Source organism: Solanum dulcamara, chromosome 8 (genome assembly GCF_947179165.1).
Source record: "Solanum dulcamara chromosome 8, daSolDulc1.2, whole genome shotgun sequence".
NCBI classification, from domain to species: Eukaryota; Viridiplantae; Streptophyta; class Magnoliopsida; order Solanales; family Solanaceae; genus Solanum; species Solanum dulcamara.
Window position 1 is genome coordinate 212,950 of NC_077244.1, and position 109,421 is coordinate 322,370.

Below are 109,421 nucleotides of genomic sequence, written 5' to 3' on the forward strand. Positions count from 1 at the left end.
TGACCTAGGTAACGACTCCAGTAGCCCCGGTGGTGCTTTAGAGGCGTTTAGGAGCATTTTATTGGCGACGCAATAGGTATTAAGCGATTTTGCCAGTTTTTCTTGTGTGTTAGCCCACAGATTTTTTAGGTGCCGGAGGTCTAGGTTAAATTTTCTTGGATTCTTCTATAGTAGCGTCCGTAATGACTTGGGGAACGACTCGAGTAGCCCCAGCGGCTCTTTAGAGGGGTTTAGGAGTATTTTATTGGTGACGCAATAGGAATTAGGCAATTTTACCACTTTTTCGTGTGTGTTAGCCCACAGATATTTTAGGTGTCGGGGGTCCGGGTCGAATTTTCTTGGATTCTTTCATAGTAGCATCCGTAATGACGTGAGGAATGAATCCAGTAGCCCCGGCGGTGCTTTAGAGGGTTTAGGAGCATTTTATTAGAGACGCAATAGGAATTACGCGATTTTGCTAGTTTTTCGTGAGTGTTTTCCCACGGTTTTTTTATGTGCCATGGGGTCCATGTCAAAATTTCTTGGATTCTTCCATAGTAGCGTCCGTAACGACCTAGGGAACGACTTCGGTATCCCCGGCGGTTCTATAGAGGGGTTTAATAGCATTTTATTGGCGATGCAATTAGAATTAGGCAATTTTTTCCAGTTATTCGTGTGTGTTAGCCCACATAATATTTAGGTGCCGGGGGTCTGGGTTGAATTTTCTTGATTTCTTCAATAATAGCGTTCGTAACGACCTGGGGACGACTCCAGTAGCCCCGGTGGTACTTCAAAGGGGTTTAGGAGCATTTTATTGGCGACGCAATAGGAATTACGAGATTTTGCCAGTTTTTCGTGTGTGTTAGCCCACCGAATTTTTAGGTGCCGGGGGTCCGGGACAAATTTTCTTAGATTCTTCCATACTAGTGTCCGTAAAGACCTGGGGAACGACTGCAGTAGCCCTGGCAGCACTTTAAAGGGGTTTAGGAGCATTTTATTAGCGACGCAATAGGAATTAGGCAATTTTGCCAGTTTTTCGTGTGTGTTAGCCCACAGATATTTTAGGTGCCGGAGGTGCGGGTCGAATTTTCTTAGATTCTTCCATTGTAGCGATTGTAACGACCTGGGGAATGACTCCAGTAGCCCCGGCTGCGCTTTAGAGGGGTGTAGGAGTATTTTATTGGTGACGCAATAGGAATTAGGAGATTTTGCAAGTTTTTTGTGTCTGTTAGCCCACGGATTTTTTACGTTCCGGGGGTCCGTGTCGAAATTTCTTGGATTCTTCCATTGTAGCATCCGTAACGATCTGGGGAACGACTCCAGTAACCCCGGTGGCGCTTTTAATGGGTTTAGGATTATTTTATTTGAGACGTAATAGTAATTAGGCAATTTTGCCAGTTTTTTGTGTGTGTTAGCCCACAGAATTTTTAGGTGCCGGGGGTACGGGTTGAATTTTCTTGATTTCTTCAATAGTAGCATCCGTAACGACCTGGGGAACGACTCCAGTATCCCCGACGGCGCTTTAGAGGGGTTTAGGAGCATTTTATTGGCAAAGCAATTGGAATTAGGCAATTTTGCAAGTTATTTATGTGTGTTAGCCCACATAATATTTAGGTGCCAGGGGTCCATGTCAAATTTTCTTGGATTATTACATAGTAGCATCCGTAACGACCTGGGGAATGACTCTAGTAGCCCCGGAGGCATTTTAGAGGAGTTTAGGAGCATTTTATAGGCGATGCAATAGGAATTAGGTGATTTTGCCAGTTATTCGTGTGTGTTAGCCCACAGATTTTTTACGTGCCGGGGGTCCGGGTCAAATTTTCTTGGATTCTTCCATATTAGCGTCTGTAACGACCTGTGGAATGACTCCAGTAGCCCGGCGGCGCTTTAGAGGGGTTTAGAAGCATTTTATTAGCGATGCAATAGGAATTAGGCAATTTTGCCACTTTTTCATGTGTGTTAGCCTACAGATATTTTAGGTGCCGGGGGTCTGGGTCAAATTTTCTTGGATTCTTCCATAGTAGCGTCCGTAACGACCTGCGGAACAACTCCAGTAGCCCCGGCGGTGCTTTAGAGGGTTTAGGAGCATTTTATTTGACACGTAATAGGAATTAGGCGATTTTGCAAGTTTTTCTTGAGTGTTTGCCCACGGTTTTTTTATGTGCCAGGGGTCCATGTCGAAATTTATTGGATTCTTACATAGTAGCGTCCGTAACGACCTGGGGAACAACTCCAGTAGCCCCAGCGGCTCTATAGAGTGGTTTAATTGCATTTTATTGGCGATGCAATTGGAATTAGGCAATTTTGCCAGTTATTCGTGTGTGTTAGCCCACAGAATATTGAGGTGCCGGGGGTCCGGGTCGAATTTTATTGATTTCTTCAATAGTAGCATCTGTAACGACCTGGGGAATGACTCCAGTAGCCTCGATGCTGCTTTAGACGAGTTTAGGAGCATTTTATTGGCGACGCAAAAGGAATTACGAGATTTTGCCAGTTTTTCATGTGTGTTAGCCCACGGAATTTTTAGGTGCCGGGGCTCTGGGACATATTTTCTTAGATTCTTCCATTCTAGTGTCCGTAAAGACCTGGGGAACGACTGCACTAGCCCTGGCGGCACTTTAGAGGGGTTTAGGAGCATTTTATTAGCGACGCATTAGGAATTAGGCAATTTTACTAATTTTTCGTGTGTGTTAGCCCACAGATTTTTTAGGTGACGGAGGTGCGAGTTGAATTTTCTTAGATTCTTCCATTGTAGCGACCGTAACGACCTGGGGAACGACTCCAGTAGCCCAGTTGCTCTTTAGAGGGGTGTAGGAGCATTTTATTGGGGACGCAATAGAAATTGGGTGATTTTGCCAGTTTTTTGTGTGTGTTAGCCTACGGAGTTTTTAGGTGCCGGGGGTCCGAGTCAAATTTTCTTGGATTCTTCCATAGTTGCATCTGTAACAAGCTGGGGAACGACTCCAGTAGCCATGACGGCGCTTTAGAGGGTTTAGGAGCATTTTATTAGAGACGCAATAGGAATTATGAGATTTTGCCAGTTTTTTGTATGTGTTAGCCCACAGATTTTTTACGTGCTGGGGGTCCGTGTCGAAATTTCTTGGATTCTTCCATTGTAGCGTCCGTAACGACCTAGGGAACGACTCCAGTAGCCCCGGTGGCACTTTAGATGGGTTTACAATCATTTTATTTGAGATGCAATAGTAATTAGGCAATTTTGCCAGTTTTTCGTGTGTGTTAGCCCACAGATTTTTTAGGTGCCGAGGGTTCGGGTCAAATTTTCTTAGATTCTTGCATAGTAGCGTCCTTAACAACCTAGGGAACGACCTGGGTAATGACTCTATTAGCCCCGGCGGTGCTTTAGAGGGGTTTAGGAGCATTTTATTGGCGACGCAATAGGATTAGGCGATTTTGCCAGTTTTTCGTGTGTGTTAGCCCACAGATATTTTAGGTACCGGGGGTGCGGGTTGAATTTCCTTAGATTCTTCCATTATAGCGTCCGTAACGACCTGGAGAACGACTCTAGTAGCTCTGGCGGCGCTTTCGAGGGGTTTAAAAGCATTTTATTAGAGATGCAATAGGAAATAGGCAATTTTGCCAGTTTTTTGTGTGTGTTAGCCCATGGCTTTTTTATGTGTCAGGGTTCCGTGTCGAAATTTCTTAGATTCTTCCATAGTAGCATCCGTAACGACCTGGGGAACGACTCTAGTAGCCCCGGAGGCGCTTTAGAGGGGTTTAGGAGCATTTTATTGGCGACGCAATAGGAATTAGGTGATTGTGCTTGTTTCTCGTGTGTGTTAGCCCATTGATTTTTTACGTGCCAGGGGTCTCTGTCGAAATTTCTTGGATTCTTCCATAGTAGCGTCCGTAACGACACGGGGAACGACTCCAGTAGCCCCGGTGGCGCTATAGAGGGTTTTAGGAGCATTTTATTAGCGATGCAATGAGAATTAGGCGATTTTGCCAGTTTTTCGTGTGTGTTAGCCCACGGATTTTTTAGCTACCGGGGGTCCGTGTAAAATTTTCTTAGATTCTTCCATAGTAGTGTCCGTAACGACTTGGGGAACGACTCCAGTAACCCAACGATGCTTTAGAGGGGTTTAGGAACATTTTATTGTCGATGCAATAGGAATTAGGCGATTTTGCTAGTTTTTCGTATATGTTAGCCCACGGAATTTTTAGGTGTTGGGGGTGCGGGTCGAATTGTTTTGGATTCTTCCATAGTAGCATCTGTAACGACCTTGGGAACGACTTCAGTAGCCCCGGCGGTGCTTTAGAGGGGTTTAGGAGCATTTTATTGGCGACGCAATAGGAATTAGGCGATTTTGCCAGTTTTTCGAGTGTGTTAACCCACGGATTTTTTAGGTGCCGGAGGTCCGGGTCAAATTTTCTTGGATTATTCCATATTAGAGTCCGTAACGACCTGGGGAATGACTCTAGTAGCCCCGGAGGTGCTTTAGAGGGATTTAGGAGTATTTTATTGGCGACGCAATAGAAATTAAGCGCTTTTGCCAGTTTTTCGTATGTGTTGGCCCACGAATGCCAGGGGTCCATGTCGAAATTTCTTGGTTCTTCCATAGTAGCATCTGTAATGACATGGGGTACAACTCCAGTAGCCTCGGCGGCGCTACAGAGGGGTTTAATAGCATTTTATTGGTGACGCAATAGGAATTAGGCGAGTTTGGCAGTTTTTCGTGTGTGTTAGCCCACGGATATTTTAGGTGCCGGGGGTCCGGGTCGATTTTTCTTGGATTCTTCCAAAGTAGCATCCGTAATGACCTAGGGAACGACTCCAGTAGCCCCGGTGGCGCTATAGAGGGGCTTAGGAGCATTTTATTTGAGATGCAATAGGAATTAGGCAATTTTGCCAGTTTTTCGTATGTATTAGCCCACAGATTTTTTAGGTGATGGGGGTCCATGTCATTTTTGGATTCTTCCATAGTAGCGTCTCTAACGACCTGGGGAACGACTCCATTAGCCCCAGCGGCGCTTTAGAGGGGTTTAGGAGCATTTTATTGGCGATGCAATAGGAATTAGGTCGATTTTGCCAGTTATTCGTGTGTGTTAGCCCACAGATTTTTTAGGTGCCGGGTGTCCGGGTCGAATTTTCTTAGATTCTTCCATTGTAGTATCCGTAACGACCTGGGGAACGACTCCAATAGCCCCGGCATTGCTTTAGTGGGGTTTAGGAGTATTTTATTGGCAACGCAATAGGATTTAGGCAATTTTGCCATTTTTTCGTGTGTGTTAGCCCACAGATATTTTCGGTGCCGGGGATCCGGGTCGAATTTTCTTGGATTCATCTATAGTAGCATCCGTAAAGACCTGGGGAACAACTCCAGTAGCCCCAGCGGCGCTTTAGTGGGGTTTAGGAGCATTTTATTGGCGACGCAATAGGAATTTGGCGATTTTGCTAGTTTTTCGTGTGTGTTAGCCCACGAATTTTTTAGGTGCCAGGGGTTCGGGTCAAATTTTCTTGGATTCTTCCATAGTAGCGTCCGTAAAGACCTGGGGAATGACTCTAGTAGCCCTGGCTGCGCTTCAGAGGGGTTTAGGAGCATTTTATTGGCGACCTAATAGGAATTAAGTCGATTTTACCAGTTTTTCGTGTGTGTTAACCTAAATAATTTTTAGGTGCCGGGGGTCCGGGTCAAATATTCTTGGATTATTCCATAGTAGCGTCCGTAACGACCTAGGGAACGACTCTAGTAGCCCCGGCGGCGCTTTAGAGGGTTTAGGAGCATTTTATTAGAGGCGCAATAGGAATTAGGCTATTTTGCCAGTTTTTTTGTGTGTGTTAGCCCACGGATTTTTTAGGTGTTGGGGGTGCGTGTCGAATTATCTTGGATTCTTCCATAATAGCATCCGTAATGACCTAGGGAACGAATCCAGTAGTCCCGGCGGTGCTTTAGAGGGGTTTAGGAGCATTTTATTTACGACGCAATAGGAATTAGGTAATTTTGCCAGTTTTTCATGTGTGTTAGCCCATGCATTTTTTGTGTGCCGGGGGTTCGGGTCAAATTTTCTTGGATTCTTCTATAGTAGCATTCGTAAGGACCTGGAGAACAACTCCAGTAGCCCCGACGGCACATTAGAGGGGTTTTGGAGCATTTTATTGGCGACGCAATAGGAATTAGGCGATTTTGCCATTTGTTCGTGTGTGTTAGCCCACAGATTTTTTAGGTGCCGGGGGTCCGGGTTAAATTTTCTTAGATTCTTCCATATTAATTTCCATAACGACTTGGGGAACGACTCCAGTAGCCTCGGAGGTTCTTTAGAGGGGTTTAGGAGCATTTTATTGCAACGAAATAGGAATTAGGCGATTTTGCTAGTTTTTCGTGTGTATTTGCCATAAGATTTTTTAGGTGTCGGGGGTGCGGGTTGAATGTTCTTAGATTCTTCAATTGTAGCATCCGTAACGACCTGGAGAACGACTCCAGTAGCCCCGGCGGTGCTATAGAGGGGTTTAGGAGGTTTTTATTTACGACGCAATAGGAATTAGGCGATTTTGCCAGTTTTTCGTGTGTGTTAGCCCACGGATTTTTTAGGTGCCGGGGGTCCGGGTCAAATTTTCTTGGAATCTTCCATAATAACGTCCATAACGACCTGGGGAACGACTCTAGTAGCCCCAGCGCTGCTTTAGAGGGGTTTAAGAGCATTTTATTAGCAACGCATTAGAAATTAGGCGATTTTGCCAGTTTTTCGTGTGTATTAGCCCACAGATTTTTTAGGTGCCGGGGGTCCGGGTCAAATTTTCTTGGATTCTACCAAATTAGCGTCCGTAACAACCTGGGGAACGACTACAGTAGCCCCGGCGGCACTATAGAGGGGTTTAGGAGCATTTTATTGGCGACGCAATTGGAATTAGGCGATTTTGCCAGTTTTTCGTGTGTGTTAGACCACAGATTTTTTAGGTGCCGGGGTGCGGGTCGAATTTTCTTAGATTCTTCCATTGTAGCTTCCGTTACAACCTGGGGAATGACTCTAGTAGCCCCAGCAGCGCTATAGAGGGGTTTAGGAGCATTTTATTTACGACACAATAGGAATTAGGCGATTTTGCCAGTTTTCCGTGTGTGTTAGCCCACACAATTTTTAGGTGTCGGGGGTCCGGGTCGAATTTTCTTGGAATCTTCAATAATATCATTTGTAACGACCTGGGGAACGACTCCAGTAGCCCCAGCGGCACTATAGAGGGGTTTAAGAGATTTTTATTTACGATGCAATAGGAATTAGGCGATTTTGCCAGTTTTTCGTGTATGTTAGCCCACGGATTTTTTAGGTGCCGGGGGTCCGGGTCAAATGTTCTTGGATTCTTCCAGATTAGCGTCCGTAACGACCTGGGGAACGACGCCAGTAGCCCCGGCGGCGCTATAGAGGGATTTAGGAGCATTTTATTGGCGACGCAATAGGAATTAGGTGATTTTGCTAGTTTTTCATTTGTGGTAGCCCACGGATTTTTGAGGTGCCGGGGGTTCGTGTAAAATTTTTCTTGGATTCGTCCATAGTAGCGTCTGTAACGACTTGTGGAACGACTCCATTAGCCCCGGATACGCTTTAAAAAGGTTTAGGAGCATTTTATTGGCGACGCAATAAAAATTAGGCGATTTTGCCAGTTTTTTGTGTGTGTTAGCCTAAATATTTTTTAGGTGCCGAGGGTCCGGGTCAAATTTTCTTGGGTTCTTCCATAGTAGCGTCCGTAACGACCTAGGGAACGACTCCAGTAGCCCCGATGGCACTATAGAGGGGTTTAGGAGCATTTTATTGGAGATGCAATAGGAATTAGGCAATTTTGTCAGTTTTTCGTGTGTATTAGCCCACAGATTTTTTAGGTGCCGGGGGTCCATGTCAAATTTTCTTGGGTTCTTCCATAGTAGCGTCCGTAACGACCTGGGGAACGACTCCAGTATCCCCAGCGGCGCTTTAGAGGGGTTTAGGAGCATTTTATTGGCGACGCAATAGGAATTAGGCGATTTTGCCAGTTATTCGTGTGTGTTAGCCCACAGATTTTTTAGGTGCCGGGGGTCTGGGTCAAATTTTCTTGGATTCTTCTATAGTAGCGTCCGTGACGACTTGGGGAACGAGTCCAGTAGCCCCGGCGGCGCTTTAGAGGGGTTTAGGAGTATTTTATTGGCGACGCAATAGGAATTATGTGATTTTGCTAGTTTTTCATTTGTATTAGCCCACGGATTTTTGAGGTGCCGGGGGTTCGTGTAAAATTTTTCTTGGATTATTCCAAAGTATTGTCCGTAATGACCTGGGGAACGACTCCAGTAGCCCCGGCGGCGCTTTAGTGGGGTTTAAGAGCATTTTATTGGCGACGCAATAGAAATTAGGCGATTTTGCTAGTTTTTCATCTCTGTTAGCCCACGGATATTTTAGGTGCCGGGGGTTCGGGTCAAATTTTCTTGGATTCTTCTATAGTAGCGTCCGTAAAGACCTGGGGAATGACTCCAGTAGCCCTGGCTGCGCTTTAGAGGGGTTTATGAGCATTTTATTGGCGACGCAATAGGAATTAGGTCGATTTTGCCAGTTTTTCGTGTGTTAGCCTAAATATTTTTTAGGTGCCGGGGGTCCATGTCAAATTTTCTTGGATTCTTCTATAGTAGCGTCCGTGACGACCTGGGGAACGAGTCCAGTAGCCCCGGCGGCGCTTTAGAGGGGTTTAGGAGTATTTTATTGGCGACGCAATAGAATTTAGGCAATTTTGCCATTTTTTCGTGTGTGTTAGCCCACACATATTTTAGGTGCCGGGGATCCGGGTCGATTTTTCTTGGATTATTCCAAAGTATTGTCCGTAATGACCTGGGGAACGACTCCAGTAGCCCCGGCGGCGCTTTAGTGGGATTTAGGAGCATTTTATTGGCGACGCAATAGAAATTAGGCGATTTTTCTAGTTTTTCATCTGTGTTAGCCCACGGATTTTTTAGGTGCCGGGGGTTTGGGTAAATTTTCTTGGATTCTTCCATAGTACCATCCGTAAAGACCTGGGGAATGACTACAGTAGCCCTGGCTGCGCTTTAGAGGGGTTTAGGAGCATTTTATTGGCGACGCAATAGGAATTAGGTCGATTTTGCCAGTTTTTCGTGTGTGTTAGCCTAAATATTTTTAGGTGTCGGGGGTCCGGGTCAAATATTCTTGGATTATTCCATAGTAGCGTCCGTAACGACCTAGGGAACGACTCCAGTAGCCCCGGTGGTGCTTTAGAGGGGTTTAGGAGCATTTTATTAGAGGCGCAATAGGAATTAGGCTATTTTGCCAGTTTTTTGTCTGTGTTAGCCCATAGATTTTTTACGTGCCGGGGGTTCGTGTCGAAATTTCTTGGATTCTTTCATAGTAGCGTCCGTAACGACCTGGGGAAGAACTCCAGTAGCCCCGGGGGCGCTATAGAGGGGTTTAGGAGCATTTTATTGGCGACGCAATAGCAATTAGGTGATTTTGCCAGTTTTTCGTATGTGTTAGCCCACGGATTTTTTAGGTGTTGGGGGTGCGGGTCGAATTGTCTTGGATTCTTCCATAATAGCATCCGTAACGACCTAGGGAACGAATCCAGTAGCCCCAGCGGTGCTTTAGAGGGGTTTAGGAGCATTTTATTGGCGACGCAATAGGAATTAGGTGATTTTGCCAGTTTTTCGTGTGTGTTAGCCCATGCATTTTTTGGGTGCCGGGGGTCCGGGTCATATTTTCTTGGATTCTTCTATAGTAGCATCCGTAAAGACCTGGGGAACAACTCTAGTAGCCCCGGCGGCACTTTAGAGGGGTTTAGGAGCATTTTATTGGCGACGCAATAGGAATTAGGCGATTTTGCCAGTTTTTCGTGTGTGTTAGCCCACAGATTTTTTAGGTGCCAGGGGTCCGGGTCAAATTATTTTGGATTCTTCCATATTAATGTCCGTAATGACCTGGAGAACGACTCCAGTAGCCCCGGAGGTTCATTAGAAGGGTTTAGGAGAATTTTATTCCGACGCAATAGGAATTAAGCGCTTTTGCCAGTTTTTCGTGTGTGTTTGCCCATTGATTTTTTAGGTGCCGGGGGTGCGGGTTGAATGTTCTTATATTCTTCCATTGTAGAATCCGTAACGACCTGGAGAACGACTCCAGTAGCCCCAGCGGCTCTATAGAGGGGTTTAGGAGCTTTTTATTTACGACGCAATGGGAATTAGGCAATCTTGCCAGTGTTTCGTGTGTGTTAGCCCACGGTTTTTTAGGTGCCGGGGGTCCGGGTCAAATTTTCTTGGAATCTTCCATAGTAGCGTCCATAACGACATGAGGAACGACTCTAGTAGCCCCAGCGGCGCTTTAGAGGGGTTTAAGAGCATTTTATTGGCAACGCAATAGAAATTAGGCGATTTTGCCAGTTTTTCGTTTGTATTAGCCCACGGATTTTTTATGTGCCGGGGGTCCGGGTCAAATTTTCTTGTATTCTACCATATTAGCATCCGTAACGACCTGGGGAACGACTACAGTAGCCCCGGCGGTGCTATAGAGAGGTTTAGGAGCATTTTATTGGCGACGCAATTGGAAATAGGTGATTTTGCCAGTTTTCCGTGTGTGTTAGCCCACGCATTTTTTAGGTGCCAGGGGTATGGGTTGAAATTTCTTGGAATCTTCAATATTAGCATCTGTAACGACCTGGGGAACGACTCCAGTAGCCCCAGCGGCACTATAGAGGGGTTTAAGAGCTTTTTATTTATGACGCAATAGGAATTAGGCGATTTTGCCAGTTTTTCGTATGTTAGCCCACAGATTTTTAAGGTGTCGGGGGTCCGGGTCAAATGTTCTTGGATTCTTCCAAATTAGCGTCCGTAACAACCTGGGGAATGACTCCAGTAGCCCCGGCGGCGCTATAGAAGGGTTTAGAAGCATTTTATTGGCGACGCAGTAGGAATTAGGCGATTTTGCCAGTTATTCATGTGTGTTAGCCCACGGATTTTTTAGGTGCCGGGAGTCCGGGTAAAATTTTTCTAGTAATCTTCAATAGTAGCATCCGTAACGACCTGGGGAACGACTCCAGTAGCCCCAGCGGCACTATAGAGGGGTTTAAGAGCTTTTTATTTACGACGCAATAGGAATTAGGCGATTTTGCCAGTTTTTTGGTGTGTTAGCCCACAGATTTTTTACGTGCCGGGGGTACGTGTCAAAATTTCTTGGATTCTTCCATAGTAGCGTCCGTAACGACCTGGTGAACGACTCTAGTATCCCCGTTGGTGCTTTAGAGGGGTTTAGGAGCATTTTATTGTCGACGGAATAGGAATTAGGTAATTTTGCCATTTTTTCGTGCGTGTTAGCGCAATGAGTTTTTAGGTGCCGGGAGTCCGGGTCAAATTTTCTTGGATTCTTTCATAGTAGCGTCCGTAATGACCTGGGAATGACTCTAGTAACCCCAGAGGCTTTTTAGAGGGGTTTAGGAGCATTTTATTGGCGACGCAATAGGAATTAGGAAATTTTGCCATTTTTTCCTGTGTGTTAGCCCACGGATGGCAGGGGTACGTGTAGAAATTTCATGGATTCTTCCATAGTAGCGTCCGTAATAACATGGGGAATGAATCCACTAGCCCCAACGGCGCAATAGAGGGGTTTAATAGCATTTTATTGGCGACGCAATAGGAATTAGGCAATTTAGCCATTTTTTCATGTGTGTTAGCCCACGGATATTTTAGGTGCCGGGGATCCAGGTCGAATTTTCTTGGATTATTCCAAAGTAGGGTCCGTAATGACCTAGGGAACTACTCCAGTAGCCCCGGCGGCGCTTTAGTGGGTTTAGGAGCATTTTATTGGCTACGCTATAGGAATTAGGCGATTTTGTCAGTTTTTCGTGTGTGTTAGCCCACGGATTTTTTAGGTGCCGGGGGTTTAGGTCAAATTTTCTTGGATTCTTCTATAATATCGTCCGTAACGACTTGGAGAATGACTCCAGTAGCCCCAGCAGCGCTTTAGAAGGGTTTAAGAGCATTTTATTGCCGACGCAATAGGAATTAGGCGATTTTGCCAGTTTTTCGTGTGTGTTAGCCCACGGAATTTTTAGGTGCCGCGGGTCTGTGTCCAAATTTCTTGGATTCTTCCATTGTAGCGTCCTAACGACCTGGGGAAAGACTCCGGTAGCCCCGGTGGCTCTTTAGAGAAGTTCAGGAGCATTTTATTGGCGACGCAATAGGAGTTAGACAATTTTGACACTTTTTCGTGTGTGTTAGCCCACGAATATTTTAGGTGCCGGGGGTCCGAGTCGAATTTTCTTGGATTCTTCCATTGTAGCGTCTTTAACGATCTGGGGAACGACTCTTGTAGCCCCGGCGGCGCTTTAGAGGGGTTTAGTAGCATTTTATTAGAGACGCAATATGAATTAGGCAATTTTGCAAGTTTTTCGTGTGTGTTAGCCCATGGATTTTTTACGTGCCAGGGGTCCATATCGAAATTTTTTGGATTCTTTCATAGTAGCGTCCGTAACGACCTAGTGAACGACTCCAGTAGCCCCAGCGGCACTATAAAGGGGTTTAAGAGTATTTTATTGGCGACGCAATAGGAATTAGGCGATTTTTCCAGTTATTCGTGTATGTTAGCCCACGGATTTTTTAGGTGCCGGGGGTCTTGGTCAAATTTTCTTGGATTCGTCCATAGTAGAATCTGTAACGACTTGGGGAATGACTCTAGTAGCCTTGGCGGCTCTTTAGAAGGGTTTAGGAGTATTTTATTGGCGACGCAATAGAAATTAGGCGATTTTGCCAGTTTTTCGTGTGTGTTAGCCCACGGATTTTTTAGGTGCCGGGGATCCGGGTCAAATTTTCTTGGATTCTTCCATAGTAGTGTCCGTAACCACCTGGGGAATGACTCCAGTAGCCCTGGCTACGCTTTAGAGGGGTTTAGGAGCATTTTATTGGCGATGCAATAGAAATTAGGCGATTTTGCCAGTTTTTCGTGTGTGTTAGCCTAAATATTTTTTAGGTACCGGGGGTCCGGGTCGAATTTTCTTAGATTCTTCCATTGTAGCGTCTGTAACGACCTGGGGAACGACTCTTGTAGCCCCGGCGGCGCTTTAGAGGGGTTTGGGAGCATTTTATTAAAGGCACAATAGGAATTAGGCGATTTTGCCAGTTTTTTGTGTGTGTTAGCCCACAGATTTTTTACGTGCCGGGGATCCGTGTCGAAATTTCTTGGATTCTTCCATAGTAGCGTCCGTAACGACCTGGAGAATGACTCTAGTAGCTCCGGCGATGCTTTAGAGGGGTTTAATAGCATTTTATTGGCGATGCAATAGGAATTAGGCAATTTTGCCATTTTTTCGGGTGTGTTAGCTCACAGATATTTTAGGTGCCGGGGATCCAGGTAGAATTTTCTTACATTCTTCCATTATAGCGTCCGTAAGAACTTGGGGAACGACTCCAGTAGCCCCGGCGGCGCTATAGAGGGGATTAGGAGCATTTTATTTACGACGCAATAGAAATTAGGCGATTTTGCCAACTTTTCGTGAGTGTTAGCCCATGCATTTTTTAGGTGCCGGGGGTGCGGGTCATATTTTCTTGGATTCGTCTATATTAGCATCCGTAACGACCTGGGGAACGACTCCAGTATCCCCGGCGACACTTTAGAGGGGTTTAGGAGCATTTTATTAGCGACACAATAGGAATTAGGCGAATTTGCCAGTTTTTCGTGTGTGTTAGCCCACAGATTTTTTAGGTGCCGGGGGTCCGGCTCAAATTTTCTTGGATTCTTCCATATTAACGTCCGTAACGACCTGGGGAACGACTCCAGTAGCCCCGGAGGTGCTTTAGAGGGGTTTAGGAGTATTTTATTGCGACGCAATAGGAATTAGGCGATTTTCCCAATTTTTCGTATGTGTTGGCGCACAGATTTTTTAAGTGTCGGGGGTGCGGGTCGAATTTTCTTAGATTCTTCCATTGTAGCATCCGTAATGTCCTGGGGAACGACTGCAGTAGCCCCAACGGCGCTATAGAGGGGTTTAGGAGCATTTTATTTACGACGCAATAGGAATTAGGCGATTTTGCCAGTTTTTCATGTGTGGTAGCCCACAGATTTTTTAGGTGCCGGTGGTTTAGGTCAAATTTTCTTGGATTCTTCCATAGTAGCATCCGTAACGACCTCGAGAACGACTCCTGTAGCCCCGGTGGTGCTTTAGAAGGGTTTAGGAGCATTTTATTATAGACGCAATAGGAATTAGGCGATTTTGCCAGTTATTCGTGTGTGTTAGGCCATAGATTTTTAGGTGCCGGGGTTGCGGGTCAAAATTTCTTAGATTTTTCAATTATAGCATCCGTAACAACCTGGGGAACGACTCCAGTAGCCCCGGCGGCGCTATAGAAGGGTTTAGGAGCATTTTATTTACGACGCAATAGGAATTAGGCGATTTTGCCAGTTTTTCGTGTGTGTTAGCCCACGGATTTTTTAGGTGCCGGGGGTCCGGGTCAAATTTTCTTGGATTCTTCCATAGTAGCGTCCGTAACGACCTGGGGAACGACTCCAGTAGCCCCGTTGGTGCTTTAGAGGGGTTTAGGAGCATTTTATAGGCGACACAATAGGAATTAGGCAATTTTGCTAGTTTTTCGTGTGTGTTAACCTACGGATTTTTTAGGTGTCGGGGGTCCGGGTCAAATTTTCTTGGATTCTTCCATAGTAGCGTCCGTAACGACCTGGGGAAGGACTCCAGTAGCCCCGGCAGCGCTTTAGTGTGGTTTAGGAGAATTTTATTGGCGACGCAATAGGAATTAGGCAATTTTGCCAGTTTTTCGTGTGTGTTAACCCACAGATTTTTTAGGTGCCGGGGGTCCGGGTCAAATTTTCTTGGATTCTTCCATATTAACGTCTGTAACAACCTGGGGAACGACTCCAGTAGCCCGGTTGGAGCTTTAGAGGGGTTTAGGAGCATTTTGTTGGCGACGCAATAGAAATTAGGCAATTTTGCTAGTTTTTCGTGTGTGTTAACCCACGGATTTTTTAGGTGCCGGGGGTCCGGGCCAAAATTTCTTGGATTCTTCCATAGTAGCGTCCGTAACGACCTGGGGAACGACTTCAGTAGCCCCGGCGGCACTTTAGAGGGTTTTAGAAGCATTTTATTGGCGACGCAATAGGAATTAGGCGATTTTGCCAGTTTTTTCGTGTGTGTTAGCCCACATATTTTTTAGGTGCCGGGGGTCCGGGACAAATTTTCTTGGATTCTTCCATAGTAGCGTCCGTAACGACTTGGTGAATGACTCCAGTAGCCCCGGCGGCGCTTTAGAGGGGTTTAGGAGCATTTTATTGGAGATGCAATAGGAATTAGGCAATTTTGCCAGTTTTTCGTGTGTGTTAGCCCACGGATTTTTTAGGGGCCAGGGGTCCGGGTCAAATTTTCTTGGATTATTGCATAGTAGCGTCCGTAACAACCTGTGGAATGACTCCAGTAGCCCTGGCGGCGCTTTAGAGGGGTTTAGGAGCATTTTATTGGAGATGCAATAGGAATTAGGCAATTTTGCCAGTTTTTCGTGTGTGTTAGCCCACGGATTTTTTAGGTGCCGGGGGTCCGGGTCAAATTTTCTTGGATTCTTTCATAGTAGCGTCCGTAACGACTTGGGGAACGACTCTAGTAGCCCCGGCGGCGCTTTAAAGGGGTTAGGAGCATTTTATTGGCGACGCAATAGGAATTAGGCAATTTTGCCAGTTTTTTCGTGTGTGTTAGCCCACGGATTTTTTAGATGCCGGGGTCCGGGTCAAATTTTCTTGGATTCTTCCATAGTAGCATCCGTAACGACTTGGGGAATGACTCTAGTAGCCCCGGCGGCGCTTTATAAGGGCTTAGGAGCATTTTATTGGCGACGCAATAGTAATTAGTCAATTTTGCCAGTTTTTCGTGTGTGTTAGCCCACTGAGTTTTTCGGTGCAGGTGGTCTGGGTCAAATTTCTTGGATTCTTCAATATTAGCGTCCGTAACGACCTGGGAACAACTCCGTAGCCCCGGCGTCGCTTTAGTGGAGTTTCGGAACATTTTATTGGCGACTCAATAGAAATTAGGCAATTTTGCCAGTTTTTCCTGTGTGTTAGCCCACTGATTTTTTAGATGCCGGGGGGTTCGGGTCAACATTTCTTGGATTCTTCCATAGTAGCGTCCGTAACAACCTGGGGAATGACTTCAGTAGCCCTGGCTGCGCTTTAGAGGGGTTTAGGAGCATTTTATTGGCGACGCAATAGGAATTAGGCGATTTTGTCAGTTTTTTGTGTGTGTTAGCCCACATATTTTTTAGGTGCCGAGAGTTTGGGTCAAATTTTCTTGGATTATTGCATAGTAGCGTCCGTAACAACCTGTGGAATGACTCCAGTAGCCCCGGCGGCGCTATAGAGGGATTTAGGAGCATTTTATTGGCGATGCAATAGGAATTATGCGAGTTTGCCAGTTTTTCGTGTGTGTTGGCCCACGGATTTTTTAGGTGCCGGGGTCTGGGTTAAATTTTCTTGGATTATTCAATAGTAGCATCTGTAACGACCTGGAGAACGACTCCAGTAGCCCCGTTGGTGCTTTAGAGCGGTTTAGGAGCATTTTATTGGCGACGCAATAGAAAATAGGCAATTTTGCCAATTTTTCGTGTGTGTTAGCCCATGGATATTTTAGGTGCCGGGGGTTCAGGTCGAATTTTTTTGGATTTTTCCATTGTAGCGTCTGTAACGACCTGGAGAATGACTCCAGTAGCCCCGGCGGCGCTATAGAGGGGTTTAGGAGCATTTTATTTACGACGCAATAGGAATTAGGCAATTTTGCCAATTTTTTGTGTGTGTTAGCCCATGGATTTTTTAGGTGGCGGGGGTTCGGGTCAAATTTTCTTGGATTCTTCCATAGTAGCGTCCGTAACAACCTGGAGAACGACTCCAGTAGCCCCGTTGGTGCTTTAGAGGGGTTTAGGAGCATTTTATTGGCGATGCAATAGAAATTAGGCAATTTTGCTAGTTTTTTCGTGTGTGTTAACCCACGGAGTTTTAGGTGTCGGGGGTCCGGGTCAAATTTTCTTGGATTCTTCCATATTAGCGTCCGTAACGACCTGGGTAACGACTCTAGTAGCCCCGTAGGTTCTTTAGAGGGGTTTAGGAGCATTTTTTTGGCGACGTAATAAGAATTAGGAGATTTTGCCAGTTTTTCGTGTGTGTTGGCCCACGGATGCCCGTGGTCCGTGTCAAGATTTCTTGGATTCTTTCATAGTAGCGTCCGTAACGACATGGGAAATGACTCCACTAGCTCTAACGGTGCAATAGAGGGGTTTAATAGCATTTTATTGGCGACACAATAGAAATTAGGCGATTTTGCCAGTTTTTCGTGTGTGTTAGCCCACAGATTTTTTAGGTGCCGGGAGTTCGGGTCATATTTTCTTGTATTCTTCCATAGTAGCGTCCGTAACGGCCTGAGGAACGACTCCAGTAGCCCCGGCTGCGCTTTAGAGGGGTTTAGAAGCATTTTATTAATGACTTAATAGGAATTAGGCGATTTTGTCAGTTTTTCGTGTGTGTTAGCCCTCGGATTTTTTATGTGCCGGGGGTCCGGCTCAAATTTTCTTGGATTCTTCCATAGTAGCGTCCGTAACGAACTAGGGAACGACTCTAGTAGACCCGGCGGTGCTTTAGAGGGGTTTAGGAGCATTTTATTTGAGACGCAATAGTAATTAGGCAATTTTGCCAGTTTTTCGTTTGTGTTAGCCCACGGATTTTTTAGGTGCCGAGGGTTCGGGTCAAACTTTCTTGGATTTTTGCATAGTAGCGTTCGTAACAACCTGGGGAACGACTCCAGTAGCCCCAACGGCGCTATAGAGGTGTTTAGGAGCATTTTATTGGCGACGCAATAGGAATTATGCGATTTTGCCAGTTTTTCGTGTGGGTTGGCCCTCGGATTTTTTAGGTGCCGAGGGTCTGGGTCAAATTTTCCTGGATTGTTCAATAGTAGCATCCGTAATGACCTGGGGAACGACTCCAGTAGCCCCGGCGGCGCTTTAGAGGGGTTTAGGAGCATTTTATTGGCGACGCAATAGGAAATAGGCAATTTTGCCAATTTTTCGTGTGTGTTAGCCCATGGATATTTTAGGTGCCAGGGGTTCGGTCGAATTTTCTTGGATTCTTCCATAGTAGCGTCCGTAACGACCTAGGAATGACCTCTAGTAGCCCCGGCGGCGCTTTAGGGGGGTTTACGAGCATTTTATTAGAGACACAATAGGAATTAGGCAATTTTGCCAATTTTTCGTGTGTGTTAGACTATGGATTTTTTACGTGCCGGGGGTCCATGTCGAATATTATTGGATTATTCTATAGTAGCGTCCATAATGACATGAGGAACTACTCCAGTAGCCCCGGTGGCGCTTTAGTGTGGTTTAGGAGCATTTTATTGGCGACGCAATAGGAATTAGGCGATTTTGACAGTTTTTCGTGTGTGTTAGCCCACGGATTTTTTAGGTGCCGGGGGTTCGGGTCAAATTTTCTTGGATTTTTCAATAGTAGCGTCCGTAACGACCTGGGGAACTACTCCAGTATCCCCGGCAGCGCTTTAGTGTGGTTTAGGATCTTTTTATTTACGACGCAATAGGAATTAGGCGATTTTCCCAGTTTTTCGTGTATGTTAGCCCACGGATTTTTTAGGTGCCGGGGGTTCGGGTCAAATTTTCTTGGATTCTTCAATAGTAGCGTCCGTAACGACCTGGGGAACGACTCCAGTAGCCCTGACTGCGCTTTAGAGGGGTTTAGGATCTTTTTATTTACGACGCAATAGGAATTAGGCGATTTTGCCAGTTTTTCATGTGTGTTAGCCCACGGATTTTTTAGGTGTCGGGGGTTCGGGTCAAATTTTCTTGGATTCTTCCATAGTAGCGTCCGTAACGACCTAGGGAACGACTCCAGTAGCCCCCGCGGCGCTTTAAAGGGATTTAGGAGCATTTTATTAGAGGCGCAATAGTAATTAGGTGATTTTGCCAGTTTTTTGGTGTGTTAGCCCACAGATCTTTTACGTGTCGGGGGTCCCTGTAAAAATTTCTTGGATTCTTCCATAGTAGCGTCCGTAACGACCTGGCGAACGACTCCAGTATCCCCGGCGGCGCTATAGAGGGGTTTAGGAGCATTTTATTGGAGATGCAATAGGAATTAGGCAATTTTGCCAGTTTTTCGTGTGTATTAGACCACGGATTTTTTAGGTGTCGGGGGTCCATGTCAAATTTTCATGAATTCTTCTATAGTAGCATCTGTAACGTACTGGGGAACGACTCTAGTAGCCCCAGCGGCACTTTAGAAAGGATTAGGAGCATGTTATTGGCGACGCAATAGAAAATAGGCAATTTTGTCAATTTTTCGTGTGTGTTAGCCCATGGATATTTTAGGTGCCGGGGGTTCAGGTCGAATTTTTTTGGATTTTTCCATTGTAGCGTCTGTAACGACCTGGATAATGACTCCAGTAGCCCCGACGGCGCTATAGAGGGGTTTAGGAGCATTTTATTTACGACGCAATAGGAATTAGGCAATTTTGCCAATTTTTTGTGTGTGTTAGCCCATGGATTTTTTAGGTGGCGGGGGTTCGGGTCAAATTTTCTTGGATTCTTCCATAGTAGCATCCGTAACAACCTGGAGAACGACTCCAGTAGCCCCGTTGACGCTTTAGAGGGGTTTAGGAGCATTTTATTGGCGATGCAATAGAAATTAGGCAATTTTGCCATTTTTTCGTGTGTGTTAGCTCACAGATATTTTAGGTGCCGGGGATCCGGGTCGAAATTTCTTGCATTATTCCAAAGTAGCATCCGTAATGACCTGGGGAACTACTCCAGTAGCTCCGGCGGCGCTTTAGTGGGGTTTAAGAACATTTTATTGGCGACTCAATAGGAATTAGGCAATTTTGCCAGTTATTCGTGTGTGTTAGCCCACAGATTTTTTAGGTGCCGGGGGTTCGGATAAAAATTTCTTGAATTCTTCCATAGTAGCGTCCGTAACGACCTGGGGAATGACTTCAGTAGCCTTGGCTGCGCTTTAGAGGGGTTTAGGAGCATTTTATTGGCGATGCAATAGGAATTAGGCGATTTTGTCAGTTTTTCGTGTGTGTTAGCCCACTGATTTTTAAGGTGCCGAGAGTTTGGGTCAAATTTTCTTGGATTCTTGCATAGTAGCGTCCGTAACAACCTGTGGAATGACTCCAGTAGCCCCGGCAGCGCTATAGAGGGATTTAGCGCAATAGGAATTATGCGATTTTGCCAGTTTTTCGTGTGTGTTGGCCCACGGATTTTTTAGGTGCCGGGGGTTCAGGTCGAATTTTCTTGGATTCTTCCATTGTAGCGTCTGTAACGACCTGGAGAATGACTCCAGTAGCCCCGGCGGCGCTATAGAGGGGTTTAGGAGCATTTTATTTACGACGCAATAGGAATTAGACGATTTTGCCAATATTTCGTGTGTGTTAGCCCATGGATTTTTTAGGTGCCAGGGGTCCGGGTCAAATTTTCTTGAATTCTTCCATAGTAGCGTCCGTAACGACCTGGGGAACGACTCCAGTAGCCCCGTTGGTGCTTTAGAGGGGTTTAGGAGCATTTTATTGGCGACGCAATAGAAATTAGGCAATTTTGCTAGTTTTTCGTGTGTGTTAACCCACCGAGTTTTTAGGTGTCGGGGGTCCGGGTCAAATTTTCTTGGATTCTTCCATATTAGCGTCCGTAACGACCTGGGTAACGACTCTAGTAGCCCCGTAGGTTCTTTAGAGGGGTTTAGGAGCATTTTTTTGGCGACGCAATCAGAATTAGGAGATTTTGCCAGTTTTTCATGTGTGTTGGCCCACGGATGCCCGGGGTCAGTGTCGAAATTTCTTGGATTCTTTCATAGTAGCGTCCGTAATGATATGGGGAATGACTCCACTAGCTCCAACGGCGCAATAGAGGGGTTTAATAGCATTTTATTGGCGACGCAATAGGAATTAGGCGATTTTGCCAGTTTTTCGTGTGTGTTAGCCCACAGATTTTTTAGGTGCCGGGGGTTCGGGTCAAATTTTCTTGTATTCTTCCATAGTAGCGTCCGTAACGACCTGGGGAACGACTCCAGTAGCCCCGGCTGCGCTTTAGAGGGGTTTAGAAGCATTTTATTAATGACTTAATAGGAATTAGGCGATTTTGTCAGTTTATCGTATGTGTTAGCCCTCGGATTTTTTATGTGCCGGGGGTCCGGCTCAAATTTTCTTGGATTCTTCCATAGTAGCGTCCGTAACGACCTAGGGAACGACTCTAGTAGACCCGGCGGTGCTTTAGAGGGGTTTAGGAGCATTTTATTTGAGATGCAATAGTAATTAGGCAATTTTGCCAGTTTTTCGTGTGTGTTAGCCCACAGATTTTTTAGGTGCCGAGGGTTCGGGTCAAATTTTCTTGGATTCTTGCATAGTAGCGTCCGTAACAACCTGGGGAACGACTCCAGTAGCCCCGACGGCGCTATAGAGGTGTTTAGTAGCATTTTATTGGCGACGCAACAGGAATTATGCCATTTTGCCATTTTTTCGTGTGTGTTAACCTACGGATATTTTAGGTGCCGGAGATCCGGGTTGAATTTTGTTGGATTATTCTATAGTAGCGTCCATAATGACCTGAGGAACTACTCCAGTAGCCCCGGCAGCGCTTTAGTGTGGTTTAGGAGCATTTTATTGGCGACGCAATAGGAATTAGGCGATTTTGATAGTTTTTCGTGTGTGTTAGCCCACAGATTTTTTAGGTGCAGGGGGTTCGGGTCAAATTTTCTTGGATTCTTCCATGGTAGCGTCCATAACGACCTGGGGAACGACTCCAGTAGCCCTGACTGCGCTTTAGAGGGGTTTAGGATCTTTTTATTTACGACGCAATAGGAATTAGGCGATTTTGCCAGTTTTTCGTGTGTGTTAGCCCACGGATTTTTTAGGTGTCGGGGGTTCGGGTCAAATTTTCTTGGATTCTTCCATAGTTGCGTCCGTAACGACCTAGGGAACGACTCCAGTAGCCCCTGCGGCGCTTTAAAGGGATTTAGGAGCATTTTATTAGAGGCGCAATAGTAATTAGGTGATTTTGCCAGTTTTTTGGTGTGTTAGCCCACAGATTTTTTACGTGCCGGGGGTACGTGTCAAAATTTCTTGGATTCTTCCATAGTAGCGTCCGTAACGACCTGGTGAACGACTCCAGTATCCCCGGCGGTGCTATAGAGGGGTTTAGGAGCATTTTATTGGAGATGCAATAGGAATTAGGCAATTTTGCCAGTTTTTCGTGTGTATTAGACCACGGATTTTTTAGGTGTCGGGGGTCCATGTCAAATTTTCATGAATTCTTCTATAGTAGCGTCTGTAACGGACTAGGGAACGACTCTAGTAGCCCCAGCGGCGCTTTAGAAGGGATTAGGAGCATGTTATTTGCGACGCAATAGGAATTAGGCGATTTTGTCAGTTATTCGTGTGTCTTAGCGCATAGATTTTTTAGGTGCCGGGGGTGCGGGTCGAATTTTCTTAGATTCTTCCATTGTAGCGTCCGTAACGACCTGGTGAACGACTCCAGTAGCCCCGGTTGCACTATAGAGGGGTTTAGGAACTTTTTATTTACAACGCAATAGGAATTAGGCGATTTTGCCAGTTTTTCGTGTGTGTTATCCCACGGATTTTTTAGGTGCCGAGGGTCCGGGTCAAATTTTCTTGGATTCTTCCATATTAGCGTCCGTAACGACCTGGGGAACGACTCCAGTAGCCCCGGCGACGCTATAGAGGGGTTTAGGAGTATTTTATTGGCGACGCAATAGGAACTAGGCGATTTTGCCATTTTTTATTGTGTATTAGCCCACGGATTTTTTAGATGCCGGGAGTTCGGTTTAAATTTTCTTGGATTCTTCCATAATAGCGTCCGTAACGACCTGGGGAACGACTCCAGTAGCCCCAGCTGCGCTTTAGAGGGGTTTAGGAGCATTTTATTGGCGACGCAATAGGAATTAGGCGATTTTGCCAGTTTTTCGTGTGTGTTAGCCCACGGATTTTTTAGGTGCCGGGGGTCCGGGTCAAATATTCTTGGATTCTTCCAGATTAGCGTCCGTAACGACCTGGGGAACGACTCCAGTAGCCCCGGCGATGCTATAGAGGGGTTCAGGAGCATTTTATTGGCGACGCAATAGAAATTAGTTGATTTTGCCAGTTTTTTGTGTGTGTTAGCCCACGGATTTTTTAGGTGCCGGGGGTTCGGGTCAAAATTTCTTGGATTCTTCAATAGTAGCATCCGTAACGACCTGGGGAACGACTCCAGTAGCCCCGGAGGTTCTTTAGAGGGGTTTAGGAGCATTTTTTTGGCGAAGCAATAAGAATTAGGCGATTTTGCCAGTTTTTCGTGTGTGTTGGCCCACGGATGCCAGGGGTCCGTGTCGAAATTTCTTGGATTCTTTCATAGTAGCGTCCGTAACGACATAGGGAATGACTCCACTAGCCCCAACGGCGCAATAGAGGGGTTTAATAGCATTTTATTGGCGACGCAATAGAAATTAGGCGATTTTGCTAGTTTTTCGTGTGTGTTAGCCCACGGATTTTTTAGGTGCCGGGGTTCCGGATAAAATTTTCTTAGATTCTTCCATACTAGCATCCTTAACGACCTGGTGAATATCTCCAGTAGCCCCGGCGGTGCTTTAGTGGGGTATAGTAGTATTTTATTGGCGACGCAATAGGAATTAGGTGATTTTGCCAGTTTTTCGTGTGTGTTAGCCCAGAGATGTTTTAGGTGCCGGGGGTTCGAGTCAAATTTTCTTGTATTATTCCATAGTAGCGTCCGTAACAACCTTGGAAACGACTCCAGTAGCCCCGACTGCGCTTTAGAGGGGTTTAGAAGCAATTTATTAGCAACGTAATAGGAATTAGGCGATTTTGTTAGTTTTTCGTGTGTGTTAGCCCTCAGATTTTTTAGGTGCCGGGGTTCCGGATAAAATTTTCTTAGAATATTCCATACTAGAGTCCGTAACGACCTGGTGAATGACTCCAGTAGCCCCGGCGGCGCTTTAGAGGGGTATAGGAGTATTTTATTGGCGACACAATAGGAATTAGGTGATATTGCTAGTTTTTCGTGTGTGTTAGCCCACAGATGTTTTAGGTGCCGGGGGTTCGAGTCAAATTTTCTTGTATTCTTCCATAGTAGCGTCCGTAACGACCTGGGAAACGACTCAAGTAGCCCCTGCTGCGCTTTAGAGGGGCTTAGAAGCAATTTATTAGCGACGCAATAGGAATTAGGCGATTTTGTTAGTTTTTCGTGTGTGTTAGCCCTCGGATTTTTTAGGTGCCGGGGGTCGAGATAAAATTTTCTTAGAATCTTCCATAGTAGCGTCCGTAACGACCTGGGGAACGACTCTAGTAGACCCGGCGGTGCTTTAGAGGGGTTTAGGAGCATTTTATTTGAGACGCAATAGTAATTAGACAATTTTGTCAGTTTTTCGTGTGTGTTAGCGCACAGATTTTTTAGGTGCCGAGGGTTCGGGTCAAATTTTCTTAGATTATTCTATAGTAGCGTCCGTAACGACCTTGGGAACGACTCCAGTAGCCTTGGATGCGCTTTAGAGGGGTTTAGGAGCATTTTATTGGCGACGCAATAGGAATTAGGCGATTTTGCCAGTTTTTCATATGTGTTAGCCTAAATATTTTTTAGGTGCCGGGGGTACGGGTTAAATTTTCTTGGATTCTTCCATAGTAGCGTCCGTAACGACCTAGGGAATGACTCCAGTAGCCCCGGCTGCGCTTTAGAGGGGTTTAGGAGCATTTTATTGGCGACGCAATAGAAATTAGGCGATTTTGCTAGTTTTTCGTGTGTGTTAGCCTAAATATTTTTTAGGTGCCAGGGGTCCGGGTCAAATATTCTTGGATTCTTCCAGATTAGCGTCCGTAACGACCTGGGGAACGACTCCAGTAGCCCCAGCGACGCTATAGAGGGGTTCAGGAGCATTTTATTGGCGACGCAATAGAAATTAGTTGATTTTGTCAGTTTTTTGTGTGTGTTAGCCCACGGATTTTTTAGGTGCCGGGGGTTCGGGTCAAAATTTCTTGGATTCTTCAATAGTAGCATCCGTAACGACCTGGGGAACGACTCCAGTAGCCCCGGAGGTTCTTTAGAGGGGTTTAGGAGCATTTTTTTGGCGACGCAATAAGAATTAGGCGATTTTGCCAGTTTTTCGTGTGTGTTGGCCCACGGATGCCAGGGGTCCGTGTCGAAATTTCTTGGATTCTTTCATAGTAGCGTCCGTAACGACATGGGGAATGACTCCACTAGCCCCAACGGCGCAATAGAGGGGTTTAATAGCATTTTATTGGCGACGCAATAGAAATTAGGCAATTTTGCTAGTTTTTCGTGTTTTAGCCCACGGATTTTTTAGGTGCCGGGGTTCCGGATAAAATTTTCTTAGATTCTTCCATACTAGCGTCCGTAACGACCTGGTGAATATCTCCAGTAGCCCCGGCGGTGCTTTAGAGGGGTATAGTAGTATTTTATTGGCGACGCAATAGGAATTAGGTGATTTTGCCAGTTTTTCGTGTGTGTTAGCCCACAGATGTTTTAGGTGCCGGGGGTTCGAGTCAAATTTTCTTGTATTCTTCCATAGTAGCGTCCGTAACAACCTTGGAAACGACTCCAGTAGCCCCGACTGCGCGTTAGAGGGGTTTAGAAGCAATTTATTAGCAACGCAATAGGAATTAGGCGATTTTGTTAGTTTTTCGTGTGTGTTAGCCCTCAGATTTTTTAGGTGCCGGGGTTCCGTATAAAATTTTCTTAGAATCTTCCATACTAGAGTCCGTAACGACCTGGTGAATGACTCCAGTAGCCCCGGCGGCGCTTTAGAGGGGTATAGGAGTATTTTATTGGCGACACAATAGGAATTAGGTGATATTGCTAGTTTTTCGTGTGTGTTAGCCCACAGATGTTTTAGGTGCTGGGGGTTTGAGTCAAATTTTCTTGTATTCTTCCATATTAGCGTCCGTAACGACCTGGGAAACGACTCAAGTAGCCCCGGCTGCGCTTTAGAGGGGCTTAGAAGCAATTTATTAGCGACGCAATAGGAATTAGGCGATTTTGTTAGTTTTTCGTGTGTGTTAGCCCTCGGATTTTTTAGGTGCCGGGGGTCGAGATAAAATTTTCTTAGAATCTTCCATAGTAGCGTCCGTAACGACCTGGGGAACGACTCTAGTAGACCCGGCGGTGCTTTAGAGGGGTTTAGGAGCATTTTATTTGAGACGCAATAGTAATTAGGCAACTTTGTCAGTTTTTCGTGTGTGTTAGCGCACAGATTTTTTAGGTGCCGAGGGTTCGGGTCAAATTTTCTTAGATTATTCTATAGTAGCGTCCGTAACGACCTGGGGAACGACTCCAGTAGCCTTGGATGCGCTTTAGAGGGGTTTAGGAGCATTTTATTGGCGACGCAATAGGAATTAGGCGATTTTGCCAGTTTTTCATATGTGTTAGCCTAAATATTTTTTAGGTGCCGGGGGTACGGGTTAAAGTTTCTTGGATTCTTCCATAGTAGCGTCCGTAACGACCTAGGGAACGACTCCAGTAGCCCCGGCTGCGCTTTAGAGGGGTTTAGGAGCATTTTATTGGCGACGCAATAGAAATTAGGCGATTTTGCTAGTTTTTCGTGTGTGTTAGCCTAAATATTTTTTAGGTGCCAGGGGTCCGGGTCAAATTTTCTTGGATTCTTCCATAGTAGCGTCCGTAACGACCTAAGGAAGAACTCCAGTAGCCCCGGCGGCACTTTAGAGGGGTTTAGGAGCATTTTATTATACATTAACATACGTGGCTCACTAATCATCACTCATGCTATCGAAATGACTTGTCTACTAGATAAATATCTACATATGTGGGAGTTTATGGAGAAATCTTAATTTCCTAATATTTTGGATAATTACATAAGCCTTGATGCCTCATGGTTTCAGTTTCAGACACTAAATTTGTTCAAGTACTAAAAATACCTTCTTCCTTATTTTTACCTTTGGTTTTTTGGAAAAAAAGCATTATGTTAATTTTTGGACAATCTCATGATTGAAACATAACAACAAAAGAAATGTTAGATGATATAGTTAGTTATGTGTGTTCAATAGCCACTACATTGAAAGCAATATTTTTGGTCATGCACCAGTAATAAAGTGTAATCTCATTTTCTTCTTGAAGCTAAGGTACAATCTCATTTTTGGGAAGTCAGTGTTACTAATTTATATATGGCATGATTTGTTGTACAGACATTAGTGTATATATGTTGAAGAGGTTAAAGTAAACAAAATTAAGTTATTATGTAGAGTACTGTTTTTTCCTCCTGTACCAAAAAAAGGATATCATCCTCCATTGTGTTGTTGCACAACTAATATTGTGGAATGACTTTGTGAATCTGCTAAAGCAAACATGTCTCCTACTGGACCTAATTCAGACTCTTCAACCCAATCAGAAAGACCAAGTAATAGAGGAGATTGGGCGTCATGACGTCTCCCAACAATGATTAGTTCGTATTCATCCTCCATGGATCGCATCACAGCAGCTGTCCCTGTTCCATCCCTTATCATCTTCTCTACATACTTGACACGATAATTTCCTGCCATATCGCTCCTTGCTTCACTTACCATTTCATTGTCCATCATCTTCTGTATCGTCTCATAATCGCTACTACTTGTGTTGTTATTAATGTTGTAATTACCACATTCCTGGAGGAGTACTAACCGCACTATTGTGAGGCTAATGTTTTGTTTTCCAACCATGCGCTCTCCCAGAGCCAGTGCTTCCCTATCATCTGGTCCTCCCAAGAAAAATACACCAACACGGTACAATGACCACGCATCTAGTATGGGCCTTGATGTGTTGACAAGTGACCTGTCTACAATTACTGCAACCGAACAAGGTGCTGTCTGCAGGATCTTGTCATTCATAGTCTTAATACCCACCTTGGATGCCCTCTTAGAAGAAGTTGTTAACCTCTTGTGGAAAGGAATCATTACGAGAGATGCCCTCCTTTCAAGCGCCATTGTGCACACTTCATCATGCATCATTACATAAGGAGATATTGCCGTAAAGGGATGCATGGTTACTGTCTCACGGAAGTTGTGCTCAAACACTTTAAACGCATTGATGATTCTTTTTGAAGCTGAGGCCTCATTTGTGTGCTTCATCATTAATGGGAGTTTGTGGTTTATGAGAAGGGGATGTGCACGACCGACCATCTCTATTAAATGGAGCATGGCGACATCCATATGGCTTTGGTTCGATGGGTGAAGTGCTTCCAACAAGTTTATTGTGGAAGGAACGTTTTCTTGATCATGTATACATGCAAGTACCCGAAGCTCAGAGTGGGGCTTCATATGCTGGATATTCCTGTTCTTGTGTGCTGCATATCTTTTATGTGGATCATACAGGGACTTGAGTATTGGTGTCACGATTGCAGTTGCAATTAACAGGGATATGCACAACACAACAAAAACTTCATCTGCTATTGCCTGTACGTTCCATGAAAATGATCATGAGCTGCATGTCTAGCCATCGAGTTAAGCTAATTATTAATTAATTACCTCATTTTGCTTCATCATTTTAAACATGCCTAGCTCTAGAACACCTTGGACGTTGGATACGAGGCCAATTGAGATCGCATCTCGGAGGGAAACTTGGTTGTAGATTGAAGAGATAAGTGCTCCAAGGAATTTCCCCAAACAAGCAACAAGAATAGTTGATTGCAGAACCAAATAATTCTTCAGTTTGACAGAAAATATGTCAGTAACCAAACCGGTTTTGACAAAGTAGATGGGCATAAAGAGCCATGAAACGATGAATTGAAGCTTCTCGACAAGGGCAGAGCCTAGTGGTGGTCCGGCAGGTATGGCTAGACCGTAAACTAGTGGCCCGTAGAAGAGGTGTAGGCCTAAAGCCTTGCTGCAAAATCCAGACAGCAAGACCCCAATAAATATCAAACAAATGAAACTTTGCTTTAATGGCTCTCCGAGAGGATTTCTTCGCGCGCTCCATATGATTAGAGGTCTCACAACAAGAAATATAAACATGGTAAAGCCAATACCAGAAGTGATGCTTTGCAGAAACATGAATTTCTCGACGGAGGGATGACTTGAGAGGCTGGTTATAGCTATGATTAAGAACCCAAACATATTGCTAACGAGGGAACAAGAGAGTGCCATCCTTCCAAAATCAGAATTGACCATCCTAAGCTCGGTGAGGTAGTGGGCAATGACTGGGAAACCGAGTACAGAAGACATGGTGGCTACTACTGGGAGTGAGTCAGAGACTAATAGCTCAATATGTATATGAAAGGTGAGCAGAATAAAAGAGGTGCTGATGCTTAGCACAAGAGCAGTAGCCACAGTTGATACGCCAATGATGAACTCCTTCTTCTCAACTCTCTTGAGGATCCAAGGATCTATCTGTACTCCAATCAAGAAGAAGTAGAACATATAACCAAATAGAGCCACCGCATCCATGACTACCAGACTTCTGTAAGGATATAAAAGCGCTATGAATCCATCAATTCGTCCCAGAAAGGACGGACCTAGTAGTAGGCCACCCTGCATATATACATACATACATGAATCATATTTTTATTATTAATTACGATGAAAAATGAAAAATGACGATGACTTACAAAAATCTGAATGACATTGGTAGGCTGACCGAGGGGTTTGAAGAGGGTAGAAGTGAAGAGAATGAAGAGGGAAGCCAAGGAGAGCTGAGCGAGAAGGAGAGGGACAGAGTAATCTAAAGGGTGTGCATTGTGAAAGAAGATGGAACCTTTGGATTGAATCATGCCGATTGACATGCAAATTGATGAATCATTTTCTCCATGCCTAAACATTTCAGCATACGTTGCTATGTCATCCGGCTCCATCACATGCGAACCCATTTCAACATCACCTGCACCTGCCCCCTCCCCGCTCCGCCACCTTAATTCCTCTCTCTCTCTCTCAAATTATATTCTTCCTCATCCTTGAGGAAGAGAATAGACGAGAAGAAGAAATCATGTTCATGGTCAATATGGAATCAGTCTCCTCTTTTTTCGCTATTAATTAAATTATTCTCATCGATTTGCTCAACCATTAATTATGTAATTTCCCTTCTAATTAAGTATTACTTATATAAGATCTATTCTTTCGGTCGGACTAAAAGAGCGTACACTTCAAATTAACTGGACCAAATAAATCCAAGGAATCATTCTTCTTCTTCTTTTTCTGCTCTAGTGGAGGAAAATAGATGCTATAAAAGTCATAACTCCGTCATCATAACCATAAACAGCACATAGTGAATATCATTATTGGTTTCATTCATCATATATCTCAGACGAGTTAAAAAAAAAAAGCAACTAGTAAGAAACAAGTGACCTCTCAAAATAGATTATACATCAGATCACATCATAATTTACTAGAGAAGTACCGCCCACAGGAAAATGCTTACTAGGAACCCATATACATATGGACTCCAATGGCTAATAAGAAGACGCACATGAGGGTGAAGTAGACAATTGAGTGAACTAGTATGGACATACCACTCGTTTGAAAGTTGCCAAACTCGACAAATCGGTTGCGACCTGGTGCTTGAATCAGCAATCCTGGTGTAAACAGCACAAACAGCACCACTGCCACAAAAACCGGACCCCAATCCTACATCTTTCCTCTATATCAATGTTATCAACCTCTTACTCTGCCTTTTTCAATTCCTTTCTTCTATACTGGGCAAGAAAAATGGTACGTAGAGAATGGTAGTTATAAAGGGTGGATTACAGCAACAAGCAAAGGAGATCTAGCTGGAGATGAATGGCTAAGAAGAAACAGAAGGCTACCAAATGAAGCTATTCTGTTTCATACTTTATGGTTGCTTAATTTGTGTGTTAGCGCAAGTTCTGCTTTAAAAGGTTACAAGCACCTTCAAGGTTGGTTGATTGTGAGATCAACTTTCTGATTCTCTCAACCTACCTGCCTGCCAACAGATTGGTGAACAATTCTCACAGCGTTTCTTGGCCATGATTATGAACGTTTTTTGTTTGTATTAGTACATTATTCTGAATTTGGTTGATGGATTGTAATTGGTCTGAAATATCGGAAACGATCAAGTAACCAATACTCACCATGATTAGTACGTGTTGTTTGGGGAAAAAAGAATCATTTCAATATCATGGTAAAATCAACAGTATAATAAATCAGATAATACGTCCATGCGTATAAATTAGAATACACATATTGTATGTACACGCCAACAAGCAACAGCTATTCTGGGAGGTCGAAATGCTTTACACGACATAGGAAACTACAATTCTAAGAAGATGTGGAGCAAGAGAAGGGCGATCAAATTCTACTTCCCGTTAACCATGAGAGACCGAAATGGTACTCTCTTAATTTCAATGAAGGTTGAATATTCCTTGTTAATTGGTTGTTTCCATGGCTCACCGTCCATCTGCATATAAGCTTCATCCCACTCTCCCGCACGCAACTCAAATCTAATTGCTGAAACCTACAAAGTAGCCAAAGAAGTATTCAATAAAACCTCATATAAAAATGTCCATCAAATCCACCTAGGAATAGCTAGAACAATCTCATTAGAAACAAATGTGATCCACCAAAAAGATGATAAATACGCATATAATATTAGCATATGACATTCTGCAAGAAAGAGAGAACAAATCCACACATGTTACCTATGGATTTACAAATAGTCTATTGTTTAAACAACACTGAAATTCAGATACATGAGATGGCCAAGTAGGAGTTTATCTTGTCCAGAAAAGGTTTTGATTCTAAAATAGTTTTTGCTTTATCCTATGAGACGTGAGTAATTACCATGATGTAATTACTAGAATAAACATTAAAGCATCCATGCATAGTTAAGCGGCACAAGTATTCAGAAAAATAAATAGAAAAATTGAAAATTTAAAGAATGGTGGATCATCTTTTCAACCATACGCAAGTAACAAGATACTTTCTTTGCAGAAAATATATTTCAAATCAACACAGTTCACAAATATTCATCAAGGCCAATTTTGAGAAGCACTAATAAATGTGCCAATTAGTTTATTGTATCTCTTTATAATGCATGACCACATTCCCTCTTACAACCTCATGTTGGTGAATGTTTCTCCTCCATGTTCTTTGAGATTTCCTCAAAAAAGGCTGAATGTCTATGCAAGCCAAATTTATGTCACAAAGCTCTATTTTATCCTCCGAAAATGCAGTTTCACTAATGCATATAAATCCTTCAAGATCCTACCTATTAAAACTGGAAGTATCTGTGTTCGAATGTTCTGGTGAATGTACCTTCTCAGAGTCCATATAACATAGAACCAGATATGCTCCCAGCAAAGCTGCTCTCTCTTTCAATTCCAGTACCTCTTTTGGAGGGGCCCCATTAGGATGTATTAAGAATTTATTGTCCAAAATGAGGACAACTTGTTTATCAACCCTAATAAAAAACAAGAGCATCATTCAGATGCCTGAAAGACCATTATCAGGTGTCTGTAGATGTCATTTTAACTCAATTGCCCAATCCAAGGGCCTAACCTTAGACAGATGATGGAGAAACTTAGCTGGAGTTAGTACAGCAAGAGGAATTTCCTGTGATATAGTAGATAACCCTTCCCCGCTTTGTTTTTCGTTGGAAAGTCTATGAAGCAATGCATGTAATGATTACCATGATTTTTTATAAGGCTATGATTACCATGATCATAATGAAATAGAGAGGACACATATCAGTGATTAACACGCACAGATCTAAATTTATTGCCTCTAAACTGCACATTCTTTTTTATCAGATCTTGATAAATACCTGGGCGATGTGTTTTGCAGGGATGAGCTCAACCATAACCATAGAGGCATGCCATCCATGTTTCAGGCCAAAAATTTCAAGGTAACCATCATCTGCATGGGCTTCCACAAAACCCCTCTACAATTTCATAGGAAAACAAAAAGAATTCATTGTTACATTTGATGATGTATAACAGTTGATAGTATGTTCTATGTTGGCGTTTAATCTTCAGATCAGATGTGAAGTGGCTACAACTTTCTGTCGTTATCCTGAAGTTTATTATGATCACATTCTAGGTACTGATAAACTGCACTAGCAGATCAATTAAACGTTGTTAGGTTTAAAGATTCCAAGTTGCAAAACTTTGGGAAAAAATACCACTAGGGATTTTGGGCTTTTTGCTCAAATCATTTGTTGCTAGTAGGGGAACTACACAATATCCAGAACCTAAAACTTGAAGTGACTAGAAGCTCAATCATTTTCTCTGATTACAGACTATACAATAAGTGGTACCTAAAACATAAAGCTGACTAGAAGCTGAAAACAGTTTTTGAATATGGACCAAATTCAGAATTTTTGCAAACTGAAATTTTGTACAAAGATATTTGTCTGACAACATAAGCAGAACAGCAAATACATTCTATTTGAAATGTTCAGCAATTTCCAACTCAATAACCCTAGTTTATCATTGATTTCAGAAATGACTAATTTATTTTTGAAGAAAAAAGAATTCTTCAGGAGCTATTCATTAATTATACACCAAAGCCACTAAGTTCTACACAGCTAACACAAAAGAATACCTTCTCCAAGTACTCTGGCTTCAAATGTCCCCATGGATTCCTTCCACCGCCATAGCTAGGGAGATTTAGAGTGACTATAGACCGAACACTACAACAAGACAGAACAACAGGGAAATGAACGCCCAAGTAAGAAAAATTCAAACCATTTAAAAAGCCAGTGTAATAACATTGTATTTCATATTACAAAACAATATAATTGACTATTTGACAAATAATCAAAATAAAACAACAACATACTCGGTGTAATATCACAAGTGAGGTTTGGGGATGCAGCCTTACCCTACCTTGTGAAGCTAGGGAAGGTAGGGAGATTGTTTCCAATAAACCATCAGCTCAATTAAAGCATATCAAAAAAATAAGTGTGTAAAGCAAATACAATAGCGAAAAAGTCATGCTGAAAACAATAAAGAAGATAACAAAAACAACAAAAAATAACATGATAACTGAAGCAAAGGAAACAACAAGTAATGTTAACATCGAAGAAGCTAGTAAGATAGTAACAATAACAATACCGGGAAGGGAACTAGAAAATGCTCGAGTACCTACTATCCTGCAACCTTAATCCTCAACTATCATATTTTCTTATCAAGAGTCATGTCCTTGATAAGTTGCAGGTGTATCATGTCCTATCTAATCAAATTTCTTGACTTCTTTGGCCTACCCCTACCTCTTCTAATACCCACTATAGTCAACCTCTCAAACCTCCTCAGTAGAGCATATGTGCATTTCTTTTCAGATCTCCGAACCATCTCTTAGTCTCGTCTCCCTCATCTTTTCCACCATGGAGGCCATTCCCATCTAATCCCAGATAACTTCGTTCCTAATCCTATCTCTCCTAGTATATCCATACATCCATCTCAACATTTTCATTTTTGCTACTCTCATCTTTTGGATGTGCGAGTTCTTGACCAGTCAACACTCCATCTCGAACAACATAGATGGTCTGACCACCATTTTATAAAACTTACCTTTAAGGCTTGGTGACACATACTTATCAGTTATCACAAAAGACGCCAGATGCGAGCTACAATTTCATCCTTCCGCTCTAATACGACATTTAGTATCATTGTCAATCTCCCAATTTTCTTGGATTATTGGAAACCTCCTTTCTTGGAGATGACTTTGAGTATCAATCCTTACTTCAACATCTCCCACATGAGTTACGACACTGAACATGCACTCCAAGTATTTTGTCTTAGTCCAACTCAACTTGAACCTTTTAGACTCCAAGGTTTGTCTCCAAACCTCCAACCTGTCGTTAACTTTGTCGCGTGTCTCTTCAATCAAAACTATGTCATGTGCAAATAGAATACACCATGGCACCTCTCTTTGGATATGCCACATCAATTTATCCATCACTAAAGCAAATAGAAATAGGCTAAGAGTCAATCCCTAGTGCAATCCTATCACGACTAGAAAGTGTTCCAAGTCTCCTCCCACTGTTCTCACTTTGGTCTTGTCTCCGTCGTACATGTCCTAATGTACGCCACAAGTACACCTTTAGCCTCCAAACATCTCTATAGGACCTCCATAGGGACTTTGTCGTGAGCTTTTTCTAGGTTGATGAAAACTATATGTACATCCCTCTTCTTCTCCCTATATTGCTCCATCAATCACATAATGATATGTATGACTTCTATAGTCGAACGCCTTGGCATGAATCCAAATTGGTACTCGGAGATAGACACACTCCTACTCATTCTCATCTCCACCACCCTCCCCAAACCTTCATATAGTGGCTTAGCAGTTTGATACCCCTATAGTTGTCAAATAATCAGAACAACGAGACATGTATAATAGTAAGTTATCCAAGCGATTCTGCATTACATGACAGACATAAAATACAACTGTAGTAAACATTCTAGGACAAAAATCAACCTTGAAGGAACAGGGACTTGCTCCCACTTTGAGCTGCTGACCTTCTTAACATATAGTCGCAAAATATTATTCAATCCCCTGCCATCAATAAAAGCAAGCACAGAATCTTTAAAAAAACATATCAGAGATGAAAAGCATGATTGAGTACAACTTTAAAAATAATCTCCAAGTTAATGTGTTGGAAGGAATAGGAGGGTATAGAAATTATACATTATTTCTTCAACAGATTATACATAACCATAAATGATGATAAAATACTTCCAGACTAATGCCGAGTTATCAATATACAGGGGGGAATACATGGCAAACAATTTCTAGAGAACTACCGTAAGTGTTGCATGTCCCCTTTCCTTGAGATAGATGTGAAAACTTTTGGAGTCCTTGTTAATTAATCTACTACTACAATCAAATAGTATCAGTCACACCTTTTATTTTCAAGCCTAAGAATATCCTCTGTCCTGCATGCAAGGGCATACTTACTGTGCCTACTAGCTTTTGAAAGCAATCTATGATATACTGGACAAGAGAGGAATGAAGTATTGACATAGTTAACATAAGAAGGTACATAAGAAACATCTATTGATAAAGCATGTGGCAACTGCCAGAGTGCGACGAATTAAAAGACATCAGGGATCAATGGGTGTTAAGGAAGTCATTCTAACCTCAAACAAGGGTCACTGCTACATGGTGTAAAGAACCAGCCTTGCGTGCAACTATATCCTGAGTAAATCAACTGTAATAAATGCTTTGTCAATACCTAGAACTTCAGTCCCATGAAATTAAAGTAGCACTTTGGTAAAGTTAAAATATCAATTAGAAATATGAATTTAAAAAAAAAAACTATATATGTAGGTTCAAAGTAACAAACACAGAGGGAAAGTGGCTACAATACATCCTAGGCTGGCAATACACTTTCAGTGAAGGAGCAATAAAACAGCTAACAATCACTATCCATGCAATGAGATATCTCAAATAAGTTCATGACACATAATTGCTTGAACAGAAATAGGACTATACAACATGACTATTACGGAAGTTTAGAAGTTACTTAAATACACCTGTTCCTTATTTCAAGAGAAGTGAAAAGTTTGAATTTCCCACTAAAAGTAACCCAAGCACAGAAACCCAGTAGTGGTCTTAGAGATCCAAAACAGATACTTTCAGTTTTTAATAGGGTTTAAGTGTATCCTGAAGGATTTATAAGTGAAAAAATATGGCACTTGGCCTAACTCAACCTCAAAAGCTAGCTTAATGTGGAACTCTAACCCATTCTAACACCCCCCTTCACGCTCACGCCTAGACTGGGAATGAACTTGGCTCTGATATCACGGAAAGATAGACACATGGGCCTAACTCAATCCCAAAAGCTAGCTTATGAGGGAGGATTGCCCAAATCCATATAAGCAGACCACCAGTCCATACCCCAACCAATATGGGACTCTAACCCACTCTAACAATATGCAATAGTGCAACCACATTTTATCTATTCAACAAGGATTCGCGAAGATAAATAAGAGTTTCCTGACATAGATGGTTTGCACAGATAATCAGCTTCTTCTTTTTTTTTTTGGAAAACTACAGATAATCAGCTTTTTAAAAGAAATCTCAAAGAAAATGGAGCAGAACCATTTGGAAATATGAGGTTGTTAGTTCTAACAAATCTTTTTTTAGAAAGTCTTCAATGCTTTCCTTGTGATAGGTGCTGTTTGCCCACATTTCTTCACTTGACAAGAACAGACACTTCTTCAAATAAATTGAGTAACAGGAAGAGAAAAAGAAAGATCAAGAGATTCCTTAATAAGTACTTATAAAAATTTAATGATCAAGGAACAAGAAGCACCAACCTTGTTTGATATTGGACCTTGTGCAAGGTATGGTTTTTCATTCCGTAAATGATGGAAGCCATAGGCTACCTGTGCATCCATTCCTGCAGAGAAAGTTATAGACACAAGTTATTGAAGACTTATTTTAAAATCTTGTAGACCAAATGGGGGGAGGGAGGGTAAATGATTGTAACAACCAAACGAGCAAGTCTGATTCACAAAGAGATGTTTCTTTCCTTTACTGATTAAAATTATACGAAGATTTTACAGGGAATCATTAAGAAGGCAAAAGAACATGGAACTCATTTCCACCTGCAATTTGGTGGACCGAGTGGATTAAAAAGAATCAGAATTTGAAGGCAAAATGTAATTAGCCTTAAACACAGGTCTATCTTTTTGGTGCAGACTGATAGTTGTACATGATGTAAATGCTACTCTACATCAAATTGCTGATCCAAACTATTTGTAACATCTTCTCCAGCAAAGATCAGTGCTAGTTTATCATCAATAGAATGTTACCGTAATCTTTTTTTTTAATAAGGTAAAGGCTAGAATCTTACCTTGTCAAAAAACAAAAAGAAAAAAAAGTTTTGCAGATTGAAAGAAGAAAAGGAGTTCAGACAAGTTGTACTTAGATTAAAAAATCAAAAGAAAATATCTTGCAGTCATGTTTCATTAGTACAAGATTTAAGCAGATTGTATTAGTTGACCATAAAAAAGCCTCAATTGATCTTGAAGATCCTTAACAAATCTAAGCAAATTGCAAATATAAGAGAAGTGCTAACATAGCATTTATTCCGGCAAGCTTTTACTCTTTAGCAAACAAAAACAGCATCCATACATAAATAATTGCTCACCTGCATGTAGAGTAAGTGCAATTGAAAAGTTTGAAAAGATCTCATAAAAGGGTCTAGACATTGAACTACTGAAAGGAAGGAAAAATACAATCAAAATACAACTTACATAAATCACCATTCACAAGAATATATTATGGGGCCTACAAATTACAATAGCAAAATCATTCCGGATAGATATTTGTAGATGCATCAACAAGTAAGAGCAGTAATGTCGATGTGAACATTACTAATTGATAAAGATGGAAAGTATACATGAGTAAGCAGGTTGCTATGAAACATTATGGACTAACTATAGATTAAGATCTCAAAAGTTCACATTAATGCTAGTGAGTACACAATTGATCAGGTCTTACGCTCTCTCACAATCTAAGTTAACCCTAATGTGAATTGAGTCTTGACAGTTAATTACATTTATGATCTATTTATCATCATACCTATGCTAAAGTAATTGTAGTATACTCCTTGATAGTTGGACAACTTCTTGGGCAACTCACCATCAATATCCAATTCCTGTACAACAGAATCACAGAAAAAATCGGTAAAACAGAAAATAAAAAATTACATATGCTTATCATGTGGTCATATTAAGGAGAAAGTAAAAGCGTAATATTTAAAAAAGAAATTCATTACAGCTGTTTGTTGACTGAATGACCATTTGGCAAGTGCATTTTATTGAAGATAAAGATGAAATAATTAAAAAAGACATTGGAGTATCAGCAAACAACTAAGACCCCAGATAAGCTCAATGGAGGAAACATACCCACAAAATAATGGAACACTACTTATTCCAGTTGAGCATCTAACACCAAGGTAATTAGAAAGCAAAAGCAATTAGGCATGAGCATGTCCATGTATCAGTTAACGAATTTGTAATTATGAATGTAGAATGACCTGATCAAGAGATGCATCCTCAGTAGGTTTCAAAGAATGAGGTGTTTCCAGTTTTTCCCCAGCCGGCATTGATATTAGAAGATTCCAGCTGCAAATGAAAGCTATAGTTTCATGAAGTAGCTCGGAGTATAAACAAGCCACAAATTAGTGAAATATAAATTGAAGAAGAAAGAGAAATGAAATACATCCTTCCTAAAGTTCACATTTCCTGCCTATCATTAAGTTTGCTAAAAGCAAATGTTCATCAGGAGCATATTGGACATCCTACTGGCATATTGATGTAGAAATGTTACTTTCACGAGGAAAAGGAGAAAAAGGAAACATTGTCAAGTAATAAAACAAAGAAAAGGAATCCATTCTTGTGCACCAAGGAGAAAATAGTAGAGCTTCAATAAATTTGGTCGCAAAGTTCAAATTGTCGATTAACAATCTTTTCTTAATCGAGATTTCAAAAAGAAAAGCATAATGATGTACTTCAATCTTCAGCAATTCAATTGAACATCTTGTAAGTGAAAGCAACATCATTATCATGAAACTTGAAAATATGCTATCAACAACTATGTATAAGGCATCACCTATCCAGATGGTTAATTGGACCTGTTGCAACTCTGTCAAGAATACTTTTTGTGGCTGACTTCCAGTTAAAAGGAAATGAGCCCCCCTGAAAAGTAGATTTTAGGGCTGTTCAGAAAGGCTAGACAGAACAAGAGCTGGAAAATTGATTCACATAGAAGTTTACCCATCCAAAACTCCTGGATAAGTCATTTCCTGTGCCAAGTGGAATTATTCCTGTTGGTGGAACTGGCTCTCGACCCTGTTTCTTAAGCTCTCCAAGGCAGCCAAGAATCCATCCAACGGTGCCATCACCTCCGGCTGCCTGCCAAACCAGATTCAATAATCAAGTCCTTAATTCCTAATTCCTTTTTGCAATAGTTTTCCAATAACAAATCTAAAATGCCAGAAAAGTGCATTTGAAAATCTACTACTGAACTACTGAAAAAGGGTCCAAGTTACATCAACATCATATCCATACCACAACTCTTATCCTCTCACGAGTCACTTTTGCACAGCTGTCACCAAGAGCAGCAAACTTCTCCAGGCAACTCAATCCATATTGAACAAACTCATGAGGCTTCACAACTGAAAGGTCAAAAACCTGGTACAGTTTTGAAGTAAAGACACAGAAAAGGGAGAAAATCAGTACCATTTGATACGGTATTAAAAATTAAACATAAATTTTACACGATATGGTTATCAATATGGATGTTCTCATATAAACAACCAAATTATACCAACCAGTTATTTTCCCTCCTGCCAAGCAATTTCAGAACAGAAAAGTGCCATCAAAGAAACCAAAAGGCCTAAAATTTAATCCAATAAGCAACCAAAGCATTGACAAACTATATTCAGAAATAAAGATCAGTATTGTTCAGAATATCAATATCTGAACTATACACAACTCCACTAACTTCCAGTGACACATAAGATTTATTTTGCATGTCATCTAACTGGTAAGTGATAAACAGCAGATAGAGAAGACAGTCAATCCCCGTTTCCTCTTGTCTTAATTTGCCACTTTGCCGTTTCATTATGTTGTGGACTGCTCACATCTCCAAGACAACCACATTGAATGTGTCTGGTATGGATATTGGTAGTTTACTTTTTCTAATTTGATAGGTAGGATATTAGTAGTTTGTATTAACCCTTAAAAATATTCTAACCTAGTAAAAGCCGGAAAAAAACCGTGACAAGATTCAGGTGGCCAAACTCATGTAAGACAGGGCTATCCACAGACCACAAAATTGCACCTGAAGACTTTTAGACCTTGAATGGCTGTGTCCAGGTATCAAATTCACAAAGCAAGCAGGACCATTAAGGAAAAGAAGCTTCAAGGAGAAAGAAAAGTTAAAAGGAAGTTTTTACTAGCTATAAGTAGCTCTTTTTGATTAGTTTTATCATTATGCTAAGCATATTTTTTAACTCTTCAAATACTTGCAATGTTGTTCTGTTCTTCTTTTTCTTCTTCTTTTTTGGCTTATAGGAGGTCCACCAAACTAGAGTATCTGGCCTGAAATAGGACTAACTGTAGTGCATAATCAACTTTTACTCTGAATTTGTTCAGCCATATGATGAACAGCTTATGTCACCTTGTTGTATTTTTCTGTTCCTTATACTGAACTTAATACATAAATGATTCAAATATATGCCCTGCAAAGCTGCATAACACAAACTACTATCAAACTAATTCTTGTATTGTTGACAAAGTTATAAAACAATCAAATGTCACTAGTTAATTTCCTGATTTTCAACATTGTAGATATAAATTTCGATGCACTTACTAGTAGCTGAATTTATAAAATGAGAACCAAATTCTACAAAAAAAAAAAAAAAGTCTTTCTTTATTGCTCAATTTAGCTCATACTTAACAGCATAGCCATGGCAAATTAACAACCCAAATGGTGCTCTTCAAAACTTACAACATGTCTCAATAATTCCAGCAGATATCATATCTGCAATTAAAAAATTAAACAGGCACCACGAAATTATAGCATACACACAAGCTATTATATTATAGTATAACAAGCATAGCACACGTACTCTCTGTGTACCAACCAAATAGTGCCACAGTCAATTCCCAAAAATTGTTAAAATCAAAAAAAGATGAAAATTTTAAAAAAAAATGTTTCACTTATGTAGCTATAGTAACAACTCCAGTTCGATATATGCACAAATAAGTATATAAACACTTAAAGAGAAACCTTTAAAAGGAGAGAGGAGAAATGATGACCTGTTCTTCACCCATGAGTTCCTGTAGCCTAGCTTTAAGCTGTGGTCCATGTCTTCCACCACTTTTAGAATTAATAAAAACGATGATCGGCGACTCCGTCGGCTGAGGAATGTCGGCGCCGGCGGCATAAGCCATATCGAGATGTCTTCTTACAGTGTTGACATCCTTACTCTGTATAGCCTCCCTGATGGCAAGCCTTAAATACTCCGGCATAGTTATCCTCCTCCGTAGATCCTCCTTGGAAATCCTAACTCCGGCCAAAGTAAAACCTTTTATGGACTCTACAATCGACGATCTCCCTGACGCCTTTCTCGTCGATTCCATTTCTTACTGAAAGAAATTCACCTTAGAACTGTGTAATGGAATCGAAATACAGTATATAAGGACAAAGAGTGTAGAGAAGAAGCAGAAGAAAGGTATACAAAAAGAAGCGCTAAAGGAGAAAATGCCACACAACCGAGGGAATTTGTTGACTTTCAAAAAGTGGTTTCTACTCTTACATATTTGCCCCTAAGAGGCACTTAAATTACCAGTTTGCTACCACCTCTTCGAATGACGACGATTCCTTTTCTTAAACCCAAAACAAAACAAAATATTATATAAAAGTACAAGAAGAAAAAAGTCTCACACTTCAGAGTTATAATTTCTAATATTCTCATGTTGATGGCATAATTTATAAAAAAAAAAATTATGACTATAAAAACAAGTTATTAAAAGAAAATAAAATTTTAAAGTTAGAAAATTTTTAAATATAAAAAAGTTATTCCGCTTTTTTATAACAATAAAAAAAAATTGGCATAGCCATATATAATAAAGTATCAATAAATTCCTCTTCAAGTTTTGTGACCTCAGAAGAGTAATAAGAGCTTGTAGTTGAAAAGATAATAGGTGGTAGTTGGAATTTCATCTTTTCTTTGCACCTTGTTTGGATGGGTAACATGGTTGTTACCCATGTATAGTATTGTTAGTTTAATACATTACTTTTTTGATTATTATTTAAATTTTATTGTATCTATCGTTTAAATATATAGTTAATCATAAAAAGACTCATTTTGTTTAACAGTCGATTTGGTGTGATCAGGTCGTTATCTTAATATTTTTTTCTCATTTTTGTCCTTATTTATTATTTAATAATTATATTTATCATTTACTCAATCTTTTCATTGTAGCTCTATCTCATACCATAATTTTATCATTTAAATTATGGATATGTGACATTATATAACAATGAAAAAAGATATAATTTATTCAAATATTATATTTATTAAAATAATACAATAAGATACTGTTAAGACCGAAAATAATTAAGTGTCATGCGGAAGTTAGAAAAGTAAATCTCGAAAGACCATGATTAAGAAGACAAACGGGAAATATATCAAAAGAGACACAAATATTTAACATGCTTCGATCAGCCGACTTACATCTACAAGAGGAGATGGGCAATTCACTATATAAAAATGAGAGTATAAAATATAGAGAGAAATAACCTCATACAATTCACTCGGAATACAAAGAGGTTCACACAAGTGTTAACATAACCCCTACACATAACTCTCAAAGTCTCTAAGACTATATTGTGAATGCTATAAGTTAGAAGAAATAAATCTCTATTTATAGAGTTATAAACATTTTCCTACAAGAAAAAAGACTAGCCAAATATGAAGACGTTATGTTTTTTTTAGGAAAAAAAATCAAATTGTATTAGAAAAGTCAGAAACAACACATAACAACCATTAGATTAACTTCATGTGAATGGAGGGGTGGTGAAGTAAATAGTTGCAAAGAGAATGGTAATATTGTAAAGTTGGTATGTGGACTCTTTCTAGATGGCGCCACGGGCGACTAATAAACTAATGGGTCCACGCGGAACAGCTCCATTTGCATCCGTACAACTGAAAAAACGGGCCATGTGGTCATTGGTCATCGTTGAACTGCTGACACAATTCTAATATTGTCTAATAGTGTGTCACTTCTTTTGACAGGAAAGGAGGCTGCTTATTCTCCTTTGACATAATCACAATTACTATAAAAACGCACCATTCACTTTCACAGTTTAATCTTAATTCGAGATTTTCAACCTTAATCACAATTCAATTCTAATCAGAGATTTTCACGCTGTAGAAGTTTTTCTCTTTCACCTTCGCTAATTAAAAATAGACTGAATGCTTTCAACTCAAAATTTGGCCTTGATAAAATAATGAGGTTGTTTGAATGATTATTACATTCCTTAAATTTTGAACTCCGTATAGAAGTCGATTCATTTTGAGTTTTTCCACTCATAATTTTATAAAATCAAATGAAATAACTTTAAAATCAAAGATTTGACGGGACTTTGAAATTACAATTTTGAAGATAGAAATCAAAGAGGATAAGAAATCATTGTTCTTACAAGCTAACAATGGAGTAACAATAATAGAAGTGAGAGACAACATAAATATTTTGATTTAATTGAATAAAAAATTAAGAGACAGAAAATAAAGACCTTTTATAAACAGAAACGTATAACAAAATATTTGTGATTGAAATCTAAAAAGTAATTCAATAATTATCAGTTTCAAAAATCAGCATACGAACTTTAAAAAAAGAGGGGAAATGATATAATATATATATTTCGGATATTTATTATATTGTTATGTTCTTGTAATTAAAAACCTTACTTTGCAAATAAAAAAGAGTATATACGTATAATATTAATTAAGGTGTTAAACGCAATATTTTTGTTATTTTTCCATAAAACTATATAGAGCCCGTTTGGATTGGCTTTAAGTTGGTCAAAACCAACTTAAAGCCCCTTTTCAGCTTTTGGACGTGTTTGTCTAATGCTAACTTTAAGCCAGAAAGTTCTTAAAGTTAGTCAAAAATGAAAAGTTAGGATTCCTAACTTTTTTTTTTCTAAGTGCTTAAAGTCATTTTCTTTGACCATGGAAATTACTTTTATATCCCTTATATTTTAACTAAATTCCCAAACTACCCTTTTTATTCTTTTAACCCTAAAATTCACATAATTTTCCTCATTTAAGCACTTTTATCCAAACACTCAACTGCTTATTTATAAAAATAACTTTCAGCACTTTAAAGTTCTAAAAGCACTTCATACATAAAAGTTACTTTTTTAAGCCCATCCAAACGGGCTCATAGTAGCAAACTTTAATAGTGAAAAGTGAAAACAGCATACATAAAATTTAATTTGGGAAGCCAAAGTCCTTCTCAATATGGACTTGGTTGATTGCTTGAATAATGCTTTTTCACAAAAAAGTTGTCATTATATACATGGCAATATCAAAGAAAGCATTCAATAACTGAACCACCAACAGCTAGATCCGATACAATATGTATATATAATCCTAGACTTATAATTTTTGTACTAACCAATTCCAAATTAAATGAGATAAGATGGGATATTTCAAAGATTAAGTATGAATAAAATTAAACTTATAATGTGTTTGGTAAATAATACTGTATAAATTTATTTTGTGAATATAATCTCTAGACCAATTTATCCCATATGGGATATGGATAAAATAATTCCAAGTTAATTGGATGGGATAAAGCTTGGGATATCCCATGTTTAATCTTGAGATATTTTATCTTATTCCGCATTTTAAATGATTCCTTAATATTGAATAATTACATAAAATAATAATAGTTAAATTTAAAGTTCTAAAATTAATTTAATAAAATACATCCTCAATAAAAGTTTTCTTAGAATTATATTAAATCAATACGGACCAAATAAAATGAAATCGAAGCTAAGTAATTGATATGTTAACTTTAGAAAGCATCAATCGTTAGAGCAGTTGGATTTGTCAGTCTCAAATGATTTATTTTTATACTCATCCGTCACAAATTAATTTTAATTTTTTATTTTACTTATAATAAAATATTTTGGACCACTGATTTTTCAAAAATAATAATTAAATTTTATATCTAATCAAATGCACTCATATAAATTAGGACAAATAAAGTACTACTTTCTCTATTTCATATTAATTGAATTTTTGAGGGATTTTTCATTATTCAAAATAATTGAATTGTTCAAAGTTCAAGATGGATGTTTGAAACTTTTTTCATATTTGTCTTTTCATTTATTAAAATTTTATATTTTCTAGAAGATAAATCACACTAATTGAAAAGTTATATTTGTGATTTTGCAAAGGACAATAGTGAAAAGTATGATTCAAATTATGTCCTTAAATATTTTTCTTAATATGTATGCATTGCCTCACAATTTAATTAATATAGAATAGTGGGAGTAATAAATTCACCTGTCTCTCTATATTGAAATGAAGTCCACATTTACTACGTACAATTGACATAAAGTCCACATTTACTACGTACACACACACTTACACACCCCTCCTTTTAGCTTGTGTTGCCATAAATATATGATACCACTAGGAGTTGAAGAATTGAAAGTACGTATCTGAACATTAATTAGTTTTGTAAGCTATATTTGTATGAAACCATAAGATTCATATTTATCCATATAAATTGTGATGTAGTAATAAAATTGTTTCATTATTAATTAAAGATTTTGAATTCGAGCGAATGAAAAAAAAACTTCTTAAAAGTGATGAGTCCGCCTTGTAATCGATTGAAATCTGTTAAGTCCCACATTGTTGGTACCTGGTATAGGGTTGAGTTAGGTCCAAGATTATTTTTTTTACATTGATACCTCAAGATCCATGTCTTTACAAAATCACCTCCTTTACAACTACTTCCTCCAACATTAATGTAACAGATAATGTGTCATCGTCGGCTGAGGAATTGTTTGTACCCACAAATTCCTAATTTTGCTCTAGAAACGTCGGTGAAAGTAGTAGGTCCGTGGAATATAATGGCAAAAGATTCTAGAATACACGACTTGGTTTAGGATTAGTAGCGGCTCAATAGTGTTTAAAGAAAAAGACATGTGCTTAGGCCGTCGAATTTGAGACAAGTTACATGTTGTTAGTCGGCCTTTATGTGACGACAGTATCTTTACTATTGTATAACCATTAACCACCAACCAACCGAGGAAGTATCTTGCAAGAAACAGTAAACTAACAACATCAAAAATGAATACAATACAAGGAAGAGAACTAGGAAGAACTCGTGTGGAGGGCCACCAAAGAGGAATAAAAACCATCTTTGATATTGATAAGAGTATCGTGTTTCCCTTTCTCCACGATAACTCCATTTTTAAACACAGCAATTACATCTGCTCCTTTGATGGTGGATAATCTATGTGCTACCACCACAGTTGTACGATTTACCACCACCCGGTCAAGTGTATCTTGAACTATTCTCTCTGATTCTGCGTCCAATGCGCTTGTTGCCTCATCTAATAGTAAGATTTTTGGATTTTTCAATATGGCCCTCGCTATAGCCACTCGTTGCTTTTGCCCACCTGACAGCTGAGTTCCTCGCTCTCCCACTATCGTATCATAACCCTATAATATTCGAATTTATATAAGCTCAACTATCACTTCCATTGACAATATATATGGAGAATTATAATATTCAAACCAACCTGTTGCAGACTACTGATGAACTTGTGGGCATTTGCTAATTCAGCTGCTGCTAAAACTTCTGCTTCAATTGCATTTCCTTCCTTTCCATAGGAAATATTGGCTCGGATTGTATCGTTGAACAACACTGGCTCTTGGCTTACAAGCCCCATTTGCTGCCTTAGCCATTTTACCTGGAACTTCTGAATCTCTATTCCGTCCAACGAAATCTGGCCTGAATCGGGATCATAAAACCTTTGCAGCAAAGATATTACAGTAGACTTTCCACATCCGCTCTCCCCAACTAAAGCAACCGTCTGAAATTTCAACTCATAACAAATTTAACCAATGAATTAACAAACTCTATGTGCCTTAAAAATGATACCTAAGATGGAATCAAACTGTAAATTCACCTGTCCACTGCGGATGGTCAAGCAAAGGTCTCTTAAAATTTGAACATCTGGTCTCGTTGGATACTTAAAGCTTACGTGCTTCAGCTCAATATCTCCCTTCACAGTGTCCGATGTCTTACCAGAATCATCACTTGGATCTACTTTTGATTTTCTGTCAAGAATAGCAAATATGGAAGCAGCGGCAGCCTTGGCCTTGCTTGAATCTGGAGCTAATGAGCTTGACTGGGAAATTCCTATAGCTGCCGTAGTCAGAGCAAAGAAAACCTGCCAGGTTGCAAATACTCCAAAATTAGCCTCATAACAGACATTAACTAAAATCCTGAAAGAGAGAAAAAAAATGTAACCAGGGGTATTGTGCATACACGGAAAACATCTGCAGAGGTGATTTTGCCAGCCTGAACAAGAAGAGCTCCAGCATAAAAACTGGTTGCATATACACAAAACAGCAAAGCATATGATACACCAAACCCTATCCCGCTAATCAAACCTTGCTTTATTCCTGCCTTCAATGGGCCTTCACACTTTCTTCTGTATGTTTCCATCACCTTCTCTTCTGCACAAAATGATGCAACAGTTCTTATACTTCCAACAGCATCGTTCGCAACTTGACTTGCTTCCTCATACATCATCTGTAAAAGGAAATTATCAAGTTTAAGACTCGATTATCCAGCAACTTCGTTCACTGTAAGCTGTATAATAAGGATTCGAACAAACCTTTGCATCTGCACTGAATCCTGTCATGAACTTGATTTGGACATATCCATTTAAGCCAATTAGAGGTATCATAGCAAGGACGATAAGTGCCAACTGCCAACTCGCTTCAAAAGCAACAGCTAAACCTACAATTGCTGTTGCACTATCTTGGACCATTTGAGCAAGTGCATCTCCTACTAAACCACGGACTGCGGCTGCATCAGCAGAAAGCCTAGCACCAATCATTCCAGTGGAGTTCTCAGATTCATCAAACCATCCTACCTCCATGTGGACCAACTTCTCAAAGCACATTGATCTAATTCTTCTTATCAACCTACAACCAGCTATACCGAAAAGGTATGACCTTGCAGGAAATGCAATTAAAGTTATAGCTGCAAGAAGAATAAACATGAGAGCCCAAAACCTTGAGTCCTTCCTTAGTTCCTGTGGTGGCTCATAAAATGTTTTGATCACGTTCGCAAATAAGGTGCCAAAAATTGGAGGAATAGCACCATTAATAATTGCAGCCACAGTTCCAATAATGATCACGGGTAACTCGGGCTTGTTGAGATAGGCTAAGCGACGAATAGGGACCTTTAAAGGCTTTCCTGATACTTCCTGGATACCTGTTTCTGTGTCTTCATTTGCTGTTTCAGATACACTAAGTCCAGTAGTTAAACCAAATGAGATGGAGAGTGAACGGTGGCTACTATTTCCTATGCCAGATAAACTCCGACTGACAGATCGTAATAATGACATTCTTTTACTTGACTGCCTACCAGATCCCATAGATTTATCTAATCTGTCCCTCTCATCTAAGCCTGATTTTTCTGTTTCTTTGTTCACTTCTTGTAAGCGTATAAGCTGAGAGTATGCTCCCTCGGGATCCTTGAGTAGTTCGCAATGTGTGCCTGAACAGTCCACAGCAATGACATTAAACAGCATGTTTGTGTCGTCTTTCTTTTAAGAAACTTATTAAAACGGAAAAGAAACTCACAGTTGAAAGTCATTTAAAGCTCAGCTAGGTTAGAAATTCAGAAAACAAGCATTAGTTTCATAAGAGTCTCTAGTGATTGAAACAACACAGACAAATAATAATAATGACAAAGTTCTTGGTTCTTGTTTGAATGTGTCTGAACTCAGACGTGATGAATTTGTCATTCAATATGCTAACCAGACTACTATAACATTCTGGAATAGTATATATTGTTGAACAGAATAATAGTGAAGTCAATATTGATGATTATCTAAGTCTATATGGTTCAATACCTTTTTCAACAACTTTTCCCCGATGAACGACTGCAATCATATCAGCATTCCTTACTGTGCTCAATCGATGTGCAACTATGATGGTTGTTCTGTTGATCATAATTCTATCCAAAGCTCCTTGTACAACTCTCTCAGATTCTGCATCTAATGCGCTTGTTGCTTCATCTAACAGTAATATCCGTGGATCTTTTAAAATTGCTCTTGCAATGGCAATTCTTTGCTTTTGCCCACCAGAAAGTTGAGTTCCATGTTGTCCAACCATGGTGTCTAGACCCTGAGAAAAGAAGTTTTCGAGTAAATGGTAAATCAGGAGCCAACTCATTTGATTACAAAGAAAGCTGAAAGAAGCAGCAGAGACTTGAAAGATGACCAGACTAAGTTCCAAATAAAACCTGTGGGAGTTTATCTATGAACTTTGCGGCATTTGCTAACTCAACTGCAGCTTTTATCTCTTCAGTAGTAGCATCGTACTTGCCATACACAATATTTTCCTTAATGCTTGCTGTGAAAAGTACGGGTTCTTGGCTCACAAGACCAATCTTTCCCCTGATCCACTTAAGCTGGAAGTCCTTGAGATTAATTCCATCAATCAGAACTTGACCAGATTGAGGATCATAAAATCTTTCTATCAGACTTATGACTGTTGACTTCCCACTTCCACTTGGTCCAACCAAAGCTGCAGTTGTGCCACTTGGTACAAAGAGTGAAAATCCACCGAATATTTGCTCATCAGGTCTGGCTGGGTAACTGAAGTACACATCATTCAATTCAATATTGCCACGGATGTCGTTCAATATTTTTCCATTGGTATCATAAGCATCTATCTCCGGCTTTCTCTTTATGGTTTCAAACATCTTGAAAGCTGCTGCTTTACCTGCAGCGAATGCAGACATACAAGGAGATGCCTGTCCCAGGGACCTGAAATAGAAATATTTAATCATGACGCATGAATTAAATCTTAGAAAATACTGTCATCTTCAATTTAGTTGATGGATTGTTGTATGTAGCTTTTGAGGAGTTTAGCAGTAATACTCACATGGAAGCAGTTAACACAGCAACAATTACATTTATAACTTGACCACCAGTATATCCTTTTTCCAAGATGAGCCTTGCACCATACCATATAGCCAAAGCGTAGCTGCAGTACATAATAGCAAAAAGTGAGCCAAGACCTAATCCACTAGCCAGCCCTTCCTTTGCACCTGAACGGTAAGCTTTAATTAGGGACTCGTTATAGTCGGTCATAGCTTGCTTCTCCCCTGTAAATGATGCAACCTGAGGAGGAAACAAGATATATATCATACTTGTGAGAATTAAGAAAGTGAAACAAAGATTGCTTTACTTATGACATACTATTCTAATGGAGCCAATTGTCTGTTCAACCACCGCTGCAGCCTTTGCATAAGTATCTTGTCCACGGGACGCCATCCTAGATAGGATGAGGGACATCACTCCACCAGATATGACAAGTAAAGGAATGATGGATAACATAACAAGCGTGAGAATCCAGCCTTTGGTAAATGCAACGACAAAACCCCCAAGGAATGTTGATATCAGCTGTACAAATTTCCCTACCTGTCACAGTTAAAAAGAGCACTTAAAAGATCTTTTATGCAGACAGCAAATTATATAGTCATTGCTTTTCAGCACGAGTATATATATACCTTCTCTCCCATTGCATCTTGAATAAGAACAGTGTCACCAGACATCCTCCCAACCACCTCTCCCGTATTTGTTTCCTTATCATAGAAAGCAATATCTTGTTGCAAAATAGTTTTCAAATAGAGACTCCTTATTCGAGAAGCCTGTCTTTCACCGGAGATCATCCAACAAGCAACCTCTAAACAACATTCATATTAATTTAAACTTCAATAATAATTCAAAACAGCCTATGCTTAAGTAAAGGCAGAATGATCATAACTTACGAAGAAATGCAGCCATCCCACATCCCAAAGCTAAGTAGACAAATTTCAGTGAGACCTAAAAGATTTCATTTTTCAGTTTATCAAATAAGGAGTTGGAAAATGTTCATGATTTAAAATGTAAAAAGTCTATTACCCTGGCAACTATGCGAAGCACATCTTTGCTACTTGGGTTTTCTCCAAAGGAATCTGTCAATTCTCCAAAAAGAACAGTCATAATGGGAATGGACAATCCATTGCCAATAGCTGCAATAGTTCCAATGATCATCAAAACTATATCAGTGGAATCAGCGAAGGAGAATAGCTTGTAAAAAGGAACTGTCTCCATTTGTTTGGTCTTGTTTGAATCCTGCTGGCCTCTATTTTCATTCGAATCGTTCCCTTCATCATCCATAGTTGTGTGTGCCTTTAAAACACTGATTTCGTTTGTCACAAACACCAATTTAGACCAGGCTAGCTAATACTTACTTAGACCTGAAAAACAATAGAATTTTACTAAAAGCATAATACAAGGGAATTGAAGAAAGTATGAACAAACCATCATAGTTGTGTTATTCAAAAAAATAATAGATCAAAGAAAGAATGTGGGGTGGGAGAAATGAGAGAAAAAAAATACTAACAAGGAACAATTATTCATGATATGTACGCACGTAGTACTCCCTCTGTCCACTTTTTAGTTCCGTTTCAAAAAAAATGTCATTTTACTATAATTAGAAACAATTCAGCTATAAAATTTTATTTTTAGCTTTAATGAAATGATTTATCTAAGGATTATTCTAGACGATAAGTTTCAAAAGTCTTTTTTTTTTTTCTTAAATATTGTGTCTAGTTGAATAATGCCACATAAAATAAAATGAAACGGAGGGAGTAATAGATTTGAAGGTTCAGACAACGTCGAGGGCAGAGAGAGAAAGAAATTCTCCTATAACCAATGAAATTGTTCAATCATCACTGCTTTCACCAAATTGCCCTTGGTAATAAATAATTTTAAAAAATTCATTTTTCAAAAAAAAATATTATTTTAATAGAAAATCAGACTGGCTTAGAAAATATTAATCAGATTGTTCTCTCTTAGAAAATTACTTAGCATTTACAATAAAATATTTGAAGTTGACCGCGCAAAACAAAAAATAATTATATAAAGTTAGTTGTATGCAAATATGAACTTCACATGGCCAACCAAGTTTGTGAATTTTGAAGATTTCTCCTTGAATATAACAAATACATAGGTTATTTGTCTTCTTTTTTAGTTTCTTAATTTTTCTTTAGAATAAACTGCAGAATTATTTTATCTTGTGTTTGGTTGGAGGTATTAGGCAATCCTGGCGGGATAACTTGTTCCCAATCAAATGGCCTATTTTATCTTGTGTTTGGTTGGAGGTATTAGGCAATCCTGATGGGATAACTTATTTCCAATCAAACGGCCCCGTTTTTCTTGCAGTGAAATATGATACTAATGTTGAACTAGGCATAAAACATGTAACGCGCACATGCTGCAAAACCAGTAAACAGAATGAGGAGACTGGCAGAGGCCAGGGAATTTAACACAACACATCATGACATTAACTTGCTTCTCTCATTTGTAAATGGATAATGCAAGACTTTACAAGACTTGGCAAGAAATAGAAAAATAACAAAATTAAAAATAAATACAAGTATTAATTACTAATTAAGAGACCAAGCAGTAGTAGAACTAGGAAGCACTGGTGTGGAGGGCAACCAAAGAGGAATAAAAACCATCTTTGATATTGATAAGAGTATCGTGTTTCCCTTTCTCCACAATAACTCCATTTTTTACCACAGCAATTACATCTGCTCCTTTGATGGTGGATAATCTATGTGCAACCACCACAGTTGTACGATTTACCACCACCCGGTCAAGTGCATCTTGAACTATTCTCTCTGATTCTGCATCCAATGCACTCGTTGCCTCATCTAATAGTAAGATTTTTGGATTTTTCAATATGGCCCTCGCTATAGCCACTCGTTGCTTTTGCCCACCTGACAGCTGAGTTCCTCGCTCTCCCACTGTCGTATCATAACCCTATAAATTTCAAATATATAAGCTCACCTATCACTTCCACTGACAATATATATGGAGAATTATAACATTCAAACTAACCTGTTGCAGACCACTGATGAACTTGTGGGCGTTTGCTAATTCGGCTGCTGCTAAAACTTCAGCTTCAGTTGCATTTCCTTCCTTTCCATATGCAATATTGGCTCGGATTGTGTCGTTGAACAACACTGGCTCTTGGCTTACAAGCCCCATTTGCTGCCTAAACCATTTTACCTGGAACTTCTGAATCTCTATTCCATCCAACAAAATCTGGCCTGAATCAGGATCATAAAACCTTTGCAGCAAAGATATTACGGTTGACTTTCCACATCCGCTCTCCCCAACCAAAGCAACCGTCTGAATTTCAATGCATTAACAAAGTTAACCAATGAATTTTAATTAACCAGTAAGGCAAACTCTATATGCCTTACTTTGTCCTGGAAAAACGATATCTAAGATGGAATCAAACATGAATAAATTCACCTTCCCACTGTGAATGGTCAAACAAAGGTCTCTTAAAATTTGAATATCTGGCCTTGTTGGATACTTAAAGCTTACGTGCTTCAGCTCAATATCTCCCTTCACAGTGTCCAGTGTCATACCAGAATCATCACTTGGATCTATTTTTGATTTCCTGTCTAGAATAGCAAATACGGAAGCAGCAGCACTCTTGGCCTTGCTTGAATCTGGAGCCAATGAGCTTGACTGGGAAATTCCTATAGCTGCCATCGTCAGAGCAAAGAAAACCTGCCAGGTTGCAAATAATCCAAATTAGCCTCATAACAGACATTAACTAAAATCCTGAAAAAAATGAAAAAATGTAACAGGGGGTATTGTGCCACATACACGGAAAACGTCTGAAAAAGTGATTTTGCCATCCTGAACAAGATGAGCTCCCGCATAAAAACTGGTTGCATATACACAAAACAGCAAAGCAAATGATACACCAAACCCAATCCCACTAATCAAACCTTGCTTGATTCCTGCCTTCAATGGGCCTTCACACTTTCTTCTGTATATTTCCATCACCTTCTCTTCTGCACAAAATGAAGCAACAGTTCTTATACCTCCAACAGCATCATTCGCAACTTGACTTGCTTCCTCGTACATCACCTGTGCAAAGTACGATTAATCAGTAACATTATCACCGAAAGAATTGGCAATGGTAAAAGATACTCCCTCCGTTATTAATTTATGCGGCACCATTTGACTAGGTGCAAAGTTTAAGAAAGAAACGAATTCTTTTAAAATTTGTGGTCTAAAACAAAATTTCAACATTTGTGTGCAATTTAAAATTAAGTTGTTTCTAATTATAGAAAGGAGATATTCTTTTTGGGATAGACTAAAAAGGGAAGTGTGTCACAGAAATTGGGACAGAGGGTGTAATAACAAATTAACCATCCGAAGATTAAAAAGATTTATAGCTTGGCTAATTTTGTGATTTAACTGATGTTTGAGAAAAACTTTCAAGTTTAATACTCAATAATCCATATTCTTTAATGTTACCAGCAACAATAAGTCAATAAGTTGTATAATAAGGATTTGGACAAACCTTTGCATTTGCACTGAACCCTGTCATGAACTTGATTTGGACATATCCATTTAATCCAATTAGAGGTATCATAGCAAGAACGATAAGCGCCAACTGCCAACTCGCTTCAAAAGCAATAGCTAAGCCTACAATTGCTGTTGCACTATCTTGGACCATTTGAGCAAGTGCATCTCCTACTAAACCACGCACTGTGGCTGCATCAGCAGAAAGCCTAGCACCAATGATTCCAGTGGAGTGCTCAGATTCATCAAACCATCCTACCTCCATGTGGACCACCTTCTCAAAGCACATTGATCTAATTCTTCTTATCAACTTACAACCAGCTATACTGAAAAGATATGTCCTTGCAGGAAATGCAATTAAAGTTACACCTCCAAGAAGAACAAACATAAGAGCCCAAAACCTTGAGTCCTTCCTTAGTTCATGCGGTGGCTCATAAAATGTTTTGATCACGCTAGAGAATAAGATTCCGAAAATTGGAAGTATAGCACCATTAATTATTGCAGCCACAGTTCCAATGATAAGCACAGGTATTTCAGGCTTGTTAAGATAGGCTAGGCGACGGATGGGGACCTTTAACGGCTTTTCAGCTACTTCCTGGATACCCGTTTCTGTGTCTGTGTTAGCTGTTTCAGGTACACTAAGTCCAGTAGGTAAACCAAATGAGATGGATAGTGAACGGCGGCTGCTATTTCCTACGCCAGATGAACTCCGGCTGATGGATCGTAATAGTGACATTCTTTGACTTGACTGTCTATCAGATCCCATAGACTTATCTAATCTTTCCCTCTCATCTAAGCCTGATTTTTCTGTTTCTTTGTTCACTTCTTGTAAGCGAATAAGCTGAGAATACGCTCCCTCAGGATCCTTGAGTAGTTCGCAATGTGTGCCTGAACAGTCCAGAGCAATGACGTTAAAGAGAATACCTTTTAAGAAATTTATTAAGACGGAAAAGAAACTCGTAGTTGAAGTGTCCTTTAAAGCTCTGCTAGGAAAGACTCAAAGATTCAGAAAACAAGCATTAGGTTCATAAGAGTCTCCAGTGATTGAAACAACACACAAATAATACTAATGACAAAGTTCTTCGTTCTTGTTTGGATGAGTCTGAACTCAGACGTGATGAATTTTGTCATTTAATATGCTAACCAGAATACTATAACATTGTTTATTAGTATATGTTGTTGAACAAAATAATAGTGAAGTCAATATTGATGATCATCCGGGGTTCAGAGAATAGCATATCTAACTAAGTCTATATGGTTCAATACCTGTTTCAACAACTTTTCCCCGATGAATGACTGCAATCATATCAGCATTCCTTACTGTGCTCAATCGATGTGCAACTATGATGGTTGTTCTGTTGATCATAATTCTATCCAATGCTTCTTGTACAACTCTCTCAGATTCTGCATCTAATGCACTTGTTGCTTCATCTAATAGTAATATCCGTGGATCTTTTAAAATTGCTCTTGCAATGGCAATTCTTTGCTTTTGCCCACCAGAAAGTTGAGTTCCATGTTCTCCAACCATGGTGTCTAGACCCTGAACAAAGAAGTTTTCGTGTAAATGGTAAATCAGGAGTCATCTCAATTGATTACAAAGAAAGCTGAAAGAAGAAGCAGAGACTTTTGAAAGATGACCAGACTAAGTTGAAAATATAACCTGTGGGAGTTTATCTATGAACTTTGCGGCATTTGCTAACTCAGTTGCAGCTTTGATCTCTTCAGCAGTAGCATCGTGCTTGCCATACAAAATATTTTCCTTAATGCTTGTTGTGAAAAGTACGGGTTCTTGGCTCACAAGACCAATCTTTCCCCTGATCCACTTAAGCTGGAAGTCCTTGAGATTAATTCCATCAATCAGAACTTGACCAGATTGAGGATCATAAAATCTTTCTATCAGACTTATGACTGTTGACTTCCCACTTCCACTTTGCCCAACCAAAGCTGCAGTTGTGCCACTTGGTACAAATAGTGAAAATCCACCGAATATTTGCTCATCAGGTCTGGCTGGGTAACTGAAGCACACACCATTCAATTCAATATCACCACGGATGTCGTTCAATATTTTTCCATTGGTATCATAAGCATCAATCTCCGGCTTTCTCTTTATGGTTTCAAACATCTTGAAAGCTGCTGCTTGACCTGCAGCAAATGCAGACATACAGGGAGCTGCCTGCCCCAGGGACCTGACATAGAAATATTTAATCATAACACATGAATAAAAGCTTAGAAACTCCTCTCATCTTCAATTTATTTGATGGATTGTTGTTTGTAGCATTTAAGGAATTTAGCAGCACAAAAAATACTCACATGGAAGAAGTTAACACAGCAATAATTACATTGATAACTTGACCACCAGTATATCCTTTTTCCAAGATGAGCTTTGAACCATACCAAATAGCCAAAGCGTAGCTGCAGTATATAATAGCAAAAAGTGAGCCCAGACCTAATCCAGTTGCCAGCCCTTCATTAGCACCTGAATGGTAAGCTTTAATTAGGGACTCGTTATAGTTGGCCACAGCTTGCTTCTCCCCTGTAAATGATGCAACCTGAGGAGGAAACAAGATACATATCATACTAGTACTGGTATGATTTACTGAAAAGAAAGTGAAACAAAGATTGCTTTACTCCCAAACAAATTTCATCAGAGCATGAGAATGAGCATGGTGTCCCAATAATTCAAACTTATTTCATACCGTTCTAATGGATCCAATTGTCTGTTCAACCACCGTTGCAGCCTTGGCGTAAGCATCTTGTCCACTGGACGCCATCCTAGATAGAACGTGGGACATCGCTGCACCAGATATGACAAGTGGAGGAATGGCGGATAACATGACAAGTGTGAGAAGCCAGCCTTTGGTAAATGCAATGACAAATCCCCCAATGAACGTTGATATCAGCTGTACAAATTTCCCTACCTGCCACAGTGAAGGAAATAACATCAAGTATAGAAAGAGCAATCATATCCTCACAAAGGATCATTTATGCAGAAAGCGAATTATTATGTAGTGGCTTCAAAGAAAAGGGCTTAGTAGAGTTGCTTTTCAGCAAGAGTACCTTCTCGCCCATTGCGTCTTGTATAAGAACAGTGTCACCAGACATCCGCCCAACCACCTCTCCCGTATTTGTTTCCTTATCATAGAAAGCAATATCTTGTTGCAAAATAGTTTTTAGATAGAGACTCCTTATTCGAGAAGCCTGTCTTTCACCGGAGATCATCCAACAAGCGACCTCTGAACAACACTCATTTTATTTTTAACTTCAATAATATTTCAGAAATAGCCTGTGCTTAGTAAAGGTAGAATGATAACTTACGAAGAAATGCAGCAGCCCCACATCCCAAAGCTAAGTAGACAAATTTTAGCGAGACCTGCAAGAAAATTAGACAGATAACATAAGGAGCTATACTAAGAAATAGGAGTGATAATATTTGGAAAATGTACATGAAAGCATACCCTGGAGACTACGCGAAGCACATCTTTGTTATTTTGGTTTTGTCCGAAGGAGTCTGTCAATTCTCCAAAAAGAATTGTCATAATGGGCAGGGACAATCCGTTGCCAATAGCTGCAATAGTTCCAGTGATCATCAAAACTAGATCAGTGGAATCAGCAAAGGAGAAGAGCTTGTAAAAGGGAACTGTATTAGTGTTCTCTGCTTGTTTGGTCTTGTCTGAATCCTGCTGGCTTGTATTGTTTTGCCCTCCTGATGATGAGGAGGCTTCATTGAGTCCTGAATTTCCATTCAAACTGTTCCCTTCAGCCATAGCTGTTCCGATGTTAAAAGAGTAAATTCGTTTGTCACAACACCAATTTAGACCTCCGGCGGCAGGCTAATACTCAGACCTGAAGATCAGTAGCATTTTACTAAAAGCATATTAGAAATACACAAGGGAAGAAAGCAACAAACAAGTATTACTGATGAAATTGAGAAGGCTATATATAAATCGAAACTGCGAGCAAGCCCCTCATTCTGATCCCACTAACCACTAATTAGTTTCTGACTTATTCAGCTTGATGAAAAAGCAATGACAACAACAAGCCCTATGTTCCCACAAGTGAGGTCAGACGGAGTGCATGCAGACCATAAGGTAGTTGTTTCTAAAAGACAAGAAAAAGTGAAAAACAGGCAATAGTATTGAATAGAAACAACAACAGATAATAAGATACAGTAATAAAAATCTAAAAATAAGGAAAAGAAACCAATAATACTAAAAGTCTAAAACTCTGGGAAAAGAAACAAAAAACGCTTGACTACTAACTAAACCTTCCTCCCTAATTCTCGATCTCAATTGTTCTTAGGCCTACCTCTACCCTTCCATGAGGGCCCCTCCTCAACCTACAAGGACCAACCTCTCACACCTCCTAACCGTGGCATCTCTGCACATCTCTTCACATGTCCAAATCGTCACAAACTCACTTACCTCGCATCTTATATTCCATGGGAGTCCCTCCTTACCAAATTCCGAATATCTCCATTCCTAATTATCTATCATGATATGTCTACGCATCTACCTCAGCATTTTCATCCCTGTCTCTCCCAAAGAAAATAAAAACAGGCTAAGAACAGATCTCTGGTGCAACCCACCATGATTCGGAAATATTCAGAGTCACCTCCCACAGTCCTGACCCAGATCTTACCACCATTATACATGTCCTTAATCACCCTAAGAAAGGCTATAGGAAGAACTTCAGCCTCTAAACATCAAAAAACATCCCTTGGAACTTTATCATATACTTTTTTATACGTCTATAAACACCATATATGTAACGCCCTCTTCCTCTACCAACCTCCTCATAAAGGTGAATAGCTTCTATAGTCGACCGGCCTGGCATGAAATCCCAACTAAGTTGGTTCTCGGGTAATGAACAAACCAACTCCTCCACTCCCTCCTCCCGGGTCTACACTGAGGCTGAAGGGGGCGGGAGAAATGAAGAAAAAAAAATACTGCTCCCTCCATTTTGAAGAAAATGACTGACTTTCTTTTTTACTCCTGTTCAAAAAGAATGTTACATCTAGCATAACTTTAATTTAAAATCATACAACTGAATTTTATTTTTATTTTCTTAAACATCATCTCCAATCAAGGTGGTGAATAAAGAGAGAAGGGAAGAAAATTAAAAACCAGAGAGGAAGAAGTAGAGAAAAAGGAGGTACATGTAATATAATTACCTGATCTGAGTTTCTTCTCCGTCAGACTGACTTAACAGTAGTTGAGGTTATGAGTTACCTATTTGTCAAAAGTGGGTTGTTGTGTTGTTATTGTTATGGGCTCCTGCTTTTTGGGACAGTGCACTGTGTAAGGCTTGAATTTGCTTGTGGGAAATGATTACTTGCTCTCTAATCTACTGGGACTCTACAGGGGAATGGGGATTTGCAAGCGCGCGCTCTCTCTCTCTGCTGCCGCCCAAGTACTCCTACAGGCTGCCGTCCAACTCCCCTTTCAAATAAGGATTTTATTACACAGAAACAAAATTATTGCATCACACATTCAGTAGTAGCTAATATTATATACTAGTATTTAACTTGGATGCAAAACGATTTTTTTAAAAAAAAGTCTTTTCTTGGAACACAAGGTGTTAAGACTTTTATTATATGAATGAACATGCGTGCGTAGGTGCTTAGCTAAGCATTTTGCTTGGAGTGGAGATAAAGCGAATGAATACACAGTTAAGCTATGAGTTTGACGAAGAAAAGTGTTTGCTCTTTTTATATTGCTGCCAGGAAATTGCCAGTGACAGCTCAGCGGCAATAAAGTCCAGATTTGAATCCGTGATCATATACACCCACCAAATACTTCATCCAACTAAAAAGTGTTGAATATTTATACCATATTCTTTGTTTTTTCATTAAAATTTGCATTAAACAATTTTTCGTCAAAAGCACTTTTAATTTTTGGTCAAATACGTAGTAATTTTAGATGTTCATCTATGAAAAAATGACAATATACCAATTCATATACATTGCCATCGTTCATCTCAATGGACAATCACCGTTATCAATCATTATTGTATATCGCCAATTATTATTACATCCATTATCATCATTAATTAACAATCAATACCATCTATCATAATTATCAATCGTCATCATCAATCACTATTGTCAGTTATTATCATCACCGACTACTATTCATAATATCGCTATTAGTCAATATATACCATTCCAAATGAGCACCCACAATGCAAGCATTATTGGCAACACTAGAATTTTTATGCCCAGTAATACCTTCAGGCCTTTAACAATGAAAAATAAAAAAGATACAAGGAGGGTGGATGACCTCCGAATCCTATAGGGTTAATTAGTTCAACTTTCATGCCTAATTAGTTGAAGGAATTAAAAATAATTCTCGATCTCTTGCATATGTAACCAAATTGACTAAAATAATTCGTTACTGACGATTTCTATTTTAATTAACTATAATAATAATAATAATAATAATAATAATAATAATAATAATAAGGCTTAAGTCATATGTGGATTCTTAAAATTATCTCCATATTTCACTTAGACATCTTAACTTATTTTATACCTATTAAACACTTTAATTTTAATAAATTTATACTTATTTGACACAAAATTACAATTAATAAAAAGACAAATATGCGTGCATTTCAAACAAACATACATTGAAAAAATGGACCAATGAAATGATGACATGTGGCTATTAGATTATTTTTTAAAAATACTCTATTTAAATAATTCAAAAAAAAATTAAGAAAATAGAAAATTGTTTTTTAACTAACCCACCCCCACCCCCATGCTTTTCTTCTCTATCCAACTTTCATTTCCACTCCACTGTGCCTAAGCCCTCAATAAACCATCGAAACAATCCTTCTTCTTTTTCTCCATTGATATCGTTTCCTTTTCCACTGGGCCGCTACGCTTCAACTGTCACCATCAATCTCCATCGAGTCTATATCTTTTTCACCGACGTTGATAATACACCATTATTTTCCACTTAAGTTAACCCTTCATTCACCTTCCATTCTAATAGTATTAAAATATTCCACCCATTGTATTCATTTTCTTTCTACTAGTAATCATTTATAACAATTACAAAAACTTAACGAACTTTTGTCAGAAAAAATAATCAATTTATATTATTTTCATCGAAAACAATGGAACTTCACCAAAATATTTGAGACTTTAATTAGATTTACATAAAAAAAAAAAAAGGAAGGAAGGAAGGAAAAAGAAGAGGAAGAATTGGAGGTGGTGGGGGTGGGGTATTTGTAAAAAGATGATGAAATAGTTTTGCAGGGACCGGAGAAGAAGACATTCTTCCTTCTTTCTCTCTTTTAAATTTATTATTATTATTATTATTATTTATTAATTTAAGTATAAAAGTTGAAAAAAATAAAAAATAATATTATTTTAATTGCTTCACGCGTTAAAAAAGGAGTGTAAAATATATTTTCTTTGCCATATTAATATTTTGTGTCTAATAAAAATCATTTTTAAACATATAAAATACTTAATAGGTACTAAACTAGATTGAAATATCTAACTAAAATATGAAAATAATTTTAAGGAGCCACGGATGATTTAAGCCTTATAATAATAATTTCTTTAGCGCGGAACAGACAATAAGTTCTGTTTTCGATTGCAAAGGGCAAGGCGATGGGCCCCACCACACCTCGTTATAAGTCATGCCTCCCGCTCCCCCGTCCCTTTCCCCAAAAAGAGAATCAAAATGACTTTTTATTTTTATTTTTAGAAATATTTTTATTTTATTTTAAAACTAATAATTAATTATAAAAATTCAAGTTCAATATTAAATTTGAAAAATTACTCTAAACTTGTTTGGGTGGAAATATTTATTTTACAACCGCAACTTGGCTAAAGTGGGGATATAAATATTCTTCATCCAAGCTTATTTATTTATTTATTTAAAGCAAAATTAAAGAACGTAAACGACTTTCATCCAACTTATTTATTTCAAATTACAAAAATACTTCAAATATGGATATTTTTTTTCTTTACGAAAAGCATAATCAAATATAACTCCATTGAATTAAAAAAAAACTTAATAACTCAATTAATTAACTAGATGAATTTTGATTTTCTATTCTTATCTAACATTTTTTTATGCATTTATGCTTTTACTGAGCCGAGGGGCTCCAGGAAACAGCCGTCCTACCTTGGTAGGAGTAAGGTCTGCGTACATTCTATCCTCCCCAGACCCCATGTTGTGAGATTTCACTGGGTTGTTGTTGTTGTTGTAATAGTTTCTTTACTCATTTCTCCTCGCCACCACCACAAATTTTAATGAAAAGAAAATTTGTAATGTCAACGACAATAACAATATACTCAAAGAATTTCATAAGCTATTTTGAAAAGATTCTTAGCTCGGATGTAACAATTTCAAATACCAAGATAAAAATATAACGAGTCACAAGAAAATAACAAAATAATGCAATGATCGAAATACAATACAAATATAGAGTATTGAAAGTAATAATAATAAAAAAATCGTAATGTCAAACTAAATAAAAAATACTTGGAATTTCATTTTTCAAAATAAAATTTCTCAAATCCAATCGAATCGGGTCGGCGTTGTTCTTTCAATCCCCAACTTTTCTCTCTTCAATTTAGCAGAGTTTCCTATTAATGGCTGCTGAATCACTACTTCAAACACAGCCTATAACTGAATCAGCTCCATCGACTCCGACCAATTTCTCTTCCTCCGATTCCGATTCCGGTGATGACTTCTTCGCTCCGACTTCCTGGCGTTCCGACGACTTACTGCCTTCCCAGAAGAAGAAGAAATTCCGCCGATCTAGAACTGCTCCTGCAATGGTTTCCATGAACGATCTCTTTGAATTACATCCTAATGAATCTGACAACTTTGAGTCTACTTCTCTCGTCAGACAGGCTGCTTTTCTGCTCGTTATTTACCTCTCTCTAGGTGTAGTCGTATATTCCTTCAACCGTGACTACTTCTCTGGAATTGAAACCCACCCCGTTGTTGACGCCCTTTACTTTTGCATCGTCACCATGTGTACCATTGGTTACGGCGATATTGCTCCAACTACTCCTTTCACCAAACTCTTTGCTTGTATATTTGTGCTTGTGGGTTTTGGGTTTATTGACATTTTGCTGAGTGGGGTTGTCAATTACGTACTTGACTTGCAGGAGAACTTGATATTGAACGGTACTCGATTACAAGGGCAACGACAATTAGCTAGCCACGACCATAGGCGTAGCGGATTTTCCGCCTGTACGGATTGCATCGTCGATGTAGCCAAGGGCAGAATGAGAATCAGATTGAAGGTGGGTTTAGCTCTGGGAGTTGTGCTTTGGTGTATTGGGTTGGGATCACTGGTGTTGTATTTCCAGGAGAATTTGGATTGGGTCGATTCGGTTTACTTGTCGGTAATGTCTGTTACCACTGTTGGATATGGTGACAGGGCTTTCAAAACTCTGCCTGGAAGGTTGTTTGCTTCAATTTGGCTTTTATTTTCGACTCTTGCGGTGGCGCGAGCTTTCTTGTATTTGGCAGAAGCCAGGATTGACAAGAGGCACAGGAGAATTACCAACTGGGTGTTGCAGCGTGAAATCACCATTGACGATCTGCTTGCTGCTGATATTAACAATAATGGTTTCATAAGGTAAATCTCCTATTTCTTTCAATACTAAAATTCACAAAGCAATATTTAGTGCACGTATAATATGAAGTTGAAGTCTCGTAATGCATGCCATTTTGTTTTTTTTAATCAGAGAAAGTATGAAAACGCTTTTAAACTTGACGCAAATTATTAGTTTCATTCTCAAATTATTGATAGACTTAAAAGATACTTCTAACAAAAGTATAATATACTATCACAAAGCTATTCTAAAAAAAACATTGTACAACATTTATTGATTGAATTTTAGTTCAATAAAAAAGTAAAATTGAATATGAATTGTAATATACTACTGTTTAATATAACATTGTGATAGTGTATAACATACTAACTCCATTCCAAAATAATTGAATAGTTGGAATATGTCATATATCTTAAGAGAGAAAAAATAAAGACATAAATTAGTCATGTTTTTTCATTTTTGTTCTTTTCAAACTCCATGCTAACTCTCAATACTCATTTAATTCATTCTTGGAACTCAATCTTGGAAATTTAAAGAATTACTAAAGAGACAGACGGAAATGAGATAGTTTTGTGTAAATAGATAATATTTACTTAAGAAACATGTGACGGAAATGATATCAATAATAAATTTTATTTACATATGAAATAAATGTTTGGTAGATATAAAGTGACGTTTTTTTAATAAAATATAAATTTGTGGGACAATTTTTGTACTTGGAAAATGTGAAATCATGATATGAAATTTTCAAATCAAGTTTTTTTCCGGAGAATTTAAGATTTCATCTCCTGATTTCAAATCGCATGTCCAAACGACTTTCCTATATCTTATTACACTATAAATGCTGTCATAATTTGGTTCCCTTTGAGTTCATTAACTCATTATTGATATTTTGTCTTCCTTGTGTAAGATATAGGTGGGATTGATTTAGACTTACAAAATCAAATCACGAGATAAAATAGGATGTTCACTAGTATCTTATTACACTACAAATGCTGTCATAAATTTGATCCCCTTTGAGTTCATTAACTCATTATTGATATTTTGTCTTCCTTGTGTAAGATATAGGTGAGATTGATTTAGACTTTCATATTCTATTAGTATTGTAGAAAGGAACATTAAAATAGACATTGAGAAGTTACTTTCATAGAAAAAAGAAGCTTCCTTTAATAGCCAAAATTCTTAGTAATAAATTTGAATTGGAATATTTGGAAAATATAAAAAGACATAATTTGAATAAAGGCTTATCTTTTGCAATACCACACAGGAAATCAGAATATGTGATCTACAAGCTCAAGGAGATGGGAAAGATCAGTGAGAAAGATGTAATGCAGATATGCAATCAGTTCAACAAGCTTGACAAAAACAACTCTGGGAAGATAACATTACGCAGCCTCCTGCAGAGTCATGTATAGCTGAAATTCTTTGGCCACCATGTAGTTAACCTGCTAATTTTCAAGAAAAGGGTTAGTATCTCATGTGTATGTCACGCGTATCACTGAATATACAGTGACATACAAGTGTTATATTGTGTATAGGGAATATGTTCTTGTATATAATGTATGTCAAGTGTTTGTGCCCAATGTGTACGTTTACATTGGTATAAGCTTACATGGAGAAAAGAAGTTGTGGAAGCCACTCTGGTGAAGAAGAAAACTCCAATGAAAAAAAAGGATTAGTTGATAGAGTCCTCATCAAGTCTGCTCTCGTCTTTCGAATTAAATTTCTGATTTCTTTGGTTCAGACACTGAAGGATCATCTAACACTAGACTACCATTAGAGTTTGTGTGATAGAGAAAATAAGAAGAAAGAAAAAGAATCAATTTGTAGCCAATAAAATTCGCGTCGAGAAAATAATAATCAAGAACGGAAAATATCGCAACAATCGTAGTATTTGATTTTTGAATATCAGTGTTACAATCTCTATGTATCCTCTGATTTGTCTTTTCAAATATAAATTCCAGGGCTCTTGAGCTTGATCTTGAATTTAGTTGAACTTGATGGATTTGATCTTGATTTGTTACTTCAATTCAAGGGCTTTTGGGCTTGATCTTGAATCGTTGATTTGATGATCTTGAACTTCACTTGTTCTTGAACTTGATGATCTTGATCTTTACTTGTTCTTGAACTTGATGATCTTGATCTGTACTTGTTCTTGAACTTGATGATTTTGATCTTCACTTATTCTTGAATTCTCTTAAACTTGTAGCTTGTAGAGAAATCTGCGACTTTTGATCCACGTGCTCTCTTTGGCTTTTTGTTAGAATTTTGGTGTCCTTTATGAATAATGAAGATCCCTATTTATAGTTGTGGAATAGAGGAGTTGTGATAAGAACAAGATTTTCTCCGGCCAATTAGATTTAAGCGACATGGCAAATGAGCTTTAGCGAAGTGGACTTGTCATCTTGACACATGGCATGATCCTATTGGCTTATTTGTTTGACTTGACACGACACGTCACTTGACACGTGGTGCCAAAATGGACCTCTTGGATGATAGATATTGGGTTTTGCAAAGTGGGCTCACCATTTGTAGCCCAAATTAATGGACTAGCCCAATAAAATTGGATTTTAATTAAATTCATATTTATTGAATTTAAATAATTGATCCAATTATATTAATCCATAATATTTATTTGGACTAATATCTTGAATTTAATATAATCTAAATTACACAAATATCTAAAAAATAAATAAATTGTGTTGTTGGAGGTTGTATATATTTTGTAAAGATTTTATTGTTATATTTGAAAGTGGAATAGTACTGTTAGTTTTAGTAAATGTGGATTTATTTGGTTGGTCTCAGTGTAAGTTCCCTTGTATATTTCAGCACTTAAACAAGCTCTTACTATTTTATTTTTTTCTTTCTCCTAGCTATTCAATCTTTCTTCATTTGAATTATGTAGGAACTTTGATATTTATGAGATAAAATTAAGGAGACACTCCACTTTTGAACATAATCAATGCCTCTTAACGGACAGTCTCATAATTTTTAAGGTGATTCGTACACTATTTCAACTCATAAATAATGGAAATTTTCTGTATACGATTTTGCAAGAAATACTTTATGAGACATCTTTTTTTTTTTTTTAGTTTGTGTCAAAAAGAATATTATTTTACTATAATTATAAATATTTTTTTTATCTTTAATAAAATGAATTAATTTGACTTCATATAAATTTAGATAAAGAAAGTAGTAGTTGTTAGGCCACAAAAGGCTTTGGAAAGGCAGATGAATTATTATTTTTCTTTTTAATATCGTATCAAGTCAAATAAATTCAAAACTTTTAACTATAAGCTATCCGTAGTTGTTAGGCCACAAAAGGCGTTAGAATGAGGCGGGTCACATAAATGGTTCACATTCAGTCCACCTCCAGCTCATCTGCGGTAGAACTACAAGTAATTCTTAAGCTTTTTTGAGCTGATTTTAGCGTCTCAGGTATCATTTTAGGTTAATTGTGCAACTTTTCTACTTTAATTTTCTTTTCTGCTTGTTTACATGGGTTTAAGATTCTGTTTTTAATTTGATGAGCGCTTGCTTTTCTTCTGTAACGTGTGTCTTCCTATTTAATTATTAGATCTACAACCAATTTCTGTGTTTCAATTCCAACTGCTGCTTCTTGTGTTTTGTGATGATGGTTTTCTCACTTGAATGAATTCCATAACAAATCAAAAATTAATTAAGCAGAGGAACTGTATGTATTAATTAACCAGCAAATTTGATTGGTTCATCATTTTTTCAGGCACAATTTTAGATACTTGAGATGCTGATGGATGAGGCAAAAGTCTTGCTAGGCTTTCCCAATAATTCTTGTCCCAATGCTTCTCAGGTTTTATGTGTTTCTCTATCTATTATTTATACATAAAAAGGTGTGTCGCATGCTTGTTTCTTAGGATACTATCCCTTCCAACTCCTCCGGATTTTTCAACTACACACCTAAACTTTGTGGGGGAGATAGATGATGGAGAAGAGTGGGCAGTGTTAGGTGGTCTTGAATCTGTCCTCGGTGGCTAGAAGAAGTATTTGGTATGGTGGTTTTCTATCGTGTTTGTATGAAATGGGATTGAAAGAAGGTGGTTCATGGTGAAGAACAAGTGTTGAAGGATGGTGGATATAGGTGCTGGCGTTTTCGTCAGAGTGAAGAGAGAGCAGGACTGGGTTCTGGTTGTAGGAAATATTTTACGTTGAGGGGAACGTAATGGTAGGAGAAGAAGAAAATGAAAATTAATTTGTGCTCCAACTTGAACACATATCCCTTTTGCACACCCTCCTCCATTTATGAAACTAATGATAGTAGTATCACACTGCAAACAAATGTAGGTCAAAGCTGCTTATAAAAGGAAGGTATGGGAGACTCATCCTGATTGCTTTCCACTTCATCTCAAACCTAATGCAGAACTCAAATTTAAGATGGTGAGCTTTCCACTTTGTAGGCACAACAATTCCCCACCACTGTTGTTCTCTTCTCCCTTGGAAACAATTGCTTTATCAAAATACAATATTTTGCCAAGTGTTTATTTTCGTCATATCTTCTTATGATACCTGCTGCTCCTTTTCTCTGAAACTTCATTTTCATCAATTTTGGAGCATCATAAAACAATGGTTTGCTAGGGACTTACTAATATTACTTTGTAGTGTATGTGAAGTGGCTCGATCAACATTTTCTCCATTATAAACTTTCCTTAATCAGTCGGTTATGCCAAACCAAGGTAGTCTTTTGGGACCTTTTGAGTAGAGCAAAGAAATGATTTTTGTCGTGAGAACCAGTATCTTTATTGATCCTTTTGGTAACTTTCATGTTGTACTACACTCAATCTGGGAATGTGAGCAAAAGGGTAATTCTTTATCTTTCAAGTTTCACCTGTTTGTCTTCTACCTGATGAAGGTTCAATTTATGTGCGTCATTTCTTTTCTATGAGCTTTTATTTGATTGATCATTGCTGCTGAAGTTTAAAATGCGTGTGTGGGTGCAGATTTCAGAAGCATACACTTGCCTTCTTTCTGGTAATTCTCATGTCTTAGCACATCTGCAACATGTGACAAGCTAAGAAGATTCATTTACTTGCTTGAAACCTTTACTGATGAAATGCCAAATTAATATGATTTTCAACTAAATAAAGAACCTCCTTGCTCTTTCTGCTTACAATATTGTTTCCTTTCTCCACTCATCTTGTCCCTTTTAAAAAGTTCTCTTGTGTATAATTCTTTCATTATATACCTGTGGGAACTACTCTTAGATCTTCCTTATATTCCTTTGATGCTAATAGTTCTAGGATGGAAAACACTAGTTAAATACAGTGTGATGTGCATTAAATTGTTTAGAGCCCTATTGGCGTACATTTTATTTGTCCAATTGCATTCTGTTCTATTTAGCTGGGTCCATTTTCTCATTTTGAATGTAAATTACAGGTGCAAGACAAGAAGGTGAACATGTAGGTAAGCTACTGTAGATTATCTCTTTATCGCGTCCATATGCGTGTAACAATGGGATTAACCCCTCATCTAATTAGAATGACCTACGATGTTTTGTTATCAGTTGGATATTCGCGTGTAGTAAGAAGTGGAGTTCCTAGAGGAGGAGGAGGAGGAGGGAGGAGAAACCATGCACTGATTGGGCTTCCCTTTCTTTTTATTATTTTGGGAACTGCAGCATTGGGAGGAGCAAATGTTGCCAGGTATATATGTTGATTCTTAATTCTTACTTACTCGATGAAAAGTTTAATGTGAGATGATGATCTGAATAGATATTGTTTTATACCTTTCCTCATCAGGGCCTACAGAAAACAGAGGGCAGATTATCCTTCTCATAATCCTTTTCTCCCTTGATTGTTCATAAAACATCTCTGTATAGATTTTGGTATGTATGACGTTAGTCCTGCAACTGATCCAATAAGCACATTTTAATTTTCAAGTTGTTCATTATGTAAATTAGACGAATAGTTTAGGTCATGGAAGTCCACTTTTGACTCCATTGAAGCAATAATCCTTTAATCGATGTTGTAATATTTTCTCGCGCACAACTGTTGCACATTTGATAATTGAACTGAGCTATCCCCGCTTCTTGAAAACCTTCTTGTCTGAATCACATTTCACATAATCTGGAATAATAGTTATACCATAAAATAAGACACGTGGAAATATAGGAAAAGCTTAAGCTACCCTTTCTCCCTTTATAATTCATTTCCATTTTCAGAGTATCATGGAATTGTTATCTATGGTCTTACAATTTCTAATAAGTACTTCCTAGAAAATCAATAGCACCTGTTTGAAGTTTCGGATTGATCTTTTCTTGACTGGACTTTTGTTCTACCTCAACAATTCATCCACAGTACATCATCAAATTCACCCCTCAACTTATCTCCTACTACTACGTCCCCTTCTATGTCCAAAGTAGTTAAAAGGATAGCCGATGGGTGCCACGATGGAGTTCCATTCTCATATGCGTTACACGTCAGTCGTCTCAACCCACTCCCATCCAACTTCACCAAATATAAGTCACCGTACGGTTGGTATTGGTTTGGCAGTGACACTGGTTCTGCTGTTACTCCACCCAAGTTGCCCGTGAACAGAAGCCACTCAGAGTCCTTACTAAAGCATACGTGGTTTAATCTCTCCTTATCCACTTCATCAGATCCCTTCGGCCCTGCCACATGGATCCTCCGAAGACCTGTGCCGTTTGGATGAATGATGTAAATGCTGAAGCAAGTGACGTTATCCGGATTGTGTCTGTTGGAAGAAAATGCAATCAGATTTCCGTCAGGTGACCAGCTTGGCATTGTATCAATCCATGGCCCCTCTGTTAGCTGATGAATTCCTCCACCCTCCAGCTCTCCCTTAACAGCATCTATAATATACAGATTTTTATGCCCTGAACGGCCTGAACGAAATACAATGTGCTTTCCATCGGGCGAGCAGGAAGGGAAAGCATTATTGCCAGTCTCCTCTTTTGTGAGAACTTCTATTTCTACTGGAATTTCCCCGCAATCATCTTTAGTTAGATTTAATGAATTGAACGAAACTCGAGCAATTTGAACAGTTGCTTTTACAGAGTCGAATACAGGTCCGACTGACGTAAAAATCACGTTGGGTTCAGCTGGAGACCACGAGTTGCAGAAAGCCGTACGGCCTTTGAACAATGTCCATTTCTTAGAACCATCCGATTTAACGATTTTGAGGCCTGAATTAGCATTGAAATCATGATTGAATGCAATAAAGTCACCTGAGGGAGAGAAGGAAGGAAATGATCCATTAAGCCTTAGCATTCTCAGTCCTTTTTCCGGAGAAATTACCGGGTCCAAGGAAGGAATTGTTGCGTCTCCTGATGATGATTCGCTTCGGAATCGGTGATAGCTGAGAAACGTAGACTTAGGAGAGAAGAATGGATTGTAATGGTGAGTGGTAGGGTTAAGCAACTCGGTCACCGAGTAGAACTTGTGGGACTCCACGTCAAAAATCTCAATGTGGCGATAGCTCTTCCCCGGTCTTCTGGTAGCAATAGCAATCATTGATTTGGAGCTGTGTGAGGCTGCTGGAGTAAAGCAGTGCACACCAGGAGGAGTGACTCGAACCGCATCAGCACGCAAATTGAAGGAATCCTCGGGTAAATCAACTCTAAAAATGCTCCACCAACCATCATCAGCTTGCCGATGAAAATAGATGGTTGAATCACCAGACCAAGCTGGCCAGCCACCGTGTTGACACACGACTGTCCGCTTATCGGGGTCGAATTCAGGGAAAACAACAATATCAGTAGTCAGATCACGGAATTCATCAGTAGGCCAACGACGGTCTCGGTAGGATGCAACCGCAATCAGGTGTCCAGATTGTGAAATAGCTGGACTGTAATCAACGCAGCCGTACGGAGTCAATCGGATGATCTTACTACCATCGTCAATATTGGTAGAATAAATAGAGGACGAGCTGGTGAAAACATGTTTGGGTTGTTGATGAGCAGAAATATAGTATAGGCGTTTATTTCGAATAAATGGACGGTCGAGAAATAAGCTATCAATGGAAGCATGAAGTTGTTCGATCTTTACTTGGGAGGAGGAGTGACGTTTCAAGTAAATGCGAGGAGCACCTGATCTCTCAGAGACGAAGACGAGTGTTTGGTCTTCGCCGACGAACTGACCGTTATAATTAACGGAGGTACCGTCTGTGAGGCGGTGCTCTATCGGAGGAGTGAGGAATGAAAATGGAGATTTGATGGAGAAGATATCGAAGCCGTAGTTGGTTCTGCCAACGGTAGAGAAGATAATAGAACCATGTGGTGATGAGTGTGAATCCATAATGCTACTATTCTTGATGTGCTGTGCAGCACGGAAATGGCAATTATTATAATAGAGAAATCTGAGCTGCAAATGGAAACGGCGACGGAACGTAGGTAGGTGAGGAGTCTTCACGTTAGGCATGACGAAGTGAACACGTCACATAGAAGTGCCTTATCCCCAAAAGGAAGAAGACACCTCTCAAGTGTATGTGGCTCCACCACTCTCCACAATCGCTTTTAGTAAAATTTGTTGGACACTTGTTCACGTATAATAATTCTAGTCTTATCTACTCTTCTAGTTTTAACACTACACTAATGGGGTCCTCATTCTCATTGACAGTAATAAGTGGAATAAGATGCAGATATTAGAGCTTCTACACTTGACTAGAAAAGACTGGACCACAATATATCAAAGGGAGGCAACAAAATCACGTCGTTTTAGACTATATGCTTATTTCTTCAACTTCGTGTCAAGTTAAAATTAAATAAATAAATTAAAACAGAGAGTTGTTTAGCTTTTCTCTCTTGTTTTGTTTTGTTTTGCATTTTGTGATTCTTTAATTTCGACGTACAAAAGTTTAAGGTTTCCGAAGAAAAAATCAATGCATGTGATCACATTTATCAACAAATTAGCCAGGTTCTCGATCGAAGTAGATGCCGGTCGTTGTTTCTATCTTATTTAGGCTTTTGCGTACGTAGCGGAAGCAATGAAAGATCTGTTCTGTAATTCTTTTCTGATTGAACACATTTTGTTGCGTGTCAATTTGTTCTGTTTTGCTTAAAACGTATTCAAAAAAAGGGTAGTTAGCTTGTTTTACAAGCAAAACACTGAAAATGAGCAATTCTCATTTTGGGCAATCTCATGGCATGCAAAAGAGGCACCATTTGCGTTGGAGTTTATTTGGTAATACGTGTAACTGAGAAAAACAATTACAATTTCAATTATACATACAACAACAACTACCTTGAATTCAGCTTCTTCATTATAGTCTGCCTCAACTATGCTTCTTCTCCATTGCAGTCTCGGCGCCACTGCCATAAGATGGAGGATACATTAGCAAAACAAAGACGCATTTGTGGGGGGCATGTTTGCCTATCCCATGAAGTCTGAACCAGTGTTATATCCACATAGAGTGAAGGGAACTCATTTGAACATCTTCCATCGAAAAATAACAGTGTATAAAAAATATAGTGCATATAAGTAAAATAATTATGTTTCGATACATATATGTTAAATAGTGAACACCACTGGTCTAAACCACGTGTAACCGTGTTGTCCTATATTTACTCCTATTTAACTAAGAACTTCATTCTTGAAGATTTAGAGATTGAACATGACATTTTCTTTAAACGACAGGAAGCTCTGTAATTACGACCTAAGAAATGCCTGTGGAAACAATCTCGAGAATATTCGGTCTTGTGCTTTGATAAGCAGCCTGAATAGTCCGTAACAGGGGATGTGGACCAGAGCCAAGACAAGATACCTGAAACCAACTTCCCGTTTTAGGATATTCAAATCGTAAAAGAGTAGAGAAGATGAATATAGAAGGTATATATGTTGTTACCACAACGGTGCCCATGGAGTGTCAAGTACCAAGAAAGGATACGGCCACCTGCACAACAGGGCAATTCTATAAACCATAGACGATATACATGTCTTTTACACATGAAACGCGTGCATGATGGGTGTATCTATTTACCAAGATAAGCAGCATAGGTGTAGACTCCACTGGAAAACAACATAAGAACAGCTCCACAGTATAAAATATGTGAAACCAAACCAAGTGAATTGCTGAAACAAAAAACAGCAATCTCCTATTAGACGTACATAATTTAACTACTTAGAGCAAGCATCGTAAGGGACTCCGAAAAACTTGATGGAATCAGGTATGGGAGAAATTGTTGCACTTACAAGATTGCTCAGGACTGAATCAAGAAGAAGAAATATAGCATTTACAGAGTGCATTAATCCAATTAGCTGCCATTCCAACAAAAGTTAACAATTAGAGTAACTGTTGAGTAAATAAATTGCAATTTCAACAATTAGAATAAAACTAGTAGAATTTCATTTGCTTTCACTTTGTAAAGTTACATATCGAGTTAAGAAAGAAATGGCTTCTTATTCCACCATCACGGCCTCTCCCTCTCTTCACTATTTAAGAGCAATAATCACAAGTTTTTTCTGTAAGAGGGAGATGCAACTTGTTTCCTAACAATAGTGTCAATTCTTAGCCGGTTAGGAGGTTAGATTGCAATTAGCTAGTAAACTATGCTCAATGTTCTAAGATGAGAAACAAATATGTTCCTTAAGGATGTTGGGTAACAAAAGCATTGTGGTCATCCAAACTTTCTCATGCAAATGCCATTTTCGTAGCTGAATCCACATGTCCTTATCGTGTTTCCCTACCCTCTTTCTGACCTCCCCCGAGTGACATGAGGTCTTCATTAAGTAGAAAGGACTATCGACACACACTTTTTGGTACATAATCCAGACTATCCTAGAAGAAACATGGGAAGTAACTTTGAGTCGCGCAAACTGTTATAGTGAACTTTTGACATGGAAAGATGCATATATATCCTTTCGAAATACTTGAACTAAAAGATTTTCCTTGTATGTGGTGAGAGGAAAAGCAACATTCTACAGCGAGAGCTAAACACAACACATATAGTGCAGCATTTCAAATGAAGATGAACTCACCAGGGTGAGCTTAAAATTTTCACCCGTCATAAATGGGAGCAATAGACACCAAAAAACAATATCTGTCAGCATAACAGCACCTGCACAAATCTGTGGGGAAAAAAACAATAAACTTGAGTAAAAGTTCTAAAAGAATATTTGGATCATCGTGCGACTTGCTGAACAAGTTTCCTCCACTTCTCATAGCTAACCTGATAAATAATTTGCATCGAATTTTCCCAAAATCCAAGCTGTTGCTCAGAGCTATTCTCTTCAACAGCTGTTTTAAGAAATTTATCCCTTTCCCCGCGATGGGAAAGGGGATTCGTTGTATACATCCAGCATCCCCGGGCCGATATAAAAGTTCCCAGCTGCAACCACATATTATTTATCAGTTTTGAACTATTAAAGGGAAATCAAATCAGCTGCAAAAAAAGGGAGGGATTATTACAGCAAAATAGATCCCAACCAAAGCAAATGTCCACCTGGAAAACAATTTAGAACATCAGATCAGTTGAGTAAATTCTACTGAATTTCGAACAAATTAAGTAGAGAAGGAAGTACTGTGTGTAGAAGAGGAAGACGAAGAATCCTAAGTTTGCAACGGTTTGGTAAAGCATAAAGACCATAGCAATAAAGGCTGAAGCTCTGAAGCATAGAAGCCAAATAGGATGTAGATTTCTCCAACAGGGGATCCACAGATCGGTCGACTTGATAATAAGTTCATTTGCGTTTCTTCGCCTATTGATGATGAGCTTCAATGCAGTTGTGGTTGGTATGATGAAGATTAGAGCACACACAAAGACTTGCCATTGAAGCCAGTAGTCTAAACCCAAAGCCGACATCTCTGTTTCTCTCCTTGTTTTTGATGATGGAAAATACAACAGTAGCAGATATAGCTACTAAAATTAAGAAGATGGAGTTACCATTTCACTTTCCAGGCATCTTGTCTTCAATAAACAGCGTACGACAACCGATAAGTAAAGATTGGTTGGTAGTTGCCATTTTTGAACTTTTAACTTTTTTTTTTTTTACTACCTTCAATTTTCATTAAGAGTGTTAAATAGTAGTGGAGTCAAAATTTTAATTAAAAAATTTAAATTTTAAAAAAATAAACATACAAACTAATTAAAAGAAGTTCGATATCTAATATATATATATAACACATTTTAATCATATATAAATAATAGAATTTTCTGTCTGAAGAGATTTCGGATGAACCCTTAATCTCAAGGTGGCTTCGCCACAGGACTGTCAAAGTAAAAGTAAAAAATAACACATAGCCTCAAGCAATTTTTGCAACCCCTTAACCACTATACTAAATTTTTAACTTATTTTAAAAGGTGTCGAACATTTTTATATATATATATTAAATCAAATTTTGACTTATATATATATAAGTAATTTTCCGATGAAGGAGTGTCAAGGATAGCTCCGCCCTTGCCTCGGTTCATTTTTACTTATCTATTTTGAATTTTTCTTTTCCAAAGAATAATTGATATGAATATTTTAGTATATTACACATATTAATATTCTTATCATTTGATGTTTAGTATTAAATCTTAAAAAATAATTTAAAAATAAATAAATAATATTAAGAGTAAAATATAACAATTTTTTTAAATTATATTAATAGTACTAATAAGTAAAAATAAAATACATTTTTAAAATAATAGACAAGTAAAAAATAAACGGAGGGAGTAATTTTCAACCGAAGAAGAGGGGGGTGGGGTGGGGGGGAGGAAAGGGTTCTTGTAGGACTAGGCGACTAGCAACAATTTTTGTCGGTAGTTTTACAAGTTGTCAATAAATATCTAAGTACGGAGTTTTAAAAATATGTTTTAGGTGTTAAAGTTTGTTTTATAGCAAATTATTTGGATACAAGTGTTAAAATTAATAGTAAGTAGCTAGGATTGTTTGGTAGTTGGTTAAAATCGTCAAAGTATTATTTATTATGTAGAAATTAATTATGAGTACATTTATATATTATTTTATATACATATTAATTATGCAGTGATTAATTATACATATATTAGTTATTTCGTCATCTATCTTGCCAAAAATAATATATATAGATTTCCTCATAACTTAAATATGTATTGGTTATGTGAGTTTTTAAATTGTAAATCAAACATTGTATTAATTTTATATATAAATAATTTATCTCTTAATCAACTACCAAATATAGTATTACTTATACAAAATATAATACTTGGATAACTCATATCTAAACTTTGGTAAGACGGTGTTGACAAGGTATTCTTTTGTTAATGACTGAAATGTTCTTTAAACTATTTAGTAAAAAACAAATTAAAAATATTTTTTTATATCAAAAAAATGAATGATGAAAATAGTACGAAGAGATACTTGCTTATAGCTCAAAAAGTCATCCCAAAAAAATTGCTACTTTAGGAATTAGGAGTAAAGTTGGCTATTGCTTTTTTTTTTTAACTATATACCTTCAGTATTAAAGAAGAATGCAAGATATTTATGAGGAAACAATCAATCGACTATGACTTATATATAATTTATAATAGAGAATTATGATTTTAACTATTTGAAGAAACGTCTAGATATAAATTGTCTAAGTTAAATATTTGGTATGAGAGTCATACCTACGTAACTAAATAATAGGATCATGTCAATTTGAGTTTGTATTTTCTTCCTTCAAATTTAGTATAACTTATTACTAATAAATTCTAATATTAATTATATCATTTTAAAAATACTCATACTAATTTACATGAAATACATGTATAAAACACGTACCCGAAGAGGCGAAAACTAGTACACTAAATAATTTCCCTTCTAGCTAAGGAGTATTTGACAAAGGCTAAGAGAAAATTGAATTTTTGAAAGCCACTAACAACCAATAAGTGGAAAAATCTCCTTGGAATAATATGCACGAAATTTGATGATGATCTACAAGAGGTTGTTTCCATAACTCGACCTGTGACCAACTATTGATCGTATGACAACAACTTTACCAATTACGACAAGTCTTCTCTTCTCATCACCCTACAAAGAATTTGTTGCTTATAGACAAACCTGGTATGAAATTTGCAGCAACTGGTAAGTCCAAAAGTTAATTGCTCCCTGTGCTACAACTGTTTCTTCTTCAATCTGGTAATATTTAATCAGTAAAACACAAACTTACTGAGTGTAATAGACTGAGATGGAGCAGTCGTAAAGAACAACATCCCAAGTTAGGAATATGCAGAGGACAACAAAGGATACAAAACGCGTAGCCAAGAGCCAAGCTGGTTGAATCCTACGTCAACAACTACTTGACAGGTGCAGAGGTAAAAGGCTCTCATACGACATAGCAGAAGTACCTGTATCAATAATGTTGGGGTCCTGGTCGTCATGATCAAGTGTTTGGTAACGTTTCTTGCAGCAGAGCAGGTAAAGGGAGCCAAACGTCGAAGTACCTGATATACCAAAACAAACAAAATCATACCACTTTATCAACATCATGATGATGATGAGTATATCCGATCCTGGGAATTTTGGTGTTAGCTCTGCAGCTACCTAATTAAATCCGAAAATTTAACTTACCTTCGAGTCACGAAGTACAGGAGAATGAAGAAGACTATCTGGTGGTACAGTAGCTAGCCCTGTTGTCTCATTTTTCTTAGCTCCATACGAATGGTAGCTATGATTTGACAACTATAGAGACAGTAAGTACCCCAAACATTTCAGCCTAAGTTTTCAATAATGACTATTTCCTCCTTTAAAGAGAGACATTCATATCGAATTATTGATCATATGTATCTTGAAAGGACCAGAATGATATGTTTCAATGGCGAATTTAGCAAGTTCGAAATTAGTTGTTATGTACAGCTAATAGAATGAGATACAAGAGAATTCCAATACAACAAAAAACCACCAAACTGAGCCCATCCTCTTCGATTGTATGTATAGAAAAACCACCCAAAAACAGTAGGAAGGAAGAAAAAGCATTCGAACGAACCAAAGAGGAAGAATCCTCTTAACTCAACGGCTTCCACTGTTATCCAACCAACTCTGTAAGCTGCACAAGGCTTCTGCTGAGAAGCTGCAGCATCTTAAACGCCTTTGTCGTGACTGTGATGGTTCTGGATGATCAAGGGAAGTAAAGCAAACGATTACCACAGTAAGATTGTCAAAGGTATTGAGACGCAGGGCCTCCATGACAAGGTCCTTGGCACACTGTTCAGGATCATCATGCCGTCTCAGACCACGACGTACAAGATTAACGGCTTGTTGACTTGACATAACATCCCAAATCCCGTCACAACCAATTATAAGGAATTCATCATCCTCGGTCAAGATGATCTGTCGGAATTCAGGCTCCGCAATCAGAGGAGAGGCAGAGCCACCAGGCAGCTTCATGTCCCAGTCCCCTAAGGCCCTAGTCACTGATAGGACACCATTGAGATAGCCATCGTCAATAAATCCACCCAACTCTTCAACACGCCTTCTCTCCGATGCATAATTCGGTCTATGGTCTTGAGACATATTAACTGCCTCTCCCTTGTGGCAAAGGACTGCACGACAGTCTCCCACATTCGCCACCATTAAAAGCCTGCAACAGGACCAAGTACCACTTTAGTTAACAAGAGTACAGTAAAAAAGCAGGTTCCAAAAATTCCATAAAATAGAAAAGAGAAGCATTTTCACGCACATACAAAAGAATCAAAACTTTACCTTCCCACTATCAGCGCTGTCAATGCAGTAGTTCCAGAAGAACTACTCACACTACACTCATCAGCCAAAGCAAGGTCAGCGAGAAGAAACCCTTCTCTTACACAGTTTTTCACCTCTTTTAAAAATGTGTCATCAACTTCTGATGTCTGAGGGAAATTGGTTTCCTCAAAAAGGAATCGGAGTACATGCTTCCTCACATAAGCTGCTGCCTCAGGTCCTCCGTGACCATCAAACACCTATACGATAATGAAAACACGAATCAGTTAGACAAGCTCTCTAATGACCATATATAACATGTGCCAGAATTAGCAATTACCCCATAGAAGGCACAAGGCTTAGGGAACCTGACGAGGGAGCCTTGATGTGCAGAAAGATCATCTATCCTTATATGCTCATCTTCCATGAACCTCCGTAGGCCAATATCTGCAAAGCTACCTGAGCGAATGCTAGGAACAAATTGCAAAATTGTAGTATCTGGAGAATTAGAAACCTGAAATAATGAATTGATAAAAATACATCATTACACGGATGAAAAGAGAAAGCTCAATAACAGGCACTAATTATAATGTACATATTTAGCATGAAAATTGTGGAACAACGAAAAAGCTGATATGACATGGCATGATTCATAAGCAAAGGTAAAATTAAAACAGAAAAGATGAATAGTGTAGGAGAAACTACGTGTAAGCACATTTTTCCTGTTGTGGGAAGAAGGTAACTCCACTTTATTGAAGAATCAAGCTACTGTTTGCCTCATGAATATGTTTATTAACACATAAATACCTTACAAACTGCATTGAAGCACATGTTGCTTAGCACACAAATAAACACTTAAAGGGGCTCCACACAGCCCTGTTGTAGGAGAAAGGACCAGTAGGTCCCCTTATACAAGAATCATGCAACTGCTTGGCCTAATTACAGTTCAAGGAGCTTTACAAGACATATTTTAAGCATAAATTGCTCGGTATTACTATAAGTCCCACGGTCCCCTTTATACAAAACAGGATGACTATTTGCCTAATTAACACCTAGAGGAATATCACTCGCCAAGAAATACATTTTTATTGTCACTACATTTAGCATCTAAATTGGACTGCTCTACCATAAAATAAACATCTTCCCTAGGAAGGACGGAAGAGATATACTAGAGATAAGTTTCTTCTTTGAACACCAAGAAACATTTTACGCTGTATAGCTTCCATCCTCCAAATCCACACTCTTTAAATGAGCACCTGAGGTATACTATTAACTATAATTATCAATAGCATGTCATAAATCATAATTAACACCTATAGTAAAACTTGGGTAGTCATTCTAGCTTCCATAAATAATCTGAACATAATAGTAACCACTACGAACAAAGAATGCCTCCTCTTTCTAATGTTCTCCTTCAGTCACACCCTATACCTTTTTCTGCTCATGTAATGACTCTTATGATACTATGAGAGGTCCTAAGTTAATCATAAATGATTATAATTAAACCCCAAGACCTCAATTGGTAAGCTTTACAATAATTCACACCATATCATCCTTTAAGAACAACAATTCCTTCCTAAAGCTTAAGGGGGCATTAGACCATAAAATTTTGGAAATCAACTTCAAGTTGAATTTCGAAAATTTGAAAAACACCAATAAAACTGTTTTCACTTCAGATTACTCACAAAAATTCAAAAACAACTCCAACGTGGCCAAACACACAAACTCAAATTTTCAAAACCATGTTTTTTTTTTGAAATACTCACAATTTTCATGGCAAAACACTAAATAAGTTAACACACAAAAAAAAGTTCTTCTTTTATTGCTTCCCTTTATGGGTTTCATAACAATCTATAAACATTTATCAGCAAACTATTCAAAGTCCTACAAAAGTTGAATTTTGTTCCTTAAAAGATCAAATCTTCAATCAAGATTGAAAGCACAGAACTAGACATAAAATGTACCAAGTAAAAGTCTCTGATACAAGAATACCCAGAAGATGGGTATCCCAGAAAACGTAGAAAAGACAACAAAATGAGCAAAAAAAAAAGACTAACCCACCACATCAGAACAGCAGGGGACATCCAAGACAGAGATGGTCTGTTGTACTGGTACCATAACTTCAGCTCCAGCTCCCGCTCCCATATTTAAAGTCCACAACTTTTTATCTCATAAAACAGACAGCAAACTGAATTCAGCTTCTTCTTCAAATTAAAAAAAAAAACGAGGTTAGAAATGAAAGTATGAAGAGGGGTTTTTTGTCGTTGAACTATTTTCGTGTGTGGAAACGGCAAAGACTAAACTTTGGAAGAGTTCGGCTTCAACTTAAGATATATAAGAAGCATTGACTAATTGACTATCTGGATTGCTTGTTAAAACTATTTCATTCTTAATTAAAGTTTTAAATTTGAGTTTATTAAAAATATGCATAATTTAAATTTAATTAAATTTTATGCAAATTTCAAATACAAAATAAAAAAAAGCGTTGATTGCGACCGCCGGTGGAGAACCGGTGGTTAAACAAAAGTCGTAGAGTTGGTGAACATGTATATGCTGGCATTCAAAATTTTGTTAGTATTTAATCTCTCGAGAGTTGTTTGGTATTCTCCCCATAAAATTTGGGATTAATTTATTTTAGTTTTTATTTGTGATAATTAAACTGTTTCACTTCTAATTAGAGATTTTGAATTTAATTTTTAGTATGGATGTATCACCCTAAATAAGCTTTGCACTGTGTGATTCAAAAACGAAAAAAAAATTATTTGTGATTTTAGTTATTTCAATTTCAATTACTTTTTTTATTTGTCCTATAATGATGAGTGATGACCTTATTATTTTCTATATAGAAAATGGGATAAAATCATTTTATAAAATATATTGGTATTCTTGCATATCTCATTTCGTATGTTAAATTATTTTTATTATATTATTTTTTCTATTTTAATATTAATAGTTATTTTTGTTTCTTTAATTATCATATTATTTTTTGTTGATATTATTTTTTACATGATAGGAATAAAATTATGTAAACACCGTCCTTTTCAGATATCAATTGTAAACTATATTTAATTTGTTATTGTCATGGACAGAGTTGCCTTAATTGAAGGGTGGTCTGATGCATATTTTTGCCAGAAAATTATATGACGTATAAAGATTAAACATTTATTCTTATGATTATTTATTTTATTTTATTTTACATATTCTTAATTATAATTAAAAAAATGAAATACTTTTATTAAATTCTTAACTCCGCCGTTGATTATTGTTGTGGTTGTGGTTTCGTTGAGCAAAATGCACACGCAAAAGGCATGGGCCATGGAGGAAATGGAATAAATCAATTAGGAAATTTCGATTGTTTGAACAAAACTCCATAATAATAAATAAATAAATTGGAGTTTGAACTGATATTTTTTAAAATTCTAATATATTTATTACTTATTTCTTACTAGAAGTTTAATTAAGATTAGTGGTCTAAAATGACAATTTTCTAATTGAATAATGTTGACCAATTTTATTGGAGTATATTAGTGATGACATAAGCAGGACTTTTCAACAATTCAATTACTTATTTCTTACTAGAAGTTTTTAGTCTTCTGATATGGAGTGTATATATTTATTTATTTATCGAGAAAATAGTCAAAAGTCTTCTTAATCTATATTCGAATTGTTAATTACATATTTTAACTTTACAGGAGTCCTATTACATTTTTAGAGTGTTTAAAACTGAAATTGTTACCATTCTAAATGCTTAGCTGGCAAAGTGAGTGTATTTTACTCTCTTTGATAGAGTGAGCACAAAAAACAAATATTAAAACTTTATATTCAATATATCTTTTCATAAATATATGTATTTTAAATTTTCTTTTTTTTCTTATTTATTGTTTTTCTTCTTTATAACAAGACCAAATTCCTTCACCATTCACCTTTCACCATCTCTAAGTCGCCACTATCACCACCATCTTCACCATTGTTCATTTCACACAAATTTTTAAACTCTCATTTAAAAAACTTGTAAAATCAATAAAGCAATTATAGATAAAATGACATGTATTTATATCACCCTAAAAAGATTTGATCAGATTTAAAAAAAATCAAATTGGGTTTACGTCAAATCTAATTGAACCTCCAGAAGAGAATTTTTTTTCTTTTCTCAAATCTCAATCAATCAACTACATCTCAGAATCCACATGTTGTCAATTTCATAATTGTTCAATTGATGGTGAATAACCTTTTTCTCTTCAAATTTGACGCCGCCGACGATGACATGAAATGCATCATCGACTCTTTCTCGTCTTCCCTAAGAGGAGTACTCGTCTCAGTTGACCTCCATTAATGGCAATCCCACTCCTCCGTTCGTCCTCTCTCTTTCCTTCCCCTCACTTTTTTTTAGTTTGCCGTTCAGGTTCTCTGGCGAGCAAAGTTTGAATATCACTCGACAAACTCTGCCATCACTATTAATCTCTGTTCCTCACAGGCCAACTCCGATGGACTTTGATTTTTACAGTAATGGTGCAAATACTTTAGGGATTTGAAGAAATGGGGGAAATATAGGGGAAAGGGGAAAAAAATATTAAAAATAAATTAATCAAATTTCCACACGCCAAACTCGTGCAATTTATCGGTCAACATAGATGTGGTTGTGGCTTTTTAAGGGTGTAATTATTTTAGTTTTAAATAGTTCAGGGATAATAAGACTCCCGTAAAGTTAAGGTGTATAGTTGGAAATTCGGATATAAATTAGAGGGGCTTTTGACTATTTTCTCTTTATTTATGAAGTTGCTATTAAATACACTGTGTATATTTAATTATTACTCTTTTAAAAGATTTAAAGTTGGTTATTAATATTTTAATAAATTTAAATAAGAATTAAATTGAAAAAAATTAAAAGTTTTAAAATATATTAAGATAAATAGGTATCAAAATATATTTTAAATATGTCATGTACAAAAAACTTGAAGAGTTAAAAATGGACTTTTTTAAAAAAGAAATAGACTAAAAAAAGAAAAATAAATAAATATTGAGATAAATGGAGTGTAATATAGTACTCTCTCTGCAGTTTGCACCACTTTATTTGTCACTTTTTTTGTTTACACGACCCTTAATAAAAATATATTTTTAACTATTGTATTCTTATTTATTATTTTTAATCTTTTAAAATGTTAATCTCTTTTTAATAAATAGAAAAAGAGTTGATATAAACAACCACAGTATTAGAGCATGTGCGAATGCTCTCCACTTATTTTCTATGTTAATTAGTCAATAATTGATTACTTCTAAAATTGACGGTTCCTTCGGGCAAAATGAAATAAAAAATTCAATTATATTTTAAACATTTTAAAATAACAATAATTTTGAACCATCTATTCTTAATAAAATGATCGATAAAGTGATAAAAATGGGAGTAATAATAATGTTAATTTGAAGTATTTAATCAATTATTACAGTTAAGATAGAAGAAGGAAAAATGAAAAGAGAATTACAAGTTCAAAATTTGACTTGAGAATCAATGATAGATAAATAGATAAAAAATAAATAAATGATATATATATTCTTCACGGAAAAATTGTGAGATAAAGGGCATAGAGATCCTATCCTCTTTGTCGAGAACACATTCCTATCTAGAAAAATCTTCGTCAAATATCAAACTTTTCCTATATATTTCTATCTAGAAAGATGTTAGTAAAAAATTAAACTTTGCCTTTTTATTTTTTAGGAATTACTCATATTTAAAATAGCTTTTAACAAGGACCCACCCAATACAATTAGTTGGGGTTGTTCGTCTTTGAATCAAACAAAGCGTTTAATCACTTGACCATTAGGAGAGAGGCTACATAAAGACTTTCATTTCATTTTTTTTTTAAAAAAAGCCAACACCCAATCTCTTGTTTGGATGATTGTTATTTATTGTATTATATTGTTAGTTTAAATATTGTATTTATTTTAATTATTACTTAAATTTTATTATATTATATCATTAGATAGCAATAAAAAGTTCCATTTTATATAACGATCGATTTAGTGTGATCGCATTATTATTTTAATATTTCTTCTCATTTTATTTTTAATTATTATTTAATAATCTTATTTTATTCTTTACCTTAAGCCCTAACTCTTTTTGTGTTTTTCTTGTGTAATATATCATTCGGTGGAGAATAATACAATGTATTCATTATTTATATTTATTTAAACAATACAATATAATACGATATATTATGAAATAATATATTTTTATTTAAATGAAGTGTATTGTCGATATGGAAAACGGGCACCGCTAAGGACTCAATTTCTTGTAGTAAATCCTAATTGACTATGCTTAGATGAATTACTAAAATTTTGATCCCAAAATATAATAAAAAAATATAAATAATTCATTTCGCATAATTTAAAAATAATTTTGATCCTAGTCACCGGGCTTAGATAGAACATTTTTTCCATCGATAATAACAAGAGAAAAGGTAGAGAAGCCGAAGCTTAAATTACTCAGTAATGGCGTCACTTCACTATCTTTAAGCCCATACAACAACTTTCCAATGGCTTCTCCTTCACTTTCAAAATCCAATTTCTCCCTTCATTCCTTCTCTTCTTCCCCATCCTTGTCACAATTCCCTCATTTCACTTCCATTACCGTTGTTAAACCCAACTTTTTCCCTTCGCAGCTCACCCTCAAACGCTTTCAAAATGCTCCTTCTTTCCCGATTATCAAAGCCCAAAACTCTCCAGGTCTCAATTTTGCTTAAAACCCACTTCATAAACTCAGTTTTTTAGTAATGGGTCATTGTTTTTTTCCTTCTTTTGTTGCTTATAGTAGTAATGGGTCGGTTTTGTTTTTTTCAGATTTTGTCCCCGATGCGAAGTTTTACAAAGTTGAAGCAATTCTAAGGTGATAGCATCACTTTTCTTTACTCTGCATTCTAATCCATTTTCTTTACTGATTCAATTTTGCGTCTTTCATATTCTTCTGCAAATTTTGGAATGGACTAGACCTTGGAGAATTCAACAGGTTTCTTCGGTAAGCACTCGATTTTTTTTTTCAAATTTTCATATGCATGCGCTACTTTTAGAAAAAATTCAATCTTTTCTCTTTGTGATCCTTAAGGTTGCATGTGTACATGATTGCTTAAACTACATGACCTCTTTTAGGGGTTTTACTCCGCCCCAATTTTACATTTAGGGTGTGTTAGGTACGCAGGAAAATGTTTTATTGGAAGCATTTCTATATAATTTATTTAGACAAATACTATGGGAGGTGGGGTATGGGATGGTGGGGATGAGAGATACAGGGGGGTGGAGGTGAAGATGAGGTGTGTTGGAGGGTGGGGAAGGCATAATCAATGTGAAATGTCACTAATGCAACTTGTTTTCCCTTCTTTCATTAGGGAAATCATTTTTCTCATTTGTAAGGAGCTTGTTTTCCTAGAGAAAATATTCGACTAACCGAACGTGAGAAAATTGAAAAACCTGTTTTGGAGAATGTTTTTGTTCGCCCTTAATCACATCATAGAAATGCCTATATATTGTGGAACATACTTTTACATCACAGCTTCAATCTCAGTTGTGATCAAAGTTATAAAGAGCCCGAGGGTTATGCTACTAGCCTGCTCTACTAATATCAGTACTGATAAGTTGGAAATTCATCCTGGTTCTTTCTTTTTATACAGTCTAACTATTTCTTCACAGCGCTTAGTATATATATTCCATTTTTCACGGTCTCTAGATATTTCAAAACTTCTAATTCCCGAAGCCAAAAGATTCCATTGTTTACTCATGTTTCTGAATTATGAAGGCACTACTGAAAATGGGCATTCGTGGTGTCACTGTCTCGGACGTTCGTGGTTTTGGTGCCCAAGGTGGCTTGACCGAGAGGCAAGCTGGTATGGAAACTTCATCAATTTTAAGTGTTTATTTACGTTGTCGTGAATATTTCTCAATTAAATAGAGACTCTTCCTTTGGTTTTGAAGTTATCTGCTGCTTGCAGGCTCTGAATTCTCTGAAGACACGTTTGTAGCAAAAGTTAAAATGGAGATTGTTGTCAGCAAAGACCAGGTTTTGAATTTAAATGGCCTTGATCAAGCTTTCTGCGCTGTAATTCGAAACCATATGTGTAGAAGAATATGGTTAAAACTATATGATTATAGAAATATATGGTTAAAGTGTCATTTATCTTTCCTATGTATATACAAGTTTTATCTAATTGGTGCTCCTTGCGATATTAATTGTGCTTTTCAGATGTTAGTTCTGATCTAATTCGTAATGCTGTCTTATCAGGTTGAAGGAGTCATTGGCAAGATAATTGAAGAGGCAAGAACTGGTGAAATTGGTGATGGAAAGATATTCTGTAAGTTTTTCTCTTCATGATCCTGGAGTTCTGTACTAGTTTTGTTAATATAAATGTTAATTTGATGTAAATTCTCTAACCAAGCTTGAAGCCATTTAGTTAATGTTTCCTCAATGAGTATGCTGTATATTTTCATATCATGATTCATGACATATCTTTTGTACAGGTAAGGTGTAACTCATAATCTTTAACTTGCTGTTGTTTCCAAGCAAATGTTTGCCTCAGTAATCTAAGTGTGTTGCACATGAAGCATGTAAACCAATGTCAGCAAGCCTTTTAAAACGTGCTTGCAATGACAATCCATATTTGTTTGAAAAAAATCTTTTGGTTCCACTGAGATGGTGTACTGTAAACTGATTTAGGTCTACCAGAAGAAATAAATAGAGATACTAGCCCAAAATTTGAATATAATATAAAAAGCTGTAGGAATCTCAACCCCGTTGATCTTTATCTTCTATTTTATTTGACAAGGAAATCCATCAGTGACATGTTCACAATAGTTTAATTGAAGCCCAAATTTGTTGATCTCTCCTTTGCTTCGATGCTTATTTTCTGAGATATTTAAACGTCTTGTGAGAAAATATGATTTCAGTTTCTAGCTTGTAAAGATACATTTGTGATTTATCGACACACACACATGCACTCTTCTATATTTTCCTCTCAAGGGTTTTAATTTGGTGAGTGTGTTTCTCATGTAAGAAGCCTATCTTTGATCTTAATTTCATTTATTCTGGCAAAATGTCAAGCCAAGCCTGGAGTGGATCATTAAACAGGTTTTCTGATGCTAGAAGAGCTTTTTGTGTGCTCAAGTTAATGACCATATTGTATTAGCAAGTGGTCAGTTAATGGGCCAAAAATTTTCTTCAATGTTAAAACTAAAAAGATACTGGTATCTATTTAGAAAAAAAATATTGAAGAGCATATAATGCAGTTTCCAGTGGTAACTAGTTTACTTGTATGTGTTTTGGGGGGATCCCTTGCTTTTGGCTAAGTCTCTATTAAGTTTTTACAAATCCCCCCCCCCCCCCCCAACACACTCACGATGCTGAGGAGAAAAAGAAAGGCAACCAAAGATTTAAAGACGTAATTATCTTATATTAGCGTAGCTAACTTTAAGAACGTCTTCACAATTTTGCACCCTTGTGGAGTGATACAGATTAGAGTTCTGCACTAATATAGAGAAAATTACTTATAGAAAAATGCGAAAGGTGGCCCACTAGGCGAAGCCTAGTTGATTAGGAATGTGGAGCTCGAAGAGTCTTCCGATATTTTACCCTGCAGTTCTTACTTTTTTCCATAAAGCAGCACTCCGGGTAGTGGAATAGCATATCTGCAAATAATCTAACTTTAGAAACTGCTTATGCTGATACACGAAATACTGTAGTCAGCCACAGTTAGTTAAAGTTAATTGTTATTAGTCATCAGTAGAAAAGTTGTTATGTTAGTTACTATCTGTTGAAGTAATTAAAGGCAGTTATCAGGGTGATTCTCTATAAATCATTGTACAATTACAGATTACATTCATTGATAAATAATACTACACTTTTCCTATTGAATTCTATTCTTCATCTTCTTCTCTTTTCATCCTCCATAGCTGACCACTCGTGTTCTCTGTATAACTCCTATCCAGCTGCTAAAACCTCAGATTCCTTTGAGAGTCCCTGCATTTTGGTGAACATATGTGCAATCATATTATATAGTTTCTGATCTTGCTAATGTTTAAACATAACATGCTTCCCTTGCAAAGAAAATCTTAAACGAGTGAAAGAGACCCTGAAGTTCAAAGTGGCTGTTAAAGTTGGGCCATCTATTGGGATGGCGTTGCTAGACATCATTAGTTTTCATATTCCAATTGAATATTCTCGGAACCCTGATGTTGCTAGACATTATTGCCTTGTTGGAAATATTACAAAATGTGCTGAACTATTGATGCTTTTGTTTTACTTTGGCAGTGACTCCTATCTCTGATGTAATAAGAGTTCGCACTGGTAAGTAGAATATTTTGCTTAATGATAGTACTTTTGTATTTATAAATTTGACCGTCTTTGTAGGTTGATTTATCATCTGAATTTCATATCCTTTATAAAGGTCAAAACTTGTCCCTTGTAATGATTCTATGGTACACTGTAACAGGAGAACGCGGAGAAAAGGCAGAGAGGATGATGGGAGGGCATGCTGATATGTCCTCTACGTTATCAACTTCTTGAGCTGCATGCCTCTATCTTAAAGTTAAAAGGCTTAATCATTTTTAGTTATGTATTGTGGCCATGTTATGTGTTGAGTTATGGAACAAGGTCCATGCTGTCAAGTAGGGAATAAAATAAACAAGTTGGAGACTTACCATGTACCTGTAGTTTCAGTAGCCATTTCCAGAAAACTCGTAGCTTAGCAGCCATTTTGTATTTACACTCTTCAGCACAATCACGGTAACATTGCTCCCCTTCCCCGTTTTTGGCTGTAGTTGAGTGTACTTTACACCTTATCCTCCGTGCAATATACATTGAACCAATATACCTTTAGCCATTTTTAATCTCTATCCCACCAAGGTGGGTACGGGTATAAGGTTTGCGTGCATTTCACTTTCGCAGGTTCACTTGTGGAATTATATTGAATATGTTCGTAAAGTGGACCTATACTGAATATGTTCGTGTTGTTGTTACTTGATTCCTTTATCATTATACCAAGCTTGTGCAAATCCACGTATCAATATTATTTTTTTATAAGAAAGAAGTGGTAGAGAATTGTTGGATTTGTTCCATCTGTGGTATTTGATTCGCCGCCAAACCCACCATTTGTTGGAATTTTGAAATCATAGCATTGTGTTACCTCATTAATTTGACGTAATCCTGCTGGCCTTCTCATCAGCAAGTTAGCCAGTTTGGATTGTGACTTATTTTTAAGTAACTTATAAGTTAAAAACTGCTTATAAGTTTTAAAAAAAAAGTAGGTGCAAGTTAATTTTTTTTTTTGACTTATAAACTGTTTTTCAACTTATAAACTGCTTAAAATAAGTTTATTCAAATAAATTCAACTATTTATTGAGGCTTATTTTGATCAATCAAACACTCAAAAAAAATTGAAAACAACTTATAAGCCGATTCAAACGGTCTCCTTGTCAATAAAGGATCCTCTTTTTTTGGGTGGATTAAGAATCTTTGAATTTCAAACATTATAATACTCCATAGATTTGCTAGTACGGATAAACATATATCCAATCTAAAATTTAAATTTTATGTGTTTAATTTTCGAGATTGTTTATTTGTATTCCAAAATTCAATATTTTAAGTTATGCTAAACATTAAAAATACTATGTTCAGATGAATTCAATACTATAATGTTTGATTTAGGCTTGTTTAAAATCGAACTAATTTTTTTTATTAGTTTATCAGTATGGGTTATTGATTTAGCAGTTTCGGTGATGGTTTTAATTTTTTTTATTATCGGGTTATTGGTTCTTGACGGTTTAAAGTTTTTTTTTAATAGGTTAATCAATAACCTGATAATAACTTAATAATTTATATTTATTACTAAGTATATAAAGTCCTTTATTTAAGGTTTAGTTTTCATATTTTTATTTCTTGTTGTCTCAAATTCTTGATTATTATACAATGTATTACATTTGCTTTTGAACAAGATGCAATTTATCAACTCATGTGCATGGTTCCTTTGGTTTGTTACCTTGTTTCTAAGTGATTTTCAATGATTTTTTTTGTATCAAATCTTAATGGTTAAATCGATAACCGAACCGATAATGATCAATAGCCGATAAACTGATAACCGATAAGCCAATATCTAATGGTTCTATAACGGTTTGTCATGTCTATAAATCAATAATCGATAAGTCATAACGATAAACTTCAAAATCGAACTGAACTAGTCAATATGCAGCTCTAGTTTGATCCGTCCTTGGGCACATGTTGTATTTATTACTACTTCGTATCAAAACCTTCTCGACCTGGGTCACTTTTCAATAATAACAACAATATATTCAGTGAAATTTCAAAATAATGGAGTCTGATACGGATGTATTTAGGCCTTACCATGGGTGACAAGGGAATAAATGATATTTTACTACTTTGTACTGAAATTTTCCAAAGAATGTATGCAGTCTTTATCACGAGTGACGAGGGAATAAAGGATATATTGCTACTTTGTACTGAAACCTTCCCAGCGTAGAGTTACATTTCAATCACAATAACAATATATTGAGTGAAATTTCAAAAAATAAAGTCAAAATGATGTAGGCAGACTTTATCATAACGTGGAATTATTGCCAATAACAATAATAATAATATACAAACCTTACCATAACGTTACGAGGGAATAAAGGGCATTAATTGGCATCCTTCTAGATTGAGTGAGCGCGGTAAATGCGGTTGACCATATCTTTTCGACCTTATCACTATCAAACAAATTCCTAATTCCTTAACATAATACCGACGAAGTTAGACTAGAAAGTCTCGAATCATATACCTAAAAACTTCAAATATGAATGTAGTCAAAGATATATCATCATTCCAATTTTCTTTACATATTTTACTCTTGCTGTTTACCTATAATTAACTTTTAAGTGATCAAATATTTTGTAAAATGTATAAAAGTTTAATCTATGAAGTACTTTGAAAAGCGAAAGATTCGATTTAGTAATATCTCTAGCTACTTGCATGTAATATCTCTAGCTACTTGCATGCAATATATGTCCTTCTATCATATTTTCTTAAAAAAATTATTTTCAAAAGGCATTTTTTTTTAAAACTGAAGGTAGGGAAAGGGAAAATGGGGTAGGAGATTACAGTATGGGGAATCGAACCCTCACCAATAAAGTGAGAGTTCAGATAGTCAATCAACTCAACTATTTCTTCCGTTCCTATTTATTTTTCAAATATTTTCTAATTTGATTTTCATTTTTACTTGTCAATTTTAACAAATAAAAAAAGGACAATTTTTTTCTTTCTATTATACCCTCAATTTATTAATATTGAGTTAATATCTTTGAAAAATGTAGTGAGTAAATATGTTTAAAACTCTATCAATTAATAGGGGTCAAATGATAAATTCACTATACCAATTATTATTTTCTTAATAGGTGTGCCAAGTTAAAATTTGACAAGTAAAAAAAAATGGAGGAGTAATAAAATTCCCCTCAAAAGACACATTATTCATATTGACTGTTTTTAATTTTTCCAAATTAAAACGTTTTCTTTATATTCACGTCTACTAGCTAGTAGTAGTACTGAACGTACACATCCAACATAGCATGATAATATTCTTTTTATTAATTAACCTTATCTCAAACTTTAGAAATTACTACCCCAAAACCAATTAAAAAGGAATTTTATGGCCAAGTACACTTTCTATCTACTTATATATATATATATATATATATATATATATATATATATATATATAGTCCCCTTAGCTAATTGAAACATCATCGATCCATAACAATTAATATTTGAGAATATGGAACAAGTATCAATAATGGAGATGAAGAAAGGACCATGGAGTTCAGATGAAGACTATAAACTCATCCATTCCATCTCCTTATTTGGCCAAGGACGCTGGGATTCACTAGCTCATGTTGCCGGTATGAGAGATCACAACTCTTCATTTTCTTAATTTTCATCATGAGGCTGCTGATCTATATACACTACAATAAAAATAGCTTTTAGCGACAATAAATATGCACATTAATTAACAAAAAGAGTGCTAGAGCCATTTTTAGCACTAATTAAACTATTGCAGTTAATTAATTGTCGCTACAACTCACTTTTGGTGTAGTGATATCATATCGTACTGGGTGATTGATCATCTCATCAAAATTTAAACAGTTAGAAAAAACGTACAATGATGTAATACTTATATCATTTTGTTTCTTTCATCAAAAAGTAATTACGTATTATATCTACATAGGGTTGAAGCGTAGCGGTAAGAGCTGTAGATTGAGATGGTTGAATTATTTGCGGCCAAACTTAAAACGAGGGAAAATAACTCCTCAAGAGCAGCTTCTTATTCTACTACTTCATTTTCGCTTTGGAAATCGGTAAGTATATTATTTCATATAAATTGGGACGAATGAATTTGTAATATAAAGTAACAATATTATTTTGTTTTTTTTAAACCAAAAATAAATAAATAAAGATGGTCAAAGATAGCAGAGAATTTGCCAGGAAGAAGCGATAACGATGTTAAGAATTACTGGAGAACCAAAGTACAAAAACATGCAAAAGTGCATCATTGCGATGCCAATAGTCAACAATTTCGACACTTCCTTCTCTATCAATGCCTGCCCTCTCTGCTGGCTCAACAAATACCGACTGCCACATCGTTATCATCGTCTTCTTCTGAAATTATGACGGAGAATTATCCTCGTAATAATATCACATGTCCAAACGTTAATATCATCTCATCAACGGATTCATTCGTAGCAGCAAATGATAGTGATATCTGGAACAACTTGTCTAGTTTTGAAGATGGAATTAATATTTCTCATGATTTTTCAACCGCGGGAGATATGACGCTTTATAATTGTTCATCTCATGAGGATGAGCATCACAATTATTGGGCAAGTGTAACATCACAAATATCACCTGATGAAACACTACGTTTGGATGATGATATCGACCTTTGGCTCTTTCCTTAGAGGTGCAACATGATGCGTCTGATTAGAAAATTCATGTGAACTTAATAATTTTTGTCCAAATTAAATTATGTATACATATTAAGAACTTACTAAATATTTTATTGTGAATTTAGTAATTATACTATAGTATTAACTTGATTATTAATGCTACTTAATTTAGTGATCGAATCTCTTTCACCTACATCTCTCTCGAGATCATATATAAACCTTTGCAACAATTTTTTCCCATGCATGTAAGAGTATTAGGGCTGTACAAGACAAACCGATAAACCGCACCAAACCGATAAACCGAACCAAACCGGAAAAAAAAACCGACTAGTGGTTTGGTTTGACTTGGTTTGGTGTTTGAAAAAAAAACCCGACCATTATAGGGTTGGTTTGGTTTTAACTAAAAAAAGTCAAACCGAACCCAAACCGACCCGATTATAGATATACTACTTTTAAATTATATTATATATAAAAATATTTATTAAAATGTAATTTATAAATATTTTTTAAAAATTTTTCATAATTTTTGTTTTCTTTCTTACATTTAGATTTGGACTTGAGTAGCCCATCTAAATAATATACAAAAAAAACTTATCTTATAAAGTTATATTATAAAGTTAAAACTTCAAACAGTGTTGTGCCTCCATCTTATATGTTGATATTTTGTACTAGAACTCTTTTTAAGAAGCACTGCTCTGTGCTTTTTATTTGATACTATGAGAAACCCGAAAAAATCCGAAAAAAAAACAAAAAACCCGAGAAACCCGAAAAACCCGAAAAAACCCGAAAAACCCGAGAAAAATTAATATCGAAAAACCCGACTTTTATTGGTTTGGTTTGGTTTATAGATTTAATAACCCGACACAAATGGTTTGGTTTGGTTTGTAAAAAATCCGAACCAACCCGGTCCATGTACACCCCTAAAGAGTATATATACAACACAATGTTATGTTTCAAATTATGTGATATTTTTCGCTTATGATTTATAGTTAATTTGATCAATCTTTAAAACTAAACTATATTAAATCGACTCAATATTTTAGGATTAAAAATTTTAGATTTAAAAAATTATATATACAAAAGTACCATGATGTTCTGCTCATCAGAATACAATTATGATATAGCCTGATTAATTAAATACTAGTACTACAATAATTTTGATGTAATGCAAATATTTTTATATCACGAAATTAACAAGTCAATAAGCGAAATTTGTTGGTCGTTCGAGAATTTTGAGTTATTCTAGAAAAAATTAAGCGACCAATTTTAAAATAGAAAAAAGAAGAAGCAAGCAATAACTTTTAAACGAGATTATGTTAAAATTAGCCCATATAAATATGATCAGTTAAACTTGCTCAAAATGACCTGCTAATATATTGAATTAGTTCATTTTGACTCGTTTAGTTCAATCTCTAAAAATAAGGTTGACGAAAACTGTCAAAATATATTTTTTATTTGATATAATAATAATAATAATTTTTTTGTTTTCCTATAAAAGAACAAATAAAGAAATCAAAACTTAGCAAGAGTCGAAGCGAATTGAATTATAATCCGTTCTTTAACTCTTTCAAATCTATTTCAGACCAAATAACTATTAATTCATTTGTTTATTGATTCAATTAATTTTAATCTACTTAAATTCAACTTCATGCGTTCATTTGACACCTCAAAATCTAAGTTGCGAACTCATCACTTTCAATGCCGCATTCGTGTCGGATTCTCTAAAAATATACTATTTTTAAAGAATCCTACCTACATTCATTGAGATTTTTTAAGAGCTGAACATCATAGCTATGGGTGACAATTAAACGGATTGGGTAAAGTTTGGACGAATCATAATGGGTTAAGACAACAATTGGGTCAAGATCCAATCCAACCTAAATTAGTTTGAGTCAAAATAGGTTAGGTAATGAGTTATATAACAGATCAAGACCCAACCCAATCCAACCCAATTTTTATTAAGTTTAATTGTTTGATTTGTTCTTTTAAACTATTTTAGTACCTAATAAAATTATTTTTTTCTTTATTATGATTATATCTAACATATCAAATTGAAAAAAAAAATGTTTTTTAAAAATATGTTAACAAGATTTCTTATAATTCAATTCGAATTACATACCAATCTATTTTTTTATGAATTGAAATTGGTTGAACTAAAATGGGTCAATACTAATCCCACCAAATAGCCTTTTGGACAGTTAGGCTTTGGCGGCTACAAAGAGTCAAATGTCCGCGCTGCGCACCTTTGCCTTTTGCCGCCAAATTTCTACCTTTTCAACCGTTAATTTGAACAAAATGATCAACAGCTTTATCGGAAACGGAAACCTCCAAGAAGCTCGGAAGCTCTTTGATCAAAGTCCCAACTTGACAAACGTTGTATCATGGAATTCCCTTATCGCTGGGTACTTCAAACACAGCCTCATCAAACATGCAGAGTACCTGTTCGACAAAATGCCTAACAGAGATGTCATTTCTTGGAACACCATGCTCTCCGGGTATCGAAATGCTAACAACCCAGAAAAAGTATATAGATGTTTTCTAGATATGAACAGATGTGGTGACATGAGACCCAATGAGCTCACTTTCGCGGTATTAATTAGCTCCTTCTTGCATTTGGATTACAAGAATTTGATCCCTCAGCTTCACGGTCTCGTTCTTTGTTTGGGGATAAGTCTTAATGTCTTTGTAGGATCAGCATTGATGAGGGGTTATGTTGATTTGGATGATTACAGAGGTTTAGCTCGAGTTTTTGATGAGATTTTGGATAAAGATGTTACGTCGTGGAATGTGTTGATTTTGGGTTATATGAAATTTGGGTTCGTAAGTGAGGCTGGCAGGGCTTTTGATATGATGCCTAGGAGAAATTTTTTTACTTGGAGTACTTTGATCAATGGGTATATTGAGAATAAGAAGCTTAATGAAGCTCGATCTGTTTTTGATGAGATGAGTGAGAAAGATGTGGTTTCTTGGACAGCAATGATAAGAGGGTATGTGCAATATGGAGACTTTATGAAGGCTTTGAAATTGTTTGAGTTGATGTTGAACTCGGGTAATCGTCCTAATCATTTTACGTTTTCAACTGTTTTAGATGCATGTGCAGGACACTCTGCTGTTCTCGTAGGTAATCAAGTTCATGCGTGCATCTTGAAGTCTGGTTTCCCTCTTGATGTCGTCTTGTTGACGTCCCTTGTTGACATGTACGCTAAATGTGGAGACATTGAAGTTGCTTTCTGCATTTTTGAGTCCATTCATACAAGGAATTTGGTAGCGTGGAATTCGATCATTGGAGGTTATGCAAGACATGGACTTGCAGAGAGGGCAATGCAGGAGTTTGAGAGGATGCTGAAGAGTGGTATCAGGCCCGATGAAATTACTTTTATTAATTTGGTATATGCATGTGGCCATGGTGGACTAGTTGAGGAAGGTGAGAGGATTTTCAATTCTATGGTAACAGATTACGGATTGAAAGCAGAGATGGAACACTATGCATGTATGGTGGACTTGTATGGAAGGGCAGGTCAGCTTGAGAAAGCAGAAAAATTAATCGATGGGATGCCTTTTAAGCCTGATGTAGTGGTCTGGGGGGCACTGCTAGGAGCATGTGGCTTGCACTCATGTCTAGAGCTCGGAGAGATTGCAGCAAATGGTATCTACACATTGGAGCATGACCATCCTGCAGTATACTCAGTGCTTTCCAAAATCTATGGCGACAAAGGAGTTTGCAGTGACATAACTGGTTTGGATAAGTTGATGAAGAAATGGCGTGCTACAAAGCAGAAGGCTGGTAGTTGGATCGAATCTCCAGCTTCTTCGATAAACTGAAATGTTTGTCTACTATGTGGCAAGCGGCTTTCTACACAATGCTTATATTAAGCAAATATTGATGTCTCATGTCCAATGCTGGCAAACCGAAGCATATGTTCAGTGTCTCAATATTCCTCTGTACTCAAGAATTACGTTTAAGACATAATGTTACCAAATTCCAGTTTTCTGAAACTCAAATACAATGAGCCTTGGCTAGTTTGTAGATACATTTAAGGGGAGAGAATTGAATCTACTCATAAATATAGATTATTTTTAGGTACTTCTACCTCATTTGTTCTTACATCCAAGCAGAGATACAACACTATGCATGTATGGTGAATTCTTGTAAAATTTTACTTTTACCTGTTAATGTGGAAGTTTTTTTTAATCTTCTGAACTATTTCAACTTTTAACCTTCATCAAATGTAGCACATTCGTTGTCGTTGTGCCTTATGTTGCTCGGACTCTTCAAAAATATTGATGGGTGCAGGTCAGATCCTCCAAAAGTAGTGCATTTTTGGAGGATCCGACGTGGGTGCGTCAACAATTTTGGAGAGTCCGAGCAGCTTACTAGCGCCAACTCCAACCAATCAAGACCTATGCTTTGGAAACTTTGTGAGGGACAGAGGTGATTTACAATAAATTAGACAATCAACGTAATCTTTGTCAATTCATAATAAATCTTGGAGGGGCCAGTGGGTCACGATTCGAAACTTGGAGAATAAGGACTGCCCCTCAATGAAGTACATTATGCACTAGATGACTAAACTACACTGACTTCTAGTGACTCTTTAGTTTTACCTGTCTTATTTCTTTCTAGAAAGTTATTTTAGCTTTTCTAAACTTGTTTACACTCGTACGTGCTCTTGTACTGGTGTACTCTTCAATAAGGGAGGTATAATATGATATGATAATATTGAGTACTACATTGATATAATCAAATCAAAAGTTTATACTATAATAGAAGAGCATTTGAAAAGGCAATTCTCATTTTGTTCTTTGGGATTTGCAGTGTACTATACTGAGATAAGTTCTAAGATATATATATTTTTTTGAGAATAGAGAAAACATAGATGAACAAAGAAAACAAGATCAGTTACATCTGCTAAATCACTAAGTGGAATAATGTCCTCTACATAAGTCATTTTTCACACAATATTGCATGAATTTCTTTTCTTTTCTGACTTTGGGTATCAACCTTTACAAAGAAATGATCAAATATAATGCATGATTTACCGATATGCTAGTCACTATTACAAGGTGACAACATATTTACCATAACTTGCATAACCTTAACTCTCATTTCTAAATCCAAAATATAATCAGCTGTTTCTCTGAAAATCCCTTCCAACCCCAAATCATCACATTTAATTGGAATCAACTTCTTAAGTACCCTGACCTTCCTTCCAACCTCATCCTCGAACCTTCTAGAACGTTCTACGCGTACCCTACTCTTCATTACAACGCTTTTGCACCTTTTGCCTTTGACAAGCCTTACGTTATAAGTAGTCGTGACTCTTTGTCTCCTTATACGACGTTGGCCTCCTAAAAACGAATCGCTTAAATCACACTTTCCCTTGTTAGGAGTATGAGAAAAAATACCCATTAAGAAATTATAATACGTCGATATATGTTGAATCTTTTCTTTGGCAATTATTTGTGCTTTTAGAAGCAAATTGTATGGCTATATATATAAGTTATGATAATAGATACATTAGACCAATTATAGGAGAATGCTAAATATTTTAATGTATCATAATCATGTAGACAATTATGTTTTCCAAAAGAATGGGATCAAATAAATCAATGAATCAAAATAAGCCAAGTGTACATTTTTTATTAAATTGTGGTGGTGGTGACTTATAGGAATGCATGTTCTCCAGCTAAGTAATGCACATGAACCCACATGATGATTCTCTTCACCGCCCCAACCAGAATTAGAATTTTTAATAAAGAGATTTAAAATTTAAAAAAGTGGACACATAAATTAAGTTGAAAAGAGTTTGACATATACTATATAAATATAAAATTATTTTAATCATTTATAAATAATATAATTTTTTATCAAAAAAAAATCGGATCATGAATCGTTCTCTGCCCTTGTAAAATATGTATGGCTTAATTAAAGACCACCACATTTTTTTCTCATATAGGCCCCTATTACAACAAACACGCATGCATGAATTGAATGAAAAACAACCTGTATTATTCCTTTCTCCACTTTCCAAATTCAATGCATGCCTAATGTGAAAGATGGATTCAAAATCTAAATTTTACTACTAATTTGATTATTTATATTTTGATTATTCAATGCATGCCTAATGTGAACACGAGTCACGGAGTAAAATTTAAATTCTACGGAGTAATATTGAACCCTATTATATCCTTAAAATTATGTTTCATATCCTATTATTTGTTGTAATTTTGGTTATAATTTATGTTTTCTATTAAAAATACAAAGTTTAGATGAATTCAGTATAATAACTGTTCACCTCCCTTCCAAAAGGATGAAAATACAATATTTGATACAATTTAACGAATTTAATAGATTTTACTTAAACTTTATAGTTGTAATAGAAGTATATTAAATAGGCATATATATTTAATTATGAACCCTAGTAATTAACTAAAACAAACAGATTTATATATTTATTAAATATGCATATATATTTAATTTCATACCTACTATTTGTTGTAATTTTAGTAAATTTTTACACATAATTTATGTTTTCCATCAAAAATACAAAATTTAGATGAATTCAGTATCATAACTGTTCATCCCCTCCTAACAGGGTAAAAATACAATAGTTGGTACGATTTGACTGAATTTAATAGATTTTACTTAAATTTTATATTTGTAATAGAAGTATATTAAATATGCATATATATTTAATTATGAACCCTAGTAATTAACTAAAACAAACAGATTTGGAAGAGTGGCTGAGTTGGTGTATTAATAAGTGGTATTTCATAAAGCAGATTAGAGATCGATTTTTCCTGTCAACAACTTCTCAGTCATATCGAGCTCACCCAATGTTCCTTATATCTCCAGTGTGGTTCATGAGCAATTGAACAAAAACGAATTTATCCAATTCACAGTCGAATGATAGCAAATGCAAATTCTCCAAGAATTTAGAAAAAAAATTAAAACAAATAACATACGAGTCCAGGACAAATTTGGAATCCATAAACTTATGAAAATGTGAATGTGACTCTATTACAGCTCAATGGACGTGGCACGTCACACGTAGTAGTGACCTTTTTTAGGCTGCTAATAGCTAACTTCTTGTTCCCCAACAGGAGGCTTCTTAATTTAAGCAATCTTGTAATCATATTTTCTCATGGTTTTGTCTATATAAAGAGAGACCTCATTATCTTCCATGTTGGAAATTGGGATAAGATCACATTCTCTAATTAACTACGTCCCTTTAATTTTTCTATCATATAGAAGATAAATGATCAAATTAATAATTCTTTGATAATCTGGTTCAACGAATGTCATATAATCTATAGACTTTAATTCTTTGTGTATTAATATTAATTAAAATCGAAATAGTGATGTATATTGCCTCAACAACTTGGTTGTTAATTATCACCTCCTATCAAGAACATGGATGCACATGAAAATGGTGGGTACAAGGAAGTAGGGACAAAACTACAATATTAGGTATAAGTTTAGAATTTATGTTTAAAATTCAAGACTTTTGCTTAGATTATTTTAATTTGTTATTTGTACTAGAATTATGAGTCATTAAGACAAGTTATAGATTCAATGGTTAATTTCAATTTCATAAATTTTAAATTTTAGCTTCGCTGCGACTTGGTATGATGCAAGTGCCATATATAGAAAGAACGGTGTGGGAGGGGGTTATCGTGGCATAATATAGAATCATAGAATTAGTAAGGTATTGTCATCTCATTGTCTTTGGTTTGGGATCCAAAATAACAGCTCTTTTTGCTTTATATTAATTTGCATAGGGCAGCAAACAAGTTAGGGGACACATACACATTGATTAATTGGAATACCCTTTTCCAATTGTTCTTACTTTCTATCTCCATTAAGTTGATGGGATTTAAGTTATTACATGGTGTAATAAAACTTTTATATTATTAGTGTAATTCAATTATAAGAGATCATTTATTGTTTACTTTAGAGAAAAGTTGGCTATTAAAATTGAATTGAAGACCATATCATTATAAATGTGATGCTCAAATCTCTGAGCTAAGCAAGCCCACTACCTTTTTGTTGTTTTTTCTAGTGTATAGATGATTCTGAAATGGTTAACTGAGAATTTGGATGAAATGAAGCTCTATCATAAAAAATCACTTACCATTTACTTAATATAAGCATGAATTCGCATTTTAGGAATCCAAAATGCAAAAAAAAAAAACTAACTAAAATCAGACTGAATCCAAGTTGTTTAGGATGGACCCTCAAAATTTCAAGGCAAACATAATTCTATGATAATTTTTCAATTATTTTAATGCATACTGAAATCTCCAATAATCATGAATTCGTGTTTATGGACCCACAAAACAAAAAAAATAGCAACATCAGTCATTGCAAAGTCGAAGCCGTTTAGAATGAACCCTCCAGATTTAAGAACATACGGAGTTCAACGATAATTTTTCAAAAAGATCATATGTTCATACACACTAATGCTCTGGCAATACTAATTTGCTTTATAGTACCCCAAATCGCAAAAATAAAATTAGAAACTCTATCGGTTATCGCAAAATTCAAGACATTTGGGATAGACCCTTCCACCTGATTTCAGAGCAAACAGAGTTTAAAAAATTATTGTGCTAATACATATTAAAAGCTCCGATAATCATGATTTCGCATTTCAGGACCACCGAATTGTCAAAAAATAGAACCTACGTTAGTCATTGCGAAGTTCAAGACGTTCGAGAAAAGAACCCTTCAAATTACAGGTCAAACAAAATTCGACTATAATTTTTTAAAAATTCATGTACTAATACACATTCAAAGATTCGATAATCATTAATTTGCGTTTTGGAACACTAAACCTAAAAGATAAAATAAAAACGACATTTGGCATGGCCAAATCCGAGAGTTTGAGATAGACCCTATGATAACAAGTCAAACAGATTCGAAAATAATTTTTAATTTTTTTATGTATTAATGCAGCTATGACCCGTAAATGCTAAAAAAATAGTGTGGATCCTATATTAGCTATGGATATTATTCACTAGATAATTACGAATGGTCCTATAAAATTTGGAGTCAAAGAATTTAGGAAAGGCATATTTACAAAATATTCAAAGCTATAGCTCACGATATATTCATACTATTTAGGAGCCGCACAAGTGGAATTAGGTAAATTTTTCATTTTTCGTGTGTGTTAGCCCATGAATATTTTGGTGATATGGATTTTAATTAATTTTTTTCCAAAACTATTATGGGACCCTCCGTATGTACCCGAGGAAGCAGTACGTATAGCCTCGACACCATCCACGTCATATTCATAAACTTTAGGGGCCGTACAAGCGGAATTCGATAATTTTCTCATTTTTCGTGTATGTTAGTCAATGAATAATTTAGTGATATGATTTTTGAAAAAAAAATTCTGAAACCTTTATGAGACCCTATTAAAGTATTCGGGGAAGAAGTACATGTAGCCTTGGCATATTCCACGAGATATTCATATCATTTAGGGGCAACACAAGCAGAATCAAGCAATTTTCTCATTTTCCGTGTGTGTAAGCCATTAATATTTTGGTGATATGACTTTCGATCAATATTTTTCTGAAAGCTTTTGACACCCTCCGTAAATAAATGAAGGAGTAGTATATGTAGCTTCGACACGATTCACGGCATATTCATAGTTTTTTAGGGTTGCACAAGTGAAATTAGGTGATGTTCTAATTTTTATTGTGTGTTAGACCATGAATATTTTGGTGATATGACTTTCGATCAATTTTTTTTCTTAAACCTTTATGGGACCCTCCATAAGTACCCGGGCGAGCAATATGTGTAGTTTCGGCATGATCCACGACATATTAATAGCATTTTGGGCCGCACAAGCAAAATTAGGCGATTTTCTCATTTTTCGTGTGTGTTAGCCGTGAATATTTAAGTGATATGACTTTCAATTAATTTTTTTCCAAAACCTCCTAACTATTTTGGAAAAAAATCGAACAGAATCCAGTTCACAAAAATATTCATAGGCTAACACACACGAAAAATGACTAAATCGCCTAATTCTGCTTTGACAACCCTACATGCAATGGATGCACCGTGGATCGTGCAGACGCCGCACGTATTAATCCCCCGTATACTTACGGAGGGTCCATTATTGGTTTCGAAGCTAAATCAACCGAAATTTAGTTCATCAAAATATTAATGGGCTAACAGACATAAAAAAAATAAAAATAAATCGCCTAATTTCGATTATGCGACCCCTAAATGCTATGAATGAGCCGTGGATCATGTCGACGCCGCATGTACTGATCCATGGTTACCTACGGAGGGTCCCATAATGGTTTTGGATAAAAACTGATCGGAAGCCATTTCACCAAAATATTAATGGGCTAACACACACGAAAAAATGACAAAATCGCCTAATTTCGCTTGTGCGGCTCCTAAATGCTAAGAATGTGTTGTGGATCAAGCCGACACTGCACGTACTGATCCGACGGTTACTTATTGAGTGTCCCATAATGATTTCAGAGCTAAATCAACCAAAATCCAGTTCACCAAAATATTCATGGCTAACGCACATGAAAAAAATGATAAAATCGTCTAATTTCGATTGTGCGGACCTAAGTTCTATGAATGCACCGTGGATCATACCGACGTCACACGTAGTGATCCCTCGGGTACCTACGGAGAGTTCCATAACGATTTCAAAGAAAAATTGACCGAAAGCCGATTCACTAATATATTCATGGGCTAACACACACGAAAAAATGACAAAATCGCCTAATTCTGCTTGTGCGGCCACTAAATGCTATGAATACGTCATAGATCGTGCTGAGGCTGCACGTACTGATCCCCTAGGTACCTATGGAGGGACCCATAACACTTTTGAACAAAAATCGATTGAAAGCCAGTTTACGAAATATTCATGGAATAACACATACAAAAAATGAGAAAATCGCCTAATTCCATTTGTGCGGGCCCCTAAATGATATGAATGCGTCGTGGATTATATCGGTGCCGCACGTACTAATTCGTCGGGTACCTACGGAGGGTTCCATAATGATTTCGAACAAAAATCGACCAGAAGCTAATTCACCAAAATATTCGCCGGCTAACACATACGTAAAGATCACAAAATCACCTAATTTCGCTTGTGCGGCCCCTAAATGCTATGAACAAACCATGGATCATGACGAAGATGCACACATTGATTTCCCGGGTACCTACGGAGGGTCACATAGCGGTTTCGAAAAAATATCAATCGTAAGCTAGTTCACCAAAATATTCATGGGCTAGCACAAATAAAAAATGACAAAATCGCCTATTCTGCTTGTGCAGCCCATAAATGCTATGAATGCATCATGGATCACGCCGGAACTGCACGTACTAATCTCCCGTCTACCTATAGAGGGTCCCATAATGGTTTTGAAGCTAAATCGACCGAAAGTCAGTTCACCAAAATATTCATTGCTAACACACACGAAAAATGACAAAATTGCCTAATTCCGATTGTGCGACCCATAAATGCTATGAATGCTCCGTGGATCGTGTTGAGGCTGCACGTAATAATCCCCTGGGTACCTAAGAGGGTCCCATAATGGTTTTGGACAAAAATCGACCAGAAGAAAGTACACCAAAATATTTATAGGCTAACACACAAAAAAAAATGACAAAATTGCCTAATTCCGCTTGTGCAGCCCCTAAATGTTATGAATACGCCGTAGATCGTGCTGAGGCAGCACATACTGATCCCCTAGGTACCTATAGAAGAACCCATAATAATTTTGGACAAAAATTGATTGGAAGTTAGTTCACAAAATATTCATGGGAGAACACAAACAAAAAATGAGAAAATCGCATAATTTCACTTATGCAGGCTCCTAAATGCTATGAATGCATAGTGGATCATATCGACGCCGCAACATACTGATTCGTCGAGTACCTACGAAGGGTTCCATAAAGGTTTCAGACAAAAATCTATCGGAAGCCAATTAATCAAAATATTTGTCAGCTAACGCACACGAAAAATAGACAAAGTTATCTAATTCCGCTTGTCTGGCTCATAAATGCTATGAACACACTATGGATCATGACGACACTGCACGTACTGATCCACTGGGTACTTATGAAGGGTCACATGACGATTTCAAAAAAAAATCGACTGTAAGCCAGTTCACCAGAATATTAATGGGCTAACACAAATGAAAAATGACAAAATTGTCTAATTCTGCTTGTGCAACCCATAAATGCTATGAATGCACCGTGGATCACGCCGACACCGCATGTACTAATCCCGCGTCTACCTATAGAGGCTTCCATATTGGTTTTGAAGCTAAATGGACCGAAATCCAGTTCACAAAAATATTCATGTCTAACACACACAAAAAAATAACAAAATCGCCTAATTTTATTTTTGCGACTCCTAAATGCTATAAATGTACCATGAATTGTGCTGAGACTGCATGTATTGATCCCTCCGGGTACCTACGAAGAGTCCCATAATGGTTTTGGAAAAAAAATGATCGGAAGTCAGTACATCAAAATATTTATGGGCTAACACACGAAAAAAATGACAAAATCGCCTAATTCTGCTTGTGCAGCCCATAAATGCTACGAATGCATCGTGTATCATGCCGGCACCGCACGTACTAATCCCCGTCTACCTATAGAGGGTCCCATATTAGTTTTGATTCTAAATCGATCGAAAGCTAATTCACCAAAATATTAATGGCTAACACAAATGAAAAAATTACAAAATTCCCTAATTCCGCTTGTGCGGCACCTAAATGCTATGAATACATCGTGGATCATACCGATGCCGCAGTATTGATACCCCAGGTACCTATGGAGGGTCTATAACGATTTTTAAGAAAAATTAATCGGAAGCCAGTTCACCTAAATATTTATGGGCTAATAAACGAAAAATGACAAAATTACCTTATTCCCCTAGTGCGACCTCTAATTGCTACGAATGCATCATGGATCGTGCCACGCCTCATGTACTAATCCTATGGCTACCTACTGTGGGTCCTATAATGGTTTCAAAGCTAAATCAATCGAAAGTCAGTTCACCAAAATATTAATGAGCTAACACACACACAAAAAAGTACTGAATTCCAATTATGTAGCTCCTAAATGCTATGAATGCATCGTGAATCGTGTGGACACTATACGTACTGATCCCTCGGGTACCTATGAAGGGTCCCATAATAGTTTCAAAAAAAAATTAACCGATAGATAGTTCATAAAAATATTTATGGGCCAACACACACGAAAAAATGACAAAATTGCCTAATTTTGCTTGTGCCGTCTCTAATGCTATGAATGTGCCGTAGATCATGTCAAGACCACACGTACTGATTCTCCGATGTCAAGACCACACGTACTGATTCTCCGAGTACCTATTTAGGGTCCCATAACAATTTTGGTAAAAAATCAACCGGATGCCAATTCACCAAATATTAATGGGCTAATAAATACGAAAACAAATGAGAAAATCACTTAATTTCGCTTATGCAGGCCCCTAAATGCTTCAAAATGATATTTTTTTTAGCTTAAGTCTACTTTAATTTCGGCTCAAATATCAAAAAATAGATGAAAATATGAAGAGATGTATGATAAGGAACAAATCACATTTAGTGAATACGATTGATGAACAAATTTTGTAGTTTTCAAAAATATACAGTCCAAGATAAATATTATGATATGTATCTCAATATATGAAAAATCACATTATTTTTCTAGATTACATATAAATTCTTTTGAGATAATTATTTTTCTGCATTCCAAGTACACTCTTTATGTATACTATGTGTATAGTCGTATATAATAAGTTTGTATCTACATTTATTTTACGTTCAAAGCTTGTGCGACCCCTAAATGTTATGATTGCGCTGTAGATTATGTCGAGGCCGCACGTATTGACCTCCCAGGTACTTTTGTAGGATCACATAATGGTTTCGTACAAAAATTCATCCAAAGTCAGTCCACCAAAATATTAATGGTATGACACAAACGAAAAAAATTAGAAAATCGGCTAATTCTACTTGTGCGACCCCTAAATTCAATGAATGTGAAGTATATCATGCCGAGGCCACACGTACTGATCCCCGGGTACCTACGGAGGGTCCCATAATGGTTTTGAACAATAATCATTCG

At 37.5% G+C, this 109,421-nt stretch overlaps 12 protein-coding genes and 1 pseudogene across 21 annotated transcripts; 5 read left to right on the forward strand and 8 right to left on the reverse strand.

Moving 5' to 3' along the window:
- Positions 1-27,094: 27,094 nt before the first annotated feature.
- LOC129901285 (cation/H(+) antiporter 15-like) lies at positions 27,095-30,529 on the reverse strand. Of its 2 annotated transcripts, none has more exons than XM_055976420.1 (3): positions 30,442-30,529; positions 28,466-29,467; positions 27,095-28,393 (listed from the first exon to the last, which is right to left on the reverse strand). In XM_055976420.1, the coding sequence occupies exons 2-3, from the start codon at positions 29,381-29,383 to the stop codon at positions 27,245-27,247; spliced, it is 2,067 nt and encodes a 688-aa protein (XP_055832395.1). In that variant the 5' UTR covers positions 29,384-29,467; positions 30,442-30,529; the 3' UTR covers positions 27,095-27,244. The 2 variants fall into 2 exon arrangements, with proteins under 2 accessions (XP_055832395.1, XP_055832396.1); XM_055976421.1 differs by lacking the exon at positions 30,442-30,529 and adding an exon at positions 29,545-30,248.
- Positions 30,350-30,562, reverse strand: LOC129901288 (uncharacterized; annotated as a pseudogene).
- A 503-nt stretch (positions 30,563-31,065) lies between these two features.
- On the reverse strand, positions 31,066-42,170 carry LOC129901287 (diacylglycerol kinase 7-like). Of its 3 annotated transcripts, XM_055976424.1 has the most exons (13): positions 41,728-42,170; positions 39,973-40,095; positions 39,679-39,816; positions 39,515-39,600; positions 38,940-39,027; positions 38,483-38,558; positions 37,213-37,295; positions 36,031-36,101; positions 35,369-35,446; positions 33,491-33,578; positions 32,712-32,828; positions 32,447-32,549; positions 32,293-32,348 (listed from the first exon to the last, which is right to left on the reverse strand). In XM_055976424.1, the coding sequence occupies exons 1-12, from the start codon at positions 42,049-42,051 to the stop codon at positions 32,469-32,471; spliced, it is 1,353 nt and encodes a 450-aa protein (XP_055832399.1). In that variant the 5' UTR covers positions 42,052-42,170; the 3' UTR covers positions 32,293-32,348; positions 32,447-32,468. The 3 variants fall into 3 exon arrangements, with proteins under 3 accessions (XP_055832397.1, XP_055832399.1, XP_055832398.1); XM_055976422.1 differs by lacking the exons at positions 32,293-32,348; positions 32,447-32,549 and adding an exon at positions 31,066-31,403 and having other exon boundaries at positions 41,728-42,169; XM_055976423.1 differs by having other exon boundaries at positions 32,293-32,549.
- A 4,371-nt stretch (positions 42,171-46,541) lies between these two features.
- Positions 46,542-52,091, reverse strand: LOC129901499 (ABC transporter B family member 21-like). The gene is made up of 12 exons (XM_055976698.1): positions 51,650-52,091; positions 51,517-51,571; positions 51,256-51,431; positions 50,945-51,166; positions 50,628-50,866; positions 49,984-50,509; positions 49,592-49,865; positions 48,344-49,233; positions 47,992-48,258; positions 47,630-47,893; positions 47,240-47,533; positions 46,542-47,159 (listed from the first exon to the last, which is right to left on the reverse strand). Exons 1-12 carry the CDS (start codon positions 51,905-51,907, stop codon positions 46,809-46,811), a joined length of 3,816 nt encoding a protein of 1,271 aa, XP_055832673.1. The 5' UTR covers positions 51,908-52,091; the 3' UTR covers positions 46,542-46,808.
- A 962-nt stretch (positions 52,092-53,053) lies between these two features.
- On the reverse strand, positions 53,054-60,730 carry LOC129898629 (ABC transporter B family member 21-like). Of its 3 annotated transcripts, none has more exons than XM_055973249.1 (13): positions 60,297-60,730; positions 58,582-58,969; positions 58,442-58,496; positions 58,184-58,359; positions 57,823-58,044; positions 57,437-57,675; positions 56,787-57,312; positions 56,393-56,666; positions 55,125-56,014; positions 54,419-54,685; positions 54,056-54,319; positions 53,636-53,929; positions 53,054-53,557 (listed from the first exon to the last, which is right to left on the reverse strand). In XM_055973249.1, the coding sequence occupies exons 2-13, from the start codon at positions 58,888-58,890 to the stop codon at positions 53,207-53,209; spliced, it is 3,867 nt and encodes a 1,288-aa protein (XP_055829224.1). In that variant the 5' UTR covers positions 58,891-58,969; positions 60,297-60,730; the 3' UTR covers positions 53,054-53,206. The 3 variants fall into 3 exon arrangements, with proteins under 3 accessions (XP_055829224.1, XP_055829226.1, XP_055829225.1); XM_055973251.1 differs by having other exon boundaries at positions 58,582-58,990; XM_055973250.1 differs by lacking the exon at positions 60,297-60,730 and adding an exon at positions 59,111-59,133.
- A 2,909-nt stretch (positions 60,731-63,639) lies between these two features.
- LOC129901749 (two-pore potassium channel 5) lies at positions 63,640-66,298 on the forward strand. The gene is made up of 2 exons (XM_055977008.1): positions 63,640-64,738; positions 65,983-66,298. The coding sequence occupies exons 1-2, from the start codon at positions 63,738-63,740 to the stop codon at positions 66,128-66,130; spliced, it is 1,149 nt and encodes a 382-aa protein (XP_055832983.1). The 5' UTR covers positions 63,640-63,737; the 3' UTR covers positions 66,131-66,298.
- A 2,159-nt stretch (positions 66,299-68,457) lies between these two features.
- LOC129901752 (uncharacterized) lies at positions 68,458-74,114 on the forward strand. 2 transcript variants are annotated; one of them, XM_055977012.1, is made up of 6 exons: positions 68,458-68,544; positions 69,036-69,128; positions 69,689-69,719; positions 70,125-70,151; positions 70,252-70,390; positions 74,006-74,114. In XM_055977012.1, exons 1-6 carry the CDS (start codon positions 68,479-68,481, stop codon positions 74,040-74,042), a joined length of 393 nt encoding a protein of 130 aa, XP_055832987.1. In that variant the 5' UTR covers positions 68,458-68,478; the 3' UTR covers positions 74,043-74,114. The 2 variants fall into 2 exon arrangements, with proteins under 2 accessions (XP_055832987.1, XP_055832986.1); XM_055977011.1 differs by lacking the exon at positions 74,006-74,114 and adding an exon at positions 70,487-70,758.
- Positions 70,854-73,126, reverse strand: LOC129901748 (uncharacterized). Its single transcript, XM_055977006.1, has one exon. It carries the CDS (start codon positions 73,124-73,126, stop codon positions 71,027-71,029), a length of 2,100 nt encoding a protein of 699 aa, XP_055832981.1. The 3' UTR covers positions 70,854-71,026.
- On the reverse strand, positions 73,811-76,647 carry LOC129901751 (uncharacterized). The gene is made up of 9 exons (XM_055977010.1): positions 76,226-76,647; positions 76,113-76,146; positions 75,874-76,032; positions 75,683-75,772; positions 74,897-74,962; positions 74,685-74,776; positions 74,550-74,597; positions 74,361-74,468; positions 73,811-74,016 (listed from the first exon to the last, which is right to left on the reverse strand). The coding sequence occupies exons 1-9, from the start codon at positions 76,504-76,506 to the stop codon at positions 73,980-73,982; spliced, it is 915 nt and encodes a 304-aa protein (XP_055832985.1). The 5' UTR covers positions 76,507-76,647; the 3' UTR covers positions 73,811-73,979.
- A 1,786-nt stretch (positions 76,648-78,433) lies between these two features.
- Positions 78,434-82,641, reverse strand: LOC129901750 (probable protein phosphatase 2C 47). 4 transcript variants are annotated; one of them, XR_008769934.1, is made up of 6 exons: positions 82,388-82,641; positions 80,667-80,840; positions 80,351-80,586; positions 79,220-80,228; positions 78,997-79,092; positions 78,434-78,784 (listed from the first exon to the last, which is right to left on the reverse strand). XR_008769934.1 is itself a non-coding variant. In XM_055977009.1 (4 exons), the coding sequence occupies exons 1-4, from the start codon at positions 82,469-82,471 to the stop codon at positions 79,658-79,660; spliced, it is 1,065 nt and encodes a 354-aa protein (XP_055832984.1). In that variant the 5' UTR covers positions 82,472-82,641; the 3' UTR covers positions 78,434-79,657. The 4 variants fall into 4 exon arrangements, 1 of the variants encoding a protein (XP_055832984.1); XR_008769933.1 differs by having other exon boundaries at positions 78,997-80,228; XR_008769935.1 differs by having other exon boundaries at positions 78,997-80,228; positions 82,384-82,641.
- A 4,098-nt stretch (positions 82,642-86,739) lies between these two features.
- Positions 86,740-91,185, forward strand: LOC129901032 (nitrogen regulatory protein P-II homolog). The gene is made up of 8 exons (XM_055976139.1): positions 86,740-87,046; positions 87,161-87,206; positions 87,308-87,335; positions 88,110-88,197; positions 88,303-88,370; positions 88,593-88,662; positions 90,615-90,650; positions 90,796-91,185. Exons 1-8 carry the CDS (start codon positions 86,857-86,859, stop codon positions 90,867-90,869), a joined length of 600 nt encoding a protein of 199 aa, XP_055832114.1. The 5' UTR covers positions 86,740-86,856; the 3' UTR covers positions 90,870-91,185.
- A 2,926-nt stretch (positions 91,186-94,111) lies between these two features.
- On the forward strand, positions 94,112-95,305 carry LOC129898802 (transcription factor JAMYB-like). The gene is made up of 3 exons (XM_055973488.1): positions 94,112-94,249; positions 94,576-94,705; positions 94,804-95,305. The coding sequence occupies exons 1-3, from the start codon at positions 94,126-94,128 to the stop codon at positions 95,303-95,305; spliced, it is 756 nt and encodes a 251-aa protein (XP_055829463.1). The 5' UTR covers positions 94,112-94,125.
- A 2,214-nt stretch (positions 95,306-97,519) lies between these two features.
- LOC129898805 (pentatricopeptide repeat-containing protein At4g02750-like) lies at positions 97,520-99,115 on the forward strand. Its single transcript, XM_055973493.1, has one exon. It carries the CDS (start codon positions 97,520-97,522, stop codon positions 99,113-99,115), a length of 1,596 nt encoding a protein of 531 aa, XP_055829468.1.
- The last annotated feature ends 10,306 nt before the right edge of the window (positions 99,116-109,421 follow it).

Excerpts from the sequence above, each read along its gene's own strand:
- LOC129901285 (XM_055976421.1), bottom strand. The coding sequence starts at position 29,802 with ATGGGTTCGCATGTGATGGAGCCGGATGACATAGCAACGTATGCTGAA. Across the intron at positions 29,468-29,544 it reads CCAATGTCATTCAGATTTTT|GGTGGCCTACTACTAGGTCC; the intron begins GTAAGTCATCGT and ends GTATATATGCAG. Across the intron at positions 28,394-28,465 it reads AAATGATGAAGCAAAATGAG|GCAATAGCAGATGAAGTTTT; the intron begins GTAATTAATTAA and ends TGGAACGTACAG.
- LOC129901287 (XM_055976422.1), bottom strand. The coding sequence starts at position 42,051 with ATGGAATCGACGAGAAAGGCGTCAGGGAGATCGTCGATTGTAGAGTCC. Across the intron at positions 36,102-37,212 it reads AAGGTCCAATATCAAACAAG|TTGATTTACTCAGGATATAG; the intron begins GTTGGTGCTTCT and ends CATTTATTACAG. Across the intron at positions 31,404-32,711 it reads CTGCAAAACACATCGCCCAG|GTTTCAGCAATTAGATTTGA; the intron begins GTATTTATCAAG and ends GCTACTTTGTAG.
- LOC129901499 (XM_055976698.1), bottom strand. The coding sequence starts at position 51,907 with ATGGATGATGAAGGGAACGATTCGAATGAAAATAGAGGCCAGCAGGAT. Across the intron at positions 51,572-51,649 it reads TGCTTCGCATAGTTGCCAGG|GTCTCACTGAAATTTGTCTA; the intron begins GTAATAGACTTT and ends GAAATCTTTTAG. Across the intron at positions 51,167-51,255 it reads AAGATGCAATGGGAGAGAAG|GTAGGGAAATTTGTACAGCT; the intron begins GTATATATATAC and ends TAACTGTGACAG.
- LOC129898629 (XM_055973249.1), bottom strand. The coding sequence starts at position 58,890 with ATGGCTGAAGGGAACAGTTTGAATGGAAATTCAGGACTCAATGAAGCC. Across the intron at positions 57,676-57,822 it reads CAATTGGATCCATTAGAACG|GTTGCATCATTTACAGGGGA; the intron begins GTATGAAATAAG and ends TTTCCTCCTCAG. Across the intron at positions 54,686-55,124 it reads GGTTCAGTGCAAATGCAAAG|GTGATGTACGAGGAAGCAAG; the intron begins GTTTGTCCAAAT and ends TACTTTGCACAG.
- LOC129901749 (XM_055977008.1), top strand. The coding sequence starts at position 63,738 with ATGGCTGCTGAATCACTACTTCAAACACAGCCTATAACTGAATCAGCT. Across the intron at positions 64,739-65,982 it reads AACAATAATGGTTTCATAAG|GAAATCAGAATATGTGATCT; the intron begins GTAAATCTCCTA and ends AATACCACACAG.
- LOC129901752 (XM_055977011.1), top strand. The coding sequence starts at position 68,479 with ATGCTGATGGATGAGGCAAAAGTCTTGCTAGGCTTTCCCAATAATTCT. Across the intron at positions 69,720-70,124 it reads ATACACTTGCCTTCTTTCTG|GTGCAAGACAAGAAGGTGAA; the intron begins GTAATTCTCATG and ends TGTAAATTACAG. Across the intron at positions 70,391-70,486 it reads GGAGGAGCAAATGTTGCCAG|GGCCTACAGAAAACAGAGGG; the intron begins GTATATATGTTG and ends TTTCCTCATCAG.
- LOC129901748 (XM_055977006.1), bottom strand. The coding sequence starts at position 73,126 with ATGCCTAACGTGAAGACTCCTCACCTACCTACGTTCCGTCGCCGTTTC.
- LOC129901751 (XM_055977010.1), bottom strand. The coding sequence starts at position 76,506 with ATGTCGGCTTTGGGTTTAGACTACTGGCTTCAATGGCAAGTCTTTGTG. Across the intron at positions 76,033-76,112 it reads TGGTTGGGATCTATTTTGCT|CTGGGAACTTTTATATCGGC; the intron begins GTAATAATCCCT and ends ATGTGGTTGCAG. Across the intron at positions 74,017-74,360 it reads TTTCCACAGGCATTTCTTAG|TGGCGCCGAGACTGCAATGG; the intron begins GTCGTAATTACA and ends ATCTTATGGCAG.
- LOC129901750 (XM_055977009.1), bottom strand. The coding sequence starts at position 82,471 with ATGGGAGCGGGAGCTGGAGCTGAAGTTATGGTACCAGTACAACAGACC. Across the intron at positions 80,587-80,666 it reads AGCCTTGTGCCTTCTATGGG|GTGTTTGATGGTCACGGAGG; the intron begins GTAATTGCTAAT and ends ATTATCGTATAG. Across the intron at positions 80,229-80,350 it reads ACAGCGCTGATAGTGGGAAG|GCTTTTAATGGTGGCGAATG; the intron begins GTAAAGTTTTGA and ends GTCCTGTTGCAG.
- LOC129901032 (XM_055976139.1), top strand. The coding sequence starts at position 86,857 with ATGGCTTCTCCTTCACTTTCAAAATCCAATTTCTCCCTTCATTCCTTC. Across the intron at positions 87,047-87,160 it reads CAAAGCCCAAAACTCTCCAG|ATTTTGTCCCCGATGCGAAG; the intron begins GTCTCAATTTTG and ends TGTTTTTTTCAG. Across the intron at positions 88,663-90,614 it reads TGGTGATGGAAAGATATTCT|TGACTCCTATCTCTGATGTA; the intron begins GTAAGTTTTTCT and ends TTACTTTGGCAG.
- LOC129898802 (XM_055973488.1), top strand. The coding sequence starts at position 94,126 with ATGGAACAAGTATCAATAATGGAGATGAAGAAAGGACCATGGAGTTCA. Across the intron at positions 94,250-94,575 it reads TTCACTAGCTCATGTTGCCG|GGTTGAAGCGTAGCGGTAAG; the intron begins GTATGAGAGATC and ends ATATCTACATAG. Across the intron at positions 94,706-94,803 it reads CATTTTCGCTTTGGAAATCG|ATGGTCAAAGATAGCAGAGA; the intron begins GTAAGTATATTA and ends AAATAAATAAAG.
- LOC129898805 (XM_055973493.1), top strand. The coding sequence starts at position 97,520 with ATGTCCGCGCTGCGCACCTTTGCCTTTTGCCGCCAAATTTCTACCTTT.